Source organism: Hyperolius riggenbachi, chromosome 10, assembly GCF_040937935.1.
Source record: "Hyperolius riggenbachi isolate aHypRig1 chromosome 10, aHypRig1.pri, whole genome shotgun sequence".
NCBI classification, from domain to species: Eukaryota; Metazoa; Chordata; class Amphibia; order Anura; family Hyperoliidae; genus Hyperolius; species Hyperolius riggenbachi.
Genome location: NC_090655.1, coordinates 229780495 through 229908282, shown reverse-complemented (window position 1 = coordinate 229908282; position 127788 = coordinate 229780495). Strand labels below are relative to the sequence as shown.

The 127788-nt window shown below is 46.0% G+C and overlaps 5 protein-coding genes and 1 pseudogene across 7 annotated transcripts in view; 1 reads left to right on the top strand and 5 right to left on the bottom strand.

The window, feature by feature from the left end:
* Positions 1-12816: 12816 nt before the first annotated feature.
* LOC137534724 (zinc finger protein 605-like) lies at positions 12817-35118 on the bottom strand. The gene is made up of 8 exons (XM_068256341.1): positions 35098-35118; positions 29682-29801; positions 27953-28123; positions 27746-27824; positions 26574-26638; positions 25694-25910; positions 19692-20540; positions 12817-13854 (listed from the first exon to the last, which is right to left on the bottom strand). Exons 2-8 carry the CDS (start codon positions 29775-29777, stop codon positions 12917-12919), a joined length of 2415 nt encoding a protein of 804 aa, XP_068112442.1. The 5' UTR covers positions 29778-29801; positions 35098-35118; the 3' UTR covers positions 12817-12916.
* A 19233-nt stretch (positions 35119-54351) lies between these two features.
* On the bottom strand, positions 54352-65270 carry LOC137534731 (gastrula zinc finger protein XlCGF57.1-like). The gene is made up of 5 exons (XM_068256355.1): positions 65215-65270; positions 64571-64649; positions 63668-63765; positions 63116-63539; positions 54352-56141 (listed from the first exon to the last, which is right to left on the bottom strand). Exons 2-5 carry the CDS (start codon positions 64602-64604, stop codon positions 54862-54864), a joined length of 1836 nt encoding a protein of 611 aa, XP_068112456.1. The 5' UTR covers positions 64605-64649; positions 65215-65270; the 3' UTR covers positions 54352-54861.
* Positions 65271-65300: 30 nt separating this feature from the next.
* LOC137534750 (zinc finger and SCAN domain-containing protein 2-like) lies at positions 65301-100741 on the bottom strand. Of its 2 annotated transcripts, XM_068256380.1 has the most exons (4): positions 100695-100741; positions 90464-90959; positions 74058-74537; positions 65301-65377 (listed from the first exon to the last, which is right to left on the bottom strand). In XM_068256380.1, the coding sequence occupies exons 2-4, from the start codon at positions 90906-90908 to the stop codon at positions 65316-65318; spliced, it is 987 nt and encodes a 328-aa protein (XP_068112481.1). In that variant the 5' UTR covers positions 90909-90959; positions 100695-100741; the 3' UTR covers positions 65301-65315. The 2 variants fall into 2 exon arrangements, with proteins under 2 accessions (XP_068112481.1, XP_068112480.1); XM_068256379.1 differs by lacking the exon at positions 65301-65377 and having other exon boundaries at positions 72399-74537.
* Positions 100742-103776: 3035 nt separating this feature from the next.
* LOC137534743 (gastrula zinc finger protein XlCGF57.1-like) lies at positions 103777-118275 on the bottom strand. 2 transcript variants are annotated; one of them, XM_068256370.1, is made up of 4 exons: positions 118227-118275; positions 115144-115222; positions 110338-110599; positions 103777-107841 (listed from the first exon to the last, which is right to left on the bottom strand). In XM_068256370.1, the coding sequence occupies exons 3-4, from the start codon at positions 110591-110593 to the stop codon at positions 106604-106606; spliced, it is 1494 nt and encodes a 497-aa protein (XP_068112471.1). In that variant the 5' UTR covers positions 110594-110599; positions 115144-115222; positions 118227-118275; the 3' UTR covers positions 103777-106603. The 2 variants fall into 2 exon arrangements, with proteins under 2 accessions (XP_068112471.1, XP_068112472.1); XM_068256371.1 differs by lacking the exon at positions 118227-118275 and adding an exon at positions 117438-117489.
* A 4474-nt stretch (positions 118276-122749) lies between these two features.
* LOC137537355 (U2 spliceosomal RNA) lies at positions 122750-122893 on the top strand (annotated as a pseudogene).
* A 1085-nt stretch (positions 122894-123978) lies between these two features.
* Positions 123979-127788, bottom strand: part of LOC137534736 (gastrula zinc finger protein XlCGF57.1-like) — an 8605-nt gene continuing 4795 nt past the window's right edge. Inside the window, exon 3 of the mRNA XM_068256359.1 lies at positions 123979-126058. Within this exon, the coding sequence (XP_068112460.1) occupies positions 124842-126058 (1217 nt within the window). The 3' untranslated portion in view covers positions 123979-124841. The remainder of the gene's footprint in view (positions 126059-127788) is intronic.

Genomic DNA, 127788 nt, shown 5'->3' with positions numbered 1-127788 from the left:
CAGTCCGACTCTGTTCCGAAACTGTCACTTACATACCTGATTTTTAAACCTTTCAGACAGAGGAAGGAAAAAAGCATCACAGCACAGTTGCTTGCGTGTTTGGCACTGTACATACACGTCTATATCATCATGTCACATGTAACCTCAAGTATCCTTTAAATACAGTCTCTATATAATGAAGTACTGCTTTACAAAGATTCACCAGCATGCATAGTCTGATGGTTAATGAAATACTTTTTCCTAGTAAAACCTTTCCCACGCTCTGAGCATTAATGAGGACGTTTCCCTGTGTGATTTTTCTGGTGCGTATGAAGGTGTTCTGAACAGGTAAACATTTCCCACACACTGAACAGGAAAATGGCTGCTCCCCATTGTGGCTTCTCTCATGTATGTGGAGGTACACCTTATAGATGAAAGACTTCCCACATTCGGCACATGGAAAAGGACGTTTGCCTGTGTGACTTTGCTGGTGTAAGAGAAGGTGTCCCCTTTTGGATGAAGGATTTTCCACACTCTGAATATGCAAATGGTTGCTTACCCAGTATGAGAGAAATCACCGCTGGGAGACTTGGGCACAGGATACAGCCGATATGGCTTATCCTGCTTCTGCACAAGTTCCCGGTGACGTTAAATACTATTCCGCCTCTAGGTCTACGTGGATAGTGGGGAATGAAATAATTTGCAATTGCCCAAGGCCGAATTACAGTGTTTAAAAAGTAACTTCAGCTCTGTCTTCTGACGGCGCCAAAGTTATTCACTGTGTGCCGCTATAGCCGTAATTCCTATTATGGCCTATGGTGGCGGTTGCTCACCTGTGTGACATCAATGGTGTACAAGAAGGTTTCATTTCTGACTAATGTCCTGTTTTATTTATTTATTATTTATTTATTTATTGTACTTATAAAGCGCCAACATATTACGCAGCGCTGGACATTAGTTTAGGTTACAGACAATATTTAGGGGTGACATCACAGCAAAATGACAATACCTGAATACAAGAAAGACCAGATCATGCAGCACAGTAGGAGTACAAGGTAATGCTTAGTCAGTCACTGGATGGAGCATGGAGATTAGGCAAGTTAGGTTCACTCAAATGCATAGCATGGGTTCACAGTAATGGAGGTGCATGATCAGGTAGCATACAAAAGGAGGAGGACCCTGCCCAAAGGCTTACAATCTAGAGGGAGAGGTAAGGACACGAAAGGTAGGGGACCAGAGTTCAGCTGTGGGTTTAGAGCACTTGTGAGGGGTGGTAGGCCAGAGTGAAAAGGTGAGTTTTGAGGGCCTTCTTGAAGATGTTGAAGGAGGGGGCATTGTAATGTTTTGCATAAGCTTCCAATTCCTCGGGAGGAGTGATCAGACTCAATGTTGGTGCTGCTCTAGTTCCATGCAAGCTGTCAAAATCTGAAGTAGACAGTGGAAAAGAGAGAGAGAGCGCACTCAAAATGTGCATATACAGTATATATTTGTCCAGCCGGCCGAGGACAGATCCACCTTTAGGATGTGCTGGTAATACCCTCATGGATATTCCAGCTGTAGCACTTCTGTCACTTTGAGTCAGAGACCAGGCTTGTCAGTAGTGTGCTTTCTGTAGTGGAATCCGTCTGCTCCCGCTGCTTCTCCATTCACCCCGCCTCTATCAGTCACAGGTAGAGATGTCGCGAACTGCCGATTTTCGGTTCGCGAACCGGGTTCGCGAACTTCCGTGGAAGGTTCGGTTCGCGGAAAAGTTTGCGAACCGCAATAGACTTCAATGGGGAGGCGAACTTTGAAAAACAGAAAAAATTATGCTGGCCACAAAAGTGATGGAAAAGATGTTTCAAGGGGTCTAACACCTGGACGGGGGCATGGCGGAGTGGGATACATGCCAAAAGTCCCGGGGAAAAATCTGGATGTGACGCAAAGCTGCGTTTTAAGGGCAGAAATCACATTGAATGCTAAATTGCAGGCCTAACGTGCTTTAAAACATCTTGCATGTGTATACATCAATCAGGGAGTGTAATTAGAGTACTGCTTCACACTGACACACCAAACTCACTGTGTAACGCACCGCAAACAGCTGTTTGTGTAGTGACGGCCATGCTGGACTACTGCGCAACATGGCGAGATTGCTCTTCCTCACTCAGTGATGTCAGGTAATGTGTGACTTCCTTCTCAACTTTCCATGGCATTGTTAAAAAGCTTACGTTTTGTTTTTAAATTACATTTTCTACTTGCTGTGTACTTGTTCAGTACCGCTACAATGAGAATCCTGTGGAGGCGGGCAAGTCTGCCATTGTGACCCCGGGTAATGGCCGGGGAATGAGGGGTTTAAATCCGGTGTGGAGCCTGAGCAACGGCTACCACTACACATCCAAGGAGGGCAGCAGGCAGGCATGCACGCCCGCCCGCCCCGAGGTAGTGACCAAAAATAACAATACAGGAGGAGGACTTTCGAGGCCCTGCTGTGTATTTGAAATGAATGTACTTTAAATCCTTTAACGAGAACCAGTTATGGCGGGCAAAGATGACACCACATTCCTTTCACGAGAATCATATGGAGGCGGGCAAGTCTGCCATTTGTGACCCCGGGTAATGGCCGGGGAATGAGGGGTTTGAATCCGGTGTGGAGCCTGAGCAACGGCTACCACTGCACATCCAGGCAAGGAGGGCAGCAGGCAGGCAGGCATGCAGGCCCGCCCTGAGGTAGTGACCAAAAATAACAATACAGGACTCAGGAGGACCTTTTGCGGCCCTAATTGTCATAAATCAACTTTAAATCCTTTAACGGGAATCCGTTATGGCGGGCAAAGATGACACCACATTCCTTTCACGAGAATCATATGGAGGCGGGCAAGTCTGCCATTTGTGAGTGACCCCGGGTAATGGCCGGGGAATGAGAGATGGAATCCAGTGTGGAGCCTGAGCAACGACTACCACTGCACATCCAAGGAGGGCAGCAGGCAGGCATGCAATACAGGACTTTGAGGCCCTAATTGTAATGAATCAACTTTAAATCCTTTTAACGGGAATCCGTTATGGAGGGCAAGTCTGCCATTGTCACCGCAGGGGAATGAAGGTTAGATTCCGGCCCGAAGTGGGAGCCTGCTGAGACCCATGCTGTAGCTGCCCTGACCGTGCTTTGCAGACTAGGCATCTGTGGTCAGATGGACCCTTGACCCAGCGGAAGACAAACCAAGTCGAAAGCATTTGCCAAGAATGTTTTACGGAGGGCAAGTTTTTTTGCCCTTTTTTTAAATTGTTTGAAAATGATAGATGGTTGTATTTTTAAATTGTTTGAAAGTTTAGATGGTGTATTTTTAAATTGTTTAAAAGTGTATCCATTCAAGTGCAAGTTATGCACTGACTGCCAGGTATAATGTGCAGTCACAGATGCAGTGAAAGGTATGCAGTGACTGCAAACAGCCGTTTGTGTAGTGACGGCCGTGCTGGACTGGTGCGCACCATGACGAGAGTGCAGGTGAAGGTGGCTTTTCAGCCCATATGCTCGCCCGGCTGCTGTAGCTGAATGACAGAACAGTGACTGTCCAGCTGATCAAATTTGGTCTGACCACAATGAAGCAACGACCTTATTATCTTTTGTGTGCCACCGCCACCCGAGACACTCAAATAGCCGGCGGTCATTGCTTCATTGTGATGCGCAAGCCCCTTCACCGCGGCAAGGTAATGATCACGAAGGGGGATGGGCACATGTACACGCACCAGAAAAATTAGTGTAGAGGCCGCTGCTAGCAGCGGCCTTAAAAATTCAGGAATCCGCCTAGAGTCCTGGATCCTGTTGGTGGTGGCGGAGAAGGCAGTCAAGCGGCCTGCAGGCAGAGATGCTGTGTGTGGGGACTGACTTAGTCTTCGGTCGTGCAGTAGCCCTCCGTGATCCATTCCTCATTCATTTTGATAAAGGTCAGGTACTGAACACTGTCGTGACTTAGGCGACTTCTCTTCTCAGTAACTATGCCTCCAGCTGCACTGAATGTCCTTTCTGACAGGACGCTTGCGGCAGGGCAAGAGAGAAGTTGGATGGCAAATTGGGACAGCTCTGGCCACAGGTCAAGCCTGCGCAACCAGTAGTCCAAGGGTTCATCGTCGCTTTTCGCAGAGTCTACATCCACACTCAAGACCAGGTAGTCGGCTACCTGCCAGTCCAGGCGTTGGTGGAGGGTGGATCCAGAAGGATTATGGCGAGGAGTTGGACTAAAGAACGTCCGCATGTCCGACATCACATTGAGATCGCTGGAGCGTCCTGTCCTTGCCTGCGTGGACTTGGGAGAAGGAGGGTTACTGCAAGTGGTACCTTGATTGCGTTGTGCAGCCACATCACCCTTAAATGCATTGTAAAGCATCATCGACAGCTTGTTCTGCAAGTGCTGCATCCTTTCTGCCTTTTGTTGAGTTGGTAAGAGGTCCGTCACTTTGTGCCTGTACCGAGGGTCTAGTAGCGTGGCCACCCAGTACAGGTCATTCGTCTTGAGTTTTTTGATACGGGGGTCCCTCAACAGGCTGGACAACATGAAAGAGGACATCTGCACAAAGCTGGATGCAGACGTACTCTCCATCTCCTCTTGCTCTTCCTCAGTGACGGGACGCAACTCCTCTTCCTCCCCCCAGCCACGAACAATACCACGGGAACGTGGAGCAGCAGAAGCCCCCTGTGATGGCTGCCGCGGTTGTTCTCCTTCCGCCGCCTCTTCCTCCTCCACAGAAACACCTTCCTCATCATCACCATCATCAGAGTCTGATTCCTCCCCTTCCCCACACGACTCCTCTTCTTCCTCCTCCTCCCCCCTCTGTGCTGCCGCCGGTGTTGTGGAAACATCGGGTTCGTGTGTAAATGGCTCCCACGACTCCTGCTGCCCTAACTCTTCTTGTTCACGCTCCTCCACAGCTGTATCCACCACTCTACGCACGGCACGCTCCAGGAAGTAGGCGTAGGGGATCAAGTCGCTGATGGTGCCCTCATCGCGACTCACCAGTTTGGTCACCTCCTCAAAGGGCTCCATGACCCTGCATGCATTTCGCATCAGTGTCCAGTTGTTGGGACAGAACATCCCCATCCTCCCAGATAGTGTCCTTGTACTGTAATTATACAGGTGCTGGGTGACGGCTTTTTCCTGGTCTAGCAGGCGAGAGAACATCAGCAGGGTGGAATTCCAGCGAGTCGGGCTATCGCAAATCAGGCGTCTCACCGGCAAGTTGATTCTACGCTGAATCTCCGCAAAGCGTGCCATGGCCTTGTAAGAGCGCCTGAAATGCCCACACAACTTCCTGGCCTGCTTCAGGACGTCCTCTAAGCCTGGGTACTTGGACACAAATCTTTGCACGACCAGATTAAGCACATGTGCCATGCAGGGTATGTGTGTCAGCTTTCCCAAATTCAATGCAGCAATGAGATTGCTGCCGTTGTCACACACCACGTTGCCGATCTCAAGCTTGTGCGGGGTCAGTCATTGCTCCACCTGTTTGTTAAGAGCAGCCAGGAGAGCTGCTCCAGTGTGACTCTCCGCTTTCAGGCAAGACATGTCTAACACTGCGTGACACCGTCGTACCTGGCATGCAGCATAGGCCCTGGGGTGCTGGGGCTGTGTAGCTGGAGAGAAGATCGCGGCACCAGTCAAGGAGGAGGAGGAGGATGACGACAGCGAAGCGGTGATAGCAAGTGGAGAGGAAGTGGCTGGAGGCCTGCCTGCAAGCCGTGGAGGTGTGACAAGTCGGTCCTCTGCGCAGCCACGTACTCCCTGCTTGCTGCCATCGGTCACCAGGTTGACCCAATGGGCTGTGTATGTAATGTAGTGGCCCTGCCCGTGCTTGGCAGACCAGGCATCCGTGGTCAGGTGGACACTTGCCTCTCAACTGCACGGTAGAGTTTGGGTATGGCCTTTTGTGAAAAATAATTGCGGCCTGGTATCTTCCACTGCGGTGTACCAATATCCACAAACTTACGGAAAGCCTCCGACTCCACCAGCTTGTATGGTAATAGCTGGCGAGCTAATAGTTCCGCCATGCCAGCTGTCAGACGCCGGGCAAGAGGGTGACTGGCAGACATTTGCTTCTTCCGCTCAAATACTTCCTTCACGGACAGCTGGGTACTGCTGTGGGCAGAGGAGTAGGAACCGCTGAAGGGAAGAGGCGGTGTGGAGGAGGGTGGCTGTGAAGGTGCAAGGGAGAACGTGGATGAAGACGATGCACCTGAAGGAGGAAGAGGTGAAGGAGGGTGGCTTGTCTTTTGAGGGGTGCTGCTTTTCCTCAGGTGTTCTTGCCATAGCTGTTTGTGCCTTCTCTCCAGGTGCCTTCGTAAGGCACTTGTCCCTACGTGAGAGTTGGCCTTTCCACGGCACAATTTTTGCTGGCAGAGACAACAGATGGCTTTGCTCCGATCTGAGACACACACGTGAAAAAATTTCCAAACCGCTGAGCCCCCCTGGGCTGATGGCGCTACGGTGGCATCAGCAGCTGACGTTGAAGGGCATGTTGGCTGGCTGGCCATAGCTGGCGATACATGGCGCCGGACACTGCCCCCAGCTGTTTCTGAGGACGAGCTCCCTCTGCTTCTACCATGGAGTCGTCTCCTCCTAGTCCTCTCTGACTCCTCCTCTGAACTGTCCCCCTGGTCATCTCCTCTACCAGGAACATATGTGGTATCCGTATAATCGTCATCATAATCCTCCTTGCCAGCTGCACTTTCCTCAGACACCTCCTCAACTGCACCAACTTCAGGTGTTTCATCAGCCCCCTCCTCACACGTTACGTCCATACTATCGCCACCTAACTCAGACGTAGGAGGTGGTGTACCTGCGCCTTCTTTTTGTTGTTGCAGTAGTGGCTGTGAATCGGTGATTTCACCACCACCACCAAATAACTCCTGCGAAGTGTCAAATGCAGCGGATGTGGTGCTTGTTGTAGTGCTGGTGGCTGCGGGAGATGAGGTGTTCTGTGTTAAATACTCAATCACCTCCTCACGATTTTGGGAAGTGATGGCACGTGCCTTCTTCTGAGCACTGTATTTTGGGCCAGGTCCGCACGAAATCACAGCAACACCACCTCGCACAGACCTGCCGGTGCCTGGTGGCCTTCCTCTGGGTCTGCCTCTACCTCTTCCTCTACCTGGTTTGTCCATTTTGTCCATCTCGGGGGGATGCTAGGTATATGCAGTGAGCTGGGTTCACTGAACAGTAAAGGTACTCAACAGAACAGGTAGTATGATGCAGTGAGCTGGGTTCACTCAACACAACAGGTAGTAGGATGCAGTGAGCTGGGTTCACTGAACAGTAAAGGTACTAGCATGCAGTGAGCTGGGTTCACTGAACAGTAAAGGTACTAGGATGCAGTGAGGTGGGTTCACTCAACACAACAGGTAGTAGGATGCAGTGAGCTGGGTTCACTGAACAGTAAAGGTACTTGGATGCAGTGAGCTGGGTTCACTCAACACAACAGGTAGCAAGATGCAGTGAGCTGGGTTTACTGAACAGTAAAGGTACTAGGATGCAGTGAGGTGGGTTCACTCAACACAACAGGTAGTAGGATGCAGTGAACTGGGTTCACTGAACAGTAAAGGTACTAGGATGCAGTGAGGTGGGTTCACTCAACACAACAGGTAGTAGGATGCAGTGAGCTGGGTTCACTGAACAGTAAAGGTACTTGGATGCAGTGAGGTGGGTTCACTCAACACAACAGGTAGTAGGATGCAGTGAGCTGGGTTCACTGAACAGTAAAGGTACTAGGATGCAGTGAGGTGGGTTCACTCAACACAACACGTAGTAGGATGCAGTGAGCTGGGTTCACTCAACACAAAGCTAGGTATATGCAGTGATGACGAGGTGGGTTAAGTTAACACAACAGGTAGTAGGTATATGCAGTGAGCTGGGTTCACTCAACACAACATGTAGTAGGTATATGCAGTGAGCTGGGTTTACTCAACACAACAGGTAGTTATGTGCAGTGATGAGGTGGGTTAAGTAAACACAACAGGTAGTAGGTATATGCAGTGAGCTGGGTTTACTCAACACAACAGGTAGTTATGTGCAGTGATGAGGTGGGTTAAGTAAACACAACAGGTAGTAGGTATATGCAGTGAGCTGGGTTCACTCAACACAACAGGTAGTAGGTATATGCAGTGAGCTGGGTTTACTCAATACAACAGGTAGTTATGTGCAGTGATGAGGTGGGTTAAGTAAAAACAACAGGTAGTAGGTATATGCAGTGAGCTGGGTTCACTCAACACAACAGGTAGTAGGTATATGCAGTGAGCTGGGTTCACTTAACACAACAGGTAGTTATGTGCAGTGATGAGGTGGGTTAAGTAAACACAACAGGTAGTAGGTATATGCAGTGAGCTGGGTTCACTCAACACAACAGGTAGTAGGTATATGCAGTGAGCTGGGTTCACTCAACACAACATGTAGTAGGTATATGCAGTGAGCTGGGTTCACTCAACACTACAGGTAGTTCTGTGCAGTGATGAGGTGGGTTAAGTAAACACAACAGGTAGTAGGTATATGCAGTGAGCTGGGTTCACTCAACACAACAGGTAGTTATGTGCAGTGAGGAGGTGGGTTAAGTAAACACAACAGGTAGTAGGTATATGCAGTGAGCTGGGTTCACTCTGCACTACAGGTAGTTATGTGCAGTGATGAGGTGGGTTAAGTAAACACAACAGGTAGTAGTAGGATGCCGTGAGCTGGGTTCACTCAACACAAAGCTAGGTATATGCAGTGATGAGGTGGGTTAAGTAAACACAACAGGTACTGGGTATATGCAGTACTGGGTAGTACAATGTGCAGCTCCCTGTCACACACACAGGTAGTCAGTCACTGAATGTGCTGGGCTGCTGGCAGTGGCACACACACACTATCAATTAGCAAGGCTGTGCATGCAACAAAAGTGTCAGTTTGACACACAGTAAAAAAAATAAAGTACAGGATGAGCTCTGAAAAGAGCTAGGTTGCTATAAAAGCATTAACAATCAGCCAGGAGCAAACTAAGCAGCCAAGAACCTAACTAATCTGTCCCTAGAAGAACAAGTCTGCAGCAGCTCGCCCTAGTCTGTCTAATAGCAGGCACACGAGTGAGTGTAATGGCCGCCGGACCCTGCCTTATATAAGGGGGGGTGGGGCTCCAGGGCTTACTGTAGCCTGAATGGCTACAATGTGCCTGCTGACTGTGATGCAGAGGGTCAAAGTTGACCCTCATAGTGCATTATGGGGTGAATCGAACTTCCGCAAAGGTTCGCCTGGCGCAGGCGAACGCGAACCCCCAATGTTCGCCTGGAACCGTTCACCGGCGAACCGTTCGCTACATCTCTAGTCACAGGCTGGCCACATTCTGTAGCTGCCCCTGTTCACCTAGACCACTGATGGACCTTTACTCTGGGTAATCTGTGTGACACAGAAAACATCTTCAGGCTGGACCACTGATGGACCTGTTCTCTGAAGCATCTCTATGTGAGACAGAAAACAAGCCTCCTGCAGGGAAGATCTTCAGGTTGGACCACTGATGGACCTGTGCTCTGAACCTCTATGTGAGACAGACAGGGCCGGATTTAGGCCAAGGCCGCCTAAGCCATGGCCTAGGGCACCACAGGAGTAAGGGCAGCAAAACAGCAGGCTAAACTGGTACAGTATTTGCAAGATTGCAAATGCTGCCTGCAATGCAGGGAGATCAGGCGACCACCTGACCACAGTACTCTGCTGCCAGCCGCCTGTGCCAGCCACTACGCTCTCTGTGCATGTTGGCATTGTGGTGGACGGCTACTGACTTGGGCAGTATTGGAGATAACAGGGTAGACTAAGCTTCTGCATTGGAGATGAGCGGAGAAGTGAGTGACACTGATGGCTGCTGTGGTGTGGAGGCGAGCTGGCTACCTATACTGAAGGGGGGTGGGAAAAGGAGGGATTAAGGGAGTCATCTGGCTACCCATACTGAAGGGTGGGGGGTGGGAAAGGGAGGCATTAAGGGAGTCATCTGGCTACCTATACTGGAGGGGTCCTCAAGCTACCTATACTAAAGGGAAAGGGAGGGGGGGGGGTCACCTGGCTACCTATGCTGGAGAGGGGGGGGATCATCAGGCTACCTTTACTAGAGGGAAGTGTGGGGAGGGGTCATGTGGCTACCAATTCTGGAGGGAAGAGGGAGGGGTCATCTCACTACCTATACTGAAGGGGGGTGGCTGGTGACAGTGGCCTTGGGCGGTGCAGGGAAGGTCTTCAGGCTGGACCACTGATGGACCTGTGCTCTGAGGCATCTCTACCCGTGTTTCCCAGAAAATAAAAGACACTGTATTATATTAATTTTTCCTTCAAAATATGTATAAATATATAGTCAGACCCCCCCCTTATATAGCCAGTGTATATAGTCATATTCCCCCTGTATATAGCCAGTGTACATGGTCAGAACCCCCCCCCCCACACTGTATATAGTCAGTGTATATAATCAGACCCCCCCCCCCCCCCATATAGCCAGTGTATATAGTCAGACCCACCTGTATAGCCAGTGTATATAGTCAGACCCCCCCATGCTCAGCCACCCACCTTACATAACCTGCTCCTGGCCCCCACCTTAAAGTCTGAATCCCCCTGCAATTTATGCCAGCACAGCAGTGCGCACATCAGTGGTCACTTCCTGTATAGGGCGGCGCTGTTACTGGATACATTACCGTAGCTGCTTTCACCGCAAGTCTCTGCTGATGTGCGCACCGCTATGCCGGCATAAACTGCAGGGGGTGTCTGGACTTTAAGGTGAGGGCCAGGAGCCGGAGCAAATTAGTTAAAGCGGGCGGCTGAGCGAGTAAATGGAGCATGGGGAGTCTGCCACTAGGTCTTATTTCCATGGGATGTCTTAAATTTCACGCATACTTGAAATATAAGATAGGTCTTATTTTCGGGGAGGTCTTATTTTAGGGGAAAGATGGTACGTGAGATAGAACATTAGTTTCACGGACACAGCACTGCTGAGACAATAATAGGGGAAGTGATTTTTCAAGGGACATAGCACTGCTGAGACAGTAATGGAGGGAGGGTGAGGACTAACTGGATCCCACCTGGGCTTTAGTTTCAAGCTGCCTAAATGCTAATTAATTATTGCACCACCTCAAAATCATTTACATTGCACTGACCATGCCTAGTTATAACAATTTTAACCCTCCACACTTGTGCACCAATGAGTGCACCCACACAGTCGTGAATGATTGCTGCCATAGCAGAAATCATTCATGAAAAGTAAACAGAAAAAGATAAGTTTAAAGAGTTTTTTTTTTTTTTTTTAAAGTAACATTATCACATTAATAAAGTTCTTTTTTTCCCCCTGTAGTGAAGTGTTATCTCCTACCTAACTTATGAAAACCGTGTGTCACCTATACTTGGCCTTAAAGAGACTCAGAGACAAGTCAACCAAATAGGAGAAAAGCTGGAGGTTGGCACTACAACGGCATAGCATACATAACTCTATATATAGAACATGCACTGGATAGAGATGAATTTCAAGCACACCCCTTCTCAAGAAACAGCGCTTCTACAGAGGCTACCGATACTGGAGGTAGCCTCTGTAGAAGCGCTGTTTAGTGTGTAACGGCCATCAGGCATCCTGTGCCCTGCACCCACCACCACCAACGCCTCTTCTCACTTGGTATGTGCACAATCAATTGCAACTTTTATCATTGTTGCACCTTTTGCACTTTTTTTTTGAAACCTGAAGCAATAAATTGAACATTTGCAGCAGTGCCAGCTTTCCTTCCATCTTCATTTACCCTCAGAGACAAGTCATCCTGCTGTTTTTTTACTTACCCGGGGCTTCCTTCAGCCCCATAAGCATGGATGTGTCCCTCGCCGTCCTCCTTAGCCTCCGTTAAGCCACAATCTGCTCCGGTAAGCGGCTCAGTGACGTCAACGGGGAGCCTTCTGCGCATGCGCGGGCCTTCTGTGCAAGCACAGAAGACCCCGGCTGACATCTCTCAGTCAGACTGAGCCCGACTGATCAGCGTACCAGGGGTTAACTGCGGCTGAACGGAGGACTGCGGGAGGATGGTGAGGGACACAGCCATGCTTATGGGGCTGGATGAAGCCCTGGGTAAGTAAAAAACGACAGGATGACTCGTCTCTGAGTCTCTTTAAGATTCATGGACAGCTGCAATGGCTGCCGCCTGTAGCGATCAGATGTGATCGCTAGGGCGACAGCACAGAGACCCAATGCTATATACTGTCGATGCATTGCTATGTTGTTGCCTGGTAGTGCATCTGTACAGCACTGGGGTCCCGAAACTGTGTGCCTTAGTGATCTCATGCAATTGCTACAGACAAACAGGCTGGCAATAATGGTACGCTACATGCCCGACTAGTGTTCAAATATGGCATATGTGGTATTATATATTAACGATAATAAATAATACATTTTTAAGATGTTTTAAAACTGTGGCATTTGTCAAGTGAAAACTTGGAAGGGTAAAACACTAAAAATGTGTAATTTTTGCATTTATGCTTATTTTTTCCCTGTAAATTGCCTATAGAATTAAACAATTCTTGGGGGGAAAAAATATTACCCAAAGAAAACCTAGATACTGTATTTCTGAAAAAAAAAATATATGAAAAAAAAAGTGTATATGTATTGCAATAATGGCGTAAGTAATAAAAAGTTATTTCTGTATCAATAACAAGCCTAAGGGATAAAAACCCTGGAATGCGAAGTGAATAAACAGAGAAACTGTGATTGCAAAAAGAAAAACTGGTAACAATTTATTACATTGAAGAAACAACACATATTATTTCACCATCATTTCTATACACAGAACAGAACAAGACCCCTTACCCCCCCCCCCCCCCCCCATTTCCACAGAGTGATACAAGATAAGGTAAGTGTTTTGGTTAAAGGACTTGAGTCACAAAATGTTTCAATAGACAGCATAGTGCATCCAAGCCTACATCTGTCAACAGGATCAGCTGAAGTGCGCCTTGTGATGCTGAAATAAAGTAGCTTTCCTCTTAAAATATTTCCCACAGACCGAACAAGAGAATGGGCACTCACCTGAGTGACTTTTCTGGTGTTCAAGAAGGTGTCCTGAATGTGAAAAGCATTTCCCACACTCGGTACAGGGGAAAGGGCGCGCACCGGTGTGAGTTCTCTGGTGTACTTTAAGGTGACCCTTTTCAGTGAACCTTTTCCCACACTCTAAACATATAAAAGGACGCTCACCTGTGTGTTGCCTCTGGTGTCTTTGAAGGTCTCCTTTCTGGGTGTAACTCTTCCCGCACTCTGAACATGAGAATGGACGCTCGCCTGTGTGACTTCTCTGGTGTCTCTCAAGATCCGTTTTCTTAACAAAACATTTCTCACACTCTGAGCATGAAAAAGGGAGCTCGCCCGTATGCCTTCTCTTATGTAAAGCAAGCGTTTCTTTACGTTTAAAATATTTCCCACACTCTGAACACAAAAAATGCTTTTCCTTGGCATGTGTCCTCTGATGTAAAACTAGACATGAAACAGTTGTAAAACATTTACCACACTGAGGACATACAAACATTTTATCACCATTTTGTCCATCAGTGATGAAGTCATGTGATTCCCCAGAATTACATGGGTCTGATCTATATGCATTAAATGGATTCAAACATTCTTCAGAATGAGGAGAACCTAGTTGTCCAACTGCACTGTCAAATTTTGAATGGATATCTAACGTAACAGGATGTGATCTGTCAGAAGATTCCTCAGGATTAGAGGGATCTGGCGATCTCTCCTTATGGTAAAGTCTGTGATGTGTATTTCCAGTAATGGGGGTTCCTCCTGGAGAATATTGTGTGACGCCATTATCTTCTGCATTATCATCCAGAGGTGAGATAAGGTGTCCCTCTGAGGTGCTCCCCACGTCCTGTCCATCTATTAGGGAGAGAAGACATAACCATATACAGGTGTTAATTACCAGCATAGCACCAATTAAAAGCAAAATAAAATAGATTAAGGAGGGTCTCTAATGGGCCCCTCTGGTCCAGGTGCCCGGTGCGGTCACAACCTCTGCATTCCCTATTGCTATGCCACTGGTTGTACCTAATGTATTTATGTATTTATTTTTTTCCTGGTTGAACTTGCTGGACTGATGCCTTTTTTGACCAAACTATGTAACTATGTTGGCCTAACACTCAGTGGCTTCAATTAACTCTAGCATGTCGTCAAATGTAAGTAGGGATATACACCAATAAAACTGTTATGGAGAGATAAATATGAACCTGTGTCTCCTCCTCATTTGTTGGTGCTATGATGTTATACTGAGGAATGGAGGTGGGCCTTTCATATGGTGTACAGTATCTCCTCCTCATTTGTTGGTACTATGATGTTATACTGAGGAATGGAGATGGGCCTTTCATATGGTGTTCAGTATCTCCTCCTCATTTGTTGGTGCTATGATGTTATACTGAGGAATGGAGATGGGCCTTTCATATGGTGTACAGTATCTCCTCCTCATTTGTTGGTACTATGATGTTATACTGAGGAATGGAGATGGGCCTTTCATATGGTGTACAGTATCTCCTCCTCATTTGTTGGTGCTATGATGTTATACTGAGGAATGTAGATGGACCTTTCATATGGTGTACAGTATCTCCTCCTCATTTGTTGGTACTATGATGTTATACTGAGGAGTGGAGACTGGCCTTTCATATGGTGTACAGTGTCTCCTCCTCATTTGTTGGTGCTATGATGTTATACTGAGGAATGGAGATGGCCCTTTCATATGGTGTACAGTATCATCTCCGCATTTGTTGGTGCTATGATGTTATACTGAGGAGTGGAGACAGGCCTTTCATATGGGGCACAGTATCTCCTCCTCATTTGTTGGTGCTATGATGTTATACTGAGGAATGGAGATGGGCCTTTCATATGGTGTACAGTATCTCCTCCTCATTTGTTGGTGCTATGATGTTATACTGAGGAATGGAGATGGCCCTTTCATATGGTGTACAGAATTTCCTCCTCATTTGTTGGTGCTATGATGTTATACAGAGGAATGGAGATGGGCCTTTCATATGGTGTACAGTATCATCTCCGCATTTGTTGGTGCTATGATGTTATACTGAGGAATAGAGATGGGCCTTTCATATGGTGTACAGCATCTCCTCCTCATTTGTTGGTGCTATGATGTTATACTGAGGAATGGAGATGGGCCTGTCATATGGTGTACAGTATCTCCTCCTCATTTGTTGGTGCTATGATGTTATACTGAGGAATGGAGATGGGCCTTTCATATGGTGTACAGTATCTCCTCCTCATTTGTTAGTACTATGATGTTATACTGAGGAATGGAGATGGACCTTTCATATAGTGTACAGTATCTCCTCCTCATTTGTTGGTGCCATGATGTTATACTGAGGAATGGAGATGGGCCTCTTATATGGTGTACAGTATCTCCTCCTCATTTGTTGGTACTATGATGTTATATTGAGGAATGGAGATGGGCCTTTCATATGGTGTACAGTATCTCCTCCTCATTTGTTGGCACTATGATGTTATACTGAGGAATGGAGATGGGCCTTTCATATGGTGTACAGTATATCCTCCTCATTTGTTGGTGCTATGATGTTATACTGAGGAATGGAATAGAAATAGAATAGAATAGAAAATCTTTATTGTCATTGTAACAACCGCAGCATTTAACATAGAAATGGCTGAAGAATAAAAACTGTTCTTTAGTCTATTTGTCTTAGTTTTTATAAGTCTAAAACGTTTTCCAGAAGGCAGATGTTCAAATAACACATGTCCTGGATGTGAGGCGTCGCTTAAAATTTTCTTAATATTCCTGAAACAATAAGACGTATATAATTCTTCTAATGGAAGGAGAGGACAGCCAACTATCCTCTGGGCAACCTTAATTACCGTATTTTTCGGACTATAAGACGCACTTTTTCTCCCCCAAAAGTGGGGGGGAAAAGTCACTGCGTCTTATAGTCCGAATACAGGGAGTCCCGGTTTGTTTAATCCCACTGCCCGGGTGTTATGTAGTTATCGGCAGCCATGTGTCACCGCCCCCCGCATTGTAATTAGCTACATCAGTATAATCTGATTGGCCCCCGCTGTGTAGTTAGCCGCTGCCATGAATACCTGATTGTCCCCGGGCCTGCAGTGTAATTCGCCGCATCAGCATAATCCAATGCGCCCCGCTGTGTAATTAGCAGCCATATCTCACCCGATCTCGGGAAGTCCACGCTGCTTAGAGACCCCCGCTGTGTAGTTAGCCGCTGCCATGGATAACCTGATTGTCCCCGGGCAGGCAGTGTAATTCGCCGCATCAGCGTAATCCAATGCGCCCCGCTGTGTAATTAGCAGCCATATCTCACCCCATCTCGGGAAGTCCGCGCTGCTTAGAGACCTCTCATATACGTCATTCTTTCCCCTAGTGCCGGCTTTTCATGTTGCGTCATTACAGGTGGCCGGCACTAGAGGAAAGAATGACGTATATGAGAGGTCTCTAAGCAGCGCGGACTTCCCGAGATGGGGTGAGATATGGCTGCTAATTACACAGCGGGGCGCATTGGATTACGCTGATGCGGCGAATTACACTGCCTGCCCGGGGACAATCAGGTTATCCATGGCAGCGGCTAACTACACAGCGGGGGTCTCTAAGCAGCGTGGACTTCCCGAGATCGGGTGAGATATGGCTGCTAATTACACAGCGGGGCGCATTGGATTATGCTGATGCGGCGAATTACACTGCAGGCCCGGGGACAATCAGGTATTCATGGCAGCGGCTAACTACACAACGGGGGCCAATCAGATTATACTGATGTAGCTAATTACAATGCGGGGGGCGGTGACACATGGCTGCCAATAACTACATAACACTCGGGCAATGCCCCCGGGGGGGGGGGGGGATAGCTGAGGACACAACAGGACAAGCTAGGGACACACAGATTACACAAAAAGGACAAGCCTAGCACATAGGGGGACAAGCTGAGGACACAGAGGGACAAGCAGAGGAAACAGGTTGACAAGCTGAGGTCACAACAGGGCAAACATAGCACACAGGGGGACAAACAGAGGACACAGACAAGCCATGGGCACAACAGGACAAGCATAGCACACAGGGACAAACAGAGGAACAAGCATAGCACATAGGGGGACAAACATAGGATACAGGGGCACAAACAGAGTAGGATACAGGGGGACAGATAGGGACACAGGAAGACACAAGGGGCATAGGAGGACACAGGGAGACACACAAAGTACAGGAGGGCTATAATAATTGCTGTGAGAACATCCACAAGATGCTCCTGGACCATAGACACACCAGGTTTGCTATATTTTTTTTTCCCCTGGTTTTTGCCCTCTAAACCTGGGTGCGTCTTATGGTCCGGAGCGTCTTATAGTCCGAAAAATACGGTACCCTAAGAAGCTGCTTTTTCTGTGCTACTGTGCAGCTTGAAAACCACGCACAGAGACAGTAGACTAGGACACTCTCCACTGTACTGCGGTAAAAAGACACCAACAATTTCTCAGGAATATTATTCTTCCTAAGCACCCTTAAAAAATATAGCCTCTTCTGTGCCTTTTTCACTACTTCAGCAATATGTGACCCCCAAGTCAGGTCCTCCTTAATAGTAACTCCTAAAAACCGAAAGTCTGTGACCCTTTCTACAATATTTCCATTTATAATAAGTGGCTGAATGTCATCTGCCTTCTTCCTAAAATCCACTACAAGCTCCTTGGTTTTAGCTACATTTAGGAGCAGATTATTGTCTCTACACCACATTTCCAGCCTTTCTACCTCATCCCTATAGGCAGACTCATCCCCCCCTGATATAAGCCCCACCACTGTAGTGTCATCAGCAAACTTAACGATGGTGTTACTATGGTGGGCAGGAACACAATCATGAGTGTAGAGGGTATAGAGCAGGGGGCTCAGCACACAGCCCTGAGGAGAGCCAGTGCTGAGACTGATAGATGAGGAAAAATTTGTACCCACTCTAACCCTCTGAGGACGATCGCTCAAAAAGTTCTTAATCCAGAGGCAAGTTGAATATGGAAGCCCTATGTCTGACAATTTGGTCACCAGTCTATGGGGTATAATAGTATTAAAAGCAGAACTAAAATCAATAAAAAGCAATCGTGCATAACTCCCTCGCTGCTCTAGATGGGACAGTACAACATGGAGGACAGTAGCCACCGCATCCTCTGTGGACCTATTTGATCTATAGGCAAACTGATGTTGATCAAACTTGGGAGGAATGGAGATGGGCCTTTCATATGGTATACAGTATCTCCTCCTCATTTGTTGGTTCTATGATGTTATACTGAGGAATGGAGATGGCCCTTTCCTATGGTGTACAGTATCTCCTCCTCATTTGTTTGTGCTATGATGTTATACTGAGGAATGGAGATGGGCCTTTCATATGGTGTACAGTATCTGCTCCTCATTTGTTGTCCCTCCGAAAAAGGGACAGTTGGAGCTATGCTTTCATATGGTGTACAGTATTTCCTCCTCATTTGTTGGTACTATGGGGTTATACTGAGGAATGGAGATGGGCCTTTCATATGGTGTACAGTATCTTCTCCTCATTTGTTGGTACTATGATGTTATACTGAGGAATGGAGATGGGCCTTTCATATGGTGTACAGTATCTCCTCCTCATTGGTTGGTACTATGATGTTATACTGAGGAATGGAGATGGGCCTTTCATATGGTGTACAGTACCTCCTCCTCATTTGTTGGTGCTATGATGTTATACTGAGGAATGGAGATGGACCTTTCATATGGTGTACAGTCTCTCCTCCTCATTTTTTGGTACTATGATGTTATACTGGGGAATGGAGATGGGCCTTTCATATGGTGTACAGCGTCTACTCCTCATTTGTTGGTACTATGATGTTATACTGAGGAATGGAGATGGGCCTATCATATGGTGTACAGGATCTCCTTCTCATTTGTTGGTACTATGATGTTATACTGAGGAATGGAGATGGGCCTTTCATATGGTGTACAGTATCTCCTCCACATTTGTTGGTGCTATGATGTTACATTGAGGAATGGAGATGGGCCTATCATATGGTGTACAGTAGCTCCTCCTCATCTGTTGGTACTATGATGTTATACTGAGGAATGGAGATGGGCCGTTCATTTGTTGTACAGTATCTCCTCCTCATTTGTTGGTGCTATGATGTTATACTGAAGAATGGAGATGGGCCTTTCATATAGTGTACCATACCTCCTCCTAATTTGTTGGTACTATGATGATGCATAAGGAAATTATGGCAACAGAGAGGAAGTGAGGCAGCTGGAGAGGTGGGTATGAGAGCTCCCCGCTGCAGTAATACTCTGCATAGGACCTCAGGGAGATCAGCATTAGGAAGGGGGCACCTGGTGGTGTGGCAATAAATGATTGAAAATCAATATCCAGTGAGTGACAGTAATAGATTCTGCTCCAATGAGAGATCGTTCTGGGAGAGTTCCATCTGTCAGACAGGTCGAGAGAAAGTCTGCCAGTGTAATAGTAGTAGTTGTACCAAACTAACACAACAGGTCACATGTCTCCCAAGACTCCACCTATAGCTGAAACGTCACCTTTTGGTCGACTGACTTTTTTGAAATTCCTCATGTCAGTCGCACATTGTTTCCATAGACAGACTGTCTTAGCTGACATCTGTCAATAGGATCAGAGAAAGTGCTCTTTGTGATATAGAAGTAGAGTCTTCTTCCACCTGAAATATTTTCTACAGAAGGCACTCACCTGAGTGATGTTTCCGGTGTTCATGAAGGTGAAGTGAATGTACAAAGCATTTCCCACACTCGGAACAGGAGAAAGGGCGCACACCGGCATGAGTTCTCTGGTGTATTTTAAGGTGACCCTTTTCAGTGAACCCTTTTCCACACTCTGAACATATAAAAGGACGCTCGCCTGTGTGTTGCCTCTTGTGTCTATGAAGGTCTCCTTTTTGGGCAAAACTCTTCCCACACTCTGAACATGAGAATGGACGCTCGCCTGTGTGAGTTCTCTGGTGTCTGTTGAGATCTCCTTTCCCAAAAAACCATTTTGGACATTCTGAACATGAGAAACGGCGGTCGCCCGTGTGTCTTCTCTTATGAAGGACGAGAGTATCTTTCCGTGTAAAATATTTCCCACAATCTGAACACAAAAAACACTGTTCCCCGTCATGTGTCCTCTGATGTAAAACTAGACATGAAATAGTTGTAAAACATTCACCACACTGAGGGCATAAAAACTTCTCAGCACATGTTTGCCCATTGGTGACGAAGTCATGTGATTCCCCATAGTTACATGAGTCTAATCTATCTGCATCACATTTATCCAAACATTCCTCAGGATTAAGTAGACCTGGGTGTCCAATTGCATTAAGACATTTTGGATGTACATCTGAGGTAACAGGATGTGATGTGTCAGAAGATTCTTCAGGATTAGAGGGATCCGGTGTTCTCTCCTCATGGTAAAGTCTGTGATGTGTATTTCCAGTAATGGGGTTTCCTCCTGAAGAATATTGTGTGATGCCATTATCTTCTGCAGTATAATCTGGAGGTGAGATAAGACGTCCCTCCGAGGTGTTCTCCACATCCTGGCCATCTGGTGGGGTAAAATTTATTAACAGCACATTTGTTTTTAAATGCTGCACTAAGAAGCAGTAAATGGTGAACTAGCACTTGACGGCTTCAAAGAACTCTTGCATAGTGTTAACATGACCCTGAGTGGTAACAAAAAAAAAGAAAACTGGACTTACTTGGGGTTTCCTCCAGCCCACTGTATCCTGTGAGGTCCCCCGTAATCCTCCTGGCACCTTCCGTGGTCTCGGTTGTGGCTCTGGTAGCAGGGCGATTTTGGGTGAAGTCGTGCATGCGCACCCCCTCGGGTGCCCATCGCACCATAATGTTGGTTTCAGTAAGAGTTCTGCGCATGCGCGGTTCTCTAAAGACTGCACCGCGCATGTGTAGGACTCTTACAGTGATTGGCATGATGACTCAACAGGCACGCAGCAGGGGCGCGCACACGTGACTTCACCCGAAGTCGCCGCATTACTAGAGCCGCCAGCGGGACCACGGAAGGGGCCAAGAAGATGCCAGGGGACCTCACGGGCTACAGTGGGCTGGAGGAAGCCCTAGGTAAGTCCAGTTATTCTTTTTTTTAACCGCTCAGGGTCCCTTTAAATGTAAGTGAAGACATACACAAATAAAACTGTTCTGCTGAAAGATAAATATGAACCATTGTCTTCACTTCAATCATTAAAAAGGGATTAAACTCCCTAAACTAAAATGTAAGTACCCACTCTAAGGTACATTTCAATGCAGAGCAGTACACATTTATATTGCTCTACTAATCCTTATATGTAACCCTTGCCAGCAAAGAGAAAGCTTTCTGCCTTTTCTCTTCACTCTGCTTCCCCCACGCTCTCTACTGAAGTGACTCAGCTGTCACCATGGTAATGTATCTATTCACAAGAGAAGGGAGGGAATGATGAGTGAAGAGACTAGGCGGAGAGGTAATCCCGCCGCGAATGATTACATTTGGCAATTAACAGAGATTAGCAGTGCAGTACAAACTTTTACTTCTCTCTGCATTTAAAGTAAATGTTTTAACAAATAATATATCTATAAACATGCGCTACACAACCCAATGGTTACAAATTTATGAACTTTTAATAGCAATTTAATAAAATGCAGAGTTGCATGCAAGACACCGTTCCTGCTTGTCTCTCACACTCAAGCACACCTCATACACTCACAAAAGCAATTTAGTAAAAATGCAGAGTTGCATGCAAATTAAACATGATACCGTTTCTGCTTGTCTCTCACACACAAGCAAACCCCCTATACACTCACAGAAGGGCCCTTCTGATCTATAATGCTGGGTTTTCTAGAAATGTAATAGTTTCCTTAGAGATATTGTCGTTTTTGTATTTGTATTAGTCTTCCCACTGTTAGGGTTTGGCTAATAGAAAATCCCCTGCTGTTATGCAAGTTCTCTGTAATTAATTCAATCAAGCTTGCTCCACATACAGATTATATTACAAAGATCTAGCAGTGAGTGTTTGGTTTTTTATAACAAGAGACTGGAATTGGAAAGTCCTCTAGTATCTTGAGATGATCATACTAACTGTGAGTTCGATGGTGATATTAACATCAAGATCTCTATGTGGAAGCAAGCTTGATTGAATTAATTACAGAGAACTTGCATAACAGCAGGGGATTTTTTATTAGCCAAACCCTGAAGGTGGCCATACACTGGTCGATTTGCCATCAGATCGACCAACAGATAGATCCCTCTCTGATCGAATCTGATCAGAGAGGGATCGTATGGCTGCCTTACTGCAAACAGATTGTGAACCGATTTCAGCCTGAAACCGTTCACAATCTGTGGTGGCGGTGCTGCCGCCGCTCCCCGCCCCGCATACATTACCTGCTCCGCCAGCGCGACTCCCCAGGTCTCTGCTGTCTTCTTCTCCGCTCTGGTCTGGTCTCCGGCATGCTTCACTTCTTCCTGCCCGGCAGGAAGTTTAAACAGTAGAGCGCCCTCTACTGTTTAAACTTCCTGCTGGGCAGGAAGAAGTGAAGCATGCTGGAGACCAGACCAGACCAGAGCGGAGAAGAAGACAGCAGAGACCAGACGACTCACGCCGACCGGAACAGGTAATGTATACCCGCTGTATTGCGTCGGTCGTCGGGCATTCGAATGCCACTAGCGACGCACTCCCGACCCACCGGCGATCGAGAAAAATCTTCCGCACGGACGGATCGACGGGAATCGATGGGAACGATTCTGTTGTTCTGTCAGCGGTGTGCGCGGCGATTTCACAGCCGATTCGATCACTGTGATCGAATCGGCCGTATATTGGCGGGAAAATCGTTAGGTGTATGGGCCCCGAAACAGTGGGAAGACTAATACAAATACAAAAATAACAATATCTCTAAGGAAACTATTACATTTCTAGAAAACCCAGCATTATAGATCAGAAGGGCCCTTCTGTGAGTGTATGGGGTGTGCTTGTGTATGAGAGACAAGCAGGAACGGTATCATGTTTAAATTGCATGCAACTCTGCATTTTATTAAATTGCTATTAAAAGTTCATAAATTTGTAACCATTGGGGTGTGTAGCGCATGTTTATAGATATATTATTTGTGCAATACTTGATGTAGAAGGTTGGAGGAACCTTTTGTAACACGCAGCTTTTTAAGGTATACAACCATCAGCGCCATTTTCTTTCAACTTTAAATGTTTTAACACACAGGGAACAGATTCAGTAGGTTTCAGTAGAACATGATGTTATACTGAGGGATGGAGATGGGCCTTTCATATGATGTACAGTATCTCCTCATTTGTTGGTACTATGATGTTATACTGGGGAATGGAGATGGACCTTCCATATGGTGTACAGTATCTCCTCCTCATTTGTTGGTACTGTGATGTTATACTGAGGAATGGAGATGGGCCTTTCATATGGTGTACAGTATCTTCTCTCCTCATTTGTTGGTACTATGATGTTATACTGGGGAATGGAGATGGACCTTCCATATGGTGTACAGTATCTCCTCCTCATTTGTTGGTACTATGATGTTATACTGGGGAATGGAGATGGGCCTTTCATATGATGTACAGTATCCCCTCCTCATTTGTTGGTGCTATGATGTTATACTGGGGAATGGAGATGGGCCTTCCATATGGTGTACAGTATCTCCTCCTCATTTGTTGGTACTATGATGTTATACTGAGGAATGGAGATGGGCCTTCCATATGGTGTACAGTATCTTCTCCTCATTTGTTGGTACTATGATGTTATACTGAGGAATGGAGATGGGCCTTTCATATGGTGTACAGTATATCCTCCTCATTTGTTGGTACTATGATGTTATACTGAGGAATGGAGATGGGCCTTTCATATGGTGTACAGTATCTCCTCATTTGTTGGTACTATGATGCAATACTGAGGAAAAGAGATGGACCTTTCATATGGTGTACAGTACCATATTTTCCGCCATATAAGACGCACCCAGGTTTAGAGGGCAAAAACCAGGTAAAAATATATGTATACTAAACCTGGTGCGCCCATATTCCAGGAGCGTCTTATACATGTTCTCCCCCAAATGGTGCCCTCCAGTGTCCTATATTTACCCTCCAGTGTCCCATAGGTGCCCTCCAGTGTCCCATAGGTGCCCTCCTGTGTCCCATAAGTGTCCCATAGGTGCCCTCCTGTGTCCCATAAGTGTCTCATAGGCGCCCTCCTGTATCCCATAGGTGCCCTCCTGTGTCCCATAAGTGTCTAATAGGTGCCCTCCTGTGTCCCATAGGTGCCCTTCTGTGCCCCATAAGTGCCCTCCTGTGTCCCCATTCCCTGGCGCCAAGTGGGTAGCAGCTCTATCCCCTGTGTCTATTGTAACAATAGTTCAGGCAGCCGGATCACATACCATATGGCCGCCGGGATCTGTGCCCTGTGTAATGCCATCTCCTGTGCTGCCTCTTCTGCCTCGTGTTCAGATGTCTCTATCTCCGCTCCCCTTGTGCATATGTAAAATATCGGGCACCCGGCTTCCGTACTGCATGGCCGCGAGGATCACAGTCCTGTCTCCTGTGCACGGCTAGCTCAATTCAAAGGCTCGTTCTGATGACGCGATCAGAACGAGCCTTTGAATTGAGCTAGCCATTGTTTTATCGAGACTTAAGTGAGTTTTCTTTTTTTGTAAGAGGGAGGTAAGTCCACCCTAACATCCCCCTCTGCTTTTAAGCGGTTTTAAAACATTTTACTCACCTCTGTATACCGAGTTTTTGCTGATCTTCTAGTCCACCCTGGGTGGAGGGGTGCATCCCCATCTACTATCTACAGAGAGCAACTTCTTAACCTGAGTGGGGTCAGGTTCTAATGCTCCCCACCTGCATTTAAAGTGGTTGCCTATGGGTAACCCGTGTTTGTGAGTATATACACATAAAATTGTATTGAACTCTTCATTTTACCTGACAATACTGCACCATATTGGGCTCTCGATTCTCTTCTTGTTTTTAAGCATCCTAGCACAGGCACAGTATGGCCGTACTCTTTCACCAAACGGAGAAAAGCTGCAAACTCTCAGAGAGTCCCGGGCAGTGGCGGTGGGGTCAAGGAGGATGTGAGAAGCCTCAGGAGGATCCAGAAGCTTCTCTCTTTAAGTTTTTTTTTTATCATTTTCTTAGCTTCGGTTTTCCTTTCTTTAAAGAGAGACTGAAGCGAACAAAAATTGCTATTTTTACCTCGTAGTTGGCTTCAGTACTCTCAGTAGAGGAAAACCTCCGCATCCCCGAGCCAAAACGAGGGCTTTAGACCCCCCAAATCCCCGGGGGACAATCCGGCCAGTGCTTCATGAAAGAGGCATAGCTTTCTGCTATAGCTCTGCCTCCACTGATGTCAATCGCCGTGGAGCTCCGCCTCTCCCCGCTCCTCTCAGTCTTCCTTCACAGAAAGGGCCAGGGAGAGGCGGAGATCCGCACGGCGATTGACGTCAGTAGAGGCAGAGCTACAGCTCAAAGCTCTGCCTCCCCAGGCAGCAAAATTCACGACCAAGAAAGTCGTGGGATTTTGCCCCGGGATTTGAGGGGTAGAAAGTCCTCATTTTGGCTCGGGGATGCGGCGGTTTACCTCTACTGAGACTACTGAAGCGAACGACAAGGTAAAAATAGCAATTTTTGTTTGCTTCAGAGTCTCTTTAACTAAGCACTATAGAAGTAACATAAAAATGTTAACCTATTTATTACATACCTTCATTAATATCTACAGGACATTCTTCTCCTTTAATTGTCTCAATCATGCCACCCTCCTCTGTAGACTGCTGATCATCCTTCACAAATGTCTCTTCTTCTTCCACTTTAATTATACCCATCATATCACCCTCCTCTATAGACTGCTGATCACTTATCACATGCGTCTCCTCTTCTTCCTCTTTAATTTTAACTTTAATGTCACTTTGTTCTTCATTCTATCCCACAAAATGACAGGAGAAAATAAGATATTGAATGCATTAGCTCTAAATGAGACCATAAAATATATAGAGGTTGATTCACTAAGCTGCGCTGCTACAGCAGTGCAGCTTAATGACAGCAGAGAGTGGCATAATTCCCTGCATACGCTATGCAGCCATAACATGTGCAGTTAAATTATGCTTGGCTCAAATAGTTGAAAGAGTGCTTTGTTATACTAAACGAGCGTTCCACTGAACCTGCCCGGAGCCCGGCGGGTCCAGTAGGTTCAAAGTACGATATTCCTGCACATTGATTGGCCCTGTAGGCTGCTTGACAGTCAGGCTATTGGGCCAATCAACCTGTAGGCTACCTGTCACTTGACAGTCAGGCGATTGGGCCAATCAAAGTACAGGAATATCGTACTTTAAAGCTACTGGACCTGCTGGGCTCCGGGCAGGTTCAGTGGAGCGCTCATTAAGTATAAAAAAGTGCTGTTTAAACTATTTGAGCCAAGCAAAATTTAACTGCGCATGCTATAGCTGTATAGCATGTGCAGGGGATTGTAACACTTTCTGCTGTCATTAAGCTGCACTGCTGTACAAGCGCAGCTTAGTGAATCAACCCCATAATCTTTTGAGCTTAGAGTCACTTTACAGCTCTAGGACACTGATTGCACTTACTTGATAACGGTGGGAGACGATGTGATATTCCTGCATAGAATTCCCATTTCTGTTACTGAATCCATCTATAGGAAACACATACACACTGAATGAATACATTGAGGTAGATTTATTATAGATAACACGCTCAAGCAGCACAGGTTAAACCAGCAAGTGCATGCTACACACGGTCCTGGCAGCGTAGCGTGTGCTCTTAAGCTGCATGTGCTCCTTTAAAGTGCTGCGCTATATGATGCACTGTGACCGCATTACTTTACCAGTGTGGCCATTACTACGTTAATTAATGTAATAACGGCCGCTCTAGTAAATCATTGTGGTCGCGCTACATCATATCGCGTGGCACTTCAAAGGTGCGCACGTAGCTGCCAGGACCGCGAGTAGCGTGAACCTGCTGGTTTAACCCATGCTGCTTGAGTGCATTGTCTTTAACCTTTTGAGGTCCGACGTAATTTGAATCTATGGCTAGCAGGTGGTGCTGCCGCTCTGACTGGACATAGATTCAATGCCCGCGAAAATGAAGCGTACCGCCGCCATCGTGCGCACCCGAGAGGGGAGATTAAGCTGTCATATGACAGCTGACATCTCCCCTCAGTGATCAGGAGCCATCGCGTATGTCTTCTGATCACGTGATCACTATGATCGCCGGTGGATCATAGTGATCAATCGTAAGAGCTGTGGCAGTAGGGAGGAAAGAAGAGGATCCACTCACCTTCCTGCTCCTGTTCCCCCTGTGATCGGTGCTCCCCTCCGCTCTGGTCGGCATCCCCGCTTGCTCTGACGTAAGTGCCGGGTCCTGGCTTGATGATGTCATCAAGCCGCATCCCGGAACTTAGCGTCAGTATGAAAGGGGATGCTGGCCCGAGTGGAGGGGTCCACAGCGGCTCATCACTGGAGCCTGTGAGGTGAGTAAATGCTGCTGGCTACAGGGGGAACATCTGGAAACGGGGAGGGGGGGCACCATGCCCAGCAAGCCCCAGCAAGGATCCGACTGCCTGACCCCCCCAAACGCACCCCCCTACATGTAAAATGCCTGGTCCTTAAGAGGGGTTAAGCAGCCGGTCCCGAAAGGGTTAAGGAATCTACCCCTTTGTCTCTATGTGATTATCAGATGATGGAAGGATCTAGGTAGACCCTCCGTGCTGCTCTCTTAAGAAACAAAAGTCTCCTCTTACCTGGTGATTTGAGTGGCGGTGGATTTTCCATCATGACATCCCTGTAGAGGTTCTTGTGTCCTTCTGGATACTGACACTCCTGCATGGAGAGATAGTGAGTGATTTCCTATCACTTTAGGATCCTGACACACACAATGATACAGTCAACATCAAGACACAACCATTGCTCTTGCTGAATAATGTCCCATAATCCCCAGCACTGCTCACCTCTCCTGTCAGCAGCTCAAGCATTTTGTTGATAACTTCCAGAATCTTCTTCTTATCGCGTCTCTCAGGTGTCAGGGAGTGAGGTGGAAGCCTTGTGATAGGGGATGAGCCATAGAGACAGCTGCTAGTGGTCAACAGTTTACCAGATGACTTCTTCACTACTTCGCAATCCTGTTTAAAGGGAACCAAGCAGCATTTTTAGCCCCCAGGGCATCTCAAAAGCACATTAAAAATGCATGCTAACAATGTGGTTTATTCATTAAGCTGCGCTGCTAAAGCAGCTCAGCTTAGTGACAGGAGCGCGAGCTCAGCGCATGCTATGCTGCGGTAGTGCAGCATAGCGTGCGCTGGTAACTTACGCTCGCTCCTCCTTCTGACGGCCGCTCCACTGAACCCGCCCTGAGCCCCGGCGGGTCCAGTAGCTTTAATGGATGCGAACCCCCACTTTGATTGGCCCAATAGATTGCCTGTCACTTGAAAGACCGCCTGCTAGGCCAATCAAAGCATTGGGATCACATCCATTACAGCCAGTGGACCCGCTGGGGCTCAGAGCGGCTGTTAGTCAGAAGGAGAGAACAGCGCTCGCTATACTGCACTACCGCAGCAAGCATGCGCTGAGCTTGCGCTCCTGTCATTCAGGTGGAAGGTGACAAATCAACCCCAATGTGACTCATTAATTTAAAAAATTTTTACCTCTTCGTTTTACATTACGCTTTTATTACGCAGGGTCTGACGACTGCAGAAGTTGCAGGCAGATAAGGACTGATGTAATTAATTTTATTGCACACAGTAGCAAAAAGCAAAGAAACACTGTGTTTCAAAGCATTTTGGCCTCGATTCATAAACAGCAGTGCGATAAAAAAATCTTGTCGGGAAAATACCGCACTCGGTATTTTCCCGGTCTGTGTGCTAATTCATAAAGATTTCCCCAGCTGCCCTTGGAGGTCGGTAAATTACCGCAGCCCATTGAGCGGTAGAGTAGAGCAGTGTCTCGATTCTCTCTTTGCCCTGCAGAAATGAATCACACAGATGGCTCTCTCTGGCTCTCTCCACTGATGACTCAGACAGATGAGTCACACAGTCTTTCCCTGCCTGCAGAAATGATTCACACAGACGGCTCACTCCACTGATGACTCAGACAGATGAGTCACACAGTCTTTCCCTGCCTGCAGAAATTATTCACACAGAGGGCTCTCTGGCTCTCTCCACTGATGACTCAAACAGACTTCGTCTCTCTGCACTTTTGCATTCATCAGAGCTGTCAGAGCTGTCGGTAACTTGTTATCGCCTCACTAGAGGTGTCGGTAACTACCGCTAGGCTTACCGCTTCTTGAAGGCTTTATGAATTGACATTTGCTGACAATTTACTGACATGTGTTGTCGGTAACTGCAGCCAAGTCGGTCATTTATCTCCCTGGTCGGTAATGTCAGCTTTTCATGCGGTAACAGCCTTTATGAATTGACATTTTGCTAAGTGGTCGGTAAAGTCTGCTGTTTTCAGCATTACCGCATGAGGTAATGCTTTATGAATCGAGGCCATTGTCACTGCATGCACTCCCAGAATCCACCTCCCCTCTCCAGTCAGATTTGTGTTTTATTAATAGAGATAAGAGTGATGTCATGTGACCCTCACTGAATCTGCCTCATCTCACTAATCAGGACTGTGTCCAATAAAAAGAGACAAAAGTTATGTCATGTGACCCTCTGACCTTCCCAAAATCCTTCTTACCTCTCCAGTCAACAGGTAGATGACGTCTAGAATGAGACTCATTATTCTCCCAGTCATGTGATTCCAGTCTTGGTTCATCCTTATTGAGGGAGTCATGTGACCTATACAGGACGCTCCTCTCTGTGGAAGAAGGATAAACAGAATTATCTGTAGAACCTTAAACTTTATTAGTATAAGAATGCGTTACATGTGTAGTGCACTCAGCTTGGTGTGCACGGCTTATCACAGGGTATGATGTTCCAGGGCACTCCAGTCATATTATTATTTCTCCTAGATAAATAATCTGAACATTTGTATAGTGCTTTTGGTACTATTCCGTTAGTCGGGCGCAAACACTAGGTGGCGCTAAGTAATGTAGAATGTAATCCCCCTCGGCCTGCAAAATCCAAGCGGCGTTAATTACTATTCCCCCTCCAGGCCGCCATGGATAGTAGGGAAAGATGAAACTCTGCTGCCAGCGATCGCTGGGGAGGGAGATTACATTCTACATTACTTGGCTAAGTTGCGCCCGGCTAACTCAGTTTTAGCGCCACCTAGTGGTTGCGCCCGGCTAACGGAAAAGAACCGTGCTTTTCTCCTGTCGGACTCAAAGCGTTCAAGAGGCTGCAGCCACTAAGGGTGAGCTCAAGAGGCCACCCTGCAGTGTTAGGGGAGTCTTGCCTTGAACTCCTTACTGAATAGGTACTGACCCTAGCCAGGATTCGAACCCTGGTCTCCCATGTCAAAGGGATAGTTACATGAGCTGAATGAATGCCTCTCCTATAGGAAGTAATGCATGGTAATATCCATGAATACCACACAGGCAACACTGCCCTTCTCTCCAATTAGCTGGACACAACACACACAGCCATTCTTGGAAAGTGAAAGTGTTAGCTCTAAAGAGATTGGATCAGTGATCTCTATACAGCACTGTGGGATAAGAGCAGGATCATCCATCAGGCAAAGAAGGCAGTTCACAGGGGCCAAGTGGATGTCAAGGGGCTGACCAGTCACCTGCTCTGACCTCTCTCCACTTCAGCTTACCAAAAAGCCTAAAATCTACTAACTTGCCTATTGCCCCATAATAGCTTAATCCAGCTCTGTATGTGAGAGCTATATAAGTAAATGTATAATAGCGTGTTACTTTGTTGAGGACAACAGAGTGTAAGCTCCTCTGGTGCAGAGACTGACAGGAATGGATCAGTGATCTCTGTACAGCGCTATAGAATATGAATAGGTGTATAATAATAGTGTGTCACAGTGGAGGACATTAAAGTGTAAGCTCCTCTGGTGCAGGGGCGTAGGGAGGGGGGGTCAGAGGGGTACATCTGTCCCCCCCCCCCCACAGCATCTGGGGGGGGGCGCTTTGCCAGTGTTGGGCGACTGGAGAACGGCAGCAGTTGTTTCTCAGTATTCAGCTTGCTGCTGCGCTGTTCTCCAGTTTCTCCTGCCTCCTCTTCTCTCCTCTGTGACACTGAGCGAGGGGCGGGGCTGAGCCAAACAGACCGGGTAATTCAAGCCAAGCAGGAAGAAAGGAGATGGCTGGCTTCTAGCTAATGAGTGGAGGAGATGCTGCTGTCAGAATGGAGGAGGTAGAGAACTAGCGTGTGAAAAGTCTGCTGGCATTTAATTTACTTTAGCTGCCTGATCCTGAGCTACTGTGGAGAGCGAGTGACCAGCGGGGGAGGCTATAATTGAATGATTGCAGAGCAATGTTAATGGAGTATGATTTCAGTGATAATGGTCTGGAGTATGTTTTCTTACTTGTACTTAATATTGTGCAAAGGTCTGCTATATCCCTGTGTTATATTATATACAGTGCTGCAGATGACTTTCTGCCCATACAATTGTATATAGGTTTACACTGCAGCTGGCTGGCTTCTATCAGTTCTCCTATATTCATGCGGCCCTGTCTCTCTTATCAGGCAGCTCTTCTCCTCCCCCAGTCATCTCCCTTTAAATTCTCACACACACTCTAAAAACTATTCACCTGGGTTCATGTAAAGGTGACCATGCATCAGGCGACTTTGCGGCAAATCGACCATCCGATTAGATCATTACAACCTCATTGGATAAAAATTTGTACCGCTAAGAGCATGCTTGATTGACAATGCAACCAATTTCGGGATTCTGGAAACTGGTTACATGTAAACTTGCTTGATCGGGTACATGGCAATAACGGCGTACAATATCAGGACGAACGCGACGGAATGTGCTGACCTCCCTAATGTAAAATGTTCCCCCTGGTGCAGTATATTTTACTTGACTGTCACTGGCTGTGGGCTCTGTCTACATACAGGTGCCCCATCTGGTTGCCAGACATTACGTGGGTGACGCCACACACGTGTCCAAGTATATGCCGGCAATCACATGGGGCGCATGTGTGTAGACAAAGCCAAAACCAGCGATGGACAAGTAAAATATACTGCTCCGGGCACTGGGAGGGCATTTTACATTAGGGGGACAGCGTGGAGGCAGTGAGATGGTGGATGCAGCATCACAAGGCTGATTCCCGAAAGATTTATGCTGAAATCTATCAGGAATTTACCTGTGGTGTATGGGCAGGCAGCAGATTCGATCAGAGAGAGATCTGTCTCTTGGTCGATCTGCCCATACATCTTCTGATGTATGGGCACCTTACAGGATACCTGATGTGACATGATGAGATAGACATGTGTATGTACAGTGCCTAGAACACAAATAACTATGCTGCGTTCCTTTTTTTCTTTCTCTGCCTGAAAGAGTTAAATATCAGGTATGTATGTGCCTGACTCAGACAGCAAGTGACTACAGTGTGACCCTCACTGATAAGAAATTCCAACTATAAAACACTTTCCTAGCAGAAAATGGCTTCTGAGAGCAAGAAAGAGATAAAAAGGGGAAAATCTTATCAGTGAGGGTCACACTGTAGTCACTTCCTGCCTGAGTCAGGACTGGGTCAGCCACTTACATACCTGATATTTAACTCTTTTATGGCAGGGAAAGAAAAAAAAAGGAACGCAGCATAGTTATTTGCATGCTAGGCACTGTACATACACATGTCTATGTCACATGTCACTTTGGGTATCCTCTGGGGGGGGTTTGAAAGTAAAAACAGACACTTACCTGGGGCTTCTACCGGCCCCCTGTAGCTGTAATGTCCCATGCCATCCTCCAACGATCATCTGTTCCCCGCTGCCGGCCTCGGTCTAACATGGCATCTCATCACACTGCGGCTGCGCACGTGCTTGCTTCCGCTCGTGTCATCGGAAGCTTACTGCGCAGGCGCAGTACAAGAAAACTTCGTACTGCGCCTGTGCAATAAGCTCCCGATGACGCGTGCGAGAGCGCTCATTATTCATCTTATTAGACTAATAATTAGTCTTATTAGAGAAATAATTAGTCTTATTAGACTTATTCCCGGCAGGGGACGGGTGATCATAGGAGGAAGACGCGGGGCATGACAGCTACAGGGGGCCAGTAGAAGCCCCAGGTAAGTGTCAGATTTTATTTCCAAACTCCCCCCAGAGAACCCCTTTAAGTTAGTTCCTTTGTTGTTGCATTCTGAGCACAGTGGTTCACACAGCTGTTTGGAGCACCAGCACTTTTTCTCTTTCTGCAGCAGCCCATTAATGTGTCACCCTAATTATTATAAAGAATTTATATTATGCTGATGTCCTCCATAGTATGTTACAGAGTACATAGTCATGTCACTGACTGTCCTCCAGAGGAGCTCACAATCTAATCCCTACCATAGTCCTAGTCTAATGTCCTACCATATTATTATTATGATGTATTTATATAGCACTGACATCTTCTGCAGCACATTACAGAGTACATAGTCATGTCACTGACTGTCCTCAGAGGAGCTCACAATCTAATTCTACCATAGTCAGCCTAATGTCCTACCATATTTTTATTATTATCATTATGCACTTGAGTGAACCTAACTTGCCTAATCTCCATGCTCTCATCTAGTGACTGACTAAGCATTACCTCATACTGTGCTGTGTGATCTGTTTTTCTTGTATTCCTGTATTGTCATATTGCTGTATGTCACCCTAAATATTGTCTGTAACCTAAATCAATGTTCAGCGCTGCGTTATATGCTGGCGCTTTATAAATACAATAAATAATAATAATATATAGCACTGACATCTTCTGCAGTACTTTACAGAGTCCATAGTCATGTCACTGACCTTCCATAGTCAATTTAATCACCCTAATCTTGTGATAATTAACCCTAACCTGATACTTTTCTGTATATTTTTTCACATAATCCTATTGTCTAATTCCTAGCCTTACCCTAAACGGCCAAAAGGTCTTGTCAATACCCAATATCCTGATCTATTAGTATCTCTAACATCCCCCTCTCCTACTTCTGATAACCCCTGGTGCTGTTCCCCAAGTGTATAAATGTGCATGTACATGTATGCATTTATACATTACCTGTCCTGTGTTGCGGTGCCTGTCCGTCTTTCAAATCCACCACTCTTCTATTAGCCCCATACATGCCACTGGCGCATAGCATGCGGCACGTGTGTGAAGTCACACCCGAGCCACACCAGTGGCGTGTATAGTGCTAATGGAAGAGCGGCGGATTTGGAAGACGGATGGGCACGGCGATACAGAGCTGGTAATGTATAAATGCACACATGTACATGCACATTTATACACTATGGCAGATGCGGCGCACTTTAGCATGAAATTGATAGTGAATCAGCCTGTGGTGTATGGGCAGCCAACAGATCTCTCTCTTATCAGATTCAATTACAGAGATTTGTCTCTTGGTTGAATCTGCCCATCATCGCTAGATGTAAGGCTGCCTTAACTAACCTAAAGGCTGGTACACAGAACGCTATTTCCTGTCAGATCAATGGGTCAGAACAATAATTTTCATCATTTCCAATCTACACCTGATTGATTTTAGGATCACTACTTCATAAAATCTTGTTCTTCATCGGGAACAGGTCGGACATACCGGAAATTATTGATTTGACCTGTCGATCTGACGGGAAGTAGCATCATGTGTTCCAGACGTAATGTTTTCCCTTAATTGTATCCCTATCCCCATTATCCTTATCCTTAACCTATATTGTCCAAAATACCTACATTGCATTGCCCAGGCATCTCCAGGGGGGGGGGGGGGGGGGGGCAAAAATGGTCTTTGTCCCCGGGTGCTGAAAACCCTAGCTACGCCTCTGGGTGCAGAGACTGACAAGAATGGATCAGTGATCTCTGTATAGCACTATGGAATATGTCAGGACTACATAATAGGTGTAGAGGGTCACTGCGGTGAGGACATTCGAGTGTAAGCTCCTCTGGTGCAGAGAGAGAGAGTGATGGGAATAGATCGTTGATCTATGTACAGCGTTTTTACTATACATCTGTTCTACTAAAATAACTGATGCATTATATCATTCATGATTATATATAGACTGCTGTGCATGTTTATTACCTCCGTTCTGCTTCCTCTTACTTCACCTTTAACCTACCATAAATTCTGTGTGCGCCTATCAGTTCTTCCTTTGCGTTCCACATGGTAAAGGCGAGATCGCCATCTTGTGGACAGTTTGACATTGACAGCTGACAATGTTTGGATGCTGCACTGTCGCTAGTAGCAGAGAATGAGGGCTGCCTGTGACTGCTGAAAGTCGTTGGGGCAGGGCTGTCTGTGAGTAATGGAAGAGATTGGGGTCTGCCTGTGAGTTCTGAAAGAGTTTAGGTGCTGCGTTGAGCGGTGGAAGAGATTGGGGGCTGTGTGTGAGTAATGGAAGAGATTGGGGGCTGTGTGTGAGTAATGGAAGAGATTGGAGGCTGTGTGTGAGTAATGGAAGAGATTGGAGGCTGTGTGTGAGTAATGGAAGAGATTGGGGCTGTCTTTGAGTGCTGGTAGATATTTGGGTTTGCCTGTGAGTGCTGAAAGAGATTTGGGGCTGTCTGTGAGTGCTGAAAGAGATTGGAGATTGTGTGTGAGTGCTGGAAGAGATTGGGGGCTGTCTGTGAGTGCTGAAAGAGATTGGGGGCTGTCTGTGAGTGCTGAAAGAGATTGGGGACTGTGTGTGAGTGCTGGAAGAGATTGGCAGCTGTCTGTAAGTGCTGAAAGAGATTGGGGACTGTGTGTGAGTGCTGGAAGAGATTGGGGATTGTCTTTGAGTGCTGAAAGAGATTGGGGACTGAGTGTGAGTGCTGATAGAGATTGGGGACTGTGTGTGAGTGCTGATAGAAATAGGGGGCTGTCTGTGAGTGCTGGAAGATACTGAAGGCAGCGTGTAAGTGCTGGTAGAGATTGGGTGCTGCTTGTGACCGCTGGAATAGTTTGGGGGCTATCTGAGTATACTGGAAAAGATTGGGAGTTGTTTGTAAGTGCTTGAAGAGATTGGGGTCTGCTTGTGACTGCTGGAAGAGATTGGGGTCTCCCTGTGTGTCCTGATAGAGACTGGGGTATCCCTGTGTGTACTGATAGAGATTTGGGTCTGCCTGTGAGTGCTGGAGGAGATTAGGGGCTGCCTGTGACTTCTGGAAGAGTTCGGGGGCTGCCTCTGACTGCAGGTAGAGACTAGGAGCTGTATGTGACAACTGCTGGCAGAGACTGACCAGCTGTCAAAACCGCCTTACCAACTTGGTGAGGTTGAGACTAGTATAAGGTATAATCCACTCATCGGCGTACTTACCGGGGATGCGACCCCATCAGCCGCAGGGGGGCCCGGGGCCGCTCTGGGGCCCGCTCACTGTGCGGGGGGGGGGGGGGAGTGCTGCCGCCCGTCCGATTCTGGACCTCAACTGGCCGCAGTGTGTATGCCAGTTCATTCCCCGCAGCCCCGCTCCAGCAGCCTGCATGTTCCTCCGGCAGGCAGAGCAGGGCTACGGCAAGATGGCTGCTGAAGCCCTGTACTGGAGACTATGTCTCCAGTACAGGGCTTCGGGAGCCATCTTGCCGTAGCCCTGCACTTTGCCTGTCAGTGCGGGAGATGTGCTGCAGTGCACAGGAGGATCGTCGCTGGAGGAGCTGCGCACCAGAGGCCGGGAGAGACTCCTGACAGGTAAGTGAATTGTTGTTGTTTTTTTTTTTACAGGGGCATTTTTTTTTCTGGTGACTGCTGCCCACATTAGGATTTTCTGGTGACTGTCTGCTGCCCACATTAGCATTTCCTGGTGACTGCTGCCCACATTAGCATTTTCTGGTAACTGCTGCCTACATTAGGATTTTCTGGTGGTGACTGCTGCCCACATTAGCATTTTCTGGTGACTGTCTGCTGCCCACATTGCGATTTTCTGGTGACTGCTGCCCACATTGCGATTTTCTGGTGAACTCTGCCCACATTATGATTTTCTGGCCCACATTACGAATCTCTGGTGACTGCTGCCCACGTTACGATTGTCTGGTGAATGCTATCCACGTTACGATTTTCTGGTGAACGCTGCCCACATTACGATTTTCTGGTGAACGCTGCCCACATTGCGATTATCTGGTGAACTCTGCCTACATTGCGATTTTCTGGTGACTGCTGCTCACATTGCGATTTTCTGGTGAACTCTGCCCACATTGCGATTTTCTGGTGACTGCTGCTCACATTGCGATTTTCTGGTGAACTCTGCCCACATTACGATTTTCTGGCCCACATTACGATTGTCTGGTGAATGCTGTCTACGTTACGAATTTCTGGTGACTGCTGCCCACGTTACAATTTTCTGGTGACTGCTGCCCACGTTACAATTTTCTGGTGACTGCTGCCCACGTTACAATTTTCTGGTGACTGCTGCCCACGTTACAATTTTCTGGTGACTGCTGCCCACATTACGATTTTCTGGTAACTGCTGCCCACATTACGATTTTCTGGTGAACTCTGCCCACATTACGATTTTCTGGCCCACATTACAATTGTCTGGTGAAATGCTGTCCACTTTACAATTAATTTACAGTGAAACGCTGCCCCATTACGATTATTTGGCAGCTATGGGGGGGGGGGCCCATCCAAATATTCGCAGGGGGGCCCAGTGATTTCTAGTTACGCCCCTGAATCCACTGCTCTGAAATAAATAGTCCACATTTAGACAGTGAAAAAAACTATCTATCCAAGGGGTCTAGAAAGCTATCAGCCCACATTAGCCTCACTAGGCTGAATGCTAAAACCTCTCTAGATAACCCCCTCATTAGCTATAAACATAAAGTTCTAGTTCTAACCAGTGCCATCCCGCCCATGACGCCAGGTGATGCTGTGTCCTTAGGCGGTCTCACGTGTCAGGTGACATCCCGCCCACCCGGGCCGCTGCTTACCTTCTTGTAGCAGGCGGCAGCCACCTCCTGCAGCAGGACAGGCTCACCAGGTCCCACACGCCTCTCCTGCTTCTAATAGACCTCAGATCGTGGGACCTGCCACGGCTCCCATAGCCACCTATATACTGAAAGTAATTACCTCCGGTATACCCTCTGCTGTGGGAGCCGTGGCGGATCCTGCAATCTGAGGTCTACAAGCAGGACAGGTGAGGGGGACCCGGTGACCCTGTAGTGCTGCAGGAGGTGGCCGCCGCTTGCTTCAAGAAAATAAGCGGTGGCTGGGGAGGGAGGGGGGCCAGGGGTACCACCTCACTAACCTATACTGGCTGGGGCATCTATACTATCTATGCTGGGGGCAACTATGAGCTACCTATACTAGGGGCAACTATACTACCTATACTGGGGGCAACTATACTAGTTACCTATACTGGTGCAACTATACTAGCTACCTATACTGGTGCAACTATACTAGCTACCTATACTGGGGCAACTATACTGGCTACCTATACAGGCAGCAACAATATTGGCAACTACAGGTCCTTCTCAAAAAATTATCATATTTAGCATATTTCATCCGACCAATAAAAGAAAAGTGTTTTTAAAACAAAAAAAGTAAAACTTCAAAGAATTATGTTCAGTTATGCACTCAATACTTGGTAGGGAATCCTTTTGCAGAAATGACTGCTTCAATGCGGTGTGGCATGGAGGCAATCAGCCTGTGGCACTGCTCAGGTGTTATGGAGGCCCAGGATGCTTCGATAGCGTCTCTCAACCTTCTCTTCACAATATCCCACAGATTCTCTATGGGGTCCCGGTCAGGCCAATTGAGCACAGTAATACCATGATCAGTAAACCATTTACCAGTGGTTTTGGCACTGTGAGCAGGTACCAGGTCGTGCTGAAAAATGAAATCTTCATCTCCATAAAGCTTTTCAGCAGATGGAAGCATGAAGTGCTCCAAAATCTCCTGATAGCTAGCTGCATTGACCCTGCCCTTGATAAAACACAGTGGACCAACACCAGCAGCTGACATGGCACCCCAGACCATCACTGACTGTGGGTACTTGACACTGGACTTCAGGCATTTTGGCATTTCCCTTTCCCCAGTCTTCCTCCAGACTCTGGCACCTTGATTTCCGAATGACATGCAAAATTTGCTTTCATCCGAAAAAAGTACTTTGGACCAATGAGCAAGTCCAGTGCTGCTTCTCTGTAGCCCAGGTCAGGCACTTCTGCCACTGTTTCTGGTTCAAAAGTGGCTTGACCTGGGGAATGCGGCACCTGTAGACCATTTCCTGCACACGCCTGTACATGGTGGCTCTGGATGTTTATACTCCAGACGCAGTCCACTGCTTCCGCAGGTCCCCCAAGGTCTGGAAGCGGTCGTTCACCACAATCTTCCTCAGGGTCCGGTCACCACTTCTCGTTGTGCAGCGTTTTCTGACACACTTTTTCCTTCCCACAGACTTCCCACTGGGGTGCCTTGATACAGCACTCTGGGAACAGCCTATTCATTCAGAAATTTCTTTCTGTCTTACCCTCTTGCTTAAGGGTGTCAATGATGGCCTTCTGGACAGCAGTCAGGTCGACATTCTTACCCATGATTGCGGTGTTGAGTAATGAACCAAGCTGGGAGTTTTTAAAGCCTCAGGAATCTTTTGCAGGTGTTTAGAGTTAATTAGTTACAAAGTTATTTTGGTTGAAGAAAGACATACGTCTATCGACTTCAACCAGTATAAAGTACAACACCAGCCTGCTCCCTCACATATCCCTGTTGATCGAGAGGAAGGCGAAAAAACCCTTACAAGGCATGGTCCAATTAGCCCCAAAAGGGAAAAAACTTCCTTCCCGACTCCAGATGGCAATCAGATAAAATCCCTGGATCAACATCATTAGGCATTACCTAGTAATTGTAGCCATGGATGTCTTTCAATGCAAGGAAAGCATCTAAGCCCCCTTTAAATGCAGGTATAGAGTTTGCCATAACGACTTCCTGTGGCAATGCATTCCACATCTTAATCACTACCCTTTCCTAAATGAATGGCTAAAACATTTTTCCTTCATGCGCAGATCATGTCCTCTAGTCCTTTGAGAAGGCCTAGGGACAAAAAGCTCATCTGCCAAGCTATTATATTGCCCTCTGATGTATTTATACATGTTAATTAGATCCCCTCTAAGGCGTCTTTTCTCTAGACTAAATAAACCCAGTTTATCTAACCTTTCTTGGTAAGTGAGACCCTCCATCCCACGTATCAATTTTGTTGCTTGTCTCTGCACCTGCTCTAAAATTGCAATTTCTTTTTTGTAATGTGGTGCCCAGAACTGAATTCCATATTCCAGATGTGGCCTTACTAGAGAGTTAAACAGGCAATATTATGCTAGCATCTTGAGTTTTTATTTCCCTTTTAATGCATCCCAAAATTTTGTTAGCTTTAGCTGCAGCAGCTTGACATTGAGTATGATTATTTAACTTTTTGTCGATGAGTACTCCTAAGTCCTTCTCCAAGTTTGATGTCCCCAACTGTATCCCATTTATTTTGTATGGTGCTAGACCATTGGTACGACCAAAATGCATGACTTTACATTTTTCAACATTGAATTTCATCTGCCATGTACCTGTATGTGCCCATATAGCCATCCTATCCAGATCCTGTTGCAATATATGACACTATCTTCCTGAGAGTTGATGATTCTGCACAATTTTGTATCATCTGCAAAAATAGCAACATTGCTCACTACTGCGTCTACTAGGTCATTAATAAATAAATTGAAGAGCACGGGACCCAAAACAGACCCCTGTGGGACTCCACTGCTAACAGTCTCTCATTTTGAGTACGATCCATTGACCACAACTCTTTGTTTTCTGTCCATTAGCCAGTTCCCTATCCATGCACACAGACTCTTCCCCAGTCCTTGCATCCTCAACTTTTGCACCAGACTTTTGTGGGGAACAGTGTCGAAGGCCTTTGCAAAGTCCAAGTATATCACATCTACAGCATTCCCAATATCCATATTAGCATTCACTACCTCATAAAAGCTGAGCATGTTAGTCAAACAGGACCTGTCTTTAGTAAACCCATGTTGATGCTGAGAAATAAGATTATTTTCTAATATGAAGTTGATTTAGATGATTAGGTTAATTGCTCGCTTAGAGAACCTTTTCATGATATGCTAATTTTTTGAGATAGGAATTTTGAGTTTTCTTGAGCTGTATGCCAAAATCATCAATATTAAAACAATAAAAGGCTTGAACAACTTCAGTTGTGTGTAATGAATCTAAAATATATGAAAGTCTAATGTTTATCAGTACATTACAGAAAATAATGAACTTTATCACAATATGCTAATTTTTTGAGAAGGACCTGTATATTGGCTACCTATACAGGCAGCAACAATATTGGCTACCGATACTGAGGGCAACTATACTAGCTACCTATACTGGGGAAACTATACTGGGGGCAACTATACCTGGCTTCCTACCTACCTATACTGAGGGTGAACATTTTTGAGTGCTGTGCGATCATTCCAAATCTATGTTTCCCTGGTGAAAGGGGTGATACATGTAGTTAGTCAATAAGCGCTCCTAGCCCATATTTGTCTGCAGACAGTTTATATTGAATTTATATAGTGTCAAGAGTATAAATAAACATCTTTTTTTTTTTTTTTTTACTGATTGGTGGCAGCTCGTCATTTAAACAAAGTCTAAAGTGTGGAAAAAAAAATGAGTTTAACATACCTGACCCTTTTTGCAGCCCCCTGCAGTCATCTGGCTCCTACACCATCCTTCTGGAGGGAGTCCTTCCGGCCAGCAGCGGCAACCCCCACAAAGCTAGCCCTTCGCCATAGCTCCCAACTGTCCCTCTTTTGGAGGGACAGTCCCTCTTGGGGAGCCCTGTCCCTCTTTCCTCCTCATTTGTCCCTCTTTCAGGACTTTGTCCCTCTTTCTATGTAAATATATATATATTTCTCTACTAAAAAATGTGCTTGATTGACTTTATTCCCATCCTTTAAATTGATATATTACTAATTTTAAAATGTTAATATGAAGGAAAATGAACCAGGATAGAAAGGACCAGTGTGGTTTGATTTATAAAACACATTCTTCTTATGAAATCTTTATGTGTGACGGGGGCGTGATCAGGGTGTGACAGGGGCGTGTCTTAAGTGTCCCTCTTTCTCATCTCAAAAAGTTGGGAGGTATGCCTTCGCTGTCAGTCGCCGGCTACTGAACATTCGCAGCCCCGAGCCACATGCACCCTGATCGCACTTCCGATGCTGGGAGTGTACTACACATGCACACACAGTATGCAGCATAAACACCTGCATAGCAGCATGATAGGCAATAGCGTGACTCAGATAGGCTTGCATCCCATAGGGAGCAGTGTGACCACCTGCATAGCAGCATGATAGGCAATAGCGTGACACAGATAGGCTGCATCCCATAGGGAGCAGAGGGTCCACCTGTATAGCAGCATGATAGGCAATAGCGTGACTCAGATAGGCTTGCATCCCATAGGGAGCAGCGTGACCACCTGCATAGCAGCATGATAGGCAATAGCCTGACTCAGATAGGCTGCATCCCATAGGGAGCAGAGGGACCCCCTGTATGGCAGCGTGATAGGCAATAGCGTGACTCAGATTGGCTGCATCCCATAGGGAGCAGAGGTTCCGCCTGTATAGCAGCATGATAGCCAATAGCGTGACACAGATAGGCTTGCATCCCATAGGGAGCAGAGGGTCCACCTGTATAGCAGCATGATAGGCAATAGCGTGACACAGATAGGCTGCATCCCATAGGGAGCAGTGTGACCACCTGCATAGCAGCATGATAGGCAATAGCGTGACTCAGATAGGCTTGCATCCCATAGGGAGCAGAGGGTCCACCTGTATAGCAGCATTATAGGCAATAGCATGACTCAGATAGGCTTGCATCCCATAGGGAGCAGAGGGTCCACCTGTATAGCAGCATGATAGGCAATAGCGTGACTCAGATAGGCTTGCATCCCATAGGGAGCAGAGGGTCCGCCTGTATAGCAGCATGATAGGCAATAGCGTGACTCAGATAGGCTTGCATCCCATAGGGAGCAGAGGGTCCACCTGTATAGCAGCGTGATAGGCAATAGCGTGACTCAGATAGGCTGTATCCCATAGGGAGCAGAGGGTCCACCTGTATAGCAGCGTGATAGGCAATAGCGTGACTCAGATAGGCTGCATCCCATAGGGAGCAGTGTGACCACCTGTATTGCAGCATGATAGGCAATAGCAAGACTCAAATAGGCTTGCATCCCATAGGGAGCAGAGGGTCCACCTGTATAGCAGCATGATAGGCAATAGCGTGACTCAGATAGGCTGCATCCCATAGGGAGCAGCGTGACCATCTGTATAGCAGCATGATAGGCAATAGCGTGACACAGATAGGCTTGCATCCCATAGGGAGCAGAGGGTCCACCTGTATAGCAGCATGATAGGCAATAGCCTGACTCAGATAGGCTTGCATCCCATAGGGAGCAGCGTGACCACCTGTATAGCAGCATGATAGGCAATAGCAAGACTCAGATAGGCTGCACCCCATAGGGAGCAGCGTGACCACTGACCATCTGTATAGCAGCATGATAGGCAATAGCGTGACTCAGATAGGCTTGCATCCCATAGGGAGCAGCGTGACCACCTGTATAGCAGCATGATAGGCAATAGCAAGACTCAGATAGGCTGCATCCCATAGGGAGCAGCGTGACCATCTGTATAGCAGCATGATAGGCAATAGCGTGACTCAGATAGGCTTGCATCCCATAGGGAGCAGAGGGTCCGCCTGTATAGCAGCATGATAGGCAATAGCGTGACTCAGATAGGCTGCATCCCATAGGGAGCAGAGGGACCACCTGTATAGCAGCATGATAGGCAATAGCGTGACTCAGATAGGCTGCATCCCATAGGGAGAAGAGGGTCCATCTGTATAGCAGCATGATAGGCAATAGCGTGACTCAGATAGGCTTGCATCCCATAGGGAGCAGCGTGACCACCTGCATAGCAGCATGATAGGCAATAGCCTGACTCAGATAGGCTGCATCCCATAGGGAGCAGCGTGACCACCTGCATAGCAGCATGATAGGCAATAGCGTGACTCAGATTGGCTGCATCCCATAGGGAGCAGAGGGTCCACCTGTATAGCAGCATTATAGGCAATAGCGTGACTTAGATAGGCTGCATCCCATAGGGAGCAGAGGGTCCACCTGTATAGCAGCATGATAGGCAATAGCGTGACTCAGATAGGCTGCATCCCATAGGGAGCAGAGGGTCCGCCTGTATAGCAGCATGATAGGCAATAGCGTGACACAGATAGGCTGCATCCCATAGGGAGCAGAGGGTCCACCTGTATAGCAGCATGATAGGCAATAGCGAGACACAGATAGGCTTGCATCCCATAGGGAGCAGAGGGTCCACCTGTATAGCAGCATGATAGGCAATAGCGTGACACAGATAGGCTGCATCCCATAGGGAGCAGAGGGTCCGCCTGTATAGCAGCATGATAGGCAATAGCGTGACACAGATAGGCTGCATCCCATAGGGAGCAGAGGGTCCGCCTGTATAGCAGCATGATAGGCAATAGCGTGACTCGGATAGGCTGCATCCCATAGGGAGCAGAGGGTCCGCCTGTATAGCAGCATGATAGGCAATAGCGTGACTCAGATAGGCTGCATCCCATAGGGAGCAGAGGGTCCGCCTGTATAGCAGCATGATAGCCAATAGCGTGACTCAGGCTGCATCCCATAGGGAGCAGCGTGACCACCTGTATAGCAGCATGATAGGCAATAGCGTGACACAGATAGGCTTGCATCTCATAGGGAGCAGCGTAAACACCTGCATAGCAGCATGATAGGCAAAAGCGTGACACAGATAGGCTTGCATCCCATAGGGAGCAGAGGGACCGCCTGTATAGCAGCATGATAGCCAATAGCGTGACTCAGGCTGCATCCCATAGGGAGCAGCGTGACCACCTGTATAGCAGCATGATAGGCAATAGCGTGACACAGATAGGCTTGCATCTCATAGGGAGCAGCGTGACCACCTGCATAGCAGCATGATAGGCAATAGCGTGACACAGATAGGCTGCATCCCATAGGGAGCAGAGGGTCCACCTGTATAGCAGCATGATAGCCAATAGCGTGACACAGATAGGCTGCATCCCATAGGGAGCAGAGGGACCCCCTGTATGGCAGCGTGATAGGCAATAGCGTGACTCAGATAGGCTGCATCCTATAGGGAGCAGAGGGTCCACCTGTATAGCAGCATGATAGGCAATAGCGTGACTCAGATAGGCTGCATCCCATAGGGAGCAGAGGGACCGCCTGTATGGCAGCATGATAGGCAATAGCGTGACACAGATAGGCTTGCATCCCATAGGGAGCAGAGGGTCCGCCTGTATAGCAGCATGATAGGCAATAGCGTGACTCAGATAGGCTTGCATCCCATAGGGAGCAGTGTGACCACCTGCATAGCAGCATGATAGGCAATAGCGTGACACAGATAGGCTGCATCCCATAGGGAGCAGAGGGTCCACCTGTATAGCAGCATGATAGGCAATAGCGTGACTCAGGCTGCATCCCATAGGGAGCAGAGGGTCCACCTGTATAGCAGCATGATAGGCAATAGCGTGACTGAGATAGGCTTGCATCCCATAGGGAGCAGAGGGACCGCCTGTATAGCAGCATGATAGGCAATAGCGTGACACAGATAGGCTGCATCCCATAGGGAGCAGAGGGTCCACCTGTATAGCAGCATGATAGGCAATAGCGTGACACAGATAGGCTGCATCCCATAGGGAGCAGAGGGTCCGCCTGTATAGCAGCATGATAGGCAATAGCGTGACACAGATAGGCTTGCATCCCATAGGGAGCAGAGGGTCCACCTGTATAGCAGCATGATAGGCAATAGCGTGACACAGATAGGCTGCATCCCATAGGGAGCAGAGGGTCCACCTGTATAGCAGCATGATAGGCAATAGCGTGACACAGATAGGCTGCATCCCATAGGGAGCAGAGGGTCCGCCTGTATAGCAGCATGATAGGCAATAGCGTGACACAGATAGGCTTGCATCCCATAGGGAGCAGAGGGTCCGCCTGTATAGCAGCATGATAGGCAATAGCGTGACACAGATAGGCTGCATCCCATAGGGAGCAGAGGGTCCGCCTGTATAGCAGCATGATAGGCAATAGCGTGACACAGATAGGCTGCATCCCATAGGGAGCAGAGGGTCCGCCTGTATAGCAGCATGATAGGCAATAGCGTGACTCAGATAGGCTGCATCCCATAGGGAGCAGAGGGTCCGCCTGTATAGCAGCATGATAGCCAATAGCGTGACTCAGGCTGCATCCCATAGGGAGCAGCGTGACCACCTGTATAGCAGCATGATAGGCAATAGCGTGACACAGATAGGCTTGCATCTCATAGGGAGCAGCGTGACCACCTGCATAGCAGCATGATAGGCAATAGCGTGACACAGATAGGCTTGCATCCCATAGGGAGCAGAGGGACCGCCTGTATAGCAGCATGATAGCCAATAGCGTGACTCAGGCTGCATCCCATAGGGAGCAGCGTGACCACCTGTATAGCAGCATGATAGGCAATAGCGTGACACAGATAGGCTTGCATCTCATAGGGAGCAGCGTGACCACCTGCATAGCAGCATGATAGGCAATAGCGTGACACAGATAGGCTGCATCCCATAGGGAGCAGAGGGTCCACCTGTATAGCAGCATGATAGCCAATAGCGTGACACAGATAGGCTGCATCCCATAGGGAGCAGAGGGACCCCCTGTATGGCAGCGTGATAGGCAATAGCGTGACTCAGATAGGCTGCATCCTATAGGGAGCAGAGGGTCCACCTGTATAGCAGCATGATAGGCAATAGCGTGACTCAGATAGGCTGCATCCCATAGGGAGCAGAGGGACCGCCTGTATGGCAGCATGATAGGCAATAGCGTGACACAGATAGGCTTGCATCCCATAGGGAGCAGAGGGTCCGCCTGTATAGCAGCATGATAGGCAATAGCGTGACTCAGATAGGCTTGCATCCCATAGGGAGCAGTGTGACCACCTGCATAGCAGCATGATAGGCAATAGCGTGACACAGATAGGCTGCATCCCATAGGGAGCAGAGGGTCCACCTGTATAGCAGCATGATAGGCAATAGCGTGACTCAGGCTGCATCCCATAGGAAGCAGAGGGTCCACCTGTATAGCAGCATGATAGGCAATAGCGTGACTGAGATAGGCTTGCATCCCATAGGGAGCAGAGGGACCGCCTGTATAGCAGCATGATAGGCAATAGCGTGACTCAGATAGGCTTGCATCCCATAGGGAGCAGAGGGACCGCCTGTATAGCAGCATGATAGGCAATAGCGTGACTCAGATAGGCTTGCATCCCATAGGGAGCAGAGGGTCCACCTGTATAGCAGCATGATAGGCAATAGCGTGACTGAGATAGGCTTGCATCCCATAGGGAGCAGAGGGACCGCCTGTATAGCAGCATGATAGGCAATAGCGTGACACAGATAGGCTGCATCCCATAGGGAGCAGAGGGTCCACCTGTATAGCAGCATGATAGGCAATAGCGTGACACAGATAGGCTGCATCCCATAGGGAGCAGAGGGTCCGCCTGTATAGCAGCATGATAGGCAATAGCGTGACTCGGATAGGCTGCATCCCATAGGGAGCAGAGGGTCCACCTGTATAGCAGCATGATAGGCAATAGCGTGACTCGGATAGGCTGCATCCCATAGGGAGCAGAGGGTCCGCCTGTATAGCAGCATGATAGGCAATAGCGTGACTCGGATAGGCTGCATCCCATAGGGAGCAGAGGGTCCGCCTGTATAGCAGCATGATAGCCAATAGCGTGACTCAGGCTGCATCCCATAGGGAGCAGCGTGACCACCTGTATAGCAGCATGATAGGCAATAGCGTGACACAGATAGGCTTGCATCTCATAGGGAGCAGCGTGACCACCTGCATAGCAGCATGATAGGCAATAGCGTGACACAGATAGGCTTGCATCCCATAGGGAGCAGAGGGTCCACCTGTATAGCAGCATGATAGCCAATAGCGTGACACAGATAGGCTGCATCCCATAGGGAGCAGAGGGACCCCCTGTATGGCAGCGTGATAGGCAATAGCGTGACTCAGATAGGCTGCATCCTATAGGGAGCAGAGGGTCCACCTGTATAGCAGCATGATAGGCAATAGCGTGACTCAGATAGGCTGCATCCCATAGGGAGCAGAGGGACCGCCTGTATGGCAGCATGATAGGCAATAGCGTGACACAGATAGGCTTGCATCCCATAGGGAGCAGAGGGTCCGCCTGTATAGCAGCATGATAGGCAATAGCGTGACACAGATAGGCTGCATCCCATAGGGAGCAGAGGGTCCGCCTGTATAGCAGCATGATAGGCAATAGCGTGACTCAGATAGGCTTGCATCCCATAGGGAGCAGTGTGACCACCTGCATAGCAGCATGATAGGCAATAGCGTGACACAGATAGGCTGCATCCCATAGGGAGCAGAGGGTCCACCTGTATAGCAGCATGATAGGCAATAGCGTGACTCAGGCTGCATCCCATAGGGAGCAGAGGGTCCACCTGTATAGCAGCATGATAGGCAATAGCGTGACTCAGATAGGCTTGCATCCCATAGGGAGCAGAGGGACCGCCTGTATAGCAGCATGATAGGCAATAGCGTGACTCAGGCTGCATCCCATAGGGAGCAGAGGGTCCACCTGTATAGCAGCATGATAGGCAATAGCGTGACTCAGATAGGCTTGCATCCCATAGGGAGCAGAGGGTCCACCTGTATAGCAGTGAAAGATGAGTCAGTGTAGTTCACCATAGAACAATACAGTTCCTCTCCCTGTATAGAGAACACAATGGTCTCACCAAAAATGCCACTCAGATCCTTCACTGGTACCCACGCTTGACTGGTTCATCAGCTCAGAGATCCCTCGTGGAGCCGATGGGGAAGCCAGTAGAGAAGCAGACGCTCACAGACACATAGCCCCACCCAATGTTAAAGTGTACCTGACACAAAGAGGAGGGGAAATGTATATATACCTGGGTCTTCCTTCAGCCTTACCACCCCCTCGCCGTCCTCCGCCGCCTCCTGGGTCTTCTGAAACTGGCCCGAGACGTCCTCCAGTCTGGCCAGTTGGCGCAGTGCAGCTGCGCGTGCTCCTCCGTCGCGCTCCTGTGCCTGGGAACATTCTGCACAGTAGTACTGCGCAGATGCAGAAAGCTTCCGGGAATGCGAGTACTGCCAGCCATTTGTGCTGGTTGGTTGAGACTGCTGGGTAGCTGAGTTCCGGATAACCAGGACTATACAGCAGGCTTTCTCAACCAGGGTTCCTTAAGTACTCTGCAGGGGTTCCTTGGCATTTTCCCCCATCGTGGGGGAAGTATAATCGAGCACATTATAATAATGGGTACTGTAAAAAGAAGCACTAAATTGGGGGTCAGAATAATAAAAAGCACTAGGATAAGGATGCCGTATAATGAGAAGCAGTGTAATAGGGGTAGTGAAATAAACAGCCACGCCTACTTTTAAAGACCATGCCTCCTGCAAAATAATTGCAGGGGTTCCTCGAGAACAAAAACATTTGCAGGGGTTCCTTTAGATCTAAAAGTTACAAAAACGTATACAAAAAAAATAAGCCAAAAAATGTAAAAAACGGGCAGTGCAAAAAACATGACTCAAATAGCAAAGAAATGTCCTGTGCATTTGATTAGTGCATGTATATAAACATATGTAAGTTGGGTGAGAATAGAGCAGTACAGGTAAAGTGCAAAGCATAAGGTGCTAATGAACAAAGCTTCTGAAGCAGCCGCTCAGCTGCGACCGCATCAGGCTGTCTCCCTACCTCTCCACAAATGTCTTCCTGGGTAAGCCAGCTCATCTGCACTCCTGCATCTCGTTCATTAGCACCTTATGCTTTGCACTTCATCTGTACTGCTCTATTTTCAACCAACATACACATGTTTATATACATGCACTAATCAAATGCACAGGACATTTTTTGCTAGTTGATTAATGTTTTTTGCACTGCCCATTTTTTTTTTAATATATTTTTTGTACACATTTTTGAAACACTATTTGATTGGCCTGTTTTTGTTGTATATTTATGCAAATGATCACTATTGCTGGCCCTCGTGTCTGATTAGACCTGCATTGCAACATATTTATATATATATTCAACAACTAGGCTGCGCTGTCCACAACGGTCATATGATTACTATAACAAATTATTTATCAGGTTGTATGATCACAGTAAAGTTTTTTCCATGTACTGTCCACAGGCTTCAAAGGGATCGCTGTCACACTTTTCCAAAGGGTAATATCAATACAATTGCTGGACTGCGCTCTCCAAATCCTATAACAACACAAAATTGCACATAGCGTGACTCTGTTTATCCATATTCACACCACCCGTGTTTCAGTGATCAAAGTGCAACACACGTGCCCACACACTCCTTCTCTTAATCTGCTCACCAGATCTTTGCCACCTCAAACAACAGGTGGGTCTTGCGTTTGTATAAATTCCACAAGGCACTTTCTTTCTTAAATCTTCATCTTTTCTTTAATGTAAAACATCCTCAATAAAACACATAAAAACACAATAGTGTAATCCTGTTTAAAAGTTTTAGCCACAATGCCCGCGCACCAATGCGCACTCACATAATGCTTTCTTGGAATCTAGCACATCAAAGCCTTAACAGCAAGGTCTGCCCGGCACCTGAGTAGATGGATGAGTGTCGTCCCGACTCCCCGTCCCTCCGCGGCGAACCAGCTGCTTAAGCGGCGCTTGAAACTCCCTCTCCGAGCTCTCAGTACAATTCCGGTATGGTGACGTCTGACGCGCTGGACGTGGCTCTGCCCTACGCGTTTCGACCAATCGGTCTCATCAGGGGCTGACGTCACCAGCGCGTCAACGTCCCTTTATGCTAATAGACCCCTCCTCCAGGCTGTGATTGGATTTCCAGCCCATAGATGTGGGCTTCGACAAATTGGATACCGCTGTACTGCGGTACTTGCTATTCCGTCGTTAGGCAGAAGCCCATACTCAGGCGGACATTGGTGTTTTACATCATTGCTTACAGTAATCCATATTGATACCATTGCTAGGTTACATTAATATAAAATAATATAAAATGATCAAGTAAAGTGCATATGTTATTCCTAGATGTAATTCAATCCGATAATTCCTATGTCTCCATCTTGTGGTGAAATAAGGAACTCTAATCTTAATTTGATCTAAGATCCAATATATCTCCTATGTGATGCCAATGTGTACCCTACCCACAGTTACACCCCCCCCCCCCCCTCCTCACTCCTATCACTACCCTCCCACAGATTACAAATCATTATTAATGTAGCAGTTTAAATCAAACTCAATGTTTAATCCTCCCGGGTGCATAGTTTTCAAGTTGTAAATCCACTTCCCTTCAGCCTTTGATATCTCCCTAACCAAACTGGATCCCCTCCATTTCTTCACATATTTTTCTATTCCCATAAACCTCATGAGATTGGGGTTGGACCCATGTTTCAGTCTGAAATGATTCGATACACTATGTGTCTGGAGTCCCTTTGAAATGTTATAAATATGCTGTCCAATGCGTTTGTGGAGTGCCCTCGTGGTTCTGCCCACATACTCCATCCCACAAGGGCACAACAATATATACACTACACCCGCACTATTGCAGGTAATACACTGCTTTATGTCCCATGTGGCCCCCGTGTTCCTAGAGGTTATTTCCCTCCCCCTGACTGGTTTGGCCTCCCTGCAACCCCTGCATCCCCTACATGGGAAGAAACCCTTTTGTCCCAGAAGGTCCCCAGTCATTGTTACAGGGGGTTCTATGTAACTGGTTACCAGTCTTGACTTGAGGTTAGGGGCCCTCCTGTAGATGAAACTCGGTTTTTCTGGTAGTGTCTTCCCAAGGGCAAGGGTTTGAGGTGGCAAAGATCCGGTGAGCAGATTCAGAGAAGGAGTGTGTGGGCACGTGTGTTGCACTTTGATCACTGAAACACGGGTGGTGTGAATATGGATAAACAGAGTCACGCTATGTGCAATTTTGTGTTGTTATAGGATTTGCAGAGCGCAGTCCAGCAATTGTATTAACATATTTATATATGTGAGTGTTCTGATGACAATCAGTTTTTGGGGAGATTTTAAATGTTTTTATTAGTTCTATGTCACTGGAGAAGTCCACAAATAAAATGACTGATATTTTTTCACTAATTATTGGCATGTGACTAGTTCTGACTGATTTATGCGGACCCATATGGGCTTCCTTTTTCTTGTATGATTGTTGAGTGACACTGAGAGGACTACATTGTTATTTCCCACAATGCATTGTGCTGTACTGGTTTAGGAGCTAGAACTCCATCATTAGTTACTAAAAGTGCCCACACATCAATCAGGCAATTTTGTGGCCCAACCAAATTGGATAATTGTATTGAATTGGATGAAAATGGGTGCAAGCTTGACTGGTTCATCGGCTCAGCATGGTCGATCGGATGCACAGCTGTAATGGCGTGCGATATTGCAATAACTGATAAACATGACGGAGCCCTCAACGCTGTCCATGAAATGCAAATGTGCCCCCCGATTCATTTTAAACCTCACCTAATCTAGCTGCCGGCCACCCAAACTCGTCCACTTTCTCCCCCGAGCACCGCCAGGCGAGTGTGTCACACGTCACACATGTGCCACATTTATATGCGCCTCCATGTGCTGGCTCCATGTGACAACGGTGCTCAGGGAGACAGCAGAGGACACTAGGAGCAGCTGGACAGTCGCAGAAGCTGGAGCAGGTGAGATTACAATGCACAGGCAACAGGGAGGGACTTTAACATTTGGATGGACAGTGGAGGAATCCGAATCACAAGGCAGATTCCAGAGATATTTCATCAGGATACCAGTAATATATTTTAGCCCGAAAGGGGGGTTTGGGGCTATGAAATAATTGGGGGAGGACATCATAATGGTTTAACTATGATAGGGATTTGATTGTGAGTTTCTCTGGGGAACAGTTAGTATCAATAATAATGCACTTTGTATAGAGCAGTATAAAGAGTCAATGATATTTAAACACATACCAGTAATAAAAGGTTGCTTATTAAAAGTGAAGAAACGTTTCCAGAATACCAAGATAGGTGTCCAGCTGAGGCAGAATCATTTACTTCTCAAGTCTGTGAAAAAGTTCATTGACTGTTAGTAACAGACATCAGTGGGCGTAACAGACCTCAGTGGGCGTAACAGACACCAGTGGGCGTAGCAGACACCAGTGGGCGTAGCAGACACCAGTGGGCGTAGCAGACACCAGTGGGCGTAGCAGACACCAGTGGGCGTAGCAGACACCAGTGGGCGTAGCAGACACCAGTGAGCGTAGCAGACACCAGTGGGCGTAGCAGACACCAGTGGGTGTAGCAGACATCAGTGGGTGTAACAGACATCAGTGGGTGTAACAGACATCAGTGGGTGTAACAGACATCAGTGGGTGTAACAGACATCAATGAGTGTAACAGACATCAGTGAGAGTAACAGACATCACTGGGCGTAACAGACATCAGTGGGGGTAGCGGACTCAGTGGGCTTGGCAAGCATCAGTGGGCGTAACAGACATCAGTGGGCTTGGCAAGCATCAGTGGGCATAACAGACATCAGTGGGCGTAACAGACATCAGTGGGTGTAACAGACATCAGTGGTCATGCTTCTTTTGATGCTCATCTAAGCGTTTTTTGTATGTGAAGCCTTTCCCGCATGAACATGTGAAAGGACGCTCGCCTGTATGAATAGTCTGGTGTTTGCGAAGGGCATCTTTCCAGCGGAAGGTCTTCCCACACTCTTGGCAGGAATACGGACGTGCATTTTAAACCTCACCTAATCTAGCTGCCGTGCCACCCAAACTCGTCCACTGTCTCCCCCGAGCACCGCCAGGCGAGTGTGTCACACGGCACACATGTGCCACGTGCTGGCTCCATGTGACAACGGTGCTCAGGGAGACAGCAGAGGACACTAGGAGCAGCTGGACAGTCGCAGAAGCTGGAGCAGGTGAGATTACAATGCACAGGCAACAGGGAGGGACATTAACATTTGGATGGACAGTGGAGGAATCCGAATCACAAGGCAGATTCCAGAGAGATGTCATCAGGATACCAGTAATATATTTTAGCCCGAAAGGGGGGTTTGGGGCTATGAAATAATTGGGGGAGGACATCATAATGGTTTAACTATGATAGGGATTTGATTGTGAGTTTCTCTGGGGAACAGTTAGTATCAATAATAATGCACTTTGTATAGAGCAGTATAAAGAGTCAATGATATTTAAACACATACCAGTAATAAAAGGTTGCTTATTAAAAGTGAAGAAAAGTTTCCAGAATACCAAGATAGGTGTCCAGCTGAGGCAGAATCATTTACTTCTCAAGTCTGTGAAAAAGTTCATTGACTGTTAGTAACAGACATCAGTGGGCGTAACAGACCTCAGTGGGCGTAACAGACACCAGTGGGCGTAGCAGACACCAGTGGGCGTAGCAGACACCAGTGGGCGTAGCAGACACCAGTGGGCGTAGCAGACACCAGTGGACGTAGCAGACACCAGTGGGTGTAGCAGACACCAGTGGGTGTAACAGACATCAGTGGGTGTAACAGACATCAGTGGGTGTAACAGACATCAGTGGGTGTAACAGACATCAGTGGGTGTAACAGACATCAATGAGTGTAACAGACATCAGTGAGAGTAACAGACATCACTGGGCGTAACAGACATCAGTGGGGGTAGCGGACTCAGTGGGCTTGGCAAGCATCAGTGGGCGTAACAGACATCAGTGGGCTTGGCAAGCATCAGTGGGCGTAACAGACATCAGTGGGTGTAACAGACATCAGTGGGTGTAACAGACATCAGTGGTCATGCTTCTTTTGATGCTCATCTAAGCGTTTTTTGTATGTGAAGCCTTTCCCGCATGAACATGTGAAAGGACGCTCGCCTGTATGAATAGTCTGGTGTTTGCGAAGGGCATCTTTCCAGCGGAAGGTCTTCCCACACTCTTGGCAGGAATACGGACGTACATCCATGTGGATCCTCTGATGCGTAAGGAGATGTTGTTTACAAGTAAAACCCGTCCCGCACTCGGAACACATGAATGGACGCTCCCCACTGTGCATTCTCTGATGCTGAAGTAGGTAGACTTTCCGAGTGAAGGCTTTCCCACACTCTGAACATGAAAAAGGACGCTCCCCAGTGTGAGTTCTCTGGTGACTCAGGAGGACGCCCCTGCGATTAAAACTTTTCCCACACTCCGAGCAAGAAAAGGGGCGCTCACCTGTGTGAATTCTCAAATGCTTTATAAGACCTTGCTTCTGAAGGAAGGATTTCCCACACTCCGAACAAGAAAAAGTACGCTCGCCCGTATGGATTTTCTGGTGTCTACGAAGCAGTTGTTTCTGGTTGAAACACTTCCCACAGTCTGAACATGAGAATGGTTGCTCACCTCGGTGCATTCTCTCGTGTGTACAAAGTTCTCCTTTGTATAGGAAGCCTTTCCCACACTCTGAACATGAAAAAGGCCACTTGCCTGTGTGAATTTTCAGGTGCCTGTGTAGGTTTTCTCTCTGGATGAAGCATTTCCCACACTCTGAACAAGAAAAAGGCTTTTCGCCTGTATGAGTCCTTTCGTGTTTACGAAGGTGTCCTTTCTGGGCAAAACTTTTTTCACATGCTGAACAGGAAAAGGGGCGTTCCCCTGTGTGAATTCTCTGGTGTCTAAGAAGATCTGCTTTTCCAGAGAAACTTTTCTCACACTCTGAACATGAAAATGGGCGCTCACCAGCGAGACTTCTCTGGAGTAAGTCAGGAAGGGAATTGTTCTCAAAACATTTACTGTCTTCAGTACATGGAGCTCTTTTCTCCCCTGTTAGCCCAACACCATGTGATATACCTGAAGGAGAGTCCTCAGAATTACAGTTGTTTGATACATCCACATTGTAAAATATTAAGTGTACATTAGGGATAACAGGATTAGAGGGATCCGGTGATCTCTCCTCATGGTAAAGTCTGTGATGTGTATTTCCAGTAATGGGGGTTCCTCCTGGAGAATATTGTGTGACGCCATTATCTTCTGCAGTATAATCTGGAGGTGGGATAAGAAGTCCCTCCGAGGTGTTCCCCACATCCTGTCCATCTGTTGGGGAGAAGTTAATATTAAAATTTTGGCAAAATTTCCTGCTTAACAGTGAGAAAAGATATTTGTTGGTCTATTAGTCAACATTGTTGCAGAGCTCTAGTCTAGAACTGGCGGAAGCATCAAACCTCCAATATAAGAAAGAAAAACAGTAAGTACATAAAACCGCATATCCAAATATGGCTTGCTAATGATATTACTATAGCGAGCAATGGAGTCAGTCCTTTCAAATGGTGTACAGTATATCCACCTCACTTGCTTAAATTAAGACATACTGAGGAATGGAGATGGGCCTTTCATATGGTGTACAGTATCTCCTCCTCATTTGTTGGTACTATGATGTTATACTGAGGAATGGAGATGAGCCTTTCATATGGTGTACAGTATCTCCACCTCATTCGTTGGTACTATGATGTTATACTGAGGAATGGAGATGGACCTTTCATATGGTGTACAGTAACTCCTCCCCATTTGTTGGTACTATGATGTTATACTGAGGAATGGAGATGGGCCTCCCATGTACAGTATCTCCTCCTCATTTGTTGGTACTATGATGTTATACTGAGGAATGGAGATGGGCCTTTCATATGGTGTACAGTATCTCCACCTCATTTGTTGGTGCTATGATGTTATACTGAGGAATGGAGATGGGACTTTCATATGATGTACAGTATCTACTCCTCATTTGTTGGTGCTATGATGTTATGCTGAGGAATGGAGATGGACCTTTCATATGGTGTACAGTATCGCCTCCTCATTTGTTGGTGCTATGATGTTATAATGAGGAATGGAGATAGGCCTTTCATATGGTGTACAGTATCTCCACCTCATTTGTTGGTGCTATGATGATATATTGAGGAATGGAGATAGGCCTTTCATATGGTGTACAGTATCTCCTCCTCATTTGTTGGTGCTATGATGTTATACTGAGGAATGGAGATGGACCTATCATATGGAGTACAGTATCTCCTCTTCATGTGTTGGTACTATGATGTTATATTGAGGAATGGAGATGGGCCTTTCATGTGGTGTACAGTATCTCCTCCTCATTTGTTGGCACTATAATGTTATACTGAGGAATGGAGATGAGCCTTTCATATGGTGTACAGTATCTCCCCCTCATTTGTTGGTACTATGGTGTTCTACTGAGGAATGGAGATGGACCTTTCATATGGTGTACAGTATCGCCTCCTCATTTGTTGGTACTATGATGTTATACTGAGGAATGGAGATGGGCCTTTCATATGGTGTACAGTATCTCCTCCTCATTTGTTGGTACTATGATGTTATACGGAGGAATGGAGATGGGCCTTTCATATGGTGTACAGTATCTCCTCCTCATTTGTTGGTGCTATGTTATACTGAGGAATGGAGATGGGCCTTTCATATGGTGTACAGTATCTCCACCTCATTTGTTGGTGCTATGATGTTATACTGAGGAATGGAGATGGGCCTTTCATATGGTGTACAGTATCTCCACCTCATTTGTTGGTGCTATGATGTTATAATGAGGAATGGAGATAGGCCTTTCATATGGTGTACAATATCTCCTCCTCATTTGTTGGCACTATGATGTTATACTGAGGAATGGAGATGAGCCTTTCATATGGTGTACAGTATATCCTCCTCATTTGTTGGTACTATAATGTTATACTGAGGAATGGAGATGGGCCTTTCATACGGTGTACAGTATATCCTCCTCATTTGTTGGTACTATAATGTTATACTGAGGAATGGAGATGGGCCTTTCATATGGTGTACAGTATCTCCTCCTCATTTGTTGGCACTATGATGTTATACTGAGGAATGGAGATGGACCTATCATATGGAGTACAGTATCTCCTCCTCATTTGTTGGTGCTATGATGTTATACTGAGGAATGGAGATGGGCCTTTCATATGGTGTACAGTATATCCTCCTCATTTGTTGGCACTATGATGTTATGCTGAGGAATGAAGATACACCTTTCATATGGTGTACAGCAGGGGTCTCAAACTTGTGGCCCGCGGCCACTTGCGGCCCTCGATACAATATTTTGTGGCCCTCGCTGGCAAAAGCTTCCTTATAGTTCGCTTCAGTGCTCCCAAGTAATCCGCTGCATCCCCGCCGCTAAACGAGGGCTGCAGAGCCCCCAAATCGCCCGGGGGCAATCCGCCTGCATTTCCTGGAAGGGGCAGAGCTTTCAGCTTCAGCTCTGCCCCTCCTGACGTCAATCGCCGCACGGATCGCCCCCTCTCCCCGCCCCTCTCTGTGAAGGAAGAGTGAGAGGGGCGGGGAGAGGCGGTGATGCGCCGCAATTGTGAAATTCCTTATGCGGCCCAGCCTCATCCTGACTTTGCCTCCTGCGGCCCCCAGGTAAATTAGGTTTGAGACCCCTGGTGTACAGTATATCCTTCTCCTCATTTGTTGGGAACATGATGTTATACAGTTGTGCTCATAAGCTTGTATATGCAGGCAGAATTTAGGATTTCATAACCATTTTTGATAGACTAGTAAAACACAGAAAAAAACCAAGGACGCCGGGAGCCCGATATCGTGTGATATTGTAACACAATGGGTCAACGGTCTAGAGAGTGTATACTCACAATTGTGGGTTGCTTCCCGAGTTAACCACTTGTTGGTGCCCACGCTTTTGATATACAGCTATCTGGCATGCAATTTGACCTGAGGAAGCTACTTTTTGGTTGCGAAACGCGTTGTCCGAAGTGCTTAAATCGCATTAACCATTTTTTTTTTTAAATCAAGTGTACGAGTCTACTTATGAGGTAAGACTAGAAATTCTTACTGAACTTAACAAAAAGTTTTTTTTGAAAACCTTTTTATGGCATGTGTTTAGGACATTTATGATAGAATTTGAATAAAAACTTTTACTCATGGTTAGTGGTTGGCTGAAGCCAATTATCACCAAACAACTGTGTTTACTGTTTTTAAATCATAATCAGTACCCAATAAACTCAGATCAAAAGTTTACATACCCTTGTAATTCGGCCTGATAACATGGATACAACTTGATGTAAACAGGTTCTAACGGCTATTAAACGTAACTGTCACCTGTGATCTGTCTGCATGTAATAAGCGGGTGTGTATAAAAGGTCAAGGAGTTTCTTGACTCCTGACAAAAACCCTTGCATCTTTCATCCAGTACTTCATTGATTTTTTTTGGATTCTAAGTCATGGGGAAAGCAAAAGAAATGTCAAAGGATCTGCAGAAGAAGGTTGTTAAACTTTATTAAACAGGAAAGGGATATAAGAAAATAACTAAGAAATTGAGAATGACAATCAGCAGTGCTCAAACTCTAATTAAGAAGTGGAAAACGATGGGCTATAAAGAAACCAAGCCATGCTCATGTAGAACAACTGAAATTTTAGCCACAACTGCCAGAAAAAAATGTTTGAGATGAAAGGAAAAACCCACAAATAACTTCAGGTGAATTACAAGATTCTCTAAAAAAATGTGGTAAAGCAGTTTCCAGATGCACAATAAAGAGGCACTTACACATTCTTGGACAGCGGTGATTGAAATCTACACCCTGTTTGGAGGCTGTTAATCCTGCTAAGGCATAGATTTCAATCACCGCTGCCATGTGCTCTCACTGATCCCACCGATCGCGTCACTCTCTGCGGCAGCCCACTAACCCTGCTGTCAGCATGACAGCAGAGCTCCGTGAGCCAGTCAGGAGCTGATTTCATTGGCTCCTGAGTCTGTCATCAATGTGAGCCAATCTCAAAGAGAGTGGGTGGCCTGAGGAGACGGATGTGTGCTGCGTGAACGGCGGTAGCGGTGATTTGTCGGTATGCGCAGGTTTCTGCTACCAGTGGTCTCTGGTCCTTAAGGGGCCAGAGACCACTGGTACTGAAGGGGTTAAAGAAAGATGGGCTGCGTTGTCGAATTGCCAGAAGAAAGCCATTACTACACATATGACACAAAGTATCCCGCTTAAAATATGACAATCAGCACAGAGACAAGCCGCAAACCTTTCATCATTTCAAGTTATTTGGAGTGATGAGACTAAAATTTAACTCTTTGTCCACAACCACAAACGCTACATTTGGAGATGAGACAGCAAGGCCTATGATGAAAGGTACGCCATTCCTACTGTGAAATGTGGTGGATTGCTGATGTTTTGGGGATGTGTCAGAAATGTGGTCAGAATTTATGGCAATTTGAATGCAGTAAGTTATCAAAGAATACTGGAGTCAGATTTGCACTCATCAGCCAGGAAGTTGAGCATGGGATGTACTTGGATATTCCAACATGACAATGATCCAAAACAGGTCGACTTGTCATTGGCTACAGCAAAATAATGTGAAGTTTCTGTAGTGGCCATCTCAGTCTCCTGACCTCAGTATCATTGAGCCACTCTGGGGAGACCTCAGACTTGTAGTTCATGCAAGACGGCCCCAGAATTTACAGGAACTGGAGGCTTTTTGCCAGGTAGAATGGACATCTTTACCATCTGAGTAGATAAAGTGTCTCATCCACAACTACCACAAAAGACTTCATGCTTTCAATTATTTTAAAGGGGGTAATACATGATATGAAAAATTGGGGTATTTAAACTTGTAATTTGGGTACTTTGTGTTACAGATTGCCCAGCAAGCTTGTGGTGAAACAGAACTCCTAGGACTTAATAAAATGAAATCTAAAACAGAATTGTGCCTACCTAAAACAGAAGGTATTTGCGATTATTCAGGTTGGAGTGAGCATATGAGGAATAAATACAGCTGATTGACAATAAACAGCTTTAGCCAACCACAAACCATGAGTGAAAGAAAAGTTACGGTGTTGTCATTCATATTCTATGAAAAATGGTTAAGAAGTCCTAAATTCTGCCAGAGTATGTAAGCTTATGAGCACAACTGTTGAGGAAGGAGAGGGGTCTTTCATATGGTGAATAATACGTTTTCCTCATAGAAACTTGCACAAGTAGTGCAATATGAATTACCATAGCAATGCAAGCATTACCTAAGCAACGCAGGTTGAGATAATTGTGTGCTACTCCCCTGGCATTAGGACTAGTGAAATTACAGTGCGCTACCTGCGCATGACAGCTACTGAGAGTTAGTGCATTAGACTCTATGTTGCAAAGGAACAATAACATTTACACCAAATCACTGTGTAACACTGGCCAGTTGTTTACTAGGCGCAATATGCTAGGACTTCCAACTAGGCAATAAATAGTTATGGACTGAATGTATACAGTCTTTAAAAGACAACTATTAAAGTTAAATAAAATTCTAAATGACACATATATTTCTAGTAATTACTTGCAAATAGCAATACAAATGCTTTTTTGCATCTTTTCATTTCTTATACAGTTTTCACTGTGGGAATTACTATGGAGGACTGTATCCAGCACATCCAGCATATCCAGCATACAGAGACAGTCTTTACTGGCTGTAATCATATAACTGAAATGTCTTCAGAATGACAAAAAGCAGAGATATAGCATCAAAATCAAGTGTAAATAACTCATTAGCTGCAGCTCTGTGTGCCTGATCCTGTGTCTCTGCTTCATGCGGGTCTAAAGTAAACAGTCAGAAGATTACAGCCAGGAAGAGCCCATTCTGAATGGTGGGTGTTAGCATCCAAGAACAGGAATAAGATCTATCAGCTGTTCTCATATGGTCTGTGAGAAAGCAGTGTGTGTGGGCAGGACAGAAACAAACAGTAAATCATTCCTCTTTGAATAATAACTGCCTATAGGGATGAGGTAGAAAGGCTGGAAATGTGGTGTAGAGACAATAATCTGCTCCTAAATATAGCTAAAACCAAGTAGCTTATAGTGGATTTTAGGAAGAAGGCAGATGACATTCAGCCACTTATTATAAATGGAAATATTGTAGAAAGGGTCACAGACTTTCGGTTTTTAGGAGTTACTATTAAAGAGGACCTGACTTGGGGGTCACATATTGCTGAAGTAGTAAAAAAGGCACAGAAGAGGCTATATTTTTTGAGGGTGCTTAGAAAGAATAATATTCCTGAGAAATTGTTGGTGTCTTTTTACCGCAGTACAGTGGAGAGTGTCCTAGTCTACTGTCTCTGTGCGCGGTGTTACCGCAGTACAGTGGAGAGTGTCCTAGTCTACTGTCTCTGTGCGCGGTGTTACCGCAGTACAGTGGAGAGTGTCCTAGTCTACTGTCTCTGTGTGTGGTTTTCAAGCTGCACAGTAGCACAGAAAAAGCAGCTTCATAGGGTAATTAAGGTTGCCCAGAGGATAGTTGGCTGTCCTCTCCTTTCATTAGAAGAATTATATACTTCTTATTGTTTCAGGAATGTTAAGAAAATTTTAAGCGACGCCTCACATCCAGGACATGTGTTATTTGAACATCTCCCTTCTGGAAAACGTTTTAGACTTATAAAAACTAAGACAAATAGACTAAAGAACAGTTTTTATCCTTCAGCCATTTCTATGTTAAATGCTGCTAAGTGGCCATGTTGATAAGGGGTGTGTGCAATGCAATGTATGTAAGAATGGAATGTTATGCTGTCTTTGCTTTTGCTGGAAAATTGCACTTAAGAATTTCGTTGTACAATTTCGGTTGTTACAATGACAATAAAGATTTTCTATTTCTATTTTCTAATAACATGGAAGTGGCACCTAGTTACATGGTACAGTCCTGGTATTGATGCTGACTCAAGAAGCAGGGCTCTGATACACAAGGCATCTCCTTCACACAGGCTGTGATAAGAGACTTCTGAAAAGCCTTATACTGTAACTAGCTAATAGCTCTATAGGTATGTGGGGTTACAGAATGACAGTTTCTTTGATAGCTGTCCTTTGAAGCACCGACTTTATATTACCAATGGATTAAAAACTTTGTAGTTTCAGTGCACAAAATGTAGTGAATTACGTTTTGCAAATGAAATTGGCCTCACTGATTTACTGCTCTACAGCTAAGGACCCAGTCTCCAAATGTGATATTTCTAAAAAAAACACAACAGATTTCTATGTAGAGTGTTTCCTGCTTACCTGTGCTGATGTCTAGAGGAGATTCTTCCTCTTTTACAGTCTTCATAATTTCCCTTTTCTCTGTAGACTGCTGATCATGCCTCACATATGTCTCTTCTTCTTCCTCTTTAACTGTCACCATTATAATTTCACCGTCCTCCGTAGACTGTTGATTACTGCTCATATAGGTTTCCCTCTCATCTTCCTCTTTTATTGTCCTCATTATTTCAGACCTCTGATTCCCCCTCACATATGTTTCTTCTTGTTCCTCTTTTATTGTCCTCATCATGTCACCCTCCTCCACAGACTTCTGATCACGCCTAACATGCGTCTCCTCTTCTTCCCCTTTAACTGTCCTCACAGTTTCACCTGCACACTGCTGATTATTCCATGCATACATCTCTTTTTCCTCTTTAATTTTAACTTTCATAATAGATCCTTCCGCCTAATCCAACAAAATTAAAGAAAATATATTTTTACATATTTACGCTGATGAACTGAGTGAGTAAAATAAAATATATATTTTCCAGTTTGAAGACTTTTAATAGTTTTAGATCCTTGGTTTCCACCTACCTGATAATGGTGGGAGATGATGGGATCTTCCTGTATACAAACCCGGGAATAATGAGGACCTGTACATCTCTCTGGTGGGTTTCTGCTACTGGATCCCTCTGTAATAAGAAACACACACACTCGCTGAATATATTGGCCCATATGCAATTCAATTTTTTTCTCCTAAATTTTCTCCTAAGTGACATTTTCAAACTTGTTTAGTAAATGCCTTCTACATTACCAGCAAGCAAGAAAATACTTAAAATAGTTTTGATAGTTTGTTGTAGTGTTGGTAAATTATTCTATATAAAAGATGAAAAGTTATTTCCTAGGAGAAAACTCAGGAGAAAAAGTTAATTGCATATGGGCCTCTGTCTCTATGGGGTTGATTCACTATAACAAATAGCGTGTCTTATCAGAGTTAATGTGCCTTATCAGCGTTAACGTGCTTTATCAGAGTTAGCGTGCCTTATTAGAGTAGCATTGCAAGCGCTACAAACTTATGCCTGCTAATTGGCAATGACGAGAGCTCCACTCATCCTGTCCTGAGCCCCAATCACTTTAAAGGACATTATCCCCACACTTTGATTGGCCCAATAGGCTGCCTGTCAAGTTTCCTGTCAAGTGACAGGCAGCCTATTGGGTCAATCAAAGTGTGGGGATAATGTCTTAGTGATTGGACAGGCAGGGGCTCAGGGCAGGACAAGTGGAGCTCTCGTCATTGCCAATTAGCAGGCATACGTTTGTAGCGCTCGCTATGCTACTCTGATAAGGTATGCTAACTCTGATAAGGCATGTCAACTGTGATAAGGCACGCTATTTGTTATAGTGAATCAACCCCTATGTGCCTATCAGATGATGGGGGATCTAGGAGGCCTATCCATACTGTTCTATCCTTTACAAGAAATGAAAGTCTCCTTTTACCCGGTGATGTGAAGGGATACCGATTTGCCATCATGATGTCCTCATAGATGTCCTTGTGTCCTGCGGGATACTGACACTCCTGCATAGAGAAACAGACCATGACATCAAGACACGTATAAGTACAAGGTAAACAATTCTGCCCAGAACTGGACTTTAAACCTAAATAAAAGAACTCCTACTTTTTCATTTTTTTGTGTGAATCATGTATGAGAGGTGAAATCAGTATTTATTCATCATTAGTGATAATAATGCATGTCTGTACGCTGATGACAATAGGGTATACAAGTGTTAGAGCCTCCATTGCTGACTGATAAGAACGCTTCTCCGTGGAATCTGTTAGTGATATATAAAAGAAAGGTTTAAACATTTCTTCTTCCTATCTGGCTGCTGTATAAATGTGACACTATGAGCCACTATGTGTGACATTTAGTTATCCCTCTCATGTTCCATCGTGGTTTTAGTGGGAAATATACAAACAAAATAATCACTGCAGTTGTCATTGCATTGACACAGTGTATATATGTGAACAATATTTATTACCCACCCATGTCTGTATCTTTCTGTCTAGGACACTACATGAGATGGTGGTGCCATATAGATCATTAGTACATAGTGTACTATACTTACACCTTTTATCTTTTTACCTTTTCTGGTGCCAGTTCCAGCAATGTCTACTGTTAATTTCCTGTTATTCCACCTCTGACCTTGAGTTTCCTGTCTCTAAGCTCCTCCTCTGTCATCATCATCATCTGTGCGTTCCACTCTTACCTTTCCATGCGTTCCAAGTCGTACATGTGAATCTGCCACCTTGTGGAAAATAGAGGAACTGCATCAATCACTACAGCTCTGTTTTATATACAGTTTTATATGCAGTTTCTAACATGTCTAAGGCCTCTTATCCACGAACTGTTGCTAGGCAGTGAAATGCCTCTCAAACTCTCTCAACTGCTCAATGCTGCCCGGTAACTGCTTGTCACTGTCTGGTAACTGCTCACTGCTGCCTGGTAACTACTGCCACACAGCTCAACAGTCCGTGGAAAGGAGGCCTTACTGAGACTACGAATTGAACAAATCTGCAGCATTTTACACCGCAGTTAAAAGACGCATGGAATGCTTTTATATGGATCTGCTGCGTTTTCAGGTGGCATCTAGGATTCTGCATTAGATTAAAAAAAAAAGAAAGAAAACTAGCTGCAATTCTATTCCACACAACACATGAGTTTCCTCATTGCAATCACTGGCCATACCTCCCAACTTTTTGAGATCAGAAAGAGGGACATTTAAGCCACACCCCTAATCACACCCCTGACACACCCCTAGTCATGCATACTATACAGATTTTTTTTTTTTTTTAAATGTTGCTTTATAATTCAAACCACACTGGTTCTTTCTATCCTGGTTCATTTTCTTTCATATTAACATTTAAAAATAAGAAACATATCAATTTAAAAAATAGGGATAAACTTTAGAGTCAGTTACACACATTTTCAGTAGAAAATACATATATTTACACAGATCTGTACATCAGTCCTGAAAGAGGGACACATAAGGGAAAAAGAGGGACAGAGGGATTTGGTTCCCAAAGGGGGACTGTCTCTCCAAAAGAAAGCCAGCAAATGAATACAACACCTCGATCCACAAGGTTACTTTGCTCTGCATATCGACAGGCATGAGGGTAAGCCATCCAGCCAATCTCATCGAGTCTGCTCTCAAGCTTTTTATCCTATCAGACGTGCGGTGCGTCCTATTATGAGATGCTCATTGCACGGTTGGGATGTAGTGGCACCGACCATTAGAGTAAGAACTAATGAGATTGGCCTTTTTGTGGGTAAGGGGCTTACTTATACGCCTGTGAATATGTGCAACCAACACATCTCATTAATCGTGGTTGTTGTGTTCATCCACCGGCTTTCTGTGAACTCCAGTAGCTCTGCACCCCACTACATCATCTTAATACTGAAGCCTCCTCACTCCATTCAAGATGCACCACTACAACATACTGTCTCTTTGTCCTGAGCCTTGTTGCTAAATTAGAGCTTCCAAAACTAATACAGCAGGTTGTCCTTAGCACAGAAAACTCACTACTGCCCCGTCCTTAAAGGACAAATGAAGTGGAGGCTGCCATATTTATTATCTTTTAGACAAAACTGGTTACCTGGCAGCCCCGCTGATCTGTTTGGCTGCTGTATTGTTTGAATCACACCATAAACAAGTGTGTGGCTTGTTGATCATCAGATCTGACAATAAAGTCAGAAACACCTGATCTGCTGCATGCTTGTTCAGGGGCTATGGCTAAAAATATTAGAGACATAGGATCAGGAGGACTGCCAGACAACTGGTATTGCTTAAAAGGAAATAAATATGGCAGCCACCATATCCCTGTCCCTTCAGTTATCCTTTAATTGTCACTCATATTCTTACACTACCCTTTCCCCCTAAGTGGCTTGGTGCAACCTATGCTATGCCCAACAGACGCGCATTTCCTGGTCCCTCATACTTGCGTCATTACAGAATACCCAGATAGCTCATGGTGACCCAGAACTACTAGGAAAGTATAAGGAGCTAAAGAGACCTAAACAGGGGCATAGCAATAGCCATAGCAGCTGCTACGGGGCTCTGGAGCCGAGGAGGCCCAGGTGGTACTTGATGTGTTCACTATTAACTTTCCTTTGTTTCACCACCCTCTGACCTTGTTTCTCAGCCCCAGGGCTATACACAGTGTGCATTACACAGTAATGTAAACTGCCAATCAACTCCTATCCATAGGGTAGGGACAGGTGGCATTGCTCAGGAGTGCCTAGTGCTGAGGGCCCCATGATGCTATTGGGCCCCATAATTTCTAGCTATACGCCACTGGACCTAAAAACACTTCCTACTAAAAACCTATGCAGAGTATGATTTGCATTCCAGAAGATATTTGTGATAGCTCAGCTTTAAGTGAGCAAATTTGCTTTCCTATGATGCATCACTCCCGAATATGCAAATCACCTCTTTTTGCCCCTAAAGACAGGCTTACATCCAGAACCGTTGGTGTAAAGCCACCTACAGCCTATACATTTTACAGAGCCACATCAACCCAACATGCATACAGCCTATTTTAAACGTTCTGGTCCTCGTCATCAGCACAAAGCATGGATTGATATGGCTCTATGGGATAGGGCTTGGAAAAGTACTACAGGGCGACGTGACCCAGAACCACTAGGAAAGTATAAGGGGCTAAAAGACCAAAATGTAATCTTACAGGGGCCTAAGTTGCATCCTTCCCCCCCCACCCCGTGAACTTTGTGGTGCCCCATGCTAGAATACCCTGCCAGCTCAGCTCCCCCTCCCCCCAAGTGTTGCCTGCCTGTGACCCCCGGGCCCCCCTTAATGAGAGCACCATCGCAGCATGCACATACTTACATTGCGCAGCTCTGCTCTCTTTCCTCTCCACTTTGCAGCGCAGCAATATGCACCAGTGTTCCTCCACAAGGCCTGGATGTTGCCTGACTTACCTTGAGGACCTTACGGTGGAACACTGGTGCATGCTACTACGCTGCAGACTGCAGAGAGGAGAGGTAAGTATGTGCATGCTGTGCTTTAGCTCTCATTAAGGGGCAAGGGAGAGTGATGTGTCCCCTAACATGACTACAGCCATTCTATTTAGAAAGAAAAGCAGCATAGATGTTGTTTTATCCAACTTCTACATCTTTTTTTTATTTTTAGCTTGTGTATATTTGTAGAGAAATATAGAACAATATAAAAACATACAATGATGTAAGAAGATACAACAGTTAGCTCTTGGCTGAAGTCCATCTTGTTAAAATGTATATACAAAAGGCACACCTCCCTATAGAATAGAATATTCTGGCCCACCTCTCTATAGTATGCCTTTGGCTTCTTGTCTCCCTCTCCATGCTGAAGTCACCACTCCTGAGGCGAGATGCACACTGTGTATAGGAGACTAGGAGCTGGAGGTACACTATGGATGGGGGAGCAGGAGAAAGAGGCACACTATGGATGGGGGAGCAGGAGAAAGAGGCACACTATGGATGGGGGAGCAGGAGAAAGAGGCACTCTATGGATGGGGGAGCAGGAGAAAGAGGCACACTGTGGATGGGGGAGCAGGAGAAAGAGGCACACTATGGATGGGGGAGCAGGAGAAAGAGGCACTCTATGGATGGGGGAGCAGGAGAAAGAGGCACACTATGGATGGGGGAGCAAGAGAAAGGCACATAATGGACTATGGATGGGGAGCAGGAGAAAGGCACACTATGGATGGGGGAACAGGAGAAAGAGGCACTCTATGGATGAGGGAGCAGGAGAAAGAGGCACACTATGGATGGGGGAGCAGGAGAAAGGCACACTATGGATGGGGAGCAGGAGAAAGGCACACTATGGATGGGGAGCAGGAGAAAGGCACACTATGGATGGGGGAGCAGGAGAAAGGCATGGCCAGCGACAGCCATACTGCTCCTTGTCAGACCTAGTCCAACATTGGGAGCTGGGGAGAAAACTCCACATAGTCAACATAGGAGGGCTAATTCTGAAAATCAGTACTGTGCACTCTTCCTATCGGAGAGGTTGTTGCTGGTCGGGACTCTGCACTATTCCTATAGAAGAGGTAATTGCAAGTCAGAACTCTGCACTCTTCTTATAGGAGAGGTCATTGAAGGTCAACACTATGCACTCTCCCTATAGGACGGGGTAACTCTGCAGATCAGGACTCTGTGCTCTTCCTATAGAGAGGTAACTCTAACTCTGCAGGTCAGGACTCTGCACTCTCCCTATAAGAGGAGTAACTCTGCAGGTCAGAACTCTGCACTCTTCCTATACGGTAGGAGAAGTAATTCTGCAGGTCAGGGCTCTGCACTCTTCCTATAGGAGGGATAACTCTGCAGGTCAGAACTCTGGACTCTTCCTATAAGAGGGGTAACTCTGCAGGTCAGGGCTCTGCACTCTCCCTATAGGAGGGGTAACTTTGCAGGTCAGGGCTCTGGACTCTTCCTATAGGAGGGATAACTCTTCTGGTCAGAACTCTGCACTTTTCCTAAAGGAGGGGTAACTATGCAGGCCAGGACACTGCACTCTTCCTATAGTTACAGATTGCCCAGCAAGCTCATAGGCCTGGTGCACACCAAAAACCGCTAGCAGATCCGCAAAATGCTAGCAGATTTTGAAACGCTTTTTCTTATTTTTCTGCAGCGTTTCAGCTAGCGTTTTGCGGTTTTGTGTAGCGGTTTTGGTGTAGTAGATTTCATGTATTGTTACAGTAAAGCTGTTACTGAACAGCTACTGTAACAAAAAACGCCTGGCAAACCGCTCTGAAGTGCCGTTTTTCAGAGCGGTTTGCGGTTTTCCTATACTTAACATTGAGGCAGAAACGCATCCGCAATCCAAAATCTGCAGCAGCCCGGGAGTATGCGTTTCTGCAAAACGCCTCCCGCTCTGGTGTGCACCAGCCCATTGAAATACATTACCCTAGCGGATCCGCACCTGCAAGCAGATCGCAAACCGCAGCGGAAACGCTCCGGTGTGCACTAGGCCATAGTGTGTAAGGGGCTGAACGAGATTATAACGCCTCCTTACTAAAACGATATGCAAAACAGAAGTTTGCCTTCCTAAAACAGAAGGTAATTGCGATAATTCAGGTTGGAGTGGGCTCTAAGGTGCCCCACAATGCATCACTACTGAATATGCAAATCATCTCTTTATTGTTCCTGACACCTCCAGAACTGCTGGAATGCAATGATGTGTCAGCTTGTTTATATTACAGATCCAAATTAATCCAACATGCATGCAGATGGTTTCAGTTTGGTAGATCCTCATCTCTGCATGGCTTGGATTAATATGGCCTTGTGGGGTAGGATTTATAACACCCAGAGTTACAGATGGCCCAGAAAGCTCATGGTGAGCCAGAAGTCGTAGGAGTGGATGAGGGGCTGAAAGAGACTAAAAAGCCTCCTTAGTAAAATGCTATGGAAAACAAAAGTTTGCCTTCTTAATACAGAAGGTATTTAAGATAATTCAGGTTGGAGTGAGTATATGAGGTGTCCCACAATGCATCACTACCAAATATGCAAATAATCCCTGAAAGTTAATCACACCTCCAGAACCGCTGGAATGCAATGATGTGTCAGCTTGTTTATTGTACAGATCTCTTCCACAACAAAGAAGCTTTATCCAACTTGTATTTATCTTTTGTAACTTACATAATAAAAAGATATAGCAATGTCATCTCAGCCAAAATGCATCCTGATAACACCTGAAGCAGATCTTTAGGGGATGGCACATGGGGATGATCTGGAAAACCTGGACTGGATTCTATTTACGGTACATACATTTTTGGAATTTGGTGATGTCTGCCTCCCGCATCTGAGTCATATCAGATCATAATCATTTTTATTTTGAATGCAGTACAGAAGCTCTTTTTTCCTGGGGGGGGGGGGGGGGGGGAGGAGGGTTGTAGGTGTTAGGTGGCTGCCCCGGCAGTGTCTTGGGGGCTGCCTGCATCAACCCCCCCCCCCTTTCATTTGGTGATGTTATTCCCAGGTCATGAATGTAACATACTCTTGCAGCTAGGGGGAGGGGGGGGACTGCCCCTTCCCCAGGGTGCAGTTGCAGCACTCCTGAGTGGTAGCAGTTCTTGGGGTCCTGTCAGCGCTGCCCCCAGGGCTGTGGAGTCGGTCCAAAAATCCACCGACTCCGACTCCTCAGTTTAGGATTCCACCGACTCCGACTCCACGACTCCGACTCCTCTAATTTGCATATTACAATTTTGTTAATTAAAAGTATGTAACATGAAATTCGTCTCATAACTGCCAACGCTTGGGAATTTTACAAGACAACTGAAGTGAGAAGGATATGTAGACTACTATATTTATTCCCTTTAGACTAAAACTAGTCCTTAGTAATAGTACTTGTAAAAGGTACAAACCGGAACAAAGAACATCTATCAGGCCCTAGGCAATGTAAGTGTGGGTACATGTAAGAATGATGTGCAGGTACTCTGCAGGGGAATGAGGAGATTGTAAACAGACAACACCTCTGTGTTCAATGTGCACAGCATTCTCAGTGGATTCCCTGCAGCTCTGTGAGGAGTGCATATGTAGAGTATAGTACTACTGTGTAACAAAGTAAACCTGAGACAGATGAAATTAAAGTTTTATACATACCTGGGGCTTCCTCCAGCCGCCTTCAGGATAATCAGTCCCTCGTTGTCCTCCTCCAGCACCTGGATCTTCTGCTATGAGTCCAGGTACTTGAGCCAGTCTGGCGTAGTGCGCATGAACACACTCCACCGCTAGGAGCATACTACACCTGTGCAGCACTATTGCGCAGGTGCAGAATGTTCCTGGCTGTGGGAGTGGCATGCGGCCGGACTGCGCTGACTGGCTGAATTACCAGGACTCATAGCAGAAGATCCGGGTGGTGGAGGACAGTGAGGGACTGATTAGCCTGAAGGGGGCTGGAGGAAGCCCCAGGTATGTATAAAACTTTACTTTTCATCCGTCTCAGGTACCCTTTAATTTGTAGTCACCAAACCAAATTTTAATAACATATCAAATTATTTGATTTCATCAGCAAAGGGAGTGCATACATTTGCATAAATCAGCATCAGTGCAGAATTATTTCCATCTCATTGACCATCTCTATTAGTGACACAGCTACACATCAGGCTTTATTCTTACAGCATAGATGTTATTTAGTATATATAAGAGATTCCTGTGTACGCATCATATATACAGTCACAATCAGATATGTATATCTGACCTTAAAAATACGGGGACTGCTTTATTGAAGCAGCACAAGTAACTAATTTTGATTGGTTTATTTCATTTTTGTGGACTAAGCACAGCTATTACTGTATATATACATTATTTTTAATGACTATTATCTGAGAAATAGAACATTTTATCATATTTTCTATTTTAATTACAGTTACAAATTCATTAGGAGTCGGAGTCGGTGCATTTTTTCCCTACTCCGACTCCAGGCACCCAAAATTGCCCGACTCCACGACTCCGACTCCACAGCCCTGGCTGCCCCCCCCCCCATTTCTTGGGGGCATGGGATGCCTACACGTGGCACCCTGTTGAGAAGCAAAGAATTTTGCATAGGCTAACTCCTGCAGGGCATGGCACTGAGTTAGTTTAGACCCTGCTCATTCTGGCAAGCAGATATACATTCGCTTTGTCCTTTAGGGCCCTTTCACACTGAGGCAGTGTGGTAAACTTACTGCATCCCACCACAGCCCAATGCTAATCTTTGTGGGAGTTCACACTCCCCATGTTGTGGTACGCTGGGCCGGAAGTGCCCTAACGCACTTTAATACCTATGTTACCATGCGGCTCCTGCGGCGATCTGCGTCAGGCCGGAAATCATGTAACGAGCGCTCTTTTAAAAATCCTGCCGCAATTATCTGTGTTTCTTATGTGCGGAAGCATATTTTAGAAACACGCTTCCACCACATCATCGTTTCCCAAACAGGAAGTAAGCGTCACTTCCTGTTTGGCCGGATGACAGATGGGGAATACTGCGTAGTAACGCTGTATTCCCCCGAAGGCCACCGGCAATTTGCATTGTGAAGCTGGCCTTAAATTTGTCAGTACACATTTTGGCAGCCAGTATGCAAGTTAGGTGATACCAGGTTTGAGCATATACCTCTTTTTTCTTTTAAATTCAGTTCATATCAGATCATCAGGCTCGTATGTAGAACAAGAGTTCCGAGTTTGTGTTTATTGTACTCACATTCAGCACAGGACAGTATGTGTTTTTGGAAAAAATGTGATAAAAAGTGATAGTTACAAAATCACTATTTTAAGTACACTTTAGCAAAGTAAAACCTCAACATCCTGAATTGCGGATGTATAGCCAATATTGGTTAATCTACACACATGGTGCAGCCATTATGAGGAATAACCTCCCTTCACCCACCGGATTGTTATATACTACTGCCGACAACACAACAAAGAAGGCAACACCCCTTTGTAGGTGTGGAAAGCATAAAGTGGGAGGGGTCAGTGAACACTGGAGAGGAAGACAGCTGGGGATAACAGCTGGAGCATCTCACCACTGAAGTCCCTGAGAGATAAACAAGCCAGCCGGTGAATCTGCCCAGCACATTCCACCCGAGAAGATTTTCTCTCTAAACAAAAAATTTGGACACTGAACAAAACAAAATAAAAGTTAATTTCCTTTGTGTATTCTCTTTCCTCCAGAATGGTGTCCTCTATGACTGGAACCCTTCCCACACTCACAACAGGAAACCAAAAAAAGACATTCCTGATTACAAAAGCCTACTTTGTGGCTGAAACGTTTTTTGAAAAGAACGGTCCAGCTCCATGAATTCTCTGGTGTCTGACAAGGTCTTCCTTATAGCTGAAGCCCTCCCCACATTTTGTACATAGAAAAGGATGCCCGCCTGCATGGTTTCTCTGGTGTGCAAAGAGGTTGCCCTTCTTAGTGAAACTTTTCCCACACTCTATACATGAAAATGGCCGCTCACCGGTGTGGCTTCTCTGGTGTACAACAAGTTCTCGTTCGTAACTAAAACCTTTCCCACACTCTGTACATGAAAAAGGATGCTCGCCTGTGTGATCTCTCTGATGTGCTAGAAGGTACGCTCTCCGAGAGAAGCATTTTCCACAGTCTGAACAAGAAAATGGTCGCTCATTTGTGTTAATTTTCTGGTCTGCTTCAGGGACTGAATTGTTCTGCTGTGGAAATGTCTTATTGTTTCTATGTCCAACACTATCTGCACTGGGAAAGATAGGTTGCATGTTTGAGGAAACAGGATGTGATGAGTCAGAAGATTCCTCAGGATTAGAGGGATCCAGTGATCTCTTCTTATGGTAAAGTCTGTGATGTCTATTTCCAGTAATGGGGTTTCCTCCTGGAGAATATTGTGTGACGCCATTATCTTCTGCATTATCATCTGGAGGCGAGATAAGACGTCCCTCCAAGGTATTCCTTGTATAATGTCCATCTGTTGGGGAAAAAAATATGTCTCTTTATATTTCAGCAGTCAGGAATTACGAAATTAACAATTTTATGGAGTTCCCACATACAGTGGGTTGCAAAAGTATTCGGCCCCCTTGAAGTTTTCCACCTTTTTTTAACTTTACTGCCACAAACATGCATCAATTTTATTGGAATTCCACGTGAAAGACCAATACAAAGTGGTGTACACGTGAGAAGTGGATCGAAAATCATACATGATTCCAAACATTTTTTACAAATCATTAACTGCAAAGTGGGGTGTGCATAATTATTCGGCCCCTTGAGTCAATACTCTGTAGAACCACCTTTTGCTGCAATTACAGCTGCCAGTCTTTTAGGGTATGTCTCTACCAGCTTTGCACATCTAGAGACTGAAATCCTTGCCCATTCTTCTTTGCAAAACAGCTCCAGCTCAGTCAGATTAGATGGACAGCGTTTGTGAACAGCAGTTTTCAGATCTTTCCACAGATTCTCGATTGGATTTAGATCTGGACTTTGACTGGGCCATTCTAACACATGGATATGTTTTGTTTTAAACCATTCCATTGTTGCCCTGGCTTTATGTTTAGGGTTGTTGTCCTGCTGGAAGGTGAACCTCCGCCCCAGTCTCAAGTCTTTTGCAGTCTCCAAGAGGTTTTCTTCCAAGTTTGCCCTGTATTTGGCTCCATCCATCTTCCCATCAACTCTGACCAGCTTCCCTGTCCCTGCTGAAGAGATGCACCCCCCAAGCATGATGCTGCCACCACCATATTTGACAGTGGGGATGGTGTGTTCAGAGTGATGTGCAGTGTTAGTTTTCCGCCACACATAGAGTTTTGCATTTTGGCCAAAAAGTTCCATTTTGGTCTCATCTGACCAGAGCACCTTCTTCCACATGGTTGCTGTGTCCCCCACATGGCTTGTGGCAAACTGCAAACGGGACTTCTTATGCTTTCTGTTAACAATGCCTTTCTTCTTGCCACTCTTCCATAAAGGCCAACTTTGTACAGTACATGACTAATAGTTGTCCTATGGACAGAGTCTCCCACCTGAGCTGTAGATCTCTGCAGCTCGTCCAGAGTCACCATGGGCCTCTTGACTGCAATTCTGATCAGCGCTCTTCTTGTTCGGCCTGTGAGTTTAGGTGGATGGCCTTGTCTTGGTAGGTTTACAGTTGTGCCATACTTCTTCCATTTCTGAATGATCGTTTGAACAGTGCTCCGTGGGACGTTCAAGGCTTTGGAAATCTTTTTTGTAGCCTAAGCCTGCTTTACATTTCTCAATAACTTGATCCCTGACCTGTCTTGTGTGTTCCTTGAGCAGCTGTATTTGTACTGACATTAGATTACACACAGGTGCACTCTATTTAGTCATTAGCACGCATCAGGCAATGTCTATAGGCAACTGACTGCACTCAGATCAAAGGGGGGGGGGGGGAATAATTATGCACACACCCCTTTGCAGTTATTTATTTGTGAAAAATGTTTGGAATCATGTATGATTTTCGTTTCACTTCTCATGTGTACACCACTTTGTGTTGGGCTTTCATGTGGAATTCCAATAAAATTGATTCATGTTTGTGGCAGTAATGTGACAAAATGTGGAAAACTTCAAGGGGGCAGAATACTTTTGCAACCCACTGTAGCTATGGATACTGTTATAACACCTACAGTGGGATGCGAAAGTTTGGGCAACGTTGTTAATTTTCATGATTTTCCTGTATAAATCGTTGGTTGTTACGATAAAAAATGTCAGTTAAATATATCATATAGGAGACACACAGTGATAATTTTGAAGTGAAATGAAGTTTATTGCATTTACAGAAAGTGCGCAATAATTGTTTAAATAAAATTAGGCAGGTGCATACATTTGGGCACTGTTGTCATTTTATTGATTCCAAAACCTTTAGAACTAACTTTTGGAACTCAAATTGGCTTGGTAAGCTCAGTGACCCATGACCTACATACACAGGTGAATCAAATTATAAGAAAGAGTATTTAAGGGGATCATTTGTAAGTTTGCCTCCTCTGTTAAATTTCTCTGAAGAGTAGCAACATGGGGCATCTCAAAACAGCTCTCAAATGACCTGAAGACAAAGATTGTTCACCATCATGGTTTAGGGGAAGGACACGGAAAGCTGTCTCAGAGATTTCAGCTGTCTGTTCCCACAGTTAGGAACATATTGAGGAAATGGAAGACCACAGGCTCAGTTCAAGTTAAGGCTCGAAGTGGCAGACCAAGAAAAATCTCGGATAAACAGAAGCGACGAATGGTGAAAACAGTCAGAGTCAACCCACAGACCAGCACCAAAGACCTACAACATCATCTTGCTGCAGATGGAGTCACTGTGCATCGCTCAACCATTCTGTGCACTTTACACAATGCTGTACGCAGAGGAAGCCATTTCTCCGCCCACAGCACAAACAGAGCCGATAGAGGTATGCTAAAGTACATTTGGACAAGCCAGCTTCATTTTGGAATAAGGTGCTGTGGACTGCTGAAAAAAGTTAGGCCTGGTTCACATTAGCGTTCGCTGTCCGGATTCGCCTGATCGGATCCGGACCGTATACTGTACAAACGGAACGTACGTTCCGCATAGCAATGCAAAGTCTATTCGGACGTTCACATGCGTCTGTTCCATACAGAACGGAGCCGGATCGGATCCGGACACTTTTCCAACATGCTCTATTTTTCGGGTCCGGATCATCCGGCCCACGCACCCGGACCGGGGCCTGACTGCACCATCCGTGCATAGAAACCAATGGGAAACGGAAAGCACAGAACACACTGGCTATAAACACCTGACGTTCTACCACTTCCTGTGCGTTTTCTAGCGGCCATTTTGGATGGGGACACATGGGCCCAGCATTTCTGGAGTGGAGCAGCAGTGACTTACGTGCTGGAGCTGTTTGGCAGTATGTCGGACATGGAGGTGAGGCCTAAACAGCGGAGGACCTGATTCTACAGGTCCACCTTCTGCTGACCTCCCAGACCCCAACAATTATATAGTTTATTTATTATCTTTTACCAAACGGATCCGGATCGCAGCCGTATACATACCTGATGCAACCGGACCGGATCCGTACGGTTCCGATCCGGATCCGGTCATCTGGTCCGTTTGTACGAGAAACGCAAGTGTGAACGGGGCCTTATTTGGGCATAACAAGGGCGCTGTACGTGGAGGAAAAACAACACAGCATTTCAAGAAAAACACCTGCTACCTACAGTAAAATATGGTGGTGGTTTCATCATGCTGTGGGGCTGTGTGGCCAGTGCAGGGACTGGGAATCTTGTCAAAGTTGAGGGACGCATGGATTCCACTCAGTATCAGCAGATTCTGGAGACCAATGTCCAGGAATCAGTGACAAAGCTGAAGCTGCGCCGGGGCTGGAACTTTCAACAAGGCAATGACCTTAAAGGGATACTGTAGGGGGGTCGGGGGAAAATGAGCTGAACTTACCAGGGGCTTCTAATGGTCCCCCGCAGACATCCTGTGTTGGCGCAGCCACGCCCCAATGCTCCGGCCCCGCCTCCAGTTCACTTCTGGAATTTCTGACTTTAAAGTCAGAAAACCACTGCGCCTGCACGCCCGTGTCCTCGCTCCCACTGATGTCACCAGGAGTGTACTGCGCAGACACAGACCATACTGGGCCTGCGCTGTGCGCTCTTGATGACATCAGCGGGATCGAGGACACGGCAACGCAGGCGCAGTGGTTTTCTGACTTTAAAGTCAGAAATTCCAGAAGTGAACCGGAGGCGGGGCCGGAGCATCGGTGAGTGGCTGCGCGGGCACAGGATGTCTGCGGGGGACCATTAGAAGCCCCGGGTAAGTTCAGCTCATTTTCCCCCGACCCCCCTACAGTATCCCTTTAAACACTGCTCAAATCCACTAATCCACTAAGGCATTCATGCAGAGGAACAAGTACAATGTTGGAATGGCCATCTCAGTCCCTAGACCTGAATATAATTGAAAATCAGTGGTGTGAGTTAAAGAGAGCTGTCCATGCTCGGAAGCCATCAAACCTGAATGAGCTAGAGCTGTTTTGAAAAGAGAAATGGCCCAAAATACCTTCAACTAGAATCCAGACTCTCATTGGAACCTACAGGAAGCATTTAGAGGCTGTAATTTCTGCAAAAGGAGGAGCTACTAAATATTGATTTCATTTCTTTTTTATGGTGTCCAAATGTATGCACCTGTCTAATTTTGTTTAAACAATTATTGCACACATTCTGTAAATCCAATAAACTTCATTACACTTCTCAAATATCACTGTGTGTGTCTCCTATATGATATATTTAACTGACATTTATCATAAAAACCAACGATTTATACAGGAAAATCGTGACGATTAACAACGTTGCCCAAATTTTCGCATCCCACTGTATACAAAAGGAATCAGCTAAAGATGCAAAACGTCTCTAGATGATCCGGTCAGTTCTTTAAAAGGGGTCTTAGATATATTTGAAAATTTTCTGACCTTCACTGGCCTTGGGGTCAATTGGAAGAAGTCGAAACTTCTCCCGCTCACACCTCTGAACAACGCAACGTTCACCCTGGAAATGGTCCCCAGAACCAAGTACCTTGGGATACAAATTACAAACAATATAGCTGACTTCTATGCGGACAACCTTCTGCCTTTAATTGCCCATACCAAGCAATGTTTACATAACTGGCAAATTCTTCCATTATCCTTAGTGGGCAGAATTAATTTAATTAAGATGAAAATAATACCCCGCATGCTATATGTGTTCCGGAATTGTCCTATCTGGATCCCTAAAAAGTTCTTTGCCCAACTTAATTCTCTATTCCTCAGTTTCATTTGGAATCAAAAATCCTCTAGAATAAGCCTAAAAAAGCTCCAGAGGCCGTGGACAGAGGGGGGTCTTGCCTTTCCTCACTTGCAAAAATATTACCTTGCCAGCATACTTGTAACAGCACATTGGTGGTTATGCCCTGATGAATCTAATGCAGCTACGGTGCTTGAGGCAGCCCAACTGGGCTCCTATGAAGCATTATCCCAACTCCTTTACCGGGGCCTTAACCACTTCCCGACCGCCGTATTGACAAATGGCGGCCGGGAAGTGGACCCCGCAAGGACTGCCATATTGACAATTGGCGGCGGTCCTTGTAGGGGCATGGGCGGCGCGATCGCGTCATTCGTGACGCGATCGGCCGCCGGGGACTGGCTCCGCCCACCTCGCGCAGTAACCCGCCGGCAGTTCGGAAGCGCCGGCGGGTTACTAAACACCGGATCGCCGCATACAAAGTGTATAATACACTTTGTAATGTTTACAAAGTGTATTATACAGGCTGCCTCCTGCCCTGGTGGTCCCAATGTCCGAGGGACCACCAGGGCAGACTGCAGCCACCCTATGTCGCACCCAAGCACACTGATTTTACCCCGCCCCAGATCGCCCACAGCACGCCTCAGACCCCCCCTGCCCACCCCCCAGACCCCTGTTTGCACCCAATCACCCCCCTAATCACCCATCAATCACTCCCTGTCACTATCTGTCAACACTATTTTTTTTTATCCCCCCCTGATCACCCCCCCCCACCCCTCAGATTCTCCCCAGACCCCCCCCCCCTCCCCCCAGACACCCCCCCCCCACCCTGTGTACTGTATGCATCTATCCCCCTGATCACCTGTCAATCACCCGTCAATCACCCCCTGTCACTGCCACCCATCAATCAGCCCCTAACCTGCCCCTTGCGGGCAATCTGATCACCCACCCACACCAATAGATCGCCCGCAGATCCGACGTCAGATCACCTCCCAAGCGCAGTGTTTACATCTGTTATCTACCCTAAACACCCACTAATTACCCATCAATCACCCATCAATCACCCCTTATCACCACCTGTCACTGTTACCCATCAGATCAGACCCTAATCTGCCCCTTGCGGGCACCCAATCACCCGCCTACACGCTCAGATTGCCCTGAGAACCCCCTTATCAATTCGCCAGTGCAATATTTACATCTGTGCTTCCCTGTAATAACCCACTGATCACCTGTCAATCACCCATCAATCACCCCCTGTCACTGCCACCCATCAATCACCCCCTGTCACTGCCACTCATCAATCAGCCCCTAACCTGCCCCTTGCGGGCAATCTGATCACCCACCCACACCAATAGATCGCCCGCAGATCCGACGTCAGATCACCTCCCAAGCGCAGTGTTTACATCTGTTATCTACCCTAAGCACCCACTAATTACCCATCAATCACCCCCTATCACCACCTGTCACTGTTACCCATCAGATCAGACCCTAATCTGCCCCTTGCGGGCACCCAATCACCCGCCTACACGCTCAGATTGCCCTCAGACCCCCCTTATCAATTCGCCAGTGCATTAGTTACATCTGTTCTTCCCTGTAATAACCCACTGATCACCTGTCAATCACCCATCAATCACCCCCTGTCACTGCCACCCATCAATCACCCCCTGGCACTGCCACCCATCAATCAGCCCCTAACCTGCCCCTTGCGGGCAATCTGATCACCCACCCACACCAATAGATCGCCCGCAGATCCGACGTCAGATCACCTCCCAAGTGCATTGTTTACATCTGTTCTCTCCTCCAAACACCCACTAATTACCCATCAATCACCCCCTGTCACTGCTATCCATCAGATTAGACCCCTATCTGCCCCTAGGGCACTCAATCACCCGCCCACACCCTCAGAACGCCCTCAGACCCCAGCCCTGATCACCTCACCAGTGCATTGCTTGCATCTATTCCCCCCTCTAATCACACCTTGAGACACCCATCAATCACCTCCTATCACCCCCTAGCACACCTACCCATCAGATCAGGCCCAAATTTGCCCCGTGTGGGCTCCTGATCACTCAGCCAAACCCTCAGATCCCCCTCAGACCCCCTTCCGATCAGCTCCACAGTGCATTGATTGCATCTATTTTCCCCTCTAACCACCCCCTGAGACACCCATCAATCACCTCCTGTCACCCCCCTAGCACTCCTATCCATCAGATCAGGCCCAATACAACCTGTCATCTAAAAGGCCACCCTGCTTATGACCGGTTCCACAAAATTCGCCCCCTCATACACCACCTGTCATCAAAATTTGCAGATGCTTATACCCCTGAACAGTCATTTTGCGACATTTGGTTTCAAGACTACTCCTCACGGTTTAGGGCCCCTAAAATGCCAGGGCAGTATAGGAACCCCACAAATGACCCCATTCTAGAAAGAAGAGACCCAAAGGTATTCCGTTAGGAGTATGGTGAGTTCATAGAAGATTTTATTTTTTGCCACAAGTTAGCGGAAAATGACACTTTGTGAAAAAAAAACAATTAAAATCAATTTCCGCTAACTTGTGACAAAAAAATAAAAACTTCTATGAACTCCCCATACTCCTAACGGAATACCTTGGGGTGTCTTCTTTCTAAAATGGGGTCATTAGTGGGGTGGAGTCGGTCCAAAAAGTTTAGGATTCCACCAACTCCGACTCCACGACTCCGACTCCTCTAATTTGCATATTACAATTTTGTTGATTAAAAGTACGTAACATGAAATTCGTCTCTTAACTGCCAACGCTTAGGAATTTTACAAGACAATTGAAGTGAGAAGGATATGTAGACTACTATATTTATTCCCTTTAGACTAAAACTAGTCCTTGGTAAGAGTACTTGTAAAAGGTACAAACCGGAACAAAGAACATCTATCAGGCCCTAGGCAATGTAAGTGTGGGTACATGTAAGAATGATGTGCAGGTACTCTGCAGGGGAATGAGGAGATTGTAAACAGACAACACCTCCGTGTTCAATGTGCACAGCATTCTCAGTGGCTTCCCTGCAGCTCTGTGGGGAGTGCATATGTAGAGTATAGTACTACTGTGTAACAAAGTAAACCTGAGACAGATGAAATTAAAGTTTTATACATACCTGAGGCTTCCTCCAGCCGCCTTCAGGATAATCAGTCCCTCGTTGTCCTCCTCCACCACCTGGATCTTCTGCTATGAGTCCAGGTACTTGAGCCAGTCAGGCGTAGTGCGCATGCACACACTCCGCCGCCAGGAGCATACTACACCTGTGCAGCACTATTGCGCAGGTGCAGAATGTTCCTGGCTGTGGGAGCGGCATGCGGCCGCACAGCGCTGACTGGCTGAATTACCAGGACTCATAGCAGAAGATCCGGGTGGTGGAGGACAGTGAGAGACTGATTAGCCTGAAGGGGGCTGGAGGAAGCCCCAGGTATGTATAAAACTTTACTTTTCATCCGTCTCAGTTACCCTTTAATTTGTAGTCACCAAACCAAATTTTAATAACATATCAAATGATTTGATTTCATCAGCAAAGGAAGTACATACATTTGCATAAATCAGCATCAATGCAGAATTATTTCCATCTCAATGACCATCTCTATTAGTGACATGGCTACACATCAGGCTTTATACTTACAGCATAGATGTTATTTAGTATATATAAGAAATTCCTGTGTACACATCATATATACAGTCACAATCAGATATGTATATCTGACTTTAAAAATACGGGGACTGCTTTATTGAAGCAGCACAAGTAACTAATTTTGATTGGTTTATTTCATTTTTGTGGACTAAGCACAGCTATTACTGTATATATACTGTATATATACATTATTTTTAATGACTTATCTGAGAAATAGTACATTTTATTATATTTTCTATTTTAATTACAGTTACAAATTCATTAGGAGTCGGAGTCAGAGTCGGTGCATTTTTTCCCGACTCCGACTCCAGGCACCCAAAATTGCCCGACTCCACAGCCCTGGTTCCTATACTGCCCTGGCATTTTAGGGGCCCTAAACCGTGAGGAGTAGTCTTGAAACAAAAATGACCTGTGAAATCCTAAAGGTACTCATTGGACTTTGGGCCCCTTAGCGCAGTTAGGGTGCAAGAAAGTGCCACACATGTGGTATCGCCATACTCGGGAGAAGTAGTATAATGTGTTTTGGGGTGTATTTTTACACATACCCATGCTGGGTGGGAGAAATACCTCTGTAAATGACAATCTTTTGATTTTTTTACACACAATTGTCCATTTACAGAGTTATTTCTCCCACCCAGCATGGGTATGTGTAAAAATACACCCCAAACACATGTGGTATTGCCATACTCAGTAGAAGTAGTATAATGTGTTTTGGGGTGTATTTTTACACATACCCATGCTGGGTGGGAGAAATATCTCTGTAAATGACAATTTTGTAATTTTTTTTACACACAATTGTCCATTTACAGAGGTGTTTCTCCCACTCAGCATGGGTATGTGTGAAAATACACCCCAAAACACATTATACTACTTCTCCTGAGTACGGCGATACCACATGTGTGGCACTTTTTTGCACCCTAACTGCGCTAAGGGGCCCAAAGTCCAATGAGTACCTTTAGGATTTCACAGGTCATTTTGAGAAATTTCATTTCAAGACTACTCCTCACGGTTTAGGGCCCCTAAAATGCCAGGGCAGTATAGGAACCCCACAAATGACCCCATTTTAGAAAGAAGACACCCCAAGGTATTCCGTTAGTAGTACGGTGAGTTCATAGAAGATTTTATTTTTTGTCAAAAGTTAGCGGAAATTGATTTTTATTGGTTTTTTTTCACAAAGTGTCATTTTCCGCTAACTTGTGACAAAAAATAAAATCTTCTATGAACTCACCGTACTACTAACGGAATATCTTGGGGTGTCTTCTTTCTAAAATGGGGTCATTTGTGGGGTTCCTATACTGTCCTGGCATTTTAGGGGCCCTAAACCATGAGGAGTAGTCTTGAAACGAAATTTCTCAAAATGACCTGTGAAATCCTAAAGGTACTCATTGGACTTTGGGCCCCTTAGCGCAGTTAGGGTGCAAAAAAGTGCCACACATGTGGTATCGCCGTACTCAGGAGAAGTAGTATAATGTGTTTTGGGGTGTATTTTTACACATACCCATGCTGAGTGGGAGAAAGACCTCTGTAAATGGACAATTGTGTGTAAAAAAAATTGTCATTTACAGAGATATTTCTCCCACCCAGCATGGGTATGTGTAAAAATACACCCCAAAACACATTATACTACTTCTACTGAGTATTGCAATACCACATGTGTGGCACTTTTTTGCAGCCTAACTGCGCTAAGGGGCCCAAAGTCCAATGAGCACCTTTAGGCTTTACAGGGGTGCTTACAAATTAGCACCCCCAAAATGCGAGGACAGTAAGCACACCCCACAAATGACCCCATTTTGGAAAGTAGACACTTCAAGGTATTCAGAGAGGGGCATGCTGAGTCCGTGGCAGATTTCATTTTTTTTTGTCGCAAGTTAGAAGAAATCGAAACTTTTTTTTTTTTGTCACAAAGTGTCATTTTCCGCTTACTTGTGACAAAAAATAATATCTTCTATGAACTCACTATGCCTCTCAGTGAATACTTTGGGATGTCTTCTTTCCAAATTGGGGTCATTTGGGGGGTATTTATACTATCCTGGAATTCTAGCCCCTCATGAAACATGACAGAGGGTCAGAAAAGTCATAGATGCTTGAAAATGGGAAAATTCACTTTTTGCACCATAGTTTGTAAACGCTATAACTTTTACCCAAACCAATAAATATACACTGAATGGGTTTTTTTTTAATCAAAAACATGTTTGTCCACATTTTTTGCGCTGCATGTATACATAAATTTTACTTTATTTGAAAAATGTCAGCACAGAAAGTTAAAAAAATCTTTTTTTTTGCCAAAATTCATGTCTTTTTTGCTGAATATAATAAAAAGTAAAACTCGCAGCAGCAATCAAATAGCACCAAAAGAAAGCTTTATTAGTGACAAGAAAAGGAGCCAAAATTCATTTAGGTGGTAGGTTGTATGAGCGAGCAATAAACCGTGAAAGCTGCAGTGGTCTGAATGGAAAAAAAGTGGCCGGTCCTTAAGGGGGGTAAAGCCCACGGTCCTCAAGTGGTTAAAGTCCATATCCGTTAACTACGTCAATGAAAACGGTCATTAAAGCATGCATTCTGGTGCAATCATGGGACTCTCCCTCCTCCAAAGCTCTTTCACCTAAAACCCCGCTGTGGAACAATCCCACTCTTAAGAACTGCTGGGAGGCTGGGCTCCGGACTGTGTGGCGGGGTGTGTCGGTAGGCGTACTCCTCGTCGCCAGGCTACATGGACGCTTTTCGTCCTTACTGCAGGGCGAGTGGGCGTCCATAGTTGACATGGCAACAGGGGGCGCGGCCAGCTAACGTAGGCGGAAGTGCCGCCGTGACGTGGTATGTAATCCACGCCGATGCAGCCCGCCCCCAACTCTTTCCCCATTGCGGTGAACAAGCGCGGTTAGCGCGAAACGGACGTCCGCAGGGGGACACAGACCTGGCGCCCACTTAACCTGCCCTGACACCTGGCTGCTACAGAACTGTAAGTGTTCGTCTTTGCTACAATAAAGAACCCCAACTGCAGTGCTGGCTTTGTGCTCTCTCTCCCTCCATACACATCATATCGCCACTTGACTTCCTGCCGGAGCACGCAGTTTAAAGGGACCCACACCTCTACAGTTCATTATATAGCAAAGCCCAGCCCAGTCCCCTGTTGCAATTGCAATCTCAGTTGAGTGCTGGAACTACATCTTTCCTTTATCCACATCCACTCTTAAGAACTTCTACACTATACCCGATCCTATAATTTGGATCTCCAAAGGTGTCAGCCATATATCCCACATTGTAGTATCCGGAACTCTTGCAACTTTCGACCAACTGAAAGAAACCTACAACCTTCCTAATTCTCACTTCTTCAGATTTTTGCAGTTGCGTCACGCCTACCAGGCCCAGTTCGGAACTTCTCCTCCTCGCATTCGCTCGTCTGAAGTTGAGGATACCCTCCTAACCAATAACCTAACCAAGGCCTTATCCTCAATCTATAAGAATATCATACTTATTACTGAACCACACGTTTCAATATTTAAGCCTCCCTGGATGGACATTGCACCACTCATTGATGATGAGGAGTGGGAGGACGCCTGGATTATACCATTTCAACATCTTATTGCCACCAGGGATAGACTTATCCAGTTCAAAGTACTGCACAGAGCGTACCTAACACCAGCTAAACTGGACAAATTTAACTCTACACACAGTAATGCCTGTTGGCGCTGCGACGCCCCTCAGGCGGACTTTGATCATATCTTTTGGAGCTGCCCTAAAATTGCTCCCATCTGGGCCAGTATATGTGAGTTTTTAACACACTTCTCACACACCCCGGTTAAACCGGACCCTACATGGTGCCTTTTAGGGTTAACCTCCTCGCTGGCCCCCAGGAGAACCCAAAGAACCCTACTTGGACTTACCCTCTTTTACTATCGGAAGGCTATTGTTCTCAACTGGAAGGCTACAGAACCCCCGTCCATTCAACAGTGGAAATCCTTAATAAATAACTCTCTGCCTCTTTATAAAGCTGCATACACAGCCAGAGGCTGCCCACAAAAATTCAAGAACGTTTGGAAGCCTTGGACAGATAAAGTGGAATCTAACTGAATACTTACACCTGGATCAAGATATACATGTTACTTATATTGGCCAATTGCTTGGCCTAGGTGGGTGGGGGGTGGTGGATCAGGGTGGGGGGAGTGAGGGAGGTGTTGGTCTTTTTCTGTTGGGACAGGTTGGTCCAAAATTGTGCTGTGTCTATTGTATGTTACGGATGCCCCCCCCCCCCCCCCGCCTGCGTGCGTGGGTGGCTGCATCTGAGTTTGTTCGCTTTTCTTTAAAAAACTCAACTAAAAAAGAATTTTCAAAAAAAAAAGATGCAAAACGTCAAAGAAAACTCCTATTTGGGTAATGCTGAGCTTAACAATTCCCTGAAAAAACAATATTCACCATCCAGTTCATCTCCAGTGGAGCGCGCTGTACTTGGATTTACCCCAATCCAAAACACAAAACTTTACAGTTGCGCTCACTCTCCGTCTTTCCTCGTTCAAAACTGTATCCAGAGTAATATTTAGGAGAAACACCATCAGTTTGCTTTCATAGATTAATCAGTATCTGCCACCACCACCAGGGCTTTCTCAATCAGAAATCTATGCAAGTAACTTAGAAAGAAACTGCCACGTGTAAAACCACTATTTAATCAATTCTAAAATCAATAATTCGAATACATTTTAAAAACACAATAAACGTTGTATATCACCATCTCTTAACCGGGTGGCTTAGCTGCGTCTTGCTTGTCCTCCCCGTTCTCTGGCTCAGCATGGCGTCTTTGGCTCCCTCCTACTAGTTTCGTCATAGCTATGACGCATCAGGGGCTCTTGCAGAGATGTCTGATTGAGAGAGCCCTGCTGGCAGATACTGATTAATCCATGAAAGCAAACTGATGGTGTTTCTCCTAAATATTACTCTGGATAGCTTTGAAGGTGGAAAGACGGAGAGTGAGCGCAACTGTAAAGACCAAACTATTTTTGGAGAATTGGTGATATTTCCATGGTGCAAAGTGGTGGATCTCTCATATGGTGTATGGTACTTCCATCTAATTTCTCTGGAACATGATGTTATATTGAGGAATGGAAATGGGGCTTTCATATGGTGTACAGTATCTCCTCCTCATTTGTTGGTACTATGATGTTATTGTGAGAATCCGCTCAGCTGCCTGCGCAGGCAGGCAGCCTTTTGACCATTGTTTAGGTTTGCTTGCTGCAGGACTCTGGAAAGGAGACCTTCTGTCAGTTGTGCAGCTTGTGTTGCTGAGGAATTTGCATACATTAGTCATGCAAATCCGTTACCTGCCTTCTTTTGATGACTGGCACTATAAAAGCATTCTGCTCCCAGAATGCTTTGCTGGACATTTCCCTTCCATGGTCTGTTCCTGATGGACACTGCTGGAGTGTCAGCCATTCTCGTTTGTTGAAGTTATCTTAGTGTAATTTGTGGGGATGCACTAGGCAGTTCCCTAGTGCAGTTAGGATTGCATTATCTGTTTTGCCTGTTCCGTCTGTCTTGTGTTTGGATCGCACAAGCCCTAGCGTTAGCAGCTGTGGATCCTTCTGATTGAGTCTGGAGTGTAGGTTGGAACAGCGGTTGTTTCTGCCTACCTCATCGGTTCTGTCTGCCGTGTGTTTGGATCCTTCTGTTCTGTCTCCTGGGATCGCGCTAGCCACTTTTCGCTAGCGCTGGGGATCCTTCTGTTCTGTCTCCTGGGATCGCGCTAGCTACTTTTCGCTAGCGCTGGGGATCCTTCTGTTCTGTCTCCTGGGATCGCGCTAGCTACTTTTCGCTAGCGCTGGGGATCCTTCTGTTCTGTCTTCTGGGATCGCGCTAGCCACTTTTCGCTAGTGCTGTGGATCCTATCTCTCGCTTGTCCCTGTTTTCGTGTGTCTGTCTTGTCTGCTACGCTTGCTGGAGGCTCGGTGAGGTAACCGTTAAGCAAGCGCTCGCGTCCTCTGTTTCATGTTTGTCTGTTAATGGTTAGTTAGGCGTGCTTGTCTCTATTGTGCTTATCACGTGGAGACCGCGCATAACCGCGTGCACTGTTGCGAATGAGTGCGGTGTTCGTGGTTAGCTAGCGTTTGTTATTTTCCGTATCTCCTTATTGTATGATTTGCTGTGCCTTTGCTACCCTTGTGCACTGTCCTGCTCTGTCTTGTGTCTCTATCGGCAATCGCCAATCTTGTGATTGCGTTCCCACTTTGTTTCCGCTGTTGTGTGTTCACTGTCGCTGGGTGGCGGCTAGTTTGGTGCACACACATACATCCTGTCCCTGTGCTCTTTCTCTTTACGGGCTCTTCAGCCCCGTTTATCGGGTTCTGTACAATTCCCATCTGACATCTGTGGCTGTGCAGCGGCGGTGTTCGCCTGCACTCCACAGCGCCATCTGCCGGTGGGAATTGCCCTCTGCGGGTGCATAGCACCTAGCCTGGGTGTCCGCAAATATACGCTTGTGGAGGAAATCCGCGTCAGCGCACGTCTGGTGCGCTGACCACGGAGACGATTCCACAATCGTTACAGTTATACTGAGGAATGGAAATGGGGCTTTCATATGGTGTACAGTATCTCCTCCTCATTTGTTGGTACTATGATGTTATACTGAGGAATGAAGATGGGCCTTTAATATGGTGTACAGTATCTCCTCCTCATTTGTTGGTACTATGATGTTATACTGAGGAATGGAGATGGACATTCCATATGGTGTACAGTATCTCCTCCTCATTTGTTGGCACTATGATGTTATACTGAGGAATGGAGATGGGCCTTTCATATGGTGTACAGTATCTCCTCCTCATTTGTTGGCACTATGATGTTATACTGAGGAATGGAGATGGGCCTTTCATATGGTGTACAGTATCTCCTCCCCATTTGTTGGCACTATGATGTCATACTGAGGAATGAAGATGAACTTTTCATAAATAAATAAATATAGTATACAGTTTATCCATCACCTTTGGTTGTAGGATAGGTGTGATGATGTTCTTATGGTCATCAAAACGATTACTAGGGGCTTTTATTAACTTTTTTTTACCAAAACGCAGTCATATCTCTGAGTAATCAAGAGAAGTTACAAAGTGGAATTATGATAGTGACACAGTGATCTAGAAACCATCACTTATGATCCAAAACACACATATATTGTTATTATTTGGCCAGAATTATTTCCTTGGAACTGGGGCACTGCTATTTCCAAAAATGGAATAAGAAATAAATACTGGTATAGATTAGCTGAGTGTAGACAGAACACAAAGGAACAAATAGAGACCCTTTCAGTTTCTGCATACAACAGGTAATGAATTAAAAGTGGCTTCAAAACTTTACTAGCTGCCAATGATAATCCAGTCTCGTTTTATGTAGTCATGTGATGTCATCTGGTCATGTGATGATTTGTTGATTCGCCATCATTTTAATAAACTGCATATCATACATTCCTAAAAATAAAATGAAAAGAAGAAAGTTTCTGCATATGGTGTTTATTACTTGCCTGATCTTATATACAGTGAAGAATCTTCCTCTTTTATGGTCACCTTTATTGGACTTTCCACCAGATATCGCTGATCATCACTCTCATATACCTCTTCTTCCTTTTTAACTGTCCCCATCACATCACCTTCCTCAGACTGCTGATCACCCCTCACACACGTCTCTTCTTTTTCCTCTTTAACTGTCCTTGTCATTACGTTCTTTTCTGTAGACTGCTGATCACTCCTCACATATGTCTCTTCTTCCACTTTAATTGTCCTCATGATTTCACCCTCCTCTGTAGACTGTTGATTAGCTCTCACATATGTCTCTTCTTCTTTAATTTTCCTCATCATGTCACCTCCCTCCTCAGACTGCTGATCACCCATCACACACGTCTCTTCTTCTTTCTCCTTTATTGCCCTCATCATGTCACCCTCCTCTGTAGGATGCTGATAACTCTTCATATAAATATTTTCTTACTTTTAACCTCAAGTTTCTCTTTGGTCTGATTTTCACTATAAACCAACAAAAAGAGAGCAAATGTATGTCATGCATTAGCACTGATAAACCTCATATAAAAAGGAACATATTCATGGTTTGAAGAAGAGTGAGGATGGTGAAGCAGGAATAATGGACAAGCACAGCGATCTGAGTGACTTAGGCCTCATTCACATCAGGGCCGTTTCTGTGCTCTTTTCACAGCGCATTGCCCTGTGCATTCTGCTGGGTATTGATTTTCCCATGTAATTAAATGTGCCTGGTTCACATCTATGTGCTGCGCTGCATTACAAAAACGTAGTGTTGCATGCATTTCTGTGCGTTGAGCTGTAAAGCGCACATCAATGCAAGCGAATGGGTGCACTTTTTTAGCGCATAGAAGTGCAAGCGTTTTTTACCCTTAATTGAAAAAACCCAAAACATTTTCATATGAAAACAAAGCTTTATTGACAACTGCGACTGCTACAGTAAGCAAAACGTGCTTAAAGCGGACCCGAGATGAAAAACTAACTAGAACAAGTTTAAGATGATTTATTCCTGTGATACAATGAAAGCGGCCATGTTCTGTTTGCCATCATTACACAGGTAATCTGCAACTGCATCTCCACCCCTCAGCCTGTGAAAACTGCACTCCCCCCTCCCCTCTGCCTCTGAAATCTCTGGCTAGTAACCTCCTCCTGCCCAGACTGAGCTCCCATAAGCCCTTGCTAAATGGGTCTGAGTGCCTTGGTGTTTTGGAGAAGCTGTGGGTGAGGCTTGTTTAGTTTATAGGGAATTAGACTATTAAAGCAAACAAAAAAAGTTTTTGGCTTGAGGAATGCCCTATAAACCATATGTAAGGAACACAATTATGCAATGTATAAAAGTTCATCTCGGATCCACTTTAAAAAAGCGCACCGCAACACACTGAAAAGCGCACAAACGCATACTTTTTTATCATGCGCTTTTATACATTTTTCAATGTACCCATGTGTCACGTACCTGGAGGTAAGGAGACCAATGTGCTGAGAGCAGCAGCCCCTGCGGCTTATCAACCAAAGGCCCTGAGTTGGGAACAGGTGCCTCTAATTAACACGGGGCAGGAGTGCTCGCAGATCCAGTTGTTGGAGCAAGCAGGAACTGGAGACTCCCGCAGGACGGGTCTGGTACTGCAATGACCCGTACGCCAGAGATGGTGTTGCCACGTAGGTCCTGTAACAGACTGGTAGAACAGCAGATCCTTGGACGGTCCGGAGTCGATGGTAGAGCGGGTAGTCAGACAGGCAGAGTTTGGCAACAAAGCGGGCTATCAGACAGGCAAAGTTCGGCAGCAGAGCGGGTAGTCGTACGGAGCAGGGTTCGGCAACAGAGCGGGCTATCAGACAGGCAAGGTTCAGCATGGAGTAAGGCAGAGATCAGGCAGACAAAGTGTCACGTCACGGGAGCAAACTTGCTGCAATACTACAGCACAGAGGTCTGGGCTCTCCAGGCTTAAATAGGCCGTTTGGCGCGCACCGCGTAACGTGCGCACAACGTAGTGCGTCACGCACACGGGGCAGCGCGTCACGCGCGCATGCGCAAACGAGAACACGCGCATGCGCGATACACACGCGCGTGCACGCGCACACACGCACAACAAGAAGAAGATGCATAAGACAGCCGTCTTTGCGCGCGTGTGTGCACAGCAATCATGCCCACGCCTTGCGGCGCCAACACTTTCGCCGCACAACGCTACACGCGCTGGAGAGCACCGACAGACCACCCTGCCGGGAGGCCAGCCGAGACCCCCCAGAACGACCGCCAGCATCCGCATGTGCCAGCCGCCTCACCTGGACAGGTAACTGACCGTGACAATGCCCCCCTCTTACGGGCAGCCTCCGGATGCCTCCTGGTCTTGGTTTATCAGGATACCTCTGATGGAACCGTCTCACCAAAGCAGGTGCATGAACAAAAGAGGCTGGTTCCCAGGTGTTGTTCTCAGCTCCAAAGTTCTTCCATTTAATAAGATATTGTAGCCGGCTACTCCTACATCTGGAATCAAGAATATCTTCCACTTCATATTCTTCTTCTCCATTCACTATGTCTGGTGGAGGTGGTCCTGAATTCTGTCCAGGAAAGAGGTCCGGAAGTACTGGCTTTAACAGAGAAACGTGAAAGACAGGATGAATTCTGAGGTTGCTAGGTAATTTAAGTTCATAAGCTGATTGTCCAATTCTTCTTCTAATTTCAAAGGGCCCAATAAATTTAGGACCTAGCTTCTTCGATGGACATGTAAGTCTCAAATTCTTGGTTGATAGGTATACTTGGTCCCCCTCTTCCAAGTTCACATCTCCCCTCCTGTGACAATCAGCCTTCTTCTTAAAGTCCTCCTGAGCCTGAGTCATTGATTGCTGAAGACGTTGATTATTTTGAACAAACCACTTGGCCAATTCCTCTGCTGCAGGAACTGGGGATTCTTTCACTATACCAGGTAGAAATGAGGGATTATACCCATAGTTGGCAAAGAATGGAGATTGCTTGGTGGACGCATGAACTGAATTGTTGTAGGCAAATTCCGCGGATGGTAATAATTGAACCCAATTATCCTGTGACCCTGAAATGAAGCATCTGAGATATTGTTCCAATGTTTGATTTGTGCGTTCAGTTTGTCCGTTGGATTGTGGATGATATGCTGATGAAAAATGCAACCGGATATTGAGTATTTGACATAGTGCTTTCCAAAACTGTGAAGTGAACTGAGTACCCCTGTCTGATACGATATCGTTAGGAACACCATGCAACCTTACAATCTCCTTGATGAATGTCATAGCAGTAATTCTTGCAGAAGGTAAGCTCCTCATAGGAATAAAATGCGCCATCTTTGTTAATCGGTCCACCACTACAAAGATTGTGTTAGCTCCATCTGCCTTCGGTAACTCTACAATAAAGTCCATTGAGATTGAATGCCATGGTCTAGGAGGAACAGGTAGTGGATTCAACAGTCCCCATGGCTTGAGATTCGAACCCTTGCTCCGGCTGCATACTTGGCATGACTTGACATACTTTTCACAGTCCTTCTGCAACGCAGGCCACCAGAATAAACGTTGCACTAATTCCTGTGTTTTTGCCACTCCAAAGTGACCGGTCAGCTGATGGTCATGGCACAGTTTGAATACCTCCAACCGTTGCTTTTCCGGCACAAAAACCCTATCTTTGAAAAGCCACAACCCGTCTTTGGCTACTAACTGTGTCTTTATCTTGTCCGGTGGGTCTGCAGAATCTTGACGTAGCCGTTCAATTAACTCCGGTTGTATTAATAAGAAATTCTGCCTGGACAGAACAGTATTCATTACCTTGGGCATCTCTTCTTCAGGGAACATGCGAGACAACGTGTCCGGTTTAGTATTCTTTGCACCAGGGCGATATGTGATATGGAAACAGAATCTTGAAAAAAAAAGTGCCCATCTGGCTTGTCTTGGGTTAAGTCTTTTTGCTGTCTTCAGATACTCTAGGTTTCTATGATCAGTGTAGATTAGGATATCCTGAGAAGCCCCTTCCAATAAGTATCGCCATTCTTCCAGAGCATATTTAATGGCTAACAACCCCCTGTCTCCCACATCATAATTCCTTTCCGCATCTGACAATTTCCTGGAAAAGAAGGCTATGGGGTAGAGAATTGCTTTTTCACCCGATCTCTGCGATAGAACTGCACCCACTGCTGAGTCCGAAGCGTCCACTTCCAGGACGTAAGGCACGGCCGGGTCAGGGTGCTTGAGAATGGATGCAGACGTGAATAGTTTCTTTAGCTTCTCAAAGGCGCATTGAGCTTCCGCCGTCCATTTAAACGGGACATGTTGTCGGGTCAGCCTCGTGATGGGTAAAATGATGGCAGAAAAGTTCCTAATAAATTTCCTGTAAAAATTTGCGAATCCTACAAATCTTTGTACTGCTTTCTTGTTGATTGGTGCTGGCCATTCAAGGATAGCTTGAACTTTCTGGGGATCCATGGTAAACCCTTCCGCCGAGATAATAAGTCCCAGGAACTGAATTGTATGTTGCTCAAATTCACACTTTTCAGCTTTGGCATAAAGGCTGTGACGTCTTAATTGCTCCAATACCTGACAAACCTGTTTCCTGTGCTCCTCCAAGGATGCTGAAAAAATCAGGATGTCATCCAGATATACTACTAGAAAGTGATCAATGAACTCCCTGAGAACGTCATTAATGAAGTGCTGAAAGGTGGCTGGTGCATTGCAAAGTCCAAATGGCATGACTAGATACTCAAAATGACCGTATCGTGACCTAAAGGCCGTCTTCCACTCATCCCCTTCTCTTATCCTTACTAGGTTATAGGCACCTCTCAGATCCAGTTTTGTAAAGATCTCGGCGTCTCTTAGTTTCTGGAACAGTTCCGGCATAAGTGGTAAAGGGTACCTGTTTTTGATTGTAACCTTGTTCAATTCCCTGTAATCAATACAAGGCCTGAGGGTTCCATCTTTCTTTTGGACAAAGAAAATTCCCGCACCAGCAGAGGATTTCGAAGGTTGGATGAAGCCTTTCCTCACGTTTTCTTCAATGTACTCTCGTAATACTTCTTGCTCAGGTTCTGACAGGGGGAACATACGACTAAACGGAATTGCTGATCCGGGCAGTAAATCAATGGGGCAATCATATGGCCGATGAGGAGGCAATACATCGGCTTTCTTTTTGTCAAATACATCAAGAAAAGCATGATACTGTTCCGGTATTGCTTCCTGTAAAGAAGAGGTACAGAGAAGAGTTCCCCTTGATCTTGGTTGTTCCAGTATACAACTCTTGTCGCAATAGGTGGACGGGAAGGACACAGTGCCAGAAGACCAGTCAATAGCAGGATTATGGGCTTGAAGCCAGGGTAGTCCTAGGATGACCGGATGAAGAGGTGAAGTAAGGAGGTCCAGCTTCAGTTGTTCTTGGTGTAATCCTTGGATTGTGGTAGCGAGAGGTAATGTCTCATAGACAACCGGACCAGAGCTCACTTCACTACCGTCGGCTAGATGGATTAACCACTTGCCGACCGCACACTCATAACGTGCGTCGGCAAAGTGGCAGCTGCAGGACCAGCGACGCAGTACTGCGTCGCCAGCTGCAGCCTAATTAATCAGGAAGCAGCCGCTCGTACGAGCGGCTGCTTCCTGTCAAATCACGGCGGGGGGCTCCGTGAATAGCCTGCGGGCCGCCGATGGCGGCTCGCAGGCTAGATGTAAACACAAGCGGAAATAATCCGCTTTGTTTACATTTGTACGGCGCTGCTGCGCAGCAGCGCCGTAAGGCAGATCGGCGATCCCCGGCCAATCAGCGGCCGGGGATCGCCGCCATGTGACAGGGGACGTCCTGTCACTGGCTGCACAGGACGGATAGCCGTCCTGTGCAGCCCCGATCACCGGGGGAGGCAGCAGGTAGGAGAGGGAGGGGGGAATTTCGCCGCGGAGGGGGGCTTTGAGGTGCCCCCCCCGCCACCCACAGCAGGCAGGAGAGATCAGACCCCCCCAGCACATCATCCCCATAGGGGGGGAAAAAGGGGGGCAATCTGATCTCCCTGCCTGCACCCTGATCTGTGCTGGGGGCTGCAGAGCCCACCCAGCACAGATCAATCAAACCAGCGCTGGTCCTTAAGGGGGGGTAAAGGGTGGGTCCTCAAGTGGTTAAAAGGGGATTTTGTTTAAACTGCACAGGTATCCGGTGATTAGTGGCAAATGTGATGTCCATAAAGCAGCTGCATGCACCTGAATCAATAATGGCTGATACTTCAAGGTTTCCTGCGGGTAACTGAAATGAGATAGGAACAGAGAAATGGTTAGTGGATGGCCGAATAATCTGGAGTTTATATGTATGTGGAGTTGGCATGATTTGTTTCTTCTCACCAGGGGCGCGGATCGGGCAAGCATCTAAGAAGTGACCAGCTGATCCACAATAGAAACAGAGATTCTCCTGGCGCCGTCTTTGTCTTTCTTCAGGGGAGAGACGAGAACGAATAACCCCAATCTGCATAGGCTCTGGCTGATCTTGGTCTGTCACAGGAGCGGGAGCACCGACAGAGGAAGCAGGTATCCAGTTGGGACGTGGACTGCGTTCACTGAATCTCTCCAGCTGTCGTTCCCGAAACCGTCTATCAATCTGGATTGCAGCGGTAATGAGTGTTTCCAAAGTAGCCGGAGCATCAGCACGCGATAATTCATCCTTAATGTAGGCTGACAGACCCTTCCGGTATTGGTATCTCAGAGCTGAATCATTCCAGTCGGTGTCGGCCGCCCACCGACGGAACTCCGCGGTGTACTCTTCCACCGACCGGCGGCTTTGGCGAAGATATCCCAAGGCGGTCTCAGCAGTAGCACTACGCTGTGGATCGTCATATAGCACTGCCATGGCTGCAAACAGGGTTTCTGATGTTGATAGTGATACATGTTCTTGATCCATAAGGTTGTGGGCCCAGGCTTGGGGTTCCCCTTGTAATAGGGAGATGATTAATACCACCTTTACCTCTTCAAAGTAATAAGTGCGGGGTTGCAGATTGAAGTAGAGCTGACATGAGTAATGGAAAGCTCGGAACTTGGTTCGGTCTCCAGAGAACCGATCTGGCATAACTACACGTGGTTCAGGCGGAGGTGGAAGAGGAGCTGCAGCAGGAGATGCGAGAACTGGGCTAGCAGCTGGTGGAGGGGCGGTTGCTGGAGCTTGGTTCCCAGTTGCAGACATCGCGCCCACTCTTCCTCCCAGGCGTAGATTGCTAGCCTGCAGTTCTTTCATCGCCTCAGTCAGGGCCGACATCTGTTCATACAAAGTGGTCAAAACCTTCGCTGCCTCAGCGGTCTCCATGTAAAGGCTGTGGTATTCTGTCACGTACCTGGAGGTAAGGAGACCAATGTGCTGAGAGCAGCAGCCCCTGCGGCTTATCAACCAAAGGCCCTGAGTTGGGAACAGGTGCCTCTGATTAACACGGGGCAGGAGTGCTCGCAGATCCAGTTGTTGGAGCAAGCAGGAACTGGAGACTCCGGCAGGACGGGTCTGGTACTGCAATGACCTGTACGCCAGAGATGGTGTTGCCACGTAGGTCCTGTAACAGACTGGTAGAACAGCAGATCCTTGGACGGTCCGGAGTCGATGGTAGAGCGGGTAGTCAGACAGGCAGAGTTTGGCAACAAAGCGGGCTATCAGACAGGCAAAGTTCGGCAGCAGAGCGGGTAGTCGTACGGAGCAGGGTTCGGCAACAGAGCGGGCTATCAGACAGGCAAGGTTCAGCATGGAGTAAGGCAGAGATCAGGCAGACAAAGTGTCACGTCACGGGAGCAAACTTGCTGCAATGCCACAGCACAGAGGTCTGGGCTCTCCAGGCTTAAATAGGCCGTTTGGCACGCACCGCGCAACGTGCGCACAACGTAGTGCGTCACACGCACACGCGGCAGCGCGTCACGCGCGCATGCGCAAACGAGAACACGCGCATGCGCGATACACACGCGCGTGCACGCGCACACACGCACAACAAGAAGAAGATGCATAAGACAGCAGTCTTTGCGCGCGCGCGTGCACAGCAATCATGCCCACGCCTTGCGGCGCCAACACTTTCGCCGCACAACGCTACACGCGCTGGAGAGCACCGACAGACCACCCTGCCGGGAGGCCCGCCGAGACCCCCCAGAACGACCGCCAGCATCCGCATGTGCCAGCCGCCTCACCTGGACAGGTAACTGACCGTGACACCATGTGAATGAGGCCTAAAACAGGACAGGGCAAATTGCAGTGGCTAGATGAATACTAGAGCATCCCCAAACAGTAGATCCAAAGAAGGACTACTAATGAAGCAGCAATAGGGTTGCGGGCAGCTAATGCTAACTGATCCATGTGGAGAGTGAAGGCCCACCTGGATCAGTCTTCCACTGTAGCAACATTTTTCATAAGAGAAAGGCGTCAGAGAAGATAGAGCATTAAAGATTGCTGCCTACAGACCAGTAGCAGGTCTAAAGGTACCCACTAACGACACAATTTAGTGATTGACTGACCTTCCCATTGATCAGATCAGGTAGTGTTGATGGTGCCAATTAACAACTAGTGATCAATTTGTTGAACGTTTCATCAATTTGTTTTTCAAATCAGTTCTATTTGAAATTATCGGATAGGTTATACTTTTTATGCATTTATGGGCCTAATTGATTGTTTCCCTACGATCACAATTATGGGATTGTAAGGTTGATTGTTCATTAAAATTGTATACATGCATACTTGTTCTGGGTCAGTGACAGCAAGTATCAGGTCAGGAATGGCTGCCTCCGCATTCCTGTCTCATCAGGCTGAGAACCAAAAATAAATGAAACAGCTGATAATTATATTATGGTGGGAGGGGCCACATGAAATAAATATAAAGTAACAAAGTTCCAGTGACCTCACTGGTATGTTGCAACTTTTTTTTGTCCTCCATAGTGCCCCATGGGGTGTCCCAACTTTCTAGTTTCCCCCATAGTGCGTCACAGTTTACCAGTGTCCCTCATAGTGTATGCCAACTTCCACTAATACCATACTGTGACCCAGCTTTCTGGTCCCTCCCCCATCATACCCACTTTCATACTGCTTTCTAGCTTCACAATTTAGTTTATCCCAACTTTCCAGTGTTCCCTATAGTGTGCCAAGCTTTTCTGTGCCCCCACAGTATATCCCAACTTTCCATTACCCCCCTCTTGTGTCCCAGCTTTCCAGTCTCCCCGGTCCTGGCCACCTTCATAGAGTGTTCCAGCTTCCAACCTTAGTGTATCCCAACTTTCCAGTGTTCCCCATAGTGTGCTAAGTTTTTCTGTGCCCCCTATAGTGTATCCCAACTTTCCATTACCCTCCTCTTGTGTCCCAGCTTTCTAGTCTACCCTTCACAGTGTCTTCCAGCTTCCAACCTTGTGTCCCAGATTTCTAGCGTCCCCATCTTTGGTATTAACTCCTGTAGTGTTTCTCCTGCTTTGTGGTGCTTGATAATCAAGTGACAGAGACTATGATGACCTTGTAACTACTGACAGAGATAGGGACCACTTGTGACTGCTAACATTAATTAAAGGGTACTAGTCTAGTTTAGGGGATCCAGCAGCAAACCTCAGGGAAATTCCGCTAAACAGACTGGGTGGACAGCACCCTCTCAAACTTTTAGATTTCAGATAGGTTGAAAACTGCACTCACACTATTTGGCCAATCACAAAGCGTTTGTGCTGTGCTGATTGGAGAACTGTTCCTTATGAGGTTTCCTACAGGGTCCCCTAAATTAGACTAGAGCCTATTAAAGGTTCAAAGCATGATACTGACATGGTGCATTATTCTGCTGCTGCCCATAGGAATGGCTCTGCCTAGGAGAACTTATGCAGAAGCATGTGATCCGTATGATCAGCTGATAGATTTGTAGGGCTCTGATTTGCTGGTCACGATCATGTGTTAACCAGGAAGTCATCACAGCAAATCAGACCCTTACAAATCTATAAGCTGATCATATGTTTCTCTGTGAGTTCTCCTAGACATGGTCATTCCTACTTCCCCGCTGTCTCCACTAGCTGTAAGCAGCTCTCTATGCAGCATCTTCTGCTGCCTCCCCTTCTGAGTTGTTATCCAATTGAACAGAGGGGCTGGATGGAAGAGAGGTGCAGACAGGAGGAGAGAGGAAGATGTCACATCTCTTTAATATACTACTGTACCTACTCCTAATAATCATGCCCTCCTTAGCCTGCCCTACATGCAGCAGGAATCATATTGACTAATATCTGCAGGCAAAATATAAAATATCATCTCATTACCTCTCCTGCCAGTTCCACCAATGCGTCCCCCATGCTACCGCCCACTTCCTTTAGTTTCCTGTCTATGCGTTGCGTTCCACTTGCATAAATATGATCACCACCTTGTGGAGAGTAGTGGAACTGCAACATCCTTTCACTGTTCTCAATTGGCTCTATTCAAAAAACTTCTCATACTGTACATGACTTATTTATGACCTAATTAATAAAAATAACCTTTTAGCACATTTACAAGAAAAATAATCACTCAAAGTAAGTAGGTTCTGATTAACTTAATTTCAATATTACTTCTCTTATCTTAATTATATTATAAGATAAGGTGAAACATGTGAATCATGCCCAAAGTCAGTTATGCAACAACTAAACAAGATGAACAGCACCCAAATGGATTAGGATGGATGGAGTAGTCATCAAGTTGGTTGGTCCGCTAGTGCTTCTGGCCCTTGTCCCCCAGTTTGCCCTGTGTATTCTTCAGGGCTGCTGGGTGGTGAGCCACATGAGAAGCTGCCATCAACATCTCAGGTACGTGGTCAGCATCATGTCAAGAGGTCAGGGCTCTGCACTCCTCCTATAGTAGAGGTATCATTTCAGGTCAGGACTCTGCACTCTTCTTATAGAAAGCGGTAACTCTGCAGGTCACGACCCTGCACTCTACGTATAGGAGGGGTAACCCTTCTGGTCAGGGCTCTGCACTCTTCCTGTAGGAAGGGAAACTGCTGGTCAGGACTGTGCACTCTACCTATAGAAGGGGTAAATCTTCTGGTCAGAACTTTGCACTCTTCTTATAGGGCGGGTAAATCTTCCGGTCAGGACTCTGCATTCTTCTTATAGGAGGGGTAACTTTGCCTGTCAGGACTCTGCACTCTTCTTATAGGAGGGGTAAATCTGCCAGTCAGGACTCTGCACTCTTCTTATAGGAGGGGTAAATCTGCCAGTCAGGACTCTGCACTCTACTTATAGGAGGGGTAACTCTGCAGGTAAGGACTCTTCCTTGAAGGGATTAGTGGCTGTATTTCCCAAAACAGAACAATGACAGAATTCTGAACACAGAACTTTTCTACAACAAAGATATTGTTAGGAATTCATCTGATCAAGCTCGTGATGCGGGAGTCCGCGCTGAGCTGTCCTCTTCCTGTCTGTGCGCATAGCAACACTGGCGTCCTTTCCAACAGGAATGTGCGCACTCACAGGCAGGGATGCACGCGCACACACCTCTGACAGCAGAGATAGCGCGCATAGCATCAGGAGGCAGCCGTATGCGCTCAGGCGCAGAAAGTGTTAAGAGTTAGCTGACACTCTGCTAGTTGGTGTTGATCTCCTAGTCAGCTGACATCTAGACAGGGTTCATGCAGTCTGATTGGCTGAATGGTATGTGTGGCCGGCCACTGATTGGTTGACTGGAGTATATAAGGCTGCTCAGTGCACTTGTTCCTTGCCCGTGATAGCTCTAGCTTGCTAGCTGCTGAGTGCTCTGTATTGTGCTGATGCTTATATTGGATTACCTGGACTTGACCTTTGCCTGTTATTCGACCACCCTTGTCTGCTGCCTTAACTAAACTTTCGCCTGGAATATCGTTACGATTGTTTGCTGCCTGGATTGAGCTCGGATTGCCTCTTGACCTGTCTTTTGCCTAGCCCTTTTGCCTGTACCACGTAACCGATTATCCTGTGTATGACCCTGGACTGTTACTGGACTTTGCTAACTCTGAATCCTTGTTCGGCCTTGAAGTTTATTTGCTCACCCTGCATTCAGCTCTAATACCTTGCACATCAAAGGCCTGGGTGTAACTGAAGTCGGGTAGGTGTTGTTTCCTCACCTCCTGTTCAAGCAGGGACGCGCCACATAAGGTGAAGACTGTGGAGTTAGATTGGGGCATTGGAGCTGATTTGTGAGTGGATATCCCTACAGGCCTGACAGATATTTAATCCAAATGTTATAGATCAATTGCAACTCACATCATAGATAAACCTGGATTTTATTTTATTTACATACATTTTGCCATTTTGTGAAGAGTCTGCCTCCCGGATCTGGGTCATATCAGGCAATCAGGCGCCTATGTAGAACAGAATTCCTAAAATGTTAATAAATCAGTTGATTATGTGCTATTCTACTCATGCTCCCTACTCATGCTTGCCAGGTTCTCCAAACTTTGTAACTTTGTAACTTTTTTTTTTGCCGAACCAAGTTATATAATTTAACACTCCCTTCAACCGAAGCAGGAGAAAAAGGCGCAGGAGCCCTTACAGAAAAAAAATGGTGCTGCCATAGGCGCCTATGATTAAAGCTGCATTTAGCAGCATAACATGGAAATTTGGGTGCATGGAAAATTGCGGGGGAAAAAACCCTAAGGGTGGTTTAGGTTTAGGCACCACTGGTTTGGGGGGGGGGGGGGGGGGTTAGGCTCTACTGGGGGATCTTAGGGTTAGGCACCACCAGAACCACCAGGGGGGGAAGGTGTTAGGGTTAGTCATCAACGGTGGGGTCTTAGAGTTAGGCACCACGGGGGAGGTCTTAGGGTAAAGCACCGCCACGGAAGGGTTCTGTGTGAGAGGAGGGTTAGGTTTAGTCATAATAAAATATTGGTAAATATTACCAAAAAAATTACCAAAATTCACTAGTACAATATTGCTAACCTTAGCAATATTTTACTAGTGACAATCTCTGCGCCCTTTTTTCCAGGTGCCTCTATTTCATGTATGCCTCTTTAACCCTTCAGGATTGGACAGTCCAGGCCCCTTAATAACTAGAGATGTCCTTCCACTTTAGTGAACAGTGATTACTGTGTTTGTCACACAGTAATCACAGGCTCAGGACCTCCAAGATACGGAGTCAGTGTGACAGCAGAGCAAGCGGGATGCAGTGTCGCTGGATTGGCAAGAGAAAAGAGAACGACGAGAGCACACAGCGAGGGAATTGAAAACTACGCCCTGGCAGAATAAGGGGACATAAACAAGGCATACATTTCAACTAGCGTAATCCGGAACTGGCTAACATGTATATACAGTATCTCACATAAGTGAGTACACCTTTCACATTTTTGTAAATATTTTATTATTTCAATGAAGAACAATGAAGATATGTGCACAGCATGTATAACAGTGTACATTTGCTGTCCCATCAAAATAACTGAACACACAGTCATAAACACTGGCAACAAAAGTAAGTACACTACAACGTGAAGTATGCCAAAATTCTAATCAAAGTATCAATATTTTGTGTGCCCACCATTATTATCCAGCACTGCCATAACTTTCATGGCTATGTAGTTCACTAGAGCTTCACCGGTTGCCACTGGAATCCTCTTCCACTCCTCCGTGATGACATCACGAAGCTGGTGGATGTAAGAGACCTTGAGCTCCTCCACCTTTTGTTTTAGGGTACCCCACAGATGCTCAATAGGGTTTAGGTCTGGAGACATGTCTCTGTTTCGTTACCAAGGTATCGGTCGCCTTGGAGGTGTGTTTTGGGTTATCAACACTGCCATTTGTAATGCAGTTTTCAGATTGTCTAAATAGGGTTAAAGAGCATTGCAATGCTGATTTTGTCCATTATGACACCACACAACAGACTCAAAGGGAAAGAGCCAGAAGAGTTTTGTAGCATCTATGCAACCTGTGTGCTTTATAAAGTAATACAATCTAAGTGCTCCACTTTCTTCACAATGATAGCTCAGACTTGGGGCTTGATTCACTAAGACAAATAGCATGCCTTATCCAAGTTAACACACCTTATCAGAGATAACACGCCTTATCTGAGTTAACACATCCTATTAGAGCAGCATAGCGAGCGCTATGAACTTATGCCTGCTAATTGGCAATGAGGAGAGCTCCACTCGTCCTGCCTTGAGCCCCTGCGGGTACGTAGCGCTCTCTATGCTACTCTGATAAGGCATGTTAACTTTGATAAGGCATGCTATTTGTCTTAATGAATCAAGCCCTTGGAGTGGAGAAGAATCTCAAAATCGCTGGTCAGGCACTGAGATCTGTACAGATCAGTGTACAAAGACACAGAGGAAAAAAAAAGTTTTTCTCCTTTGTGTATTTGCTTTGCTTCAGAATGGTGTCCTCTATGAAAGGAACCCTTGCCACACTCTGAACTGGAAACTGAATGCTTGTTTGTAAGATATTTTTGATTAGAAAGGCCTCCTTTGGGACTGAAACATTTTTGAAAAGAAAGGTTTATCAGCATGGATTCTCTGGTGTCTAACAAGGTCTTCCCTATAACTAAAGCCCTCCCCACATTTTGAACAAACAAAAGGATGAACACCTGCATGGTTTCTCTGGTGTGCAAAAAGGTTACTCTTCAGACTAAAACTTTTCCCACACTCTGAAAATGGCCGCTCACCGGTGTGACTTCTCTGGTGTGCAACAAGTTCTCGTTTGTAATTGAAACCTTTGCCACACTCTGTAAATGGAAAAGGATGCTAATAATGTTATCACCTCTTCAGGTGCGGCCAGGAGCTGTCCACTGAAGCAAGGAGCTTTCTACTGAAGAACAAAGTCCTGTGTTTAACTGTTTGAATGCTATTCTGCTACAATTTTTTGTGGTAGTAGATTTTATGCTGTAAATAATATTTTAGAACAAAGAAGAAATGCTGAGTTCCAGACCACTTTAAAGGACTTACTGTCATCTGCATAAAATGTACATTTGTTCCAGAGTAAATGCACTATAAATTACTTTTTTTCTATGTTGTTACACTTACAGTTGACAGGAAAATGCTGACAGATCTAACAAGTTTTGGGCTAGTGCATCTTCTCATGGGGGATTCTCAGTATTTCCTTTGTTTTTTACAAAAGCACTCTACAGTTTGGATATGTACATAGATGTCGGACAGCCTCCCTACTCACATGCACACTATTTTGGCATTTGGACTGGGCAACTGCCATTCAGTAAATATAATTGAAAATTCCCCCATTAGGAGATGGATTAGTCCAAAACTGTTACATTTGTCAGATTTTGAAAACCTTCTGTAAGTGACTGTGGCATGGTGAAAAGGTAATTTAAATGCATTTTAATATGGAGCAAATCTACACCTTATACATGCTTATACACATACATTTTAAATGTTACAATTTTCCCCTAATAGTGATCCTTTAAAGGACAATTGTAGTGAGAAGAATATGGAGGCTGCCATATGTATTTCCTTTTAAACAATACCAGTTGCCTGACAGCCATGCTGATCTATTTGGCTGCAGTAGTGTCTGGATAACAACAGAAACAAGCATGCAGCTAATCTTGTCAGATCTGACAATAAAGTCAGAAACACCTGATCTGCTGCATGCTTGTTCAGGGGCTATGGCTAAAAGTATTAGAGGCAAAAGATCACCAGGATCAGTCAGGCAACTGGTATTGTGTAAAAGAAAATAAATATGGCCGCCTCCATATCCCTCTAATTAGTTTTCCTTTACGGAGAGAAACTATAACAGCATATAGTATGATGCACTACATTACTCAGGATACATTAATGAACCTGATTTCAGCATCACAAACACTTCCTATAAGTATATATTGCTGTACAGTATATTAGTATGTATCCCCGCCCTACCAGTGATGTTTAGCCTAGCCTAGGAATTCGACCCCAGAGCACTCTGGGAGACTTGGTGTTTTTTCTGCTCACTTAGGAACACACGTTACATTCTGTAAAGTTCCTCTTAAAGTTCTAGCTCTACTCCAGTCACAGTGACTGACACAATCCACTGGTGTTGGTGTGGCACCAAACACCCCATGGTTTGCTACGTTTCATATTAAACCAACACTTAGCTATGGGTCTTCCCTGGCGTCTTTGCAGGTCTTCTTTCAGACCTAAAACTTCCCACATTTCAAACGTGACAGGCCAAAATCTAATGAGGGATCTTTGGTGTTCAAAGAACCTTCCACTGTGAATGAATCCTTCTTCCTCACACCCTGAGCATTAAAGAGGACCCTTGTCTGTATGAACTTTTTCGTGACTAAGAAGGTGACCTCTATCAATGAAACATTTCCCACACTCTGAACACTGAAAAGGTCGCACACCTTTGTGTATTTTCTTGTGTTTAAAAAGGTTTCTTTTGTCAGCAAAGCATTTCCCACACTCTGGACATGAAAAAGGACGCTCACCTGTGTGGGTTCTCTGGTGTCCAAGGAGGTCTCCCTTGCGAGCAAAACATTTCCCACACTCTGGGCATGTGAAAGGGCGCTCTCCTCTGTGTCTTCTCTCATGTTTAAGAAGGCCTGCTTTACCAGTGTAACCCTTTCCACACTCTAAGCATTGAAATGGGAGCTCACCTGTGTGAACTCTCTGATGCTTAACAAGCTCTCCTTTCTGAATAAAGCCTTTCCCGCACTCGGAACAAAGAAAAGGACGCTCATCTGTGTGAAGTTTCTGGTGTCTTAGAAGATCGCCTTTTTGTACAAAACCTTTCCCACATTCTGAACAGGAAAAGGGTCGCTCACCTGTGTGCACTCTGTGGTGTTTCAGAAGATTTCTTTTGCTAGTAAAATCTTTCCCACACTCTGAACATGAAAAAGGTCTTTCACCCGTGTGTATTCTTTGGTGTGTCAGGAGCTCCAGCTTTCTACCAAAACATTTCCCACACTCTGAACATGGAAACGGTCGCTCACTTGTGTGCATTCTATGATGTCTAAGGAGCTGGTCATTCTGAGGAAAACTTTTTCCGCATTTTGAACATGTAAAAGGAAGTTCCCCTATGTGGTGTTTTTCATGCCTAAGGTCTTCTCTCTGATGAAAATCTTTCCCACTCTCTGAACATGGTAAAGCGCACTGACTTCTATGCACATTTTGATGTAAATCAGACAGTGAAACAGGGATACAACATTTATCACTTTCAGATTGCACAAATATCTCATCACCCAATTGTCTGTCACCACATAATACACCTGAGGAGGACCCTTCTGGAACAGATGGGTCACATGACCAACTTGCCCCATGTACTCTTGTTTTTATATTTGTGGTAACCGGATGTGATGTGTCAGAAGCTTCCTCAGGATTAGAGGGTTCCGGTGATCTCTCCTCATGGTAAAGTCTGTGATGTGTATTTCCAGTAATGGGGTTTCCTCCTGGAGAATATTGTGTGACGCCATTATCTTCTGCAGTATAATCTGGAGGTGAGATAAGACGTCCCTGCGAGGTGCTCCCCACATCCTCTCCATCTATTGGGGGGGAAATATGAATATTAAAATCTTCCTGTGTATTAAACCTTTTCCTGTATAAAGTTACAGTTCAGAGACTTTTTGTCTAAAATGCTCTTAAAGTGTACCAGAGACGGATTAACCTAAAGATTTGCGCAGAAGACCCCGACTGACGTGGGGTCTGATTTGGGCTGAACGGTGGCACGTGGGAGGACGGCGAGGGATTCAGACATGCTTAAGGGGCTGAAGGAAGCCTCGGGTAAGTATCAAATATTTAGGTTAAGCCGTCTCTGGTTTCCTTTAAAAAGCAAACTGAGCACCTGGGTGCTCTGCTGTTAAATATATATATATATATATATATATATATATATATATATATATATATATATATATACGTGCCGCCCACGAAGGGAGGTTCACAAATGATGTGTGTGTTTTTAAAGGGAAGCAAGCATTTATATTATTAATTAGGTTCTTTAACTTTTCCCACCTAACAACTGAAAAAGTACTAAAAAGTAGAATGAAAAGTTATAAACTTACTATTTCCTAACTTGCTGAGGGCTTAACCCCTTCTGCTCCGCTGTAGGACTTGGTGTGACAGTGAAGTGTTCTCTCCAGCTCCTGATATGTGATGAGGAGCATTCGAGCTGCCACTGGCCGGACCACCATGGGATCTAGTCCAACATGATGCCAGGCCCCTCTGATCAAAGAGTCAGACTTAAGGTGGCCATACATGGTACAATTTTTCATTTTTTTTGATTAGATAATTTAGTTCAATTATTCGGATTGAATATAAAGATTTTTCCAGTATGTCCAATCAGATTTTTCTCTAAAAAAAAACGGGATAATCGTTTGAATTTCTTGATCGAAAAAAAAAATATTTTCAACTTTCATTCGATTTGATCATTTAGATAGAAAAAACGGGAAAATCAAGCGTTTTTCTTGTATCGTGTATGGGCACCATAAGTCTGACACTCTAATCTCCTTCTGCACCATGCAATGACAGTGTTTGTGCTTTGTGCAGTGCAAGAGTGTCCATGTCGGCACTCCCTCCTTCCCCAAGTGATGAGTAGAAAGGGTTAAAAAGTATTTTATTGCTATGTTTTTTTTTTGTTTTTTGGGGGGGTATTGAAACACCTGCTGTGAGAAAAACTGTCAGCTCAAGGGTCACTACTAAAACAGAAGTTTGCCTACTTAAAACAGAAAGTATTTGTGATTATTCAGGTTAGTGAATGAGGTGTCCCACAATATATCACTGCTGAATATGCAAATCACCTCTTTGTTGTTCCTGTGGGCTAAAAATAAATCCAGAAGTGCTGGAATGCAATGATATCAGCTCGTTAATATTACAGAGCCAAACTAATCCAACATGCATACAGACAGATGTTTCGGATTGGTTGATCCTCATTAGTGCAAGGCGTGGGATTAGACAGTACTCCAAAAATGAAAATTGCAACTACTCTTAGTTACATAAAAGAACATTTGAAAGCATTCCCAAGTATTCCCTGTGAGTAAAAGTGTTTATTTTCACTGCAGAGAGCAGTAGCAGCTGGCTGAACTCTGGTCACCAACAAAGGCAAGTATCACCCTGTACCTGTGTCTTCACTCTGCCCCCTCCTTTTCTGTGATGCAGCTGTACCAGGCTGATGTATCTATTAACGAGGGGGGGGAGCACAGTGAGGAAACATGCAGAGAGCTTCAGGTGGCAATGATTGCCTTTGCCGATGACCAGAGATAAGAGCATTTCTAATGCTCTCTGCAGTGAAAATAAACTATTGTACACACATGAAGTGCTTGGGAATGCTTTCAAATGTTCTTTTATGTAGGGTTTGGGGAGTATAATCACACTTTAAGTTATGTCCTGAATTTTCTCTCAGGAGATAATTTTTCATCTTCTCTATAAAATATTTTTCAGCACCTGGAAATTGAAAAAAAAAAACTACTAAAAATTAAGTAAAGAAGTAATATCAAGCTTATTTATATAAGGAGTGCATTGTATACATAAGAGTTCCAGTGAACATCACATGTTATGTTGTTGGTAAATACCGCTGCCTACACATGGCAACTTTACCATAGTTTAGGGAATCAGGGCCCTTATCTGTTTTATCTCATGAATTCACAAAGGGGGGAAGAGGCACTGAATGATGGATAAAACGGTGTTAAAAACAGATAAAATAATAGAGGAATTCATACACATATGAAGTTTAATTATGCACAGAAAACGCATTTCGTGGGTCTAACCCCCACTTCCTCAGGCCAAATACAGTGCCAGAGATGCATCTAGAGCCAAGGAGGGAACACCTCATATGCACTTCTGCAACTCTAGTCTCTGAGCGACGTTGCTGAGCTCAGGCTCCCAATTAACCCCCAACTGCTATTCAAATATTAAGGTCCCATCATGTATTGCAATACAGCAAGCCTGACACCACTGGAGCTCAGCATCCCTTGATTACTGGTGCTGGGTGTCCAAGGGTCTTGCCTAGAGAACAGTAAAATGAAGATAAGAATCTGTTTTACCTGCACTGCTGTCCAAAGAGTCCTCCCCTTTAATGGTCACCATCATCACACCCTGATCCATACACCACTGATCATCCGGCTGTTCTTCCTCCTCTTTCATTGTCCTCGTGACTTCACCCTCCTCTGTAGACAGCTGATCTTCCTGCACATGTGTCTCTTCTTCTTCTTTAATTGTTCCCCTCATTTCAACTTCGTCTATAGACTGCTGGTCACTTTTCACATATGTTTCTTCTTCCTCTTTCATTTTTTTCATCATATCACTCTAGAGTCCAAAAGTGATAGTAAATATATTAACACTAAGCAATAGGAGAACATAAAGGAATATCATCCGACACAATTTACAGTTGCATAAAATCGAATTTACTTGGTAGTGGGGGGAATAGCGATGGCACGAACGGTTCGCCGGCGAACGGTTCCAGGCGAACTTTCCCGGAAGTTCGATTCACCCCATAATGCTCCATTAGGGTCAACTTTGACCCTCTACATCACAGTCAGCAGGTACATTGTAGCCAATCAGGCTACACTCAGTCCTGGAGCCCCTCCCCCCCTTATATAAGGCAGGCTCCGCCGGCCATTACACTCACTTGTGTGCCTGCAATAGTGAGAGTAGGGCGAGCTGCTTCAAACTGTTTCTCCTAGGGAAAGATTAGTTAGGCTTTTGGCTTGTTAGCTTGCTCCTGGCTGATTGTTATTGCTAAAATAGCACCCCTCAACAGCTCTTTTGAGAGCTAATGTTCTCCTGATGTGGTTTTTTTTTGTGTGTGTTGCTCACTGACACTGACATTATACAGCCCTATCTGTTGCAGTTGGACCTTGGTAATTGTTATTACTGTGCCAGCCAGGCCCTGCCTAACTATCTATACTGGGACACCTACCTATGCCTACCTAACTACTGGGGCACCTACTTACCTATACGGGGACACCTACCTACCTATACTAGAGGACCTACCTATGCCTACCTACCTATACTGGGACACCTACCTATGCCTACCTACCTATACTGGGTCTCCTACCTATGTCTAGCTAACTACTGAGGCACCTACCTATGCCTATCTACCTATACTGAGACTCCTACCTATGCCTAGCTAACTACTGAGGCACCTACCTATGCCTATCTACCTATACTGGGACACCTACCTATGCCTAACTATCTATACTGAGACTCCGACATATGCCTAGCTAACTACTGGGGCACCTACCTATGTCTACCTACATACAAGAAGATAATAAGGTTGTTGCTTCATTGTGGACAGAGCAAACTTGATCAGCTGGACACTGGACAGTCACTGTTGTTCTATGATTGAGCTACCACAGCCCGGCGACCATATGGGCTTGAACACCGACGCGGCCTGCACTCTCGCCATGTTGCGCACCAGACCAGCACGGCCGTCACTATGCAAACAGCTGCTTGAGGTGCGTTACACAGTGAGTTTGGTGTGTCAGTGTGTAGCAGAACTCTAATTACACTCCCTGATTGATGTATACACATGCAAGTTGTTTTAAAGCACTTTAGGCCTGCAATTTAGCATTCAATGTGATTTCTGCCCTTAAAACACTACTTTGCGTCAAATCCAGATTTTTCCCTGGGACTTTTGGCATGTATCCCACTCCGCCACCTGGGGGTCCAGGTGTTAGACCCCTTCAAACATCTTTTCCATCACATTTCTGGCCAGCATAAGTGTTTCTAGTTTTCCAAGTTCGCCTCCCCATTGAAGTCTATTGCGGTTCGCGAAAGTTCGAGCGAACCGAACCTCCGCGAAAATCGGAGGTTCGGGCCATCTCTTGTGGGAAATGGTGTGATCTTCCTGTAGATAATCCTGGGAATGAAGAGAACCTGTACATATCTCTGCTGGGTTTCTGTTACCAGATCCACTTGAAGGAAACGCACACATTGAGTGAATCCATTGTTTCTATGTAATTATATGATTGGGGGGATCTAAGTGGGCGTACATTAAACATAGAGGCTAGGAAGTTTGGCACAGGGTATAGTACATCTGTAATATCTCAACTAACTTCCATCTACTATTCTTACACTAACTATCCCTGATTAGACTTAACACTAAGCTCTTCCCTTTCATAACACTAACTTGACCCCCACTTCTCCTAATAGTAACTTGCCCCCTCTTAACACTAACCTCTCCCCCCTCTCCTCGGACTAACACTAACCTCCTTCTCCTCTGCCTAACAATAACCTACCCCTCTCCAAACCCTAACCTTCACCCTCTCCTAAACACTAACCTCTCCCCTTTCCACACCTAACACTAACTTCCCCTTACCTCTGCCTGCACCAACCTCCCCTCTGCCTAACACTAACCTCCTCCTACCCACTCCTAAAACTAACCTCCCGTCTCCTCAGCATAACACTAACCTCCCCTCGCCTCTTCCTGACACCAACCTCCCCTCCCTTCTGCCTAACACTAACCTCCCCTCTCCACTACCTAACACTAACCCCCCTCTCCACTACCTAACACTAACCCCCCTCTCATCTGCTTAATACTAACCTCCGCCTCTTCTCTCCTAACACTAACCTCCCTCTGTCCACTACTAACATCTTCACTCCTAACACTAGTCTCTCCTCTCTCCACACCTAACACTAACCTCTCCCCTCTCCACTCCTAACACTAACCTCTCTCCTCTCCATTTCTAACATTACCCTTCCCCTCTCTACTCCTACCATTAACCTCCCCCCTCTTCATTTCTAACACTAACCCTCCCCCCCCACCACTCCTAACACTAACTCACACTCTCTACTCCTAGTATGCTCTCCCCTCTTACACTAACTACCAGTCGTCCCACTGCTATATGAGTTTCGCTACCATGTAGCTGAACTCATTATTGATAATTTCTGCCATCCCTACTGCAGCATGTGCTTGTCGATATGATTGCAGAGCAGCTTTGCTACTCTGCTGAGTGCCGGCACCAAATATAAACACCTAGCATCCCCATAGCTGCAAATTATTGTGGTGAACCAAAAGACAACAGGCACAAGCGTGCCAAAAATAAGCGCTTCGGGTGGTTCTGCTCCGGCTGAGAGGAATCCACCAGAGACTGACTCAGATGTGAATATCAAGGATTTATTTGTGACCTCAACAATGGTCAACTGATAACTTCACTCAACCAATATAACTCTTAACACAAATTTTCATTTCCCTTGCACATCACAGATCAAAAATACAATATACTCCTCTTCACAGCTGGTGCACCGGTAAAATATGTGGGATAAAAAGGTTAGGTAACACAAACCCTTTTATACATAAATGGAGCTACAACAGGTCTTCTTCTCTTACAATCATCAACCATTTTTCAATACAATACTTTTGATCACAGTACCATTTACTGAGGTATAGGGGCTTGGGTCGGGACAGGTCTACTGAGCAATTCAGTTCCTATACAGTCTCAGTCCCTTGCTGCCAAGTCCAAGCTATCTTCCTCAGCAAAACCTTAGGGTTAATTGCTCTCCTTAGTATGGTACTGAAGCAACTTTTACAGTTCTTAGGTTGGTACATGGCATCCAAATGATGTTTACTTTACTCCGAAGATCTCTCAAACTTTTGCTCTATTTACTGTACTTCTCAAATTACTGTATCTCTTAGGCACCACTTTCCTTAATAGGGATTCCCCAAAATAACAAACAAAAGTAAAGAAAGAATCAACTGATCAAAAAGGGGTTAGAGAAATAAAATAAAATAATAAAATTGACCAATGCACCCAGTTATACCATCAATATCTAGCTCCTTCAAAATCACTCTTTTCTTATGCTATTTGAACTCTATACTGAATAAGCTCTAATTTTTGGTATTTGCAACACTTCTATCTCCAACTTTGTTGACTCTTCATCTCTGTCAGATGTCACCCTGCTTTTCACTGTAGTTCTATTAGTAACACGGAATGCAGTGTAATCACTGAGGGGTTTATCAGAGGCTATTCACTTTTCTGGCAACAAAATTCACTCACACTTAATATGCTTGATCACAGTCTGTTTCTTTAGAAATTCAGGACTATATTGCATAAATGAACTGATTATCATCACCATGTCACTGTTACTTCAAGGCTTTATCAGACAGACAGATTTTAGTTACACCACCTTCATCAGAATATGCCATTCAGTATGCTGGGGTTAACTGTCACTATTCTCAGTCAACCTCCACTGAACTCTGTCCCTTTTCTGATCACAACCTGTGGCTTGATGTTGGTGCAAGGCCTATACTAAACTGGCCTGACAGGGTCTCTCTCCTCCTGTGCAGCCTGGATCGGGCCTGCTGTCTCTTTAACTGGTCCCTGGTCGCTGCTCTGGGCTCTGTCACCACTGCCCTTTTCTCTCACTTGGGTGGTCTGGTTGCTGCCGCCGGGCCCCACTCTGCCTCATGGGGTGGCTGCTATGGCTGCTCCACTGGCCTCTGTCCCCCTCGCTTACCGCCGCTGACTGACTCTCTGTGAGGAGAACTGGTTTTAACCAGTTCCCTCAGCCTGTGTCTTGCGTGCTCTGCCCTACTGCGCCTGCGCTATGCCTCGCACTGCTCGCGCTGGGCTTTTGGAGCATTCCCCTCTTTGTATATGCGGTCGCCTAGCAACCCAGTCTATGCGACTATCTGGACGCTTAGGTCTCTCTTTATGCGCCGTTTTGATTTCACAATGCTAATTCTTAAAGCGAATTTCAGCCTAACATGCAAAGTTTACCTTACACATGTTAAATACACAGAATCAATATAAATTACACTCCTACATTACAATACCCTTTTTTAGAGGGTTACAGGTGGACCCTCCATACTGGTCTCTGCTGTACAAGAAATAAAGGTCTCCTCTTACCTGGTGAAGTGAAAGGCAGCTGATTCTCCATCATAGGGTCCTTGTAGTGATCCTTGTGTCCTTCTATATACTGCCACTCCTGCATGGAGACACAGAAAATGACATCCTGACACACCCCTTGCTGTTACCAGCTAATGTCCCATAATTCCCAGCACTCCTCACCTCTCACCTAGAATATCCTGAGACACAGTCCCTGATGAGGAAACAAGTTGGGCGGAGCTAAGGGAAAGAAGTGGCCTAAAGCTATGTGCTTTTCTACTGATGGTTGTAAGATTCTGCTTTTTTTCAATACAATTTGTGGTTTTACACTATCAAGTGTGGCTTAGTCCTCAGATAGAGCCGGGGGATCGGTGCTGCTTCTACAATTCAAAGTTGGAGATTGGACAATCCATGAGGGATCCCCGTTACCACTGCTGGCAAGGACCTGTTGTCTAGGTGGCCAAACGCGAGTACGGCAAGAGGCACTTATGGTGTGGCTGTGGTAGGATACAGTGTCAACCAAGAGGCTAGTTGTGCAGTTTAGAGGGTGTTAATTGGTGAATATACTGTCTGTGCAGCTAGAGGGCCAGGTGAGTGTGCCGCCCTGGTGTGGTAAGAGTAAACACAAGGGGCAGACTGGGGACCCACTAAAAGTACCACAGAATAAAGGACTGCATCGGTTTGGTACCCGTGGGTTACCCGAAATGCAGGTCAGGTTCGGGATACCCGTTTTAATTTTAATCGGGGTGCGGGTCTGGTGCGGGTACCAGATTCACCAATAAGTGGTTTGCGGGTCGGGTGTGGGTATCGGGTCTGAAAAATTAGGCCCGCACAGGCCTCTACCACAGGAGGCTTGTGTTCATTGAATGGTTGACCCTGTAACAATCCAGTATAAAACAGACTATAAGGCCTCTTGCACACTGTAAATCACAAATCTGATCGCATGAAGTGTGCAAGAGGCCAAATGTACCGTTGCTCTTATCCCCCCTTTTTTAAGGTCATTATCTGGATATTGGCCTGCAGCATCAAGGGAGAACACCACTAAACAGGACTTGTTGTTGTTTTTGATGTTGTGTATATTAAAGGGAAGCGCTCTCTGACAATAAACTCATAACACTCTTTTTGTATTTGACCCAGACTAACCAGCAAGCTCATGGTGACCCAGAACTCATTGGAGTGTGTAAGGGCCTACAATGGTCCTAAAAGCCCCCTTACTAAAATGCTAAGAAAAACAAAAGTTTGCTTTCTTAACCACCCTGGCGTTCTATTAACCACCTGGGCGGTATGGACGAGCTCAGCTCGTCCATCACCGCCGGAGGCTGCCGCTCAGGCCCTGCTGGGCCGATTTGCGCCAAATAAAGAGCAGCACACGCAGCCGGCACTTTGCCAGCCGCGTGTGCTGCCCGATCGCCGCCGCTTTGCGGCGATTCGCCGCGAGCAGCGGCGAAAGAGGGTCCCCCTAGCCGCCTGAGCCCTGCGCAGCCGGAACAAAAAGTTCCGGCCAGCGCTAAGGGCTGGATCGGAGGCGTCTGACGTCAGGACGTCGGCTGACGTCCATGACGTCACTCCGCTCGTCGCTATGGCGACGGTGTAAGCAAAACAAGGAAGGCCGCTCATTGCGGCCTTCCTTGTTTATTCTGGGCGCCGGAGGCGATCGGAAGAACGCCTCCGGAGCGCCCTCTAGTGGGCTTTCATGCAGCCAACTTTCAGTTGGCTGCATGAAATAGTTTTTTTTTAATTTAAAAAAAACCCTCCCGCAGCCTCCCTGGCGATCTTATCAGAACGCCAGGGTGGTTAAGATCGCCAGGGCGGCTGCGGGAGGGTTTTTTTAAATAAAAAAAAAACTATTTCATGCAGCCAACTGAAAGTTGGCTGCATGAAAGCCCAGAATAAACAAGGAAGGCCGCAATGAGCGGCCTTCCTTGTTTTGCTTACATCGTCGCCATAGCGACGAGCGGAGTGACGTCATGGACGTCAGCCGACGTCCTGACGTCAGCCGCCTCCGATCCAGCCCTTAGCGCTGGCCGGAACTTTTTGTTCCGGCTACGCTGGGCTCAGGCGGCTGGGGGGACCCTCTTTCGCCGCTGCTCGCGGCGGATCGCCGCAGAGCGGCGGCGATCAGGCAGCACACGCGGCTGGCAAAGTGCCGGCTGCGTGTGCTGCTCTTTATTTGATGAAAATCGGCCCAGCAGGGCCTGAGCGGCAGCCTCCGGCGGTGATGGACGAGCTGAGCTCGTCCATACCGCCTGGCTGGTTAAAGAAAACCTGAACTGAAACTTAAAAAGTCAAAATAAGCGTACACAAGTCATACTTACCTTCCATGTAATCTACTCCTCAGCGTCTTTCTCCTCTCCCGCGTCCTGTTTGTTCATTGTGATCAAGGGAATTTTCTGTCCTCCATTTTGAAAGTGGTCATTGCCCATAACAGCTTTCTGGTCAGCACACAGTTAAACTGTAACATCGCCCACTTGAGCCATAGGGAAACATGGACATTACCTCGTACATCAGTCTTCCTCTCAGCTATAACTGACAGCAACTGATATTTTACTGACAGCAACTGACATATTTCAGATCTGACAAAATATTGTCAGAACTGGAAGGGATTATTGTCAGAAGAAAATGGTAAACTTCTGAGAGGAACTGATGGCAAGGTAACTATGTAATGTTCATTTGAAGTTACCTCATGTGTTTATTTTAAATATTTTTACTCAGTACAGGTTCTCTTTAAAACAGAAAGAATTTGCGATAATTCAGGTTGGAGTGACCCATAATGCTATTTGACATCTCAAAAATCAGAATCATTTGAGATTTTATTGCAGAACTTGGACTTCAAACTTACTAACTGTATTGCTATAATGCTGGAATACAGAGCTGTCTGGTCCCAAAACCATATATTCAGTACATCAATTTACGTACAAAATACAGCACAGCTTTCAACTCAGTAGAAACATTTCTGAGCTTTGACTTTTTTATACAGCTCTCTAACTCACCCTGGTGAAGAAGTCTAGAAACAGGGTAAGCAGGGTGATAGAGGTTAGTGCCCAATAGGCATCAATTTACTTACTGTACTGGTGTATATATAAAATAAAACATCATCTCATTACCTTCTCTGCTGCCAGTTCCAGCAATGTCTTCCTTCTACTTCCACTTAGTGTTGTCCGGATCATGAACGATTCGGATCTTTGATCCGAATCTATTTTATGAGTCGATCATCCGAATCATCAAAATGAACGATTCGGATCGCAAAAGGGGCGGGGCCAGGAGCGACACGCCCCCTCTCAGCGGGCAGCGGGGTCCTGGAAGCAGGGATCGCTCTGTTGGATGGGAGGCAGCCTTGCAGGGAGACAGGTAGATGAGAGAGGAGGGGACATGGGTGCCACTGCCAGATATGTGTAGAGCACACATACTGGCTGCAATGTGCTGCCCATTCTAGGCTGGCTGTTCCGTAGTTGTGCTGCACAGTGATCACATTGGAAGCTTTTGGCTCAGCACAGCAGCTCAGTAACTTTGCAGACACTGTGATTGAAAGGCAATATAATCCTCCTGCACTGGCACTAAACAGCTGCACTTATCTTCTGGGAATGCTTTCTTTCACTGTGCGACCTTTTCTTTCAAAGTGTACAGATGAACATATAGGTGAAATATATGTAAAGCATATGACTTCAGCATGTGGGTATTACGTGCAAACATTTCTGCTCTCTGCTCGTCCCTCCTCCCTTCTCTGTCCACTCCCTGCCCTCTGTCCATCTTCTCCCCTTCTCTGTGTGTCCACTCCCTCCCCTTCTCCTGTCCACAGACCTGTCCTGCTGTTCATTTCACCCCCGAATGCTTCCGGTAGTAAAATGATCCGAGATTCGGATCAAAGATCCGGATCTCTTCAATGATCCGATTCGAATCATCCGGATCATTGAAAAGATCCGAACTTCCCATCCCCCAAACTTCCTGCCTGTGCGTTTCACTTGTAATGGAGACCGCCATCTTGTGGAAATTAGAAAAACTGCAGCGATCCTTCCTTACACTGCACTGTCATTATTATTATTTTCATCATCATCCTAGCTTAGTGTGTGCCCACTCCTCTCCCACCAGCTCACAGTGTCTTCTCGCATCCCAGCGGTAAGCTCCAGTACTTCAGAATTAGTTTATTATTGCCAAGCATGACTGGGTCATGCATGAAATTGGGTTTGGCAACAACAGGGCACCGTGACAAGTAATATACAATGACAGTGAGACAATGTGAGTCAACCCATGCTTTAAGAGACACCAGCATGTAACCACAGATAACCGTAGTAGTACACAAGGAGTATACAAGACAGTAACATTTGACAGAGCATCAGCAGCCATACATAAATAGCAGTGAACAGACAGCTATGACCTAAGAGGGCAACCTCTGGCCCGATTTGAGCCGCCTGGGTGAGACGGTCTGGCCTGGGTGGGACGGTCATCAGCTAATTTCATTGCCCTAGAGCGCAGTCTAGTGTTGTAAATGAGGTCTAAATGGGGGAGGGGTTTCCCAATAATTCTCTGCTGAGTTGATGACCCTCTGGATTTTGAATCTATCCCTGGCTGAAGAGACAGCATACCAGACCAGAATAGACACGCAGAGGACCAACTCGATGGTGGCAGAGCAAAAGATCCCCAGAAGTTCCTGGGCTATGCCAAATGTCTTAAAGAGGAACTGTAACGACAAAACGTCCCCTGGGGGGTACTCACCTCGGGTGGGGGAAGCCTCCGGATCCTAATGAGGCTTCCCACGCCGTCCTCCATCCGTCAGGGGTCTCGCTGCAGCCCTCTGTGCAGCGGTGACGTAATATTTACCTTCCTGTCTCCTGCGCAGGCGCTCTGACGGCTGTCGGCTCCGAAGTAGGCGGAAATACCCGATCGCCGTCGGGTCCGCTCTACTGCGCAGGCGCAAGTCTCCGGCGCCTGCGCAGTAGAGCGGACCCGACGGAGATCGGGTATTTCCGTCTATTTCCGTGCCGAAAGCAGCCACAGCGCCCCCGCTGGAGCCAGCAAAGGTAAATATTGAAGCTACAGTCGGCTCTGTCGCCGGCTGTTCGGAGGGCTGCAGCGAGACCCTCGTGGGACAGAGGACGGTGTGGGAAGCCTCATTAGGATCCGGAGGCTTCCCCCACCCGAGGTGAGTACCCCCCAGGGGAGGTTTTTGTTGTTACAGAGTCTCTTTAAAGAGGAACTCCAGTGAAAATAATGTAATAAAAAAAAAAGTGCTTCATTTTTACAATAATTATGTATAAATGATTTAGTCAGTGTTTGCCTGATTTACATTCTGACAATTACATGGTGACATTTTACTGTTGGCAGGTGATGTAGCTGCTGCATGCTTTTTTGGCAGTTGGAAACAGCTGTAAACAGCTATTTCCCACAATGCAGCAAGGTTCGCAGACAGGAAACTGCCAGGAGTACGTACTCAGAGCTGCTTGTGGGAGGGGTTTCACCACAATATCAGTCATACAGCGTCCCCTGACGGTCTGTTTGTGAAAAGGAATAGATTTCTCATGTAAAAGGGGGTATCAGCTACTGATTGGGATAAAGTTCCATTCTTGGTCGAAGTTTCTCTTTAAGTTGGCGAAGGAAGAAGAGTCTTTTCTGTACCTTCTTCTCGGTCGTGGTGGTGTTTGCCTGTCAGGTAAGGTCATTGAGGAGGCGGACACTGGGTACCCTTGCAACCTCAGTGCCATCCATGTCAATAGGAGGTGGGGTAGTGGTGTGCTTCCTGAAGTCAAATACTTGTGTCACTAGTAGGGAAGGTCAGTAAGATACAAATAATTCTGCGTTGATGCAGGTGTATGCAAGGTTTGTATGAAGATGTATGCAGCTTCATTGCGGCATCCAGCTGAGCTATTAAGCAAAATGTATTTCATATGTTGTTTTAATATTTATCTAATATGTATCGCTAGTAAATCTTATTATACAGACTACAGGCATTCATGTTGGTAATGACAGTCTAGATTAGAGGCCTGCATCGGGTCGGATACCAGCAGGTACCCGCGGGTTACCCGAAATGCGGGTCGGGTTCGAGTACCCATTTTGACTTTTATTGGGTTGCGGGTCGGGTAGTGGGTTGAGTGCAATTACCAGATTCACAAAAAAGCAGGTTGCGGGTTCGGTACAGGTAGCAGGGCTGCGGGTCTGAAAAATTAGACCAGCACAGAGCATCAGGTCGGGTACCCGCGGGTTATCCGAAATGCGGGTCGGGTACCTGTTTTGATTTAAACGGGTTACGGGTACCAGATTCACCAGAAAGCGGGTTGCGGGGCTGCGGGTGCAGGTCTGAAAAATTAGACCCGCACAGGTCTCTAGTCTGGATGGCTGACAGGAAAGTGTCATCTTCATAGCCAGGAGCTGTTTTATTTTGTCCTGGTGGTGTTCACCAACTAACCAAGCTCTGATGTTAAACTATTCAAGCTCTGGTGATTACCAACTCACCATGCCCTGGTGTTTACCAACTAACCAAGCTATGGTATTTATTGACTATCCAAGCTCTGGTGTTTACTAACAGCTGTGAACAGCTACCCAAGTTCTGGGGTTTACCGACTAACCTAGCTCTGGTGTGTACCATCTAACCAAAGTCTGAGCTAGCCTGTAAGGCAGGGAACACACTTGACTTTCAGTTTTCCGCGCGCGTTTTTCTGCATACTTTTTCTGCACACCAAGTGTGTTTCCATGCAGGAAAACGCGCGCGTTTTTTCACAGCAGCTGATGTAATTGATAGAGAAAACTGACAAAATGTGCAGAGTCATCATGCAGATTGTCAGTTTTTTTTCTGCGTGCGAACAACACAGTAAGTGTGAACTAGCCCATTGATTAACATGAGTTCTCAGTTTTTCTGTGCAGAAAACGCGCACGAAAATAGTCGTGTGTTCCCTACCTAAGTGTCTAGAATATAGCAGTTATTTTGGCTATTAATGCCATGGTTCTGTAATTACAGAATGCTTATTATGATATGATGTAACTTGCCAGAATCCTGTTTACGATTTGTTCCTTTTACAATCAGATTCGTATCATTCACCATGTTATTAACATATGCTACCATGCATTGATTTAGTCACCTACACACCCAACTAATATTATTGATCTATATAGTAGAGCGATATTGGTCAGTAATGTAGGCGACCTGACCAATGCATTGGGCAGGATTCATCAAGCTGCGCTGCTTAGCAGCACAGCTTAATGCGAAGGAGCGCCCACTTTCTCTGCCTCATATAGGAGTGCTGGCTTCTATGTAAGAAGCGTGCTTATCTTAGTTACACAATTTGCTTACATAGCAATGCGCATAACTTTAACTGCGGGCGGTCCTGTGAAGTATCGTTACCGCGATACTTTACTCGTGGCTGCTACTATGTTAATTAACATAGTTGTAACTATATATATTCACATAGCAGCAGCCGTGAGTAAAGTATTGCGGTAATGATGCAGGACCGCCCACAGTTAAAGTTGCGCACATTGCGCAAAACTTAGGAAGGCATGCTCTTTACATAGCAGCAAGCTTCTAGCTGTAAGCTGCTATGTAAGGCAGAGAAACTGGGCACTCCTTCGCAGGGCAACTTGATGAATCAGGTCCATCGTACATTGCGACAATATTGTGAGGAATACCAGTCTGTGCGTGCTTCTCACTTCTCGGCCTTTTGGCTAAGATCAAGTGTAGTATCTGTTCTTATCAGTTTCAGGGCAGGCCGGGCCTGAAGTAAGCTCTGACAACCCCGAAAGTGGGGGGGCACCATGGAAAGAGTGAAGAGGGGGAGGGACACCCCCAAATCCTCTAGTACGGGTGTCCACTGTTGTTCTTAAGTTCCCTAGATTCTGACTAGATGGATCTACCACGGTTGAAGCTGGAAGGCTGAGGGCTTTGCTTAGGCATACTGCCCATGGAAGTGGCACTCCAGGAGAACCTGAAAAACCTGGGACGTGGGAAATCCTGGGTGGAGTAAGGTGCTTAGGTCTGTACTGCCCATATGCATAGCCGAATAACACAGCTCCCCGGCCTTTTGGCTAGGGAGAGAGCGGAATTTTTATAACACCGGCCGCAAAGGTTGGGGCCAGCTTGCTGGCACCCAGGACTTGTCCCCTGGGGACTTCGGTCCACACCCCGGCTCCCTCTTGGGGGAGCCACCAGGACCATGTGAGATGCCACATGGCCAGACCCTGTGGGTAACCACTGGGCAGTTGGGGGTCCCCCAGTCCTTCGGGTGTCGGAGGACCCCATGTACCCCCTGTGCCAAAGGCAAAGGGGGAGGTTCCCTTTCGATGAACACCGGAAAGGGCCCTGCTTTCGTGGGGCCCGGGGCTGCTCATGCACGTTTTGTGGGGTGTTTATGCACTTCCACTTTTTCCGTGCATGGGCATAAAGCCTTGTTTACTCCGGGCCCCTGTTGTGCGCAACAGGAGCCAAGAAAGCTTAAAAAAAAAAGTCTGTGCGTGCATGGTGCAACTCTAAATGCTTTGTTGTGGCGATATTTGTGCATTCAAGCAGTTGTACACAATGCAAATATTGACTGACAAATCTTAAAGAATATCCTATGAAAGTTTTGACATTTTAGCTACAAAGGCTCCTTATATATTTAGATTATTTTATTCCTTGTGGGGTGTGAATGATAGGGAAAAGGGGGGATTCAGAGGTAATAGGAGGGAACATCACAGTAAGCCCACCTCTTCCTGCCTGGAAATGTGACTGTGCCAAAAGTCATTTTTTTTCAAGGAGTGATTACAGAGACTGGGGTAGCAAGGAGAGGAACAGACAGCTCATAGAGGTATGCTCTTACCTTAGGTAACTTTGCCTCGGATCATAGTTTAACTAAGCCACTTTGGTGTTAACAGCTACAAAGAATGATTAAGCACAAGTACAACAATGAGTGCATAGTTTATGGTTAATAACACAGCACAATCTGCTTATGCCTTCACAAGGCATGATTTATTGATGTTAGTTTTCCCACACTCTGAACATAAATGGAAACTTCATGTCTTCTCTGTTTATCACGCTCTTTCCCATAGTAAGCACATAATAAATGATGCTTACCTGCAAAAGTTCCTAGTGTTTAACCACCTTAGCGGTATTCACAAGTGTAGCTTGGGGTTAATTTTCAGTGGAAAAGGGAAAACCCAAAGATACACTCATGGAGACCACTGGGAGGGCCATGTGCAAAGTGTGCAGCGGAGCTGTAGATCACTCGTCTTCCAGGGATCCGGATGCAGCAGTCTGTCTTCTTGGTGTCCTCCCTTAGACCCATTATTATGGATAGATCGCAGTCACATGATGATAGACAGCGATCTCAGCGTAGAGAAGGAGAGCTCCCAGGAGGAAAGATGAAGATGTGCAGCACGTGACCGGACCCTGGGGAGGTGAGTGACCTACTCCTCCGCTGCACTCGCTGCATAATGGATCTCCGGCGACCTATACTGAGGGAGGGGGAGGAGCACTCCCTGGCTATCTGCACTGGGTGGCTGAATATGGTCTTCACACAAGTGATGATACATTCTCGGGGAAGGGTGGGGGGGTGTTTTCTTGCTACCTACACTTCGGGAGGGGGATATCTGGCTGCCTAGGTTAGTCTTCTGATTCTTTCCAGACAAAGTATTGCACCCCTTTTAGACACTAAAGTCCAGAAAGGATCAGAACTCTAAGGAGTTTAAGAAAGTCTCATGCAGATTTTGGGGAATTAGGAAAACCTTCCCTTTTTGAATACATGTTCTCCTAACTTTGAAAATCAAAAAGGTTGTTGGTTTGTGTGAATTTTTTGATGTCTCACAAGGTGATCCCTATCAATGAAACTTTTCTCACACACTGAACATAAAAAGGGTCGCTCCCCTTTGTGTATTTTCTGGTGTTTAACAAAGTTTGTTTTGAGAGCAAAACATTTCCCACACTCTGAACATGAGTAAGGCCTCTCGCCAGTGTGTACTCTCATATGTTTATCAAAGCTTTCTCTATCGTTGAAACTTCTCCCACACTCCAAACATGTAAAATGACACTCTCCTTTGTGTTTTTTCTCATGTCTAAGAAGGTCTCTTTTACCAATGAAGGCTATCCCACATTCTAGGCATTTAAATGGCCGCTCGCCCGTGTGAGTTCGCTGGTGCTTAACAAGATCTCCTTTCTTAATGAATCCTTTCCCACACTCTGAGCATAAATAAGGGCGCTCTCCTGTGTGAACTTTCTGGTGTCTTTGAAGATCTCCTTTCTGAGAAAAATCTTTCCTGCACTCCAAACATACATAAGGACGCTCTCCTGTGTGTGTTCTCTGGTGTTTAACAAGATTTCTTTTGTTAGAAAAAACTTTCTCACACTCTGAACATGAATAAGGTCGCTCCCCTGTGTGTATTCTGAGGTGTATGAGGAGTTGTCCCTTTTGGCCAAAGCACTTCCCACATTCTAAACATGTAAAAGGACGCTCGCCTCTGTGAAGCTTCTGGTGCCTAATAAGGGCTCCTTTGTGAACAAAATTTTTCCCACACTCTGAGCACAAAAAACGTCCCTTGGCTGTCTGTGTTCTCTGGTGTCCACAGAACCGCTTCTCACATTCAGAGCACGGTAAAGCACACTCACCCGCTCGCACTCTCTGGTGTAAATCGGGAAGGGAGCCAGAGCTAAAACGTTTATCGCTTTCAGTCTGCGGCAATTTCTTGTTACCAACATTCTGTCTAACGCTGCATAAAACCCCTGCAGAGGATCCCTCAGGAACCGACGGGTTACATGATGGATTTGTCCTATGAAATCTCAGATGGTTAATTGGATATGATGAGTCAGAAGATTCTTCAGGATTAGAGGGATCCGAAGATCTCTCCTTATGGTAAAGTCTGTGATGTGTATTTCCAGTAATGGGGTTTCCTCCTGGAGAATATTGTGTGACATCATTATCTTCTGCATTATAATCTGGAGGTGAGATAAGACGTCCCTCCGAGGTGCTCCCTTCATCTTGTTCATCTGTTGGAGAGAGAATATTAATATCATTTTTATTCTACCTGTTTAAAAGTCTTCAATCAAATTTTTTTTTTTTAAATAAATCAATCAAACAAGACAAGACACAGAATTCACACTTTCTTCCTGATGGACTCAAAGCGCCAGAGCTGCAGCCACTAGGGTGAGCTCAGTACACAGTAGCAGTGTTAGGGAGTCTTGCCCAAGGTCTCCTCACTGCATAGGTGCAAGCTTACAGAACAGGAAGAGCAGAGATTTGAATCCTGGTTTCCTACGTCAGAGGCAGAGCCCTTAACCACTACACTATCCAGCCACTCAAACCATTTATTAGTTAAAGGACATTAAAATATGGAGGCTGCCATTTTTATTTCCTTTTAAGCAATACCAGTTTCCTGGCTATCCTGCTGATCCTCTGCCTCTAATACTTTTAGCCATAGACCCTGAACAAGCATGCAGCAGATCAGGTGTTTCTGACATTATTGTCAGATCTGACAAGATTATCTACATGCTTGTTTCTAGTGTGATTCAGACACTAATGCAGCCAAATAGACCAGCAGGGCTGCCAGACAACTAGCATTATTTATAAGGAAATACATATGTCAGCCTCCATATTTTTCTCCCTTCAGTTGTGCTTTATGTCTTCTTTATACTCAATTCATGAGGCTATCTGTGCCCAGCACCCACCATCACCACACCACCTCTAGAAATGGTATGTTACACAAGTCATTTTGAATGACGTTTGTGATGTCACATATTGAAGACTCATTACTATGAGACATGTACATGGATTTTATTGCACCCTGGAATAAATAGCAAAAGCAGCAGTGCCGATTGTTTCTCCTTTTCCTTTCTCCTACCACGTTGCAAGCATCTATAGATCAGAGCACCCTGACAGCAACAGAGGTGCGGAAGAGGGGTGTGTGTGTCTTGCTACATCCTTAACACTGATAGTGCAGCGCGAATACTGTAGTGCCGACTCTCTACTTCTCCTGCTATAGAAACTCAATGCATATAATATTTGTTCAATTTGGGAAAAGAGGACAATGTGTCATAAACAGGCATTGATGTACTGCTGAACCCTTGTATTATATTCGTCACACATATTACATTTTCATAGCAAAAATATAAATGTGAAGGGAAGGCTAGTTACTAAAAGCAGCTAAGCTGAAGGAGTTAAAGTGTGCCTGAAATGGCCATCAGGGGTATATTAATACTCACCTGGGGCTTCCTCCAGCCCCACGAGGCTCGTGGGCTCCCTCTGGTCACTCTGTTATATTCCAACCCTCTATGGTAATCTGCACAGTGGCGGCCAGTCATGTGCTTCTGCATATGTGCGGCCAGGCCGCGCTCCCGTGCCCTTCAGGGTAGTACTACTGCACAGGCGCAGAATGCTCTCAACTGCGGGTGCGCCGCTCTGCACCTGCACGACGAGAGTGTGTGTGCGGCCAAGACGTGCATGAGCAGAACAGCTCGGCTGGACGGATTACTGGAGAGGAATAGAAGATAACGGAGCAGCCGGAGAGGACAGCGAGGGACCTACGAACCTCATGGGGCTGGAGGAAACCCCAGGTGAGTATAAATACACCCCTGATGGCCACCTCAAGTACACTTTAGCATCAGGTGCTGCGGACAGGACAGCCTCATCTAACCCAGAGAGATCATTCTTCATAACGTAAAAGCAATTTGCAATAATTTTGCTTGGAGAAGTAAAGTGAACACATGAAACCGTTGTGTGT

Bases quoted from the DNA above. Each gene is read 5' to 3' on its own strand.
- LOC137534731 (XM_068256355.1), bottom strand. From the start codon at position 64,604: ATGATGGCAAATCGGTATCCCTTCACATCACCGG. The intron at 63,766-64,570 runs GTAAAAGGAGAC...TTCTTATTACAG, and splicing joins GTATCCCTTCACATCACCGG to AGGGATCCAGTAGCAGAAAC. The intron at 56,142-63,115 runs GTAAGCAGGAAA...TCTCCCCAACAG, and splicing joins TCCTCTAGACATCAGCACAG to ATGGACAGGATGTGGGGAAC.
- LOC137534750 (XM_068256379.1), bottom strand. From the start codon at position 90,908: ATGAAGAGTTATCAGCATCCTACAGAGGAGGGTGACATGATGAGGGCA. The intron at 74,538-90,463 runs GCAAGTAATAAA...TTTCCCCAACAG, and splicing joins TTCACTGTATATAAGATCAG to ATGGACATTATACAAGGAAT.
- LOC137534724 (XM_068256341.1), bottom strand. From the start codon at position 29,777: ATGACTCCCTCAATAAGGATGAACCAAGACTGGAATCACATGACTGGG. The intron at 28,124-29,681 runs GTAAGAAGGATT...CCCTTTAAACAG, and splicing joins TCTACCTGTTGACTGGAGAG to GATTGCGAAGTAGTGAAGAA. The intron at 26,639-27,745 runs GTAAGAGGAGAC...TGTTTCCTATAG, and splicing joins ACCGCCACTCAAATCACCAG to ATGGATTCAGTAACAGAAAT.
- LOC137534743 (XM_068256370.1), bottom strand. From the start codon at position 110,593: ATGATGAAAAAAATGAAAGAGGAAGAAGAAACATATGTGAAAAGTGAC. The intron at 107,842-110,337 runs GTAAAACAGATT...CCCCCCCAATAG, and splicing joins CTCTTTGGACAGCAGTGCAG to ATGGAGAGGATGTGGGGAGC.